This window comes from Sparus aurata, chromosome 12 (assembly GCF_900880675.1).
Source record: "Sparus aurata chromosome 12, fSpaAur1.1, whole genome shotgun sequence".
In the NCBI taxonomy this organism is placed as follows: Eukaryota; Metazoa; Chordata; class Actinopteri; order Spariformes; family Sparidae; genus Sparus; species Sparus aurata.
The window spans coordinates 14085218-14228959 of NC_044198.1; the positions used below are offsets into that span (position 1 = coordinate 14085218).

Consider the following 143742-nt stretch of genomic DNA (forward strand, 5'->3'; position numbering starts at 1 on the left):
TCACTTTAGTGCTGCGGCTGTTATTTCTTCATGGACATCCACATTAATGTATTATAATTGAATAGTTGAGTAAATTTAGCTTGTTGTCAAATAAAGGCTGTTGTATGAAAGGTACAATATTTCCCTTTGAGTGATGTCATTCACCTGACACACCAAGGCCATGATGAAGAATCAGGCCTAATGATTTAATCTTAAAGGTGTGTGAAGGTTGACCACAGGAGATCAAACTGTGAACTGGGATCAGACTGTTTTATTTATTTTTTCATCACTGAGATAAAACATGTTGTGTTGTATCTGCTGCAGTATTTTCTCTGAGGCCCACCAAAGCATCATCTAATCGTTATCTTAGTGATAAATTGATAACTAACATCATTACAGTAGCAACTGCCATTTTCTGTCTTTCATTATTACCTGTCACACAATAGAAAAAGCCATCGCTTCACCAGTTCAAAGTCAAGATTCCAACCACTTGTTTACAACAGATTAGGAGTGGAGCGGTGAAGGCGGCAGGCTGATTAATCTGCCTTGATCTGTCACCAAACACACAGCAGTCAGTTGTGGGAAACACAACACACACCCTGTTCTGCTCTCATTGTGTTGCGGTCATGCTGGCCCTTCCTGTCCGGCCTGTCAGGGCTTGTTTTATCAGACTTGAACCAGGTAACACTAAAACAATCTTTTCCTTTCTAACATAATGAAACCAAGGTCACCACAATGGAGAGAGGGCTCCTCCGACACCGACTCAGAAAGCTTGTTGGACAGACCTCTGGAGGGCAGAATACTGTAATGCTGACTTTGAAGACATCTCATTTTACTTCCTCTTGGTTTTCCAGTGAATGTAGGAGACTTTTGGCGCCCCCCTGTGTTTTGTTAACCGCCTTGCTCACTTGTTCAGATTTAAATCATGCACCGCAGCATTAGGCAGCGCGAAAGTCATAAAAGCTCTGAGCAAATGTGAATAATGTTCGTAACATATCTAATAAGATGATGCTGGCATCTACATGCAGTTATGTAGTTAATCACTGTCAAGAGTTAAATCTTTGTAGTAGCCTATGTTTTAAAGATGGCTGTAATGTATGGATTGCCATAATACAATATAATACAATACATACATAATACAACATCTGTAAGAAATATTTTAAATCCTGCATCGGTTGCATCCATGTGCACTGCAGTAGCTTGCTTCTTCTTCTCCGCTGTTGCTGGCAGATTGCAGTGTTTCTTGGCACGCGTCATCTGCTTGCACCTGCATGTAGCACCTTGGAATTATGTAGTTGCAGCCCAAAACCTCCAGAAAACCACAATACAACATCTGAACATTCCCCTCTGTCAGGATTGATGCTAATAAAGTGTAGCAGAGCAAAGGTATACAGATTTTAGTAGAGATATATTTACATTTGTGCCATTGTAGATTTCTCAACTTAGAGCCCGTGAAACATATTTTTTCTTACATTTCACTATAGCTATATTATGACATATAGTTTAGAATTCTTTTTCATTTAGGTAAAAATGGTTATGATGTGCTTTAACAGGAGCCCCTTCCTGTTAAGAGGGTATGCTGCATGACCACGGTGCTAGCATGCCCTTTTATGGTGTGTTGTGTAATATGAAGCCCCCACAGGGTTCAGCTCGAGGCCCATGAATTGGTTGTGTTATCCAACTTCTCCTGTCATAAACAACATTTGCAAATGATGACAAGAATTGCAGAGAAGGATTATTTGTTGTCTGTTTATTGTAGCATGCAATTTCATGTGCTGAAATCTTCCTTTTTGTCAATTCATCTCTCAGTGCAACACAGAAGCAGAAAATGCTGCTCGGCTAAGCTGTCTGTAAGTCAGTGTAATACAGATGAACAAGTCAGAGAATGCACAGAAAGATTCAGTCAGTCAAACAATACTCAAACAGTTTCATCAATCGAAGGTTAGACTTAACTCCAGTCCTGCATCACCTTACAGTAAGTAAAAGGGAAACCTTTCACAATGTGATATTTCCAAGGAAATAAATGGAATACGTAACAGTATTATTCATTACGGGGACGTTTTGGATATGCTGTCTCTTAAGGATTTTTATTTGTCCTCATTCTGAAACATTACACAACTGCCCCAATGATTTAAACATTTAAATATATCTGATTATCACAGGTCGTATAAATGAGCGTCTATACTATAAGTCCATCTAATGATGGTGCCAGACTGTATACAATGACGGATGTGTACCATCTCTTAATAGTTCATTTACATTTCAATCGAACAATAGATTTGCAAATAAAATGTCTAATACAGACATGAATAGTCAAAAAACATCAGTTCATCATATGTTTCACAATCAACAAACAGGCTTTTTCCCCAGATAATATAGAATAATGAGACACTCTCTTGTCTAATAAAAAATTTCAGCAAATTGTCAAATTTAAAACAAAGAAGCAGAATTCAGAATATATACCAAGAAGGAAAAAAAAAACAAAAACACAACAACAACCAAATGTGGTCATAACAAGAATCATCAGTCATAATAATAATAATAATAATATAATCTCTATTAAACAAATTTCATGAGCAAACAAGTAAAATGCTGCAAGCAAACTTCAGCACTTGACGTGGCCACACAGTGGGCATGTGCAGAACTCTTACAGCGCTGGGTGTGTTGTATCACAACTACAGAATCATCAATACTCCTCTGCCATCACAAGAGGGACTATATCGCATGCATGACGCAGGTTGCAGGGAGCATGGGGGGTGTTGGGGTGGAGGGAAGTGGGGGGGGGGGGGGGGGGGCAGAGTGCAGAGTGCACCCATTGGCAGTGATGGGGTGCGAATTGGTGCAGTGCAATTGGCCACTACAGCAAGTGCTCTATGGACACTTCAGAAGGAAACAGGGGAGTATCACTTCGACATTAGTTCAATACTCACAATACTGTTTTTTACATACAGTAGTGCCCAGCCCTTTCCCATGAACAGGAACAGGAATAGCAAAGCCAATATTGATACTGAGAGGCAAAAGAAAACACTGGCAAAGTAAACACGGAAACAATTTAATCAGTCTAACACTTGAACTTATATATGCTTCAGGTGGCAGGGCCACGTGAAAAATCAGGCAAACACTTCCACAGTTAATATTTAAGTGATGAGTCTAGAAAAAAAGCCAAAGTAGCTGAGCAACTTAACTCTTCCCTGAGCGATTCAAGACGGACAAGGATCTAGCCTCCTCTGATGGAGCAAAGCGGGACTGCGAGGGGAGCGTCTCACTCCTCCTCGCACGCGACTGAGCCTTTTCCCTCTTCACATAGTTTACAGTAGAGGAATATGAAAAAAAGCTATAGGAAAACCGCAGGGATTGATTGTACTGTACTGTACACAACATGGCACTTACATGACTTCAAAAGGTGAAGTTGTAAACAGATGCAGAGTGACGGCAGGCAGCTGAGCTAATTGCATGACTTGGAGCAGCTAAATCCCCACGCCTTTTCATCTCAGAAAATGAACTCTACAAAGCGCTGGAGAGTATTCAAAGGAGTGTTATCACACCGAGTCACACTGAACCGTCTAATTTCGTCACTTCGCTTCTCAAAGTTGGGTTACCAGTCCACGATTACATCGTTCATTCAAGGTTTATAAAGTTCGAACTTGAAACTAAATGAGAAATCCTCACATGTACAGCCATTCTGCCATCCTAAATCCTAAAATTGGATTAAATGTATAATCTTAGAGGAAAGGACACTGCTGCTGAAAAAGTGGAGAGCAAATGAAAGAGGAAGCCTGAATTCTTATTCTACACAAATCTCATAAGATTTAGTACGGGTGTAAACAAACTCGGAGTCCTCACGACTTTAAAATCTGTATACCTAGAATGGGGTCATGTTAAAGTCATTTACGACTAAGCCACACATTACAAGATGAGTGAGGCGAGGCCGGGCGTACAGCAGCACGCTGATGGCCAGCAAACACAGAGGAACGTTAGACGCGACTGTCAGTTTTGTCTCTATGATGTAAAATACAGCAAACGAAACAAGAGTAACAAAGATCCTGATACAAAATACCCCGACAAACAACTTCACAGAAGTTAGCGAATGCAAAAGGACAAAACAGAACTTTTAAAAAAGTTAAACAAAGGTAAAGCATGAAGAAACACAAAAAATGGTGTCCCTCACTTTTGTAGGCTTCAGCGCACGACCTCTGAATATTGATTAAATTGTTCATAAAGGAGAGTGGACTGGAAAGCACAGAAAAATGCCAGGGGCTTACAAAAATGTCAGAGATCACACCTCGGAAACAGAACGTTAGTCTGTCAGTGGGCATGGACAATAAGTCATTGTGGAGCCCAATGTTTAAGTTTATATAACACCAAGGAGAGAAAAAGGCCACCGTATTGCATGTTTGTGTCTACTGTGTGTGTGTGAGTAACAGCTTGTGCACACTTTTACTGTGTGAGTGTGTGAGTGTGTGTGTATGTAAGTGAGCAGTGAGACTAGTCAGCAGAATTAAATGCCAGAAATGCCACTACAGGCACACAAAGATGTAAAAAATAGTTTTTTAAAGGTCCCATATGCTAGAAAGTCAGATTTGTAATGTCTTGTTTAATTATAACCCAGGTCTGGGTGCTATGTTAATACTGTAATGGTAGGAAAAACACTCATTCCACAGCACATATTCAGAAACTGTGCCTTCAAACGAGCCGTCAAGAATTCTGTATGGCTGTGAAGTGAAAACTGAACCGTCACCAACCTCAGCCGAGCCCCCAGCATGGCTGTGGTTGCGAAAACCACAAGCAGACCTGAGGCTAAAACAATATGGGTGGTGCCTGCTCAGGCTTGTTGGAGCTGACCAATCAGAGCTGACTTTTTTGGGGTGGGGGGCCTTAAAGAGACAGGCACTAAAACGGAGCAGGTGCTGCATCAAAGGACACCTTAAGAACAACAATGCATTTTTTGAACATTAAAGCATATCAATAAAATCTAGTAGTATCCCAAAATAAAAGTATGAGCCTGAAAATGAGCATAATATGGGACCTTTAAGATTGTGTGTCCACGTGGCATGTGTAGAAATGGACAAAATCTGCAGCTGTAAGTTTCTGTGTCAAAATGAACTGCTTTGCGTTCTGAAGTTATGCAGTATGAGTCACCTAGATACAATGCTGAAGTTAGCACGGTATGGATAGAGAAGAAGAGTACACACATCTTCATTTTGTTGTCATCCTTCCTGACCTAAAGTGACCTATGATCATTTACAAGTTTTTTGTGATCATGAATGTCTCACTGTGTTTTGGGATCTCGTGACAGTCGAGGGATTTCAGAGGTCAATGTTTAAAATGTCATATGACTATTAAAAGACAGAGGCTTGTTTGAGTATCCGCATAGAGGACCCATTGTTTTCTGCAGTGTTTTATTTCCTCAGAGGCTTGGAGCGGCCAGCCCGTTTTTATTCTGAGCAATAAACCTACAAACCAAACCAGCAGCATCGAGCCAGATGCAGGTATTTCCGTGTAAGGATGTTGACGGAAACAAATGCATCAACATTTAAGGCGATAGCAAGACATGAAAAATAATTGTCAGATATTCATAAGGTGGCAAAAAGTGTTAAACTGTTTTTGTTTAATGCACCTTTTGGAAAGCTACGTGGCCTTAAACAAGCACCTGCCTTTGAGGAAACAGGCACAAATAGAGAGCAATTACATACAGTGATTTAGGTTCTTAATATTATTAAAAATATATGATTTACTGTTGCAAATAGCTCATATTTATTTTCTCAGCCCTGACAATATCTGATGTGAAATGTTGGGATCTTAGTTCAAGCTGTCAATCCAAGCTACATATTAAAAGAACAAGAATAAGTAAATGAAAAGATTGACATTAACATAAAAAAGCATTAACAAAAGAAAAAATGGGGAAAAAAGTAGCATGACTGATCATGTATTGTACTATGTTGCTTTTTACTGTATAGGCTATTGTTTTCTGACAGAGGACCTTCAAACATGAGTATATCTTTAAAATCACAAGAAAAAACTCCAAGGCACTATCTTTTGGACAACTGAAATGCATTTATTGTCTCAGCACTGGTCATGTTAGACCTTAAAAACAAACCTAAGCATCAAGCCATCGTCAGGATTCCCAACTCAAGGCGTGATGCTGAAAAAAGGCATTTTGTTATTCCAAAAGAGAGTGCCTTGGAGTTTTCTCGTGATTTTAGTCCAGAAAGCGCTCCTAAACCTTTCATTTTTTGGAAACTGTGTCCTTGTCAGCCATGTCAAATGACAACAAACTAGATGACGTATAATCCTCAGGTCTACAGTGTCATGTAAAAGTATATGTTGAAGATGCTGTTAGATCAGTTGTGGCTCCTAATTGTGGTTCAAGCATAATCTGAACCTAAACCTCACTAGGCATCAACAGTTATATTACTAAATTCTCTGCGGAGCTGTACATTGGTGATTTCTCTTGCCCCTTGTGATGTGGCGCAGCACAGACCATGAACCCATATCTGTCACATTTTATTTAGGCATATGACGGACATATATGAAGGCTGGAATTGAGTAGTATTCCCTTGAACCAGGATCTGGTTGTGGGCAAGCGACTCAGCTCTAGCTTGGTGCAGGTCAGTGCCTTGACTTTGTGTCCCCTTAGCTTCCATTGAGCAGCATCTCAGTCACTGTTGATTCAGGACAAGCCCGGTTGGAGGCGTCCCCCAGCCGAGGAGGTCCAGTCCGCAGCACCAGCTTGCCCATGCCCAGTCCTCCTGAGACCAACCCTCCAGGAGACAGAGACTTCCTGAGAAACAGCAAGATTGGAAGGAAGGGAGAAAGGAATGAAAGAGTGACTACGGCCACCTCATCAGGTCGAAGGTGACTCAGATTGAGGGTGATCCTGCGAAACACTGGTTACCATTTTATTCACCTGAAGGCCATCTTTTTAAGCAGGTGAGCATCTATCTTTTCTGACGAAGGACCCTCTGTTTGGGGGTGGTCCTCCACAGGAGAGGAGAGAAGGGGAGAGGAGCAGGGAGGTGGGAGGAGGTGGGAGGCATCCTGAGACTGTGGTGTGGCCAGGTCTAAAGACTCCTGGGAGGCGAGGATGATTAAAAAAAAGAATGATTTTTTTTAACATTTACACTGCAGTGACAGAGAAGAATTTCACTCTGATTTATATCTGATTTTATAATACCAACCTGAGACTTAATCCCCTGGTGGTCTGAGTCCTCCATGTCAAGAGCGCACAGTTCGAGCTCAATGTCTCGATCCGGGTCCGGTTCACTCTCAGTTCGGCTCCGGTCCCGGCTATAGGCGGTCTGATGGGTTTGCAGATCAGACACAATTTTCTCTCCACTGCTTATTGAAGTTCGACGGTGAAGCTCCGATGCACAAAGTTGCTCACTAAAACCGTGTAAAAAAAAAACAGATACAGACAGACTGTTTATATTTCTTATTTTAAGTATCTTTGGTGATGATAATACAGGTAAGATAAAGCAAGTATAAAATTGTTACAACATTATCAAACATTACATCATGATCTAGCAGCCTGGCGATGGTTAATAATATCGCGTGGTAGTATATCTGAATATGTTCCGTGCATTTGAGACATCAGTGCAGAGGGCTTTCCTGACTCTTTTTCTTGACTGCCCACTGGGTTTTTATGAACCAGCCAGCAGCTCTATTTTTAGTCCGACCACAGAGAGAAAAAAAGACTGCAGCACAATGAGATAGGAGCGAAGGTTGAGAGTAGAGGAGTGAGAGCGAACATGTTAAGAACACCCAGGAAATACCTTCCACGGAGTTTAAGCTGACAGAAATGTAACCTTTACAGATTTAATACTGGGTTTGTGGACTTAAGGGTTTTGATATTGTTGTTAGTATTGAGAAACAGCAAGAAACAGGTGGCTAAATGCTTAAAATCTCACATCTTTCCATGTGCAGTGTATCTTTCCCCATCATTCAACAGCATGTAAGACTGGGGGCTGTACCTCTCTAGGAAACTGGAGTGGCTGGAAGAGTCGGATCCTCTGGAACTCCATCTGTAGTCGCTGTGATCCAAGTGGGGGTTGTAATCTTTGAGAGCAAAAACAAAAAAATGTAAACAATGGAGACAAAAAAAGAAGCTATTTTTACCTCATAATAATCAGGAAAAAGACTCCTGCACACTGTCCACACTGTCCACTTCACTAGCGATTAAGTTTATTGACAACAATGTTCGGCCTTCGGTCATCTCCTACACACCTGTCGCCCTAATGTGTGCAAGAGCTGTACTCTAAATACCTTATAATTAAACATAGAAGATTTATATCAAATTTGTATGCATCTGTAAATTTCACATAGTTTACAAAGTACATTACAGTAAAACAGTTTCAATAACTCTGATTAATTTTAAAGTATCAATGTAATATTTAGTTTGAAGACTTAAAGTTGCAATATGTAAACATTTAAGAAATAATATTCAAAAGTTACCTAAAATTATCAATAGAATATGTTTGTTTTGCAGAGATTTACTTAGGTTAGCATGCTAACTAACTAGCCCTCATCCTGTTGTGGTCCAAAGCACCTGTGCTAGTGGTTTAAACACTACGGTTTTCTGAACTCCCAGTCTGGACCAGTAGCTGCATGGCTCGAACTAAATAACAGTAGCTATTGTTAGCAGTTACTCTGGTGATATACTGCCCCTTGTTTGTTTAAAGTATGATGATGATGGATGGTCAGTTCTTACATATTGCACCCTTAAAAGTAAAGAAGACTAAATAAAACAAATAAATCCAAGTGAAATACTAAGAATATCCCCATGGGGACATATGAATGATATAGGACAATGTGACACAGACTTAACACTGAAAGCTACACTATGTTTTTCTTGTGACCTGATCTTCTCAGACAGCTTACCCAAAGTCTTATCAAAGGACAATAAAAGCCTTATTTTACATCACTTCCTGTTCTGCTTCTCTCTGTGCCAGCCTTGTTCAATCCTGCACTGCACATGTCTACTTCCTTCAGTCTCTTCCCACACCTCTTGTAATGCTCTTCTATTCCCCCTGACCTTTAAAGTTGATGGGCGTGGTGTTGGCGCTGCCCTGGCAGGCTGTGGCTTGGACAGGGTCGGTGGTGTGGTAGCCTGTGCGAGACGCCCTGGATATGGCACCCCACTTGGAGATAATGGGCCCCTCACTGAAGGGAATGATCGGGTCCTCATCTTTCAAGCGCCGGTAGTGATCCAACGAATGCAGCCATCGCTTCCCGACACCACTGCCGCTAACACCCCCACCTCCACCTCCATTACTGTCCAACTCCTACATGAGAGGAACGTGGAAAGTGTTAGAAGGACACACTGACTTTGTATATAGATGTGTGTTTGAGTGTCTGCACCTTTTGTGGGAATAGTCTCACCGAGTGCTCCGAGCAGGAGTGAGCCGAGGTGTGTGTGAGCGTTTCGGGCTCAAAGGGGCTGAGGCAGGGGCCGATGGTGCCACAGGACCACGGAGAGTAGTGCGCTAAACTTTCCTCGCCTCTGAACCTGCACCCCACGCATTGGCCTCCACTGTTCTCCACATGCTGAAGCAGAGAGAGAGACGTTTATAAAAAAATGTTGAGGCACACTCCTCAGCAAAATCTCACAAAACCTTGATGTATTTGCCAAGCTTTTGTTTCAAAGTTTGTTGTTTTGTTTTGCAGAAGCAGCTGTTTGCTCAATACATTGGGAATTATTGAAATAGAAACTCTAAAGTACCCAAAGTTGTGAAAGTCTAGCTGTGTCAGTCCTGTGATTGGCTGGAGATCTGTAACCATTACCTCAATTTAAACAAGGAGCATCACTGAGAGATGTAACACCAGTTCAGATAAAACAAACTACATTCACACTGCTCCATATCTATTAAACAAGTTTTCTGTACAGTACGGACATCAAAATGTTAATTTTGAACTACCCAAACAAAACATTTAATATGGAGTGTTGAGATAAAAGTGTTGTCACCTGATCATTTACTAGTTTCTAATACTTTAGCCAGACATGATGGTTTGGAAATTTGTCAATAATTATTCAGTTGGTTAGACTGACCCCCCTTTATGCAAAGGTAGCCATCTTCTTCTCTGTTACCACAGTTCAATTAAAAAATGGAGCTACTAATGATCTAACTGATCAGCCCCGGTTGACTTTTTGCAATCAGTACAAATAAGAGCACTAAACACATCAAGATTTGCGCTTCAAAGTGCTTCAGTGAAAAGGCGATTGCGCTTTACGATGTCTAGATTGCACCCTACACTGTACAAAATGCATGAAAGGTTGGACAATGTCACATGAAAAATGAATGTTATATAAGTTTTAGAGAGGCTCACACACCTAATTTTAATTTATGCTCCCGCTGCCAGTGCTGACATGCTGCCATCCCTGTGGCAGGCACTCGATATCATCATCATTATTGTTTACTCATGCTGGTTACGCAGAGGCATCGAAACTAAATTGAGATCTGTGAATAAACACTTGAAAATTCCTCGTGTTTTCTTCAATAGGAGCTCAATTTTATAGCGGACGTCTTCGCAAAAACACATCTGACATGCTGTTAAACAAAGCTTTACTGAAAGCTGAAAGCCTGAGTCACTGCTTGTTTAAGTCTCTCCTCTCGCTCTCTCCCTCTCTCTCTCTCTTTCTCTCTCTCTCTCTCACACACACCCACACACGCCACAATAGTGCATTGCTATGATATCTTCCTCCACAGTTGCTAAGCAACTATCTCCAACTTAAATAGCATTGGACACAGCCAAAGCTTTTGAGAAAGGAATTAAATCCTACATATTTTTTTTTTTAAATGGCAAAATACACAAGCACGTTATTAGTCTGAGTTTCAGGTGGCTGCAGTGATGCTATTAATAAACTGGTCACGGTGACAGTTTAATTTTAACTGCTATGCCTTAAAACGCCCATAACGATGCTCTGTGTGTTTGTGCCTGCACACATGTTGTTTGTCTAATTCGCTCCTACCTCAGTTCCAAAATCGATGGTGAAGATGGGGGAGGACTGGGAGGGCCTGTTGGCGTTGTGATGGTGATGATGATGAGCCCACTGTTCCTGCTTCCTCCTGAACAGATCCTCGTAGCCTAGAGGAACGCGGCCATAATCCTGAAAAGGGAGCGGAGCGTTGCCGAAAAGAAAACAGATACTTAAATTAGCTGATTTAGATTATTAATTGACAGTGCGCTTTGTAGTTTTGGAGAAGAAATCTTACTCAGAAGAGGAAGATCATCATTGATTGATTTTCACACCTAAATAAACTGTCTTTGATTTGATGACCGAATAAACTGAATAAACAGGACCTTATCTACCTGTTACAGCGGCTGGTTTATTCAGTGTATTATTATTGTGTCATTGCCTCATTAATATAGTAAATATTACATTTCTGAGTCTGAATTATTTCTCCTAAACTACAAAGTGCCCCAAGGTGCCGTGAGGCAGCCAACTTATCTAAGTGAATCCATAAAAGACAAGTACCATTCAAAAGCAAATCAGACTGCTTGCAAATACATGACTATACAGTACTTTGAATTGTATCAGATAAATAATCAGTCCTCCTCCATCTTTCACCAAGTTTAGGAGCTCTGATTGCGTGTTTGGTCTCGACGTAGACATCAGGGAAGGCAGAGGAGCTTTATGAAGACATGTGGGTGGACAAAAATAAAAATAGCTGTATGATTTGATCAGGGCCTCTGATAGGGAAGGAACACTTGGTCTGTTTTCCAGGGCTCTGGCTCATGGAAGGGCCCAAATAATGTCCTCTAACCCTTAAAATAATCTGCTGAGGGGACCTTTGGAGATCATCTTGCCCTGGGCACGAGCAAGATTATCAGTGGCCTTATTCAAAAGGGGTATAGTAATGTGCTTGCCTTATAATATCACTTCTTTTATACCATATATTGTAACTACAATTATTGGACACAAAAGAATACCTAATATTGTCATTGCAGGACTATCACACTGTAAAGTGTGATACATGGGTGTAACTAAAATGTTTGTTTTCTCCTGCATAAGTGAGACATAATTGTATTCGATCTGGCTCACAGTAGTGCATGACAGAAAGGTTTAAACTCTTGCTGCAAAATTATTCTGTGTTTAGACATCCTACAGTTCCCTTAAGAAAAAGATATCAGATTTGGATCCTTTAACATTGCTGGTTTAACTGTTTTAAAAGGCATACAAAGGCACACTGAGGTAATCCATTATTTTTGGTTGTCTGTTAGCCCTGAGTTATATTCTAATTATCACAAATCAAGAAAATGCACAGACTGTGTCTTATATTTACAAAACTCTGTCACCGCTTAAGTTGCCTCACACAGCACTACTGGTAAAACACACTGTAGTAGTGCAGTAGTCACACCGGTAATGCTATATAATGATGTGAGAGAGAGAAAAGTGAGTGGGGGAGGCAGAGACATATTTGGGTGAGAAGTGGGAGGACTACAGAGGAGGCTGAAGCTACATACTGCAGCTCTGTGGCTGGCAGGGAAGGTGGAGGTGAGATGATATGTGGGTGTAAAAAGAGAAAGCGAAGGAACGGAAATGTTGCTGAAAGGGATGCGGCAATAAATCTCTTCACTGTTAGACAGACTAACATGAGCTAATACAGGTGTGTTCAAGAGATGTTTCATGCGATAAAGAGATCCCAATACGACTGCTGGCAGAGAGCATTATCTTTAATGACAGCACGGCTCAGAGTGGGTTATCTCTCTCATTAAAATACAGTTTTTTAAATAGATACCATCGCTGCTAATGTCAACGGTGGAATAAACGTCACTCAAACAACCAGGAGAAGCTGTAGCCAAGTAACAGCTAGCGACCAGATACAGTGTGTGTCTTACGTGTGTGTGTGTGTGTGTGTGTGTGTGTGTGTGTATGAAAATAAATCCCTCTGGGCAAACGGAGGCAAGTACATGCATTGTTCCACCTACCCTGTGTAGCCCTGCGCGGTGCTCAGCTCCAGAGCAGTAGTTGCTGTCTAGAGAGTTGAATCTCTCCCTGAGTGGAGGCTGGTAGACGGAGGAATGCAGCACCTCTGGAGGCAGTGAGTTACTCCTGGCATCCTCTCTGTGATACAGCTGTGAAGACAATGATATGATAAAAGTTACAGACTGACCAAAATTAAAAGGGTGACATCATAATTTAAATTTATAGTAGGCTCACCTGAGGCCTCCATACTCTCCTGCTGTCATAGAGTGGAGCATAAACACCATGTGCGGGAGCCAGGGGCCCATACTGAGGCTGCCCCGGGTGGGGATGGAAGGTAGGAGGTCCCATCCGATCTCTAGGTGGGTATGCCGATGAAGACGAGGAAGGTGGGTGTGGCGTTTGAGGGTCACTGGGGAAGGAAGATGGCGGAGGGCCAATTGACGGTGGCAGGGAGGATTCTGGGACGTTGGAGGATCGGAGGAAACGAGCCATGCAGGGCTTGTGAGGAGGATGGAGAGAAGATGGGTAGTAGGAACCTGCTGGAGAGGAAGAGAGGATTTGCACCTTCCCAAGATGACAAAGTTTTCTTTAAATCAAGACTGTATCAATGGATGGACTCACAGGTTGGTTGATAATGGCCTGTGTCGTATGCAGAGTGAGGCTCCTGATAGTACAGCTCGGATGCCTGAGAAGGGTGTGGCGCACGCAGCACGAACGGACCGTGTTTGGGCATGGGAGGGCCACCATCACCCCGCCCGACTGTTGTCAAGGGAGACGATGCTGAGGAGTGGCTGACAGGAGTCCTGGGAGGTGAGTTGGGCTTTCTGATGGACAGAGTGAGAGAGGAAGGATAAACACATGATTTTGAGACACCTAAAGTCAGACCTTCTCACCAGCACATAAATGTTCGTGAAGGAGTATGTCACACGCAAATATCCGATCCACACAACAGGTGACGTGTAAATGTGGATTTGACTAGATGAATTCAAAAGTAAACGAATGAAAACCAAATCTTGAATTGTAACTTGTGTTATATCTAAATCCAAGCATGCATCTATATATTGTTTATTTTCATATTGCTTCGGTACTTCACAGAAGTAATAAAGAGAAGTAAGAAATAGGGGCTGAACACGCATCGGTGAATAAGTGGATGAATAATCTTACTGCTCAGTTGACCCCGATGAGTTCCTGTTGGTGCCAGATAGCCCGTTGGACCCGTTAGCCCCACTGGATCCGTTTGGCACCACTCTCTTCATCTCCTCCATCATGTCAGCCCCTCTGGAGATCAGCTGGGGGTGAGTCAGGCCGGGCACTCCCTCTGTCAGCGTGGCTGTATTCTCCCCCGTGCCTTTGAGCCCCTGCCCCACGCCTGCAGGCACATCTGTGTGGACGCTGCCCTCCATGGTGAAGGTTTTACCCATAACCCCCGGCGCTAGAGGGAATGCACGACCCACGCTGCTGCTCTTTTTGTTCCTCAGTCTAAATCTGTAAAGAGTAGCAGGGGAAATTCTACATCCTCTTGCAAACAAATGTACGCTTAAATAAATTAAATCTAATTAAAAAGCGTGGGTTGGAAAAGGCAGCGTAGACACAGATGGGAGTAAGTGCATCTGAGGCTTCCAAACACTTAATGTAATGTTGATATTCGTCTCATTTCATCAAACTTATGATTCATAAAACACAGAGGCACTCCTACAGTCCAACAAGCGGACTTCTGTCTAACAAAGGTGGTTTTTATTCTAATGATAAATGCAAACTCGGATAATCAGAGTTATTTTCTATCTGTATAGGGGTGTGTGCAGGCTCACTCACTTCTCCAGCTCGTCCTGCGTATGTGCAAAGGTACAGTTGGTTCCTCGTGGACAGCCGCCCTGCTGACGAAGGTCTCGGCACATGCTGGTCTTGTACTTGCTGTTGGCCTGAGGCTGCAAAATGCACGGACACAATGCGCATTAACAGTAAAATTAAAATAATGCCAGTTAATCTTTCACAGTAAATGTCTCACTGCATCTGTTTCTCCTGAGCACATAATCATTTTATTGCGTTATCCAGCACATCAGATGTTTAGTCATACTGTTAATACTGTTTTATTGTTGGAGCACTAGAATAAATTTACATGAGAGCGTTTGTTTTGATAGCTATCGTAAAACATGGACGCTTAACAATGAGTATTAGAGTGTAAAGTTCAGGCCAAGATGACAGTTAATGTTCACTCCCAACAGAGACTAATTACCTTTATCAATGGTAATCAAATTTGCAAACTCTTATAATTCATTCAGAAGATGTTGAAATGGAAACATCTCTAAATTTAATATCAAACAAATGTCAAACTGGTGCAGACATAACACAAAGAAAAGCTGCTAAACACCATACAACAAAGAAACCTGCTAATAATCACCTTTTACGTTCTCAATGGATAAATTACGAAAGTGTTTTATGGCAGGGTTGGCCATGTCAAAACTGTTTGCCTCCAAAGCAAACACACAAAATGATTTCCTGGTTTGCAGCAATAAGACATATTTTAAATCTTATTTTCTAACATGGAGAGAAGTAAAAGATCCCTATCACCTGCTGTGGCAAGAAGGCGTTCCTTCTTGCCAAGAATGATGACAGATATTGATTGCTATCTGAATCTGTGTCCCAACTTGAACTTGTTTTGACTGTTTCATTTCAACTTCACTTCCTGCGTACTGTTCGACAAGAGCTGACACACAGGACAGCTTCAGCCTCTGTTGACCCCACTATACTGTCTGCAATGCTACAGACCAGTTTTCACAGCTGCATTATTATTGACTCATTGTTAACAGTTATTTCATTGCTGTTGTACAGATGAGAACATTACCAACTGCTTTTAGTGGACAGAGATCATGTCATGCCCTTTTAACTATCTTACTGTTAATGCCACAGCCAGGAGGAAGAAAACACGCTGCTGACACTCCCCAAGACCTGTAAACAGACTTTAATATTTAAAATAGATGGAAATACCCTTCAATTACAGTGAAACTGCTCCCCCAGGACAGTCCCTTTCTGCACTTTTCCACTGGGCAAATATTATGTCTATGATTTCTCACATTTCCTGCAGCCCGTCTAATTTCGTGCATCATTCTGCTGTCTGTTCTTAATGATATAACTGTTCCACTCTCCTCCTTATACCACTGGTGTACCTGTGGAGTGTCATGGCTCTTCTTGCTGAAGTTCTGTATGAATTCCACCAGTCCGTGAACCACCAACTTCACAGCTAGCATCACACTTTCCAGCTCCTCCCATGATGGCGCCGGGGCATCTGAACACAGGTCATCGGTCTGTTTAGTAGGAATTCTTATCACCATGCATGATCTCATATATGCTCATGTAGCAGCAAGTCTGGAAAAAATGTAACGTGCATCAGAGATGGTTGAAGATAAACATCCTGGTGCCATTAAGTCAGGGCAAAACTCTCTCACTGACTTACTTTTTGGAAGAGGACACATTCGCTTCAGTCATGTCATTTACACAGTATGCTAAAACAATACACAGACAAACATATATCTTGAATTCTGCAGGTGCGGCGACTCTGAAAGGATAAATATAACAAAACTAAGAGTCTGCAGCCTCGCTAGCTGCTCTGAGAGGCTCTAGGCACAGCAATGCTCTTAGCTTAATGCTAAAATCAACACGCTGACATCCACAAAAAGACAGCTTTACATACAGTATATATTACTGTTTATCATTGTTATTGCAATTTTTAAAAATTAAATTAAAAATTTTGTATAAAATTGTATTACTGCTTTATTTATCTTTGATTAGTCATCTTCCGCGTTAGTCTCTAAATCTCTTTGGGTTTCTCAGTATCCTGTGTTTTTTCAATCATATGTAAAGCACTATGAATTGCATCGATTTGTTTGAAAGGTGCTATCCAAATAAAGTTTGATTGATCGACTGATTGATGTTCAACAGGTATAATGTTCACCATCTTGCGAAGGTTAGGGTATTAGCATATTAACATTTGCTAATAAGCACTAAACACAAAGTACAGCTGAGATTAAAGGAAATATTAGGTTTTTAGTGAGTATTGGCTGAATTCAAAGAATTTGCAGAAAACTTGTAATTATTACATTATATTTCTTAAAAAAAGGGCATCTATTCCTTCTTCCTCACTAAAAATGTTCTGAATATGCAAATATTTTTCAGTTCACAAGTTTAGCTGCTGGACTCAAGATGTCTCCTACGTCACTGTAAAGTCCATTCTCAGTGTTTGTGCACCAGAGTCTTCAGGTCTTGACATCAAATTATCCAGAATACTGGACCAGGATTGACTTCCAAACTATTTGTGATGTCACAAATGATGCTTGTAGGTCTGCCTCTCAAAATCTGATTGTCACTGAGCACAGACAAAACTTACACTTTCAGTAATGACTGTGAAAACAGCCTTACTGTGTCTAACGCTGCACATACATTGTTCTACACAGTGAAGCTCAAACATTCTTGCCTCTCACATTTTTGCCTACAGGGAGAATTAAAGGGGACTCAGTTTTATTGTAATCCATCCAATAGTTGTTTTAATGACAATATAATAACGGTGGACTGTGTTTAACAGAGAAGCACAATACAGGATGAATGTCTTGAGTGCCAAACACATCAAACTCCCTGAATGTCACTGTGTTTTGATTAATACATGTCTCCCACACAAGATGAATCAGCAGTTTAAATCTTCTCTTTTGTCCTCGTTAATTGGATTTTTGGATGTGGGTGCCACAGCCTGTCTATTTTCTTCAATTTTCAATCTCATTAGTGTTTAAGGAAATGGAAGAGCCCTTTATTCTAAGAGTTAATCATTCACACTCATTATTAGTCGCTCGTACGAACAAAAGAACAAGCAGTTGAAGCACCTGGGTTGTGGTCTATGTTTGCTAGCAGCTCTAGGTGTGGTCTAAGGCTCGTAAGGTTGGCAGGGTCTCCTGTCCTCTGCAGAACGATTGTCAGCTCCTGGACGCTCTTTGCAAACGACTCTGGAGACTGTAACTGGGGCAGAACATAGAAGAGCAGAGTGAGTCTTTCAAAGAAAATAAAAATTTCAAAAGTGAGTATATCAATAATGAACGCTGCAACCTGAGCAAACGAATCACGCTGGTACCTTGTCAATAATGGACTGCATGTGTGACTTGTGGACCAGGTCTCCGTACAGCAGAGAGGACCACTGCTCGGGTGAAATTCGCAGGCCGGCCTCCATGGCGATGTGGACGATCTGAGCGTCATGTTCTCTCCTCAGAGCCTCGTAAGTCCGGAACTCTTCCTTCAGCTGCATCAGCGAGGAGTCCTCGTCACGCTTGGTCACCTGACCGGAGTACAGGCAACAGACGGAGATGGAGAGAATAAGAAAGAGGGCGATAGAGAGTTGGGAGAGAGAAAAAAGACTAGGAGGAGGAGGAGGGTTGGGTATTGGTTATTATCTTTCCTAAGACCTACCAAAGACTTCTACTCTGCAACTATTGAAAAAATATCATACAGTGAATGTAAGATGGTATATTTTAATTTAAGAAATTATTGGAAATTATTGGAAGGTTTAATAATAACTTGTACTAGTTGAGGTTGGATATTGTGTGCTCCACAGCTACCTCAGCTCAGCAGGGAGTCTATTAAGAGTAAGTGAGCACACTGGCCCAGGGATCCACAGCGCTTACAACTCTCAACACTGCTTTTTAGTTTGGGGGAATAGTACAGTATTTAAGGGGACTGTAGGCTTTATGGTGGGAGATGTTCAACAGATTGTAGGAAGCCAAACTATTTTAGTCCCAGTCCAGCCCTGTTGTTTGTATGCTGTATGTATAAATAACTAATGAGATAATGGAATATTCCTTTTGGGATGACTTATTCCTCCATGAAAAAATCACATTTTGGTATTTTGTTGGAGCCTTACGTGCGACTTTCCTATTAAATGCGACAAAATTTACCATCTTGCCAGTCTGCCGTTTGTGGTGTCTTCAGACTAATAAACTCAAATTCAGATCAGACAAGGGGATTCTCCCCTTTTCAGAATCTGCCCTATGAGTAATCATCACAAGACACCAACTCAAACCACCAGCTATCGCTGACAAATCTGTTAAGCTCAACGGTCAAAATTTACAACCCGACAGAATCAGATTTCATCATTAGCTGAGCTCGTGCTGCTGTCCATTCTCGGTCAGGTTTTATCTCTGTTCCCTCATCTATCCGTCAGTGCATCTCTGTGCTGTCTGCCTCTGTCCTGCAAGGCGGGGCAACAGGGGCAAATATAGACTGCTGTTACATCACGAGCAGATAGCTGGCATTTCTGCCCTACCAGCGATGTCTGTCATCAAATAACAGGCACAAAAATACACACACACAGAAAATACATCCACAGGATCTGATACCCTCATTACGTATATGAGCTATACGTAATATAAGATGCTAGTAGTATGAGGAACCAATTTAGAGCGTGACAAGACTTTAATGTCAGACTGGGTCATGGTAAGTTGGAGAACTACCGACAGCTGGAAAGTGGTTTTCTGAAGCTCCCTTGAATAATTTTCAGAAAATCTCTGTTTTCGTTTATCTTAACTTGATAGAGATCAGCAAGTGGAAAATATTAAAGTTTTGGAAATCACCTCTATAACTGATGACATAAAATGAAGCACTATCTGTGCTGTAAAGGAAAACATGGTGGATGAATGAGGATCTATTTAAATACCCTTCATCTAATCAGGTCATTCATTATGGCTTGGGTTCTTGGGACAGCAGCAAACTGAGGTTCCTTTGTTCAATGTCACGTATAGGCTACATTAAAAGAGCTGTTGGTAGCTTAATATTTATGGATTTAATGTGTATCCATCGTCCATGCTGCCTGTACCTTAAAGCAGGAGGCCCTGTAGAGTAGCTGCACCACATGGCCTATGCTGGTTTTGGAGGCCTGGGGGAACCGAGCCTCGAGTTTTTGGACTACGAACAGAACCAGCACCTTCCTGGACAAGGCAGAGCCATCCTCCAGAGCCAGCAAAACCAGTTTCAGAGCATCTTCTTGCATAGCTGGCAAGGAAAAGTTAGAGGGGGTGGTGCAGGGATAGAGAAAAGGACAGCGAGAGGTGTGAAGGGAAAAAAAATATTCATATTAAATTTTTGATTCTGGACAAACAAAAGCTAAATAACAAACAAATCTATTTCTAATACCTAGAGGTTCCTTCAACCAGGTGTCCTCAGACATTTTAATGAACTCATTCTGTGATCATGATGAGAAATTTCTCAGTCAGAATCTGCCCTATGAGCAATCATCACAGGACACCGGGTTCCAGCACCAGCAGCCAATTTTATTGAGGCAATCGTAACAGGCAAGCTGAAAGAGTCAAATGAGTCAGCTGAAAGACTACCAATTCTTTTGAATTCACGTGCCAAACTGCTACACTAACAGTCAAGTAATTTCAGGAGCACAGCAATAGCATTGTACAGTATATTGACTTAACAGTATCCAAATGAAGGAAAACAAACACAATATATGCTATGTTAAAAACTAGCGTCAATTAATTTGTTTATACTTGAATTAAACTTCATCCTCAAACCTCTGTCACATGGCTCTCAGCTTCTTTTAATTGATACCTCAAAAAGTAACAACATGCATCGCCTTTTCAAAATTGAACGCTTGTTTTAAATCTCTAATTGGTGATGAATGTATACAAGGATGTCAAATGTATTAATCATTAATTATCAATTTTTGCTGTGTGTCATGCATGCACACCCACCAGGTCCCAGGAACTGGCAGCCCCGCGCCCTCACCGCTGCCCAGAGGTTGGCAGAGAGCTGCTGGGGGTTCTGGTGCTGCAGGATGAGCTCGGTTACGGTTCTTTCCCCCAGGGACCGGCCTGCCCGCACCGCCCGCACGCGGCCCTCCTCCTCCACCAGCTGGCAGTTCACCAAGGTCACCAGCTTCCTCTGCATTGGCCGACTGAGCACGCTAGGACTCAGAGTCGCCACACCTGCAGGAAGGTGATGAGAACATTTACTTTGGTTATCAGTCATCTATTATGTCTCAATGTTACCGCATTCAATACATTAACAAAGAAGAAAGACTTCATCCCCAGACCCAAAGAGCAGAGAAATGGCAGGCCTAAGTTTGTTAGAACCAGCTATGTAGGTGGAGGTCTCATAACAGAAGTGCTGAGCCTTGACCATGTAAGCAATGGCTCATTCTTCTTAAGGAACCAGAAATGATTCAGAGTGAATTGTACAAGAATGACGAAGGCTTACACAAAATCGTCAAACAGAATTGGCTGAACAAACAACCACCAAACAACCAAACAAAGTTGTGGTCAAGTTCAGGAAAAAATAATACTTCCTGTCTCAAATTTCCTTCAGCACCATAAAAGTACAGCAGCTTTCAGGCGTCATTAGAAGTGTGAGAAGCATGAATGCCAAGTTACAAACAGCCTCGCCCACACATTTACAAAGAAGAGCTTCATTTTTCTTTTTGAAAAACGTCCACGGATGAAACTGAAACTCTTATATTTGCCATTTACTTTACCATTTACCAGATTTACCAAAAAAACACACTCATTTGCACACTCACACACAAACCTTTTGCTCCGCTGATAGGTTTCAGGTAGAGAGCCAGCTCTTCCACACACACCCTGCAGACCTCGTAGTTCTCAGCCTCTGCTGCACTGCTTAGGCTCACCGGCTGCACATCAGGGACCTAAAAGACACTCATCATGAGCACACATAAAAGAAGAAAGGAGGAGAAAGAGAAGCAACATAAACAAGCCCCTCTTTCCCCCTGACTCACCTGAGCTCCCACCAGCTGCAGCAGGGCACAGTTGACCGGCAGCAGGTCAATATCGGTGCTGATGGGCGTCTGATCGAAGGGGCAGGCCTTGCGGTGCAGTTTGTGCAGGCAGGTCTTACACACCGTGTGGGAGCAGCCCAGGCTAATGGGCTGGTGGCCGCTGCTGTCGAACTCATTGTAGCAGATGGGACAGGACAGGAACTCCGTCCACTGGGCTGCCTGCACCGGCATCCTGCCACCACACCACTGAGGGAGGCGTTGACGAGCTCAGGGGGAATGCATGTCAACGAGACGCGACAACAGCTCCTGCTCGCCAGTGCCAACGATGACTGTGGGGAACAAGATGTAAAGTTATGTAGCAATTTTTGGGGTCAGATCATAGAAAAATGATTTTTTGTGATGCAATGGCTACAGATACTGCCAAAGACACATGTAGACAAAAGTACTGGTGCTGGAGCTTCAACAAGAGATGAATATTCTCCCTCTGTCTGAAACACTCTGTTTTAGCTCCCGTCTCTTTAAGGACCCCCCTCCTGAATACCCAGTCTCCTCTGATTGGTCGGCTCACACACACCTGAGCCAGCACCGCTAACAACAACAGAGCAGCTGTGCTAAATTAATTCTTACGTGCCAAACTAGCCGTTCACATAAATCATGCAAACGTGGGACTCTGTAATGTGGTGTGATGTCACAACTGAATTGAAGGCGGGACTACTGATGAGGCGTTTAAGGAGCAGTGTCTTCTGTGGGAGAGAGGAGCTTCTGCAAACTTCTGCCTTTTCACCATCAAGATATCTTACATGCACCAGAACCTATACAATATTCTGAAGGAAGGTTAATAGGTCTCTATTTACATTTACCTGTTTATCATTGTTATTTATTTTATTGTATTTTATTAACATTCTTTAATCCCTTGTAAAGCACCCTGAGTTGTGTTTCATTTGTTTGAAATGTGCTTTATCAATGAAAGTTTGACTGATTAATTGACCGATTGACAGCTAAGTACAATGTGACCCACAGTACATCAGAAAATCTGCATCATTTTACAAATATTTCCAGACAGTATAAGAATGTTGTATTAGCTAACAGACAGTGACACAGTATGTCCTATTTTTTTTTACTGCAAATGGTGTTGCATTAAAATAACTTTGAGCTTTATAAAGTGAAATAACCATTTAGCTGAGTACACCGGCAATATTTATCTTCTCTCTCGTCATAAAAGTCATACATCTATTTCATCTAATGTGAGCAGTTAAAATGCTCTCTCTCTATGGTTGCCAAATTGTCAACGCATATTTCATTAAAAGGCAGCCGGTAAAGGCCCTGTTGTGACCGCAGTTTTTACGGTATTAAATACAAGCCCATATTTCACTCATCTCATTACAAACATGGATGGAAAATTATTTCAACATCATAAAGATCACTAATATGTTTTATAAAATACACTTTGGAATCATCTTGTAAGGTGAGCATTGTTAGGCTGCAACCTAATAGCTGCAAGAGCACACAAATGTAAAAGATTGTTTACGAACAGAGGTGAAGACAATTACCTCTTGGAGAAAAATTTTAAAATAAAGGTCCAAGATTGAGTATTATTTGGGAGTGAGATCAGTCATGCATGAATCATCTGGGCCTCCACTTTGCTCTTGAAGACAAACCCTCTCTTAACTAATAGAGGCTGAACTCATGCTGAATCATAATAAAACTGAAACCCAAAACTGTAACCAGACAACTGATAAACACAGACAATATCCGAAGGGTTTGGACAGATAAAGCTGAATAACACCAGCATCCTGTTCTAGACCATGTCTGTCAGCCAAAGAGTTTGCTGATATCAGATGTTCCCGAACACATTTTACACCTACAATGTGAGACAGTAAAGTTGAAAAAATCTTTCTATATTCTGAATAAAGGTGTACCAGCTTCACTGACGGGGGCTGTTTTTAATTCCAAAATATTGAGATCCTTATTAAATTCCCTTTTTTTAGAGGGTAACTCCACAAATGGCACATCTTAAAGTATGTAGGCAGGTCTTGGGGAGTTCTATTGCATATATTGAAAAAAGGAGTAAAAAGCCTTTTGTGGCTAAGGAGGAAGCTGCATGTAATCTGATGAATTGCCTCCAGTGATGTCACTCAGTCGCTGGGGTGTATTGTGGGTAATGTAGGCTGCAGGTTTTGAAAGAAAGAAGCATGCTCAGAATAAAAAAGGTGATATCTCTGGTTCAGCCATATTAATTTTCATGATTAGTGTTTAAACTGTCCTTAATGAGTCTGACAGCATTGTGGGAATGCAGGAGACCATATTCACAAGGCAGCCATTTTCCTCTGACATCACACTCAGGATAACCTGTTTGCTTCCATTAGATGACAGCTAAAGCTAGCATTCTACCATCTCCTAGCTAACACTGAGTTTTAAACAATACACTACAAGAGGTGCAAATGAAATATCAACACACATCTTGAACACACATCTTTTTTTGGCCTTTATTGATAGGACAGCTTCAGAGATGACAGGAAACAGGATGGCAAAAACCTTCACAGCACTGCACATAAGCTTCATGCTGTTTTAGTATTGTGTCTTAAAGCCTGAGAAATTCGCTGCTGTACACTTCAGATTAACGTCGCCTACAGCAAATTTCTTATGATTGACGGACTGCAGACAGAGGCTGTTGAGTAACTGAAAGGAGGCCGTGTTTAGAAAACAGATACAATAAAGATGGAGCCAGTCACTGACTGACAGGTACGTGGGATAAGTTTAACTTCAGATCTAAAACCACTCCCCACTTTTAACCGGCAGCTATAGCCTATATAAAAATAATGATAATCTGTGTTGTTGTTGATTCGTTCCTGACACTAATTGTGAGCTTTTTCTGAATTATGAAAAATTGCTTTTACTCAGAATTCCAAACACCTCATTCCAGGAAATGTTTCTCCTCTTACATAACAGTACAGTGCAACAGGATATGTATCACTCCCTCTACGACCTGCTGTGTGCTGTTTGATGCATCATCCCATTAACCAAAAGCATAACCTTACATAAAAATACATCCAAACGTGAAAAAAAAAAATCCTTCTGACTCCATTATGCAAAGTGTTTTGGACACGGCATGCAAAGACAGCCAGCACCTGTTGCTCTCCGAGTCTGTTGCATCTGTTCAAACTGCTCACCAAAATAGCAGCTGCCACCCTCACAGAACAGGTGCCAGAGAGACTGAAACATCTATTCAAATGGGTTTAGAGATACAGTGAGGCAATAAACACAGGCACACACAAAGGGTATGTAAAAAAAAAAAAAAAAAAAAGATTGAGATTAAAGATGATTAGAGGATAAGGAATCTGTTAAGTGACAATACCGGTTTTGAAAATATGCTGCGACCAGGGTTTGTGAGAGCTTATGGGTCAACTGCATGTGCACAAAATCTGCAAAATTCTCAATTAATTTTGGTCTAGACGCCTTTTTGGCATGGACAGCCCCTACTACTGCACAAGTCGACCAAAAACACAACTTTAGGAATCTTCTGAGCTTGAAAGGCCTGCTGTATGAAAGAAATAAAACGTTTTTTTAACTTAAGGACCATGCTAGCAGAGAAAGCATGTTCATGTTGCAACGTGCGAGCAGATCAAGTCCACTGGGAATAGAAAGTGGAACTGTGTGCGTGACGCACGCGTTGTACATCATACGAGCGTCAAAAAACCCTCACAAAATCAACTTTCAAGCGTTTTATATGTCGTCGAGACAAAATGGCGTCGTGCCAGTTATAATGCCCGTTAAATACGCACCTTGACCGGCCGCAGCGCGCGGTGCCTCGTGGACAGCTCCGCACTGTCCTCGCGCGTCATATTTCCTTCCGCGAGGAACCCAAATATAACACCCGTTACTGGACTGCTGTGGCCCACAGGCTGCTGCTGCTGCTGCACCGTCTGAGGAAGAGCGAGGCGGCGCTCATGTGATAGGGCGGCTTTAGGGGGAAGTTTGGTGCTGAGTCTTGGCGCCTGAGCCTGGTTCAAACTGTCTTTCTTTGCGTATCTGCGGATTAGGGATCCGCGAGAAGTCTTGGGGCAACCGTTAACCGTGATTCACTGGCTGCAGTCACGTTGACAGCCACCTGTTCCTGCTCTGAGCAACTGCTACATCCTGTTTTTTACACAGACAGTCTCTGGCAGAGCACATGAAGCCTGGCCTGAGCTCGGCTCCATCCTGCCTGTGTCTCTGTGCACAAATGATTCCTGCAGACAATCCTCCAAGTCTGTGCACTGTTATGTTAATAATAATATGCACAGAAGCAGGGTGCCTCAGCAATATCATGATGCACACTTGACTTACAGTGGGCTGCTTTCCTGCAGTGGTGGAATGTAACTAAGTACTTTTACCCAAGCACTGCAGTGTAAGTACAAATCTGAGGTATTTGTACTTAACTCGCATCTTTACATGCAACTTTCTACTTTAATTTCTGCCGAATTTAAAAGAAGGCCCAAAATGATAAATAATTTGTCATAGACAGATTTTCACAAGGTTCATAAAGTTTTTCTAACTCAAGAAGTCACATAATTGAGCGGTTTTATCGTGGAGTCTGGGGACTTACTCTCCCTCTTCATCTCCTTGCTGTTGTGGACGGTAATTAATGGCTGCTTTGACCATAACATGTTGGTGTTCAAGTTGTTATCTTATAGCTGAAGAATATAAGTTATGTTAGCATTTCAAATTAATACAAAAAAACATGCATGTCCAAAATGAAAATAACAATAATTGGTTCACAGTAAACACCTGCTTTTACTCTATTACATTAGTAATAATAACCTAAAGGTATATATAACAATCATAGGGGACATTTTTCTGCATCGACCGCTCTTATTTTTAATACTTTAAGTACATTTTCCTGATTGTATTTACATACTTTACTTTCAATGCAGGACATTTACAGTATTTTTACAGTGTGGTATTAGTGCTTTTGCTTGCCTGAGTGGATCACTACTCATGTTTGTGTGCAAGCGTGCCGCATGCACACACACACACACACACACACACACACACACAAAGCCCCCCCAGTCTTGAATAAGTGTAGTCTTGTGACAGGGAGAAGTGGGCGTGCGCTATTATTACAGGAGACCTCAACTTCCTCATCACGCTCCTCTCCCGCCCTCATCATTGTAAAATGAGGAAATCGACCTATGAGCGATGTTCCTTTCAGACTCGTCGGTGCCTGCCTATCACCTAGAGTGGTCTTCGTGGTGCAGGTTGTGCCATCTTTTAAACACACCCGAGCCCCAAGAAAGATGCAGCACATTGAGTTTTACACTTCTAAGAGCAGAATATCTTTCAGATTGTGCTGAAAGAAGGCTTTGTAGGCCCGTAAGTAGTGATTTGCTGTGGTGGCCTGTTGAGCCACCCACTCTACCGAGCGGAGGATGAGAAGTACATTGCGTCTTTACAGCCAACAGTTGGCGAGCTATCATCTGGCTCAGGACAGTGAGTGCTCACTTGCCCCCCCCCCCCCCCCCCCCCCCTCGGTGTGGGGGAGGGCATCTGGAGTTTCCTTTGGCATGTCTTAGAGTGAGAGCGCGTTAAAGAGAAAGAAAGATTGTTTTGAGAGTGTTTTTTAGAACATTGAGGTAAGAACATTTTTACAAGAGGACATTTGGATCTTTGTTAGACGTTGGTTTAAGCTCACTCTCACAACATTCACTAGTACATTTAGGTTAGGGTAACTGAAGGGTAAAGGGTGATGGTCTCATATTGCCAGAACTCACCATGTTTCAGCTGTGAAAGGTCAGGTAGAATTTAAAGGGGCACTATGTAGTTTTGGAGAACAAACACAAACACGGAATTTTTGTATTTACAATATAATTAAGTAATAATACAAACTCAGTCGTAATTATTATTTCCATAAGTAAATAAACAAGCTGTTCTTAGAGGAAAATAAGAGCCCCCAGAACACAGTTTGAAGCTGGAAAGGTGGCAGGGTCCGCCAAATATAAACAAAGTAAAACAGTATGAATGTGTGTTGTCCTTTAAGCTCAATTTGTTGAAAACAACAGTGAAAACAGTCAATGCAGATCCTTCTCCTCTGATGAAAATGTATTCCCCCAAACTACATAGTGAACCTTTAACCTCTGCTTTGAACTCCAGAACATCCTCAAAATATCAAGCGATACACAGTCCGAATTTTTGCCCACGGTTTTAGATCATTCGCACGTAGCTTGTTAGCTTGTCTCCCAAAGAAACAGGGACAACAGACAATGGGAGGCTGATCAATGTTGAAAAAAGTCATGGTTGGCATGTAGTAATGATGGATGGATGCGGTGGTTAAGTGGCCCTTACACTTATAAGGTGTGTAAGTTGTGTTGTCTGCGTATCCTTGCGGGCATTAGATTGTGTGTGTTGTGCTGACATTCAACTATCGCTTTGCAACTCCACCTGCAGGTATATCTGGAGGCCCAGTGGAGTGAGTTGGCACAGTTACCTCTATTGCACCTCGGTGTTGTTGAGACACACTTCAGGGACAGCAGTGCCCCATTAATCTGTGTATAAAGAAGTCAAGTAAAGTCAATCTTATTTATACACTGTAGCTCGAAATCATCAGTCACAATACTTCAGAGGGACCCTCAGACCCATTAGTAGGCAATGTGCTGTTTCCCTTTGTTTATATGTGGCGGACCCTGCCACCTTTTTAGCTTCAAACAGTGTTCTAGGGATCTTATCATCCTCTGAGAACAGCTTGTTTATTCAGTTATAGTTAGTTATAGTTTATTCAGTTATTTTCTCATTAATACTGTAAATAATACGCTTGGATGTCTTCCCCGAGAGTACATAATGCCCCTTACGCCAATTAACAGCCGTGAAGTGCTCAGTTCATACAATATTATAAACTTAGAAGGCTGTTATGATGCATTACCAAGCTGACATATATTAGCTCTGACAGCTAAAAGTTTAAGGCCTGCGTCAACCCGGAGACAATTCTAACACGAGGGTCTGTGTTGCATGTTTCCTGTCTCTCTCTCTCTCTCTCTCTCTCTCTCTCCATGTTTCCTGTCAATCTCAACTGTCACCTCTCAAATACAGCCAAGAAAATCTAGAAATAACATTCAAGATGGTTGAGCAAGCCTTGTGTCATCAGATGGACGATCAATCAATCATGTTCATATCACCCGCAAATCCTCTATGCTACACGTGTGCACTGAAAAATAAACAGTGAATAAATGCATGGACACACACACACACACACACACACACACACACTCACACAGACACCTCCATGGAGCTAGGTTGAACATGAAGCAGAGGAATCTGGAGTAATATGAGGCCTCCCAGCTCCTTCTCACTGTCACGGTGACCCCAGACCATTCCATATAGAGTGTGTGTGCGTGTGTCTGTGTGTTTTTTTTAATCAAGATGATTCACAAAAACTTCTCAACAAATGAATTATACAGTCTAGTTCTGAAATTACGCCACAGCTACTGTTAGCACTTCTGCAATTTACTCATTGTGAGAAACATGTGCTAGGTGTGTTCACACATGCCGTTTCAATGAGTCTGCCTTGGTATTTCTAAAACTATTGAAATATTTCTCATGACTCACTTTCACAATTTTGTGCTACTGACCTTTTATATTCCTGCATCAAATAGGACTTAGAGTCCCCTCCACAACATGAACCACAGGTTTAACAGAGCCTGTGAACAACATGGTGGGTATAGCACAACAAGACTGAAACTTCATACCCACCATACTGCTGAAGATGAAATGAAAGATACTGCATCATCAGTTTATAGTCATGCAGGCTAAGGAGAATAGAAATTAAGCTTGAGCGACACACATCTTTGCCCTTAAAGGTGCACTATGTCGTTCTTGGGGAAAAAACATTTTTCATTCAATGATTTTCATGCTTAACCAAACTACTGTTTGACTGTTTTTGTTTTCGAGACTGAATAAATTGAACCAGCGAAATGATCTTCAGGACACAATTTCATACTGTTTTACTTTGTTTATATGTGGCGGACCCTGCCACCTTTCTAGTTTCAAACAGTGTTCTGGGGACCTTATTTTCCCCTGAGAACAGTGTGTTCATTCCGTTGTGGAAATAATATTTTATATAGAGATTAATATTGTAAATATTAGCTTTCTGAGTTGCTGAATTTCTTTCCCAAAACTGCAAAGTGCCCCTTTAAATACATAGGAGGGGAAAACAATACTAATCAGATTGTGTTTATATGAACAATAACACTTGACTGTTCTGTTTTACTGGTTTAGGAAGCAGCACCTGTTGGCTGTACAATGAAAAGCAATGCTTGTAACTGCAGCCTGCAGGTATTTGGTGGAGAGGAAAGTTGAACTTTAACACTGAGAGTGGGAAATGCTTGTTAATCAACAGGCTGACAAACTCAAGGTTTATCAGTCAGTCGACAATAAAAGATCACATCAAATCACATCACATCAGATACTGCCAGTATCACACACTTGGTTTAATCATTTTGTTTTTGTGAGGCAACACCACACTGTAATTGAGTCGGATCGTCCAGTGTGCCATCTGAAGATGTTTCCATTCCATAATTTACTACAGTTGTTTCAGCATGTCTGCTCACTTGTTTTTGAGTGTGCAGTGGGGGTATGTGGATCTGTGCGATTATTTATTCATTACGCCTGTCATCAGTGTGTGTGTGGCTTCTAGATGGGAGGCTGGGCAACCACACAGCTTGTGTGCTGCTGTATTATACAGCACATACACTGTAGTACACAAGCCTGCTTTATTGTCCCCTGTGAGATTGTGTCTGCAGCATCAGAGTTATGCAATCTTGGGTGAGCCATCTGGTTAATGCAGCCATGGATAATACTGTCAGAGTATCAGGTTGCAAATCAGCAGGTTATAGAGTAACCTCCAACAACTTTATGACGCGGTGCTGCATTTCACACAGTTAATAATAAGCAACACCTCCGGTTGGAAACTGCTCTGCTGTGGAGTCACTCTGAGAGCAAAAGTGTTGTTCCACTACAAATGTCATCATCATGCTTTGGGTGGCAACATCAACCATCACCAGTGCAGCAGCACGTTACAGTTCCATGTTGCTTTTACAGCATGCAGTGACTGCCTCAACTCTTTCTAGAAAAACCCTGGTTTGCATTCGTAGCTGCCTCTGAGCTGTGGGGCCCATCTTTTCAATGCAGGCAGCCTTCTTAGAATAACCCACCAGCACCAGTTGCAGAAATTGATGATGAGCTAGTAACAGAACAGTTCCAGGTCTGATGAAAATGAATGTCTGAAATCTGTGGCTGCTAAACGAGCCTTCATTTACAGCGGAGGGAAGCAACAAAACAAAACAAAAAAACAAAATAGAAGAAGACAACAATCCTCATATGAGATCCAAATGTCAAAAAGGCTTCGCACACACATATAACAACATCTCCATTCGAGGGGCAGGAGAAAGTAGCGCGCACCTCTGGATAAGTCACTTACCTCACGCGCCACACCAGAGCACCAGAATAAACATATTCATCCACATCAAAATAATCAGGGAAAAATCTTCATCAGTTGCGAAACATGCGCAGCAGCCAGCCCCGGGAGGTCAACCGCGATGCGAGAGCGATGTGGCGCCGCATTTCAGAGCATTGCAGACGGGTCCCTTTAGGGTCCGGTTCTGATCCTCTGCCCCCCCTTATTTCCGACAGCATATGACGGACACGTTCGCTCAGGTACAACGAGCCGCACGCTGTCCGCTCGACAAGCCGGAGCTGAGAGGGGGAGATGGCGGTATCGCTCCGCCGGTGATGGTGCCTGGACCTGAACTGCGCCTCACACTCACAGCCGGGCTGCACAGAGCTGCTGCACCGCTCCGCATCACGCGTCCTCCGGCACAGACTCGGTGGTTCTGTCCGCCCTCCGACGGTTCGACGGAAAAGCCTGCGCGTTGGTTGTTGGAGGAGCGGGCGGGGAGGGAGGGGGGGGGGCACTATTTTAATGTTGTGAGCAAGGATAAAAAGATGTAAAGGGGCAAGCCGGAACAAGCCGCTTTTCGAGGCGTGGGCTGCCTGATTTTAAAGGAACAGACCGAGAGAGGCAGAGCAGCGGAGGATGCGCCTCAGCAAGTGCGTCTGTCAGGAGGAAGTCCGCACGCACACAAACACGCATAGTTCCCGCTCGTATTGTTGCAGCCTTTAGAGAAGTGGAGTGGCTGAAGAAAAAAAACATGCATGAACTCACTTTCCGTCACCCATTTTTCACGGCGTTTACTTCCCCTAAATGTGTCAGATTTGAGTTCAAAACAACCAAATGTTTACCAAAGAATATCCTCAAAATGCAAAGAAAACAGTTTTGCCATGATGGCTGCTCCAAAGCTCATTTGCTATCCCTGCCACTAGATGCAAAGCTAACAGTTAGCTCAGTTAGCAGTTGCCCTGGTGATATATGCCACCCCCTATTCGTACATATTGCACCTTTATATAACAGTTATTATCATTATTAGTCTGTTACAGCATTTAGTAGCAGTTTAACTAATGTCCAGTCCTGTGCTGGGCTGTAGCCATGCAGTCAACCCCCGTCTGTGTCATGGACTAACTTCAGAGAGCAAGCTGCTACGATCAAATCAAACTGTTAGCTCATCGGAACTTGTCAAGAGGAAGAGAGAAAACATTTTTCGCCTCATCCAAAAGCCTGCTCTTCTTTTTGGATTCAATACAGGCTGCTCTCCGTTTCTGATTGAACTGATGCTTTGGCAGCTATGCTAATCTCTAGAAGGCGAGCCGATGTAGACCATATTCACAAGGCGGCCACTTTCTTCATGCGTGCAGGGCGGGATGCTTGAATACTGGGATGCCGTTGCAAGTAGTGTACACACAGGGAATCTGATATTTGTAATAATTTCACCAGCTTCGAAGTCAATCAGCAACCTGAAAAGACAATGGCCAGAGTAAATCTGCAGGGAAATCAGACCACATATTTCAAGGTAAAAGAACATATCAGTTAAATACTGTTGATGAGTGTTACCGACTGAGAATAATCCTATTAGATTGCTTCATCCTGCACATTATAACACACTAAGTCTGGCATTAACAGGCGTATCATCCATGTAGGCTTTACCACGGGTGTTTATAATTGCGTCACACTAGTAAACTCAGACTCTCTCCTCATTGACCTGCTGTTCACCACTTATGAGGACATGATGTTGTTCCAATTTACTATACGCATGTTCGAGCTGTAGGTCTGTCAAATACTCCCTTTATGCAGAATTATGAGTTATTTCTGTGGCAAAACAAAGGGAGACTTAGACCGTAGAACCATTTTACTGCTCAGTGACACACAAGATCTGACGTCCTCTGCACATCCTTGTTGAAGCAAGCCATCCGTAAATGCAGCACGCTCTTGGTTGGATAAAGTTACTCTAGTTAGACACAGGGACCTGTCTCTGTGGTAACAAGTGCTGCCTTTGTAAGAAACTCTCGCCCAGTTACATAATGAGTCTTGATAACAATTACTGTAAGTTAAACAGGAATTGAAACTTTCCTATCAGAATGTTTTACTTGGGTACCTCATTTAAATGTGACTCACCGTCTGAGGCTGTTTGCATTATCAAATAGATTACCCTAATGAAGCTGCCAGTCAGTGTTGCCAACATGGGACCAGGAGATCAGCATGCTCTTCTATTGTTCTGCAACGAGAACAAATTAATGTTTAACATCTCGCTGACTCTGTACAACAGTGCCACACTGTTCAAGAAAATTTGGCCCGTGTTATGCGTGTTATGCTTTATGCTATGAGGATGCATTGCTGTAAGATACATCCAGAGCTCTCTGTGTGTGGTTGTGGCTGCAGGTTATGCTGCAACAACATGAAGTGGAAATAATCATCAGAGCAACTTGACAGCTGTAAAGCTGTATCTTCAAAGTGTTTGTACAAACTCATGTGAAGCTTTGAAAAATAGTGTTTTTCTGTGTTGCATATTGCAATGAATCCTAAAACCACATAAATTGAGTGAACGCTGTACTTAAGTTTGTACAGCAAAGTACACCAAACATTGCAATGCCGATGTCAGTCATTGCAATCTGGCACACAGTCTGCATACTTTATGTGTTTAATATAAACACTACTTTGGATGTTACAAATCTAGGAACAAATAAAGCTTTGTTCTTTGCTTGTGGGCTACTTAGCCGTGCTAACAGCACAGGTTGGCAGCATGGCTCTAGGGATGTCTGTCAGTTGGCTGACCTCTTTGGTCCAGACTGAATTATCTTAACAGCTATTGGATATATTGCAATGAACTTTTCAACAGACATTCATGGCCTCTTCTGGATGAATCCTAATCCAACTTTTGTGATCCCCAGTCTCGCATTAGCACCACTAGCAGGTTGAAATTGGTGTGCTGCAAAATGTTTAATCAAAGGTGCCCAGAGGATGAATTGTAAACTAGTTAGAATTCATCAGGTGAAATTTTTCAGTTTAGGGCAAAATACTTTTAAACCTCATGAGCAAATAGCAGTTGTGAGCATGCTAACAAGTAAGATGCTAGTAAGTATTGCTCAAATTTAACTGTATCAGAATGCAGAATCTCCGGTATCTCTAACACATGCCTCATTCTCCATTGGCTAATTGAGCCTATTCTAAGCCCATATGTACAGTTATGAGTTTGCAATTATAATTTAGATAATGATAGTAATGTTTCCTACCTCATTTCCTGCCGGGGGCGGTTCCAGGGGGGGCCAACAGGGGCCAGTGCCCCAGTAACTCTGAGTCCAGACCCAGGCTTGCATAGTTGCACACATTCATACCTGTACAAGCACAGCCTGATCTGCTGGCCACTGAGCAGCTCGCCTCAGGTCTACTGGAGGCGTGAGGGATTGAGGGCACTGCTTGCTTAAGGGCATTTCAGCGCACAGGTGCTGCTCTTTCATCTTCATTCTCCCTCCTTGCAGCTCATCTTGGGATCATAGGTGTATGAAAAAACATCTCTCCGTACAACATCCGAGCGAATGTACTCCTGGGTATGCAATGTTGGTCATGACTGCATATTCTTGAATGTTGTAATTAATGGTAAAAATACCAAAAATGTTTTTTCTCCGTAACCACATCACTCATATCACTTATCTTCATCTCTGTATGTACCACTTCTCCCTCATCTTCCCCATTGCTTTTATCCTCCTGATAATTCTCTTACCTCTCAGACTCTCATTCATAATGGAGGTGCCCCAAATGCTACCATGACTGTTTGCATGCATGCATGCGTGTGTGTGTGTGTGTCCTTGTTTTTCTATATTTCCAGGGTAGCATGCTCACATTGTGCGGTCCCACAGCATTGCGGGGACCAAAATGCTGGACCTCATAGTGTAATCATCACATTTAGGGTAAGGTTAAGGTAAGGGGAAGGGTTAGGCAAGTAGTGGTTAGTGTTACAGCAAGGGTGAAGCTCCAGGAAACAAATGTGAGCCTATGCAGAGTCCCCACATGTGATAAGAATAAAGATGCGTGTGTTTATGTGTCTCTTTTCTACACACCCTATCATGCGTTCATTATTTCCACACAGGCTCAGAGATTTCAAATCAGTGGCGCCTCAAATGCCCCGAGGAGGGCAGCAGCTACTGTTCCATACACTGAGATGAGTGATGATTACATTTCTGGACTGAGAGGAGAAAAGGGTTAGAGGGAGAGATGTGAGGGGGAAGAATGGAGTGCGAGAGCATGGAAACCCTCTCAGCCATGCGGGAGAACCCACTCACTTATAACGTAATGCTCAGCGAGCTGCACACAATTCAGTCGGGTCAAATAGAGAAGCAACGGTTGTCTGTGAACCCCAGCCTCAGTTTAACGAAGGCAGTGTCTGTCTCACAGTATTCAGCCAAGCCAAGAAGTAATCTCTTAAAACTGTGATGCATTTTATTTATTTGATCGTATAAACACATTTTCCTCCAAGATTAGTCGCAGTAATTACAGCAAAACACAAGATTAGTTGTTGTAGTCATCACAGCAACGCTCACATATTCACTCCTTTATGAATTATCAGTCTTACATGACAGCATTCTGTCTCTTACAGTTTACACAGTTACATATAGTGTATCCTCTTAATAAAGCAGAATAGATTGGGGTTGGAGGGCCAACAGGGGCACAAATCTAGTCAGCTGTAAACACTATAAAATGCAGGAGCGCTCTCAAAGGTGTTGGAAGCTATGCCGAAATCAACCCTACATGAAATTGCATTAACTATTAAACCTTAGAGATGATATACCATAATGTAATTCGTACACTGCATTCTTAGCTCAGGGTATTGTACAAACAGAGTTGGAGAAAATGCAGCAGAACGCACAGAGGGACCCTTACTACTTTTCATTGGCCAGATCACTGGCCCTAACTTTATTACCCTGCATGCCAGGGTCATATATCTCATGTACTGTGCTGTCTGACACCTTGTTCGACATGCACACAAAATAGTTTAAGCAACCACCATCATCATTCTTAACCTACTTCTCTATCATCGGTGCACAGCCTCCTCAAGCACGTTTTGCAGGCTGCTCTTACCATGAATGTCCTTCAGGTGGCGCCTGAGACTTGGTTTCTGTGTAAAGTGCACGGCACAGTAGTTGCACTTATGAGGCTTGTCCCCTGTGTGCAAGTTGAGGTGGTCTTGCAGCGTGGCCTTCTGGGAAAATGTCTTGTGGCACAGCGGGCATCGAAAAGGCTTGACACCGGTGTGGACGCGTATGTGGTGGGTGAGGTTGCTCCTCTGGGAAAAGCCTTTGCCACAGACCAAACACAGGTACTGTCTGTGCGCCTTCAGATGGCCAAGATAGCTTTCCAGGTGTTGGAAGACTCTGTCACACCTCCTGCACAGGTACGGCCTATGGACCAGTATGCTGTCTGAATCTTCAGTCAGCTCGTCTCCGGAGCAGTCGCTCTTTGGTGCTCCAGAGAGACAAAACGGCTGGGAGTTCATCAGCTCTCGGCAGTCTTGCAGTTGAGCTGCCAGTAAAAACATTTCCTTCTCTTCTCCTTGTCCATCCCACGCTTCTTCACCTTGGTTTTGGGAACCGTCCACCAATTCTTCACGTTTACTTGAACTTCCTCTAGTTGGGGAGGACATATGATCTTGGACAGCTTTGGGAGGCTCAGGGTTAATTTGGTTATCTTTATCTGATGCCTTGTTTGTGTGATCACGTGGGATATCGTGACCCTCCTCTGACTTGAGACAACATGCAGAGTCTGCAGATAGCTCTGTTTTAGCTACAAAAACCCTCTTATCTCTGTCCTCCTTCAGTCCTTTACTATCCTCCTTGGCTTCTTGGCTGATTTTGAAATTTGTCTCAACCGCTCCACCTTCCTCTGTACTTGCTTCCAGGATGCTGAAACTGGGCTGGGGTGCATCCCTTTGCTCCTGATTGTGGAGGCTGTATAGCTTCTGGACTGTCTTCTCCTCTGAGTGTCTCTCCAGTTTCAAGAAAGCGAGCGTGGGACTGAGATACTGGGAGACAGCCTGGACACACTTCTCCACCACCTGACTCATCTGGAGCGCACTGGCTGCAGTCAGGTAGCTCACCAGCTCTGTCAGAGGGACCTATATAATGGAAACCAAGGAAACAAGTGCATTGATAATAAGTTAAAACAACCACGTGTACAAGATGCTAAAATTTCAATTTCAATTCAAACCCACACGCAAGAACAAAACTAGAACAAATCATCTCAGTCATCTTTAACTTTCATTTCACGTAACACAAACACACACAACATTAGGTGTGTTTCTTATTTCTAATTTAGTACTGGAACTATTGATGTTGTCCCACATGGAAAAATTGATCTGGCTCATTGAAGGGCTGCACAGCTGACCAGTGGCGGACTCAGTATGTTTGCATGAATGACTGCACATCAGGGGAGCCTTTTGTGAAGCTCCAGATGACACCGCAGTCCCAATGATTATGGTGACTGGGGTGGTGATAAAGACAGGATGTGGAACAGCTGGCCCTCAAATGTGGTCAGAACATTCTGGAGCTGAACCCTCTCAAGACTGTAGAGATGACAGTGGCCTTCAGGTGAAGCTCTCCTACATTCCCCCTCCCCTCACAATCCTCAACCACACAGTGTCTACTGTGGACACCTTCAGGTTTCTGGGAACCTACAATCCCCAGATACCTGTAGCCGTCCTCCCACATAGACACTGTTCAGGAAAAGGCTGAGCAGAGGTTGTAATCAACTTTCCAAAGGAGCTGCGGATCCAGTTCTACATCAGGATCAAACAGTCTGTTTTCTGCACTTCCACCGCTGTCTGGTTCAGATCTGCAACCAAGCTGGAGAGGAACGGACTGCAACAGACAATCAGGCCTGCAGGAAAAATGATTGGACATGCCCTCCACACAGGACTTATACTGGTCCAGGGTCAGGAAACAGGCAGGTAACATTTCTGCAGACCCCTCACGGCCCGGACACAAGCCGTTCAAGCCTCTCCCCGTCTGGTTGCCATTAAAGAGCACTGTATGCCAAATTGACCAGACACAGGGACAGTTTCTTCCCCCAGGGTGTCACTCTGATGAACCCTTCACAGTCGGAGTGTCAGAAAAACCACTGAGCAATGACCCCTGATCTCCACGCATCTTTGCACACTGCATTTTTTATGTAAATACTTTTTCGAAATTAGATTAATGTTTAAAGAACTATTCCCTGTACATTGAGAACAAACTTAACCGTTGTCAAATTCCTTGTTTGTGTACACATACTTGCCCATTTAAGCTAATTCTGATTCTGATGTTTGCTCAAACTGCTGAAACAAGCTGAAAGTCTTGATACATTTATGATGAAATAGTTACAGACCCTGGTTAAGATAAAAACATTCTATTATTGCTAGTATATCATATTTGGCCCACCGGAAAGGCACCCTATAGGGCACTGCATCATGTTTAGCCCACTGAAAGGACACCCTAGTGGGCACTTTATCATGCTTTAGCTACAATATAGCTCTGTTCTGGCTTACAGATCTGTGGACTGTATCTCATGGCTGTATTCAGGCCGAGAGTAAGCAGGATGTGTGATCTGTCGCTGGATCAAACCAATTTTGCGAATTCTTGTGGGAATGTGGGAATTCTTGTAACCTGTCATTCTAAAACTGTGTTTTGCCATTACTTCATCATAATAGTCCAGTACATAACATTCTGAATAATCTGCCATGTTTTGCCAAGTACAGAGAGGCGGTAGATTATTCTGCACCTCTAAGAGCCCGGTGTAGCAAGACAGGAGAAGTCTCCTCCCAACCTCCACACTGGAAACGACCCCCACATTCAGCTCAGCCAGGCCTTCGTGAAGCAGGAATTGGTCCCGTAGGAAGTCCGAGGACGCTGCAAGCACCACCCTGTGACCGTGGAAATGGAGAGGCTGGATGGTGGCGCCTCGCAGACCCCCAAGGAGGAGTGTGATATCACAAAAGCGGCGCTCCTTTCTCAGAGCATCCATTTTGCAGAGGATGGAGTCACCATAGGTCGGGAAATGAAAGTGTAGAATGTCCGATGAGCTCGACATGGTGGTCTGCGTGGAATTAACAGGATATTTGGTTTAAGGTTTGTTAGGGTGTGAATACAGAAAAAAACAAACATCTGTGAGCTGCATAGACTATCTGTCTTTTTACGTTGTGGGCTTTTTCTTCTACTTATGAAGTATGCATGTGGCCTGTATCTACTGATTTACAGCCAAATCACGATTCCCACAACCGTTCCTCATTACAATGTGATGTTTTTGGCCTGCATTTAAACAAACCCTAAAGCACGACAATCAGTCCAATAGCAGAAACGGAGAAAGTGCACATGGAAGTGATGACCTAGCCCCACCTTTTCCTGCAGGCTCATCCCGAGGTGATGGATCCAGTGGGTGAAAAAAGCTGCTTCTCTTGGTTGAAAACCACAATTAACCTAGAGCACAGAGTGTCTCTGTTCGCCTGATGCCTGAGAGTTTAACCACAATTACTTACAGAAACAAGAAAACACATGTAGAAGGTTGAGATGCATTTTCCCACAGTGTGAAGCGGCGGTCATCCCGACTCTCCCTTCCTTTTCTGCTGAGGATCTTGAATTTAGACAGCAGTGTGTGTGTGTGTGTGTGTGTGTGTTGTGCAATAGCTCATGCACTACTTAACCCCTTCAGCGCCTTAATTTCACCCAGGTTTTTACAAAGGCACTGAGGGGTCCTGGCGTAATATTGTATGGACGAGTTTTGAAGGAATATACTGATAAAATAAAAAATTGAAATAAAATGCTTATACTTATATTGAGGCTGCTGGTGTACAAATCTCCAAAAGCATTGTTATTCTGTTCTTTTTTTTTTTTAAACATAAAATAAATAAATAAATAAATCACTTCCTGCTGTTAATGTGGCTTCGTTCAGTTAACTTCCTGTAAACGGATATTGTTCCTCTGTTGGCCTGTGTGGAGGCCTGTTTTGTTCACCAGCAATGGAAAGTAACTAGATACATTTACTCAAGTACTGTACAATTCTGAGTCACTCTTACTTAACTCGAGTATGCCAGTTGTATGCTACTTTATTCTTCGCTCCGCTACATTTTGGAGACTGCATGCTGCATCGGAGCTGAAGCAGCGCCTTTGCAAATGCATTTATGTTATCCGCCATCAGATAAAAAAAACAAAACATTGATTCTGAAAATCTGATCTGAAGTCAATACAAGTTGATACAGAGATGTATGTACTTGTTCTTTTGATACTTAAATAGATACTTTGCCATAAAAATACTTTTAATAATTAAGTACATGTCATATCATATACTTTATATATATATATATATATATATATATATATATATATATATATATATATATATATATATATATATACATATATATATATATACGCTGCTTCCTCACTGTGTTTCATGTGAGAACTAATGTGATACATCTGCATCTCTGTGTCTTGAGAGCTTGCACAGCCTGTGGTGGATTGTGTAATGTGCTTCATTGCCTTCATATCCATGCACAGTAAATTCTGCACTTGAAGCTGATTTTAAATCATCATTTCAGGCTTAACAGGATTTGGAAATTGTTTATCTGGAATGTTTTCACAGGTGAGGAGCAAAGGGATTAGGACAGCAAGACAATCCATCTAAAAGTTTCTAAAAATTACAGATGTTACAGTTGTCCTGCCAAAAGGAAATGATTACTGTTAGCCTTATCACCCATGAGCGATATCATCTGTTAGATCACATTACAAGATGTTTCATTAGTTTTAAATGATGTGGTTATCGATGGAATGACCTAGACAAGAAGAGTTTCCAACAGAAACACGAGGAACGGTTTACTTTAATCAAACACACATCCTATTTTCAGGTATAGTCCAGCCAAACTTACACACTTAGAAATAACTCACAGATGCAGTGAATAATAGTTCCAAGAATTGTTGGAAGTGGCCGTGTGTCCACAGATAATGATTAAACAACCTGCAAGGTTAGCATACACAATTTAGACAGAAAAGGTTTCTACAAGAAACAGTTTGGTCATGAATCTACGCATCCTTTACTCTGACTTTGGTGAAGATGAATTACTAATACTCCCGAAAAATGACTGCATCGCCGTTGCTGAAGAGGATGGAAGTAGAATGAAGTAGTTAGGACAGCTTACGTACATCTGCAGCACAAGTACAAACCATACCCTGGAAGCAGCTACAACCAGCGTTGTATATAACTATGGAAGATGAATGTCACCCTTACCAGCAGTGCCTGAGCAAAAGCTTTAAAGTACAAGTAAAAGTAAAGCAAATCAAATACACGTATTGGAGTAAAAATTGCAGTATTTGAATTAAAAAATATAGTGGAGTATAGTACATTGAAAATTGACTTAGCTATATTCCATCAGTGGCTATAACTATCGATCAAATGTAGTTGAGTACAAAGGTGCAACAACGGGTAGTGGAGTACAGTGAGTGGCAAAGGTACAATATTTACCTATGAGTGGAGTGTAACTATACAGTACTACCAAGTAACTTAACATTGTGTGATGTAACTATCAATTAATTATAGTGGAGTAAAGGCTAAACTGTGTTCCTATCAGTGAAACAGAATGATAAAGTAGCGAAAAGTAACTTAAAATTGCACTCAAGAATAGTACTTGAGAAAATGTACTTAATGTTACATTTCCTCAGTGGCTGTGAGTATCACATAAGTGTGGTAGAGTAAACGGTACAGTATTTCCCTATGAGTGGGGCAGAAATGTAAAGCAGCACCAAGTCCTCAAGTACAGTACTTTAGTAAATGTACTTGTTGGCTCATACCTTACTGTAACTGAGTACTTTTACTCCGGATCGTGCTTCTCTTCACTAGCCCTGGGAACTAAAACAGAGTCAGTATAAAGACAGAGTGTTTCTTGTCAAACACGGAAGAAGAAGGCAGCCCTCAAGTCAGTGATTCAGTGGGTCAGAAACCGACGGAGGCATCCTGCTCCGCCCTCACCACCACCACCACCTTCATCAACATCACCGCTCAGCTCACTGTCATCTGCTTTTAGGAGGAGACAGTCAAGAAGGAGGAGGGGGAGAGACGGGCTGGTAGTTTGTGCTCTCTAACTAAAACCGAGCGTCATGTCAGGCAGAGAATAGTGAGTTCGGTGAGAGTTACCGAGTGGAGAGATGAAAAGCAGTCGAGGAAATGATGTGAGGACGACGGAATGGCAGCTGACGGGGGAAAATAACGACGCAGAGCTACTTTAGTTTGACAGCTAACGTAACGTCAGCCGTTTGGTCAGCTAGCTAGCATCGTGAGCCCGTTAAAGTTAACTGTGTGGACTACAGACAGACCTGTGTTGATTCAGGAGAGGTCAAGCAGACAGAGGGCAACAAACAGCGACAGCCAGAGCCAGTAAGTGCGATTAAGTGTGTGTGTGTGTGTGTGTGTGCGCGCGCGCGCGTGTGTATGTGGATGCGTTCACGTACCCCAACTCACGACACCAGTTACAGTTAGCTTAGCTTAGCAAGAACAACTATTAATCCGCTGCTAAGTGATCTGTGACAGATTTCGCATCAGAAGTCAACGGATGGGAGCTTGTTTTGTTTTTATGAGTAACTGTTAAAAAAAATGTTTTGAACAAAAGTCACAAAACCAGAGATTTTGATAAGTTGGAACTGATCCCAACAGATGTGAAATGCTCATCTGCTCCATCGACAGGTGTGATATTGCACTGCAAGTTTATTTATGCTCTGTTTTTAGTTCATTGTCAGCAGAGGTACATATATCTGAAGCTAATGTAATCGTGAAAAAATAACAATGGGGTAAATGTTGCAATGATCAGTTTTTTGTTTAAGGTGTTATGACAAGAGCTGGATTTTTTAGGCTGATACTTAGATTTACATTTGAGAGTTTAAAACCAGTGTGTCGACCAATATTTATTCAACACTCCTGTTTTGATAAGAACACCTTTAATTTGATATGTAAATAAAAGTGACCAAGCTTAAAGGGGCACTATGTATCTTTTTTGGAGAAGGAATTCAAACTCAGGATTTCAATATTTACAAAATTCCCCGTCAACACTGTTTGGCGCTAGAAAGGTGGCAGGGGAAAGGAAAGGGAAGGAAAAGCAGTATGAAATTCTGTCATCTATTACGGTCAGTTTCTATATTCAGTTTATTCAGTCATAGCAAAGAAGATAGTTTGTTTATTAAGTTTCTTTTGGGCTCAAAAGAGTCAGTCAGTCTTTTTTTATGATCAAAACAACATAGTGCACCTTTAAGGGGTTTTGAGTACACCCATATTGATATTGGAATTTTCTGGGCCGTTAGTGAAATCGATTTGTAAAACTGTGAAAGCAAACACTTTGTTCACCAATACTTATTGTGATTACGAGGAACTTTCAGTTTTTGTAGATTTGAGCGGCCCCTTTTGACAAGGTCTCTCTGCAGGATAAACCACACAGAGACACTGTGTCTACCTCAAGCATACCTCAAACATATCTATAGCATATGTGTACTGCAATTTCTTGTTACATATTATATTTTGAATTATTATTTATATATTTCTGTGATAAGCCGATGGTGGCCAAACTGTTAGATGTGTTGATTCAGTATGGATGGTGCTGTTGAATTATATTGCCATTGTTACAGCAGGTTAAAAAGGTACAGACATGATTTCATAGTCCATTAATCATATATTTTTTAAAGCAGTTTAAACAAAAAAATGAACAGTATACAGCCTTCATGTGTTGAACCTGTTTATACCTGGCATTAACATGCATCTTGGGTAACATTGACAGTAGAATCTCCCTTCTCTCCCTTCTCTCCCTTCTCTAATATATAGATAGCTACATCACTGGCTGACAGTGTTTTTGTAATCAAAGAAAGGATTTGTCATAGACAGTGTCACAAATTTTATAAAATTTCTCATAACTGAGCGAGTCTGCTTGGAGGGAGTCTGGGGACTTTCTCTGCAAGTGACAAAAAAGTAGCCTATGACTGTTCACTGTATAAATAATAACATGTTGTCTTCTTTTGTAAATTTAGTGTAAATGGTGAAATCGGTGGAAGCAGTGTGTTCAAACAGCTTTACATTTTTGACAAGGAAGCACCAAACAAGACAGACTGGCTAGTACAGTGATTCCCTGGAAAACAGAAATTTTGTACAAGGAATGAGACCACTTAATGGTTTGCATTTAATGCTGCATTGACAAGAAGGCTTTCATGGTTTTGAATGAGCTATTTCACAATGTTTTCCAACATTCCTCCTTATTCAGATACCAAGGAAATGGGGGATGTTGACGTTATCAGTTAAATGGTGCATTGACTTGAAACAGACCGTGTGTTCACAAACATCTGCTGCAAACACCAGCAGACAAGCACGCTAAAACACTTAATTTGCATCATAAATGTAGCCAAATGTAAACCAGAGTGTAAAATCCACTTTTGCATGTGGTAGTGGTTATTATACTGAGTAGGGCAGTTGAGTATGTGGCCCCAGGCTCATGTTGGCGTCCTGTAATGGTAACAGCCATTATGACCTTCACCGATGATGTCAAGGATCCATCAGGATGCTTTTACTTTATTACTACAGAATATATTGGGTCAAATGCATCCTAAACCACTTTGACAAGTGGTTTTAGTGACTGGATCACAGTATGTCTTGGTGGTCAATTAGACTAGTATCAGATCACCCAAGTCACATGTTAATGCCAGGTATATTCAGGCTTATTATTCACAAGCAACTCTAGTCAGTTCTCTTCAAAGCAGTCAAGTTATTTTTCAGTTCAGGCTTCATAATGTTGAATCTGTTTTCTAGTTAAGAGAGGGGAGGGAAGGCTGTTTGCCATGTTTTAGTCAGCCCCAACTAACAATACTAATATGGATTCTTGAATTGATTGTACACCTTGTGAAGGGGATGACTGCACTGAGGAAGTAGATACTGTATTAACTCAACTTTTATCACAACAAGACAATACTTAGCATTATATCCTTCAGGGTAAGAAATGCTGTAAATGGTATAGTGTTGTGTAAGTGTTGTTTTAATGTTTGAAAAACAAAGTACATATGACCCAGATTGTATGTAGGCAGTGTTGATTCATTAGGCTACTCGTCAAAGCCCTTACAGCCTATTTAGCATTTTTTTGTTGAAGGTCTTTACTGGAAGAGCATAATCAGTGACATACATGGGGGAAGTACATTATTCTTGCATCAGGGATCATGTGTAACATTCTACAGGTTTTATCCAGGTCACATGTAGAGTGCACAGTCAGCAGCTGCAATGGAAAAAAATTAGTTTGCTAGTTCAGAATGGAACAATCAGCAACATCAGAGCAGCAGTTACTTGTTTTTCTGTGTCACTTTTTTCTTTGCCAAAACAATGTTCAGCACAATCTTAAGAGTACTGGATCATAGAGAGACTTGGATCCGACACTGTGTTGTGGTTTAGGGTAAAATGAAATGTGAAATTGCCCTGTGATTCCCCAAGTCTTGATTCACTCGTTCGCATTTAGTCACTTACTTAAGACTATTATTTTCATGATTTATCGACCAATCATGTAGTCTAAAAAATTTGATAAATGCTTGTCATAGATAACACTCGTTATTTACTTTGATAAATGATAAAGAAAAGACGCATTTAAGAGGCTAAAACCATCAAGTGTTTGACATTTCTGCTTGAATAAAGCCTGAAATAATAAGCCAAATAGTTGGCAACTCATTTTCATTCAATTGAGCAATTGATGATTTAACTAATCATTGCAACTGTGATCTAAGCTTTTACACTGTTGATGATCTGCATTACTTTCACAGCATTTGTGGTTGTTGAACCAGTTGGAGGTATCGCAAAAATAGTTCTCTTTGTCAATATAATTGCTTTTACATCTCCACTGAGAGACAAAATGAAAAAGAGCCAGCACTCAGACAATACATTCATTCAAGCAGCAGGGAAGGGAAACACCTGTGTGTTCCCCATTTCACTTTCATTACATGAGTCTGTTCTGTACATTTTGTTGATGACATAATCTGAAAAAGGACTTTCTCTTTTTTAATGTAAAAGGATGGCAGAGGAGTGACAGAGTTCCCTACAATGCTTTTTTTTTTCATTCCTCCAGTAGCGAGCCCTCAGCATATCAGCTTTGCTATCAGGATACACATATTAATTGTTAAGTGTTGATAAAGGTGCATCTGATTAAGCTGTCCTTTTACTAACCCCTTTTGTTTCTACATTGACAAATAAAATGTGCAGAGCAGAGACAGAATACATCCACAGACAGAATCATGCAGAGTTTTTAAGTTGGCTAATAGGTGGCTACTGGCCACGCTTCTGCAATAGGAAGTAACACCCCAAAAAAGTGCTATTACGGTAGTATTTTGTTGTTTTCACTGCCTGGCTACATTTGTAGTCAGTTTTGGGGAAGTGTGAACCCACTGAGACTACTTCAGTGTTGTGTCAGTGTATGGGGCGTCGCTGAGCAGCAATGCCAAGGAAAATATGAACTTTAGACACAAGTCTCTCTTATTGTAATGTTTGCTCAGTGACTAAAAATTACATCCCACAGTGTAACCTGTTTTGGCAAACTTTTCGAGGCTTCCGGCCTTTTGTCATTGATTTCCTTCTTTGCCATTGGAGAAATAATACAAAGAGAGGCAGAGATATAATTTCTTTAAAGGATAAAAGGCGATTTTCCTGTCTAACCCTCTGAGAGATTTACACCAGGCGGTAGTTTACATTAATAGCTTGGAGCGTGGTTACTAGTCAGAATATGACAACAACAGCAGGCATAAAACTATTGTTGAGTTTCTAGTATTAGATGAGCGAGATTAGTAATAGGAAAACCTCTCCAGACTACAACTGGTGGTGTTATACAGTGCAAACTAGAGCCCGACATGTTACATGTTTGCTGATATAAAACCTTTTAAAATCAGCACACCAGATATTTATATATATATATATATATATATATATATATACACGGTTCTCCCCAGACGGTGGAACAGCGGCGCTGCGCCGCTATACTGCTAGCTCAGCGGCACTAAACTCATTTTCAATGTTAGCTGCTTTATAGCGGTTGCTTGTGGGCTGCCGCGGTCTTCTCGTTAAAGAAGCGCCCCTCGGCTGACGGTGACGAGCGTCCGTCCGTCTGTCCCCCGGCTGACAGTGGTGACCAGCGTCCGTTCGTCGTCGTCAACCCCCCCGGATGACAACGACCGCCCCCCCTCCCCCCCCAAATTCTGATTCTGAATGTGTCAGAAAATAGTCCAATACTAGCGCGTATAACAATAATAACATGTATCTCTGCTTTCAAACGTTCGGGCCGCCATGGGCAGGTAGCTAGGCTACTTACATGTGTAAGGTGGTACATCATGTTCGTCGTGGAGGAGTGATAGGCGAAGTTTTTCTTGCAAAGTTTGCATGTCACCTTCTTGGGGTCATCCATATTTTAGACGTCTTTCCCAACATGGTTGGCTATTAATTGTTAACTGTCTAACCGCGATGTCGAAGGGACCTGCCGTGTTAAAAAATAAACACTGACAGTGAGTAAGTGTCACGACTTACTGTATCTGGCCCTTCAAATTAAAACCCCTCCAGCCTTTTATACGCAGGCCAGCCACCACATAGATTTTGACTTAATTTTGACAAGACACAGCTCCAAATGTTTTTAGTTTTTTTTCCTGCGACCAATCGACCAATTAAATTTTGGTCGGCTAATGAGTTTTTGGTCGACCAGTGCTTGGTCGACTATTTGGGGGCAGCCCTATTTGCAACACAAACACATAACATGGGGTGTTTTTGTATTTTAGATATAAGGAAGGGGGGAAAGTACACTACATTAATAAATGAGTGAACCTTAAAAAAATAATGACTAATAATAATACATGAGTTCAAAGAAAATGTAAACAAACAAGAGACATTTTCAGGAAATTATACTTTTTCCACTCCTCAAATTTTGTTTTCTGAAAAAACGTGTGTTAATTTAGATACTAAGATAATGGGCCAATATATTCTTATCAGAATATATTTACTCCCTAATAACGCTATCAGCTTTGGCCCCAGAAATTCAGTATTGGTTGGGCTCAGTCTAGAATCCACAGGTATTAGATTATGTTTAGTGGGTATGTTGTTGTAGTTTTGATATAGTTTGACCATGCTTCCCAGGTTTTTCAGGAGAGTGCATTATCTCAAGCTCTTTCCTGAAGTTTCAGTGGAAATTGGCAACAAAACATGTTTTTTATTGTTTGAAATGCCTCCATTGGTGTTTTGATACCTAATGTCTCAAGTAATCTAAAGCTAAATCATAAAATTGATAGATAGTGCTCTATCTGTTGTCGGAAATCCCTGGACTTACAACAGCCGGTCCTCAGGAAAAATCAGTAGATAATGAGTACAGTGTGTAGGCTAATTTGTTGCCTCCCTGTAGTGTGGGGGGAGTCTTCTTTGTTTTTTTTTACTGTGTTACAGCCCTTTCGCCTGAACTACAAGCTTTTTAGTAGCTGATTATTTTCTAAATAATATTCTATTCTATATTATATTCTAAATTCTGGTTTTGACAGGCCTTTATTCACAGCAGATATGTGTACTTATACTCATATTATAAAAAGCATAGATGTTCCTAAATTCCTGCTCTATGAAGCCATCATTTATTTCATTTCTTCTCATAATGGGAGATGCCCAAATTTCTGCTGTGGAAAATACTTTTAAAGAATATCACTGTTGAAATGCAGCATTTTATTGATTTAATTGAACATTTAGAGGAATAAAGGAATGAAAGACCCATCTGCAAGATATAGTCTGTCGATGAGCTCTAATTTCTAGTTGGGAAAGTTGTTGCCTTGGTTTCGACCAGCTGGTAGATGCTTATTTTATAGCAGCCAATAATTTAGTCCTAAACTGCTTTCACAGGCCAACAATACAGCCAATTATTACAAAATCCTGTTTTTCTAAGGAGCTTTACGGACTGCCTTTAACAATCAGTGGTTAAGTGCAAAATGTCAAGGGCCAGAATAAAGAGATGACGTCAGGAGCCAGCATTGGAGCTGAACACCCATTAAGGGCAAAATGTGTCCTAGCTGATAGCACTGTCCTCAACTAGCACCAGGGTCCAGATAAGACACAGCGAGGAACTGCTCTTACTCTTTGCCTGTCTGCTACTAGATAAACGTTTTGGGTGTGTAAACACACTGACAAAAAAGTTTGAGGGGAGTGTTTTCCTGTATGTTTAAACGTGGTGACTCCTTATTTATACAGTACATAAAAGTACTGCAACTGTGGAGAATCTATTGTGTTCTGCCTACGAAGGCCTTGTAAACCACACTACTTTGCATTATTATTTGGTTATTTTTACATTTTTACTTTGCACCAGCTTCTGTGCTGTGTCCTACATGGAATTAGGCACCCTGAGCTTCTACAGTTAAAATTTAAATACAATTTGCCTGCCAAAGTTGGTATTGCAGTAATCTTTTGTATTTCCTCATGAAATGTGACAGCTGTCTCATTGCAACTCAGGAATGCAAATTTTTTCAGGCTAGAATATTTTATGCATTTATGTTTATTAACAAGTACAATTACGTTTCCTAGCCATCTTAACGTTGGAGCAGTACTGTATGTAGTGGAGGTGGGGGAATACAGACAGACAGAAACCTACTTTTGTTTGAGTTGCTCAGGTCAGTCAGTGTAGAACATGGGCAACACCTGGTGATGCATAACAACATTATTGGGACACTGTGTAATATACATTTTACATAAAAACAGAGTGCAGTCATTTGTTGATGATCTGCGTTAGCTGAGAAATGTTTTACGAACTGTTCCCAAGCACATGTTATAATTATTCAACCATGTTTCACAAAGTGGTGAACCTAACCCCATACTTGCTTATAAACAACTGGAACTTTCGAGGATGCCTCTTTCATACTCAATCATGATACTGTCACTTCTTACCGATTAAACTTTTTGCCTGTTTGAAAAAGTTGTCTTTGGAGCATTACTCAACTTTCCCAAGAGTTGCTGACATCAAATTCAGAAAAAGCATATGTTTTCTTCACTAAATAGGCCTTTTTTTTTTTAACAGTCATCCACTGTAAAGTTCTGGTAGTCTTTAGCCCACCTCATTTCTCCTCCTGAGAAGTTTACAAACCACAATGTATTCTCTAAGACCCAGTACTTGATGAAGCTGTCTTTCCGTCTCTTAGTGAACTAGAATTGATGTATTGATCTTCTGATGGTGGGTCTTTGCGTGCAAGTGATCGAGTTTCTGAAAAGCTTTTTAGATTTAAATGCACTGCCCCCTCAGAAACCTTGAGTTGAGCCATGATTTGACACAGAGTAAGCCCCACTTTTACTGAGAATAACAACTTGACTTTTGACTTTTTCATTTTACTTTCTGAATGCCAAAACTTTCAGATTTTTTCCAGGTTTATGTGACAATATAAAAGGTTTTCATTGGGGGCTCAGACTTTTGGATCCCACGGAATATTTTTTTTTTAACGAAGGATTAGCAAATGAACACATTCTGTTTTGTGTTTTAGCTGTCTTTTTGGAATTGGGGTTGTAACCAAAGTATCCCGGTTTTATTATCAGATAAAATGGGGAGAGGTTCAACACTTTATGAAACATGATTGTATAGGAGACATTATAACATGTGCTTGGGAACAGTTCGTAAAACCTTTGCAGGCTAAAACATCTCATTAACAAATGACTGCATTCTTATTTTATTTACAATTATGTAGACCTTGGGATTTCCAGAATAATTCAGCTGGAACTGGGAATAGATTCGTTCTTTCCTTTCAGGTTTTATATGAAGTGAATGTTGATTGCACAATGTAATGGCTATAAAATAATGAGACCATCTGTGTTTGACTGGCAATCCAGTCCAGTATCCAAATAAACTCATATTTTTGTTCTGCATTTTTTGTAGTTGCTACTCTGAAGAAAAGGGAAAGGTCTGGTTACCATCAATAATACCAATTTGAAATGTCAGGGCAATGTCTTTTTTCTGCTTTATATAACTATGTATCACTACAGCTAATTTCACAATCATTGAACATTTATCTGTGTTTGTGAGGATAAAGTGTAGCCGGATTAGAAGGAAGAATTGAGACCATTGCAGAACATTATTACTTCTGCATTTAGCAGGTTTGTCAACTTTGAACTTCTGTGACATAAACCAACACTCACAATCCCAAGCCCAATGTGGAAAACTTCAAGCTCACAGTATTTGATTTGTTGATTCCAGTGCATGCTTTGTTTGTCCTGGCTTTTGTTACTCTATTGAGCTACATGATGCTATTGGATACTGGCTCTAAACATTGGACTCCAGCAACTGTGGAAAGAAAAGAACTTTGGATACTTTATGTACTGTTGGTCAATAGTTGAAATGACTACTCAAACAAACTCAGTACAAACAGATGCAAATCTCTACCCATGAAAACTGCATTTACAGCATGATTCGCTATCGCTATCTGTTTATTTCTGAGCCTTTTATGGCACAGTTTGAATGATCCTTCACCCCAGTAACATTACACAACATATCCATTCAACTACATGTTACTAAAGCCTAAAGTACTTAAATATGTACTTCAATGCTTTTTGTTATTTGGTTTAGTATTGTGTTCAGGGTACTGTTGTTTGCTTTTTGTTCTTTATCTCCCAGGGATGTACGTGCAGTTTGTTTACATCATCTTTGTTGTTGCACTATATCACTTCCTCTATATGGTTTTTGACTCTTACCAGTTGACAATACCACCCTTGTTTGGGTGTTCTTAACCAAAAGAGAGCTCAAGTGTGAAATGCTTTGAACTTTACACTGTTTGGGCCTGATACTGTAGGTTATTGGTGCACCTTTACCATATACTTTGTGAGCTGTCACCAGTTTGCAGGATAATGATGTCAAGGGAAGAATGCAAGGAAGTTAGGACTTTATTGATTATGTAGAATCAGTCAATGTCCACCTAAATTGACATAACGCATCAAAAATATTTTCAATATCTAGCCTAACCATTTCAATCCTTAAAATCACAGCTTGTTTTGAAGGTAGGAAAATGACATGTCTGACTGCTTCTACCAAGGTAATGCCTCTTAAGAGAACCAAAAATCAATAACAGTGTAGCACCATAAACCAGAAGAACGTCTGTTTCACTATGTTACTTGAAAACAGAAATAATCTAGACATATTCTGTTTTCATTTTCTAACCTCACTACGAAGTGCATCTTGATAAAATTAGATCTACAATAATGTAAATAACAATGGCATTACCCTATTTGGATAAACAATGGAACATCTGGTTCCTTTTTCGGAAAATGGACTGTTGCTGCAGAAAAGAAGATCTAGTGGTAGAAAAAAAGAGAAAAAGCCTAAATAGATATCCTCTTCCCCCTACTGAAGCTTTGAATATTTGCTTTTGATTACTACTGAAGCTCAAAAAAGGGTTCACAGCCCTAGTATCTCCCAGAACTACTGTACATAATGAACTTTTTTACTCATTCATATTCTTACCTGTTTCTTATTCCTTGTCTCCTGACAGGTGGATGTTTGTGTTAAAAAGCACATGGCCTGTATTATGCTGACAGACATGGAGCCACCCACCTCCAGTCCGACAGCACATCACAATGGCCTCCTACCCGACCTCGACCAACCCACCGAACTCGAACTCGACCCAAAGCAGGATGTAAAAGCCACCTGCCTCACTGTCCACCTTTACTACAGGGGGAAGAATGGAGGAGGGGATGGGCCCAACGGTCCAGAAAGTACTCTCACGTTTCCACCTGGGGAGTACATAGCAGAGGAACTGTGCATCAGTGCAGCGAAAGCGTGTGGTGAGTCACAGGACGATTTCAGTTCTATTGTCTGCCCACACACATTTCATCACATTTCTGGTTGATTCTGCAACATTGTGAAGTTCTGCTTTTGTTTGTGCTGTACACCTCGCTGAGACACCACTGCATCTCTAAATGCATCTGGGTTAATCATTATCGTTTCAGCGAAAAGTCTCAAATATAACACCTCTTCACAGTTATTTTTCATTATACACAGACATTGAAAATAAAAGGCACATTCCCAGGTAGGGGTCGACCGACATGGCTTCGTCAGGGCCGATGACGATACTAATGATAAGAAATCAAAGAAACCAATAACTGATATTTGGAACTGATATTTGCAGTAAAAATTAAAATCTTATTGCGAAAATTTAGAACAACCAGTGATTAGATAAAACTTTTAGATAAAAAAGTACAGTTAACCCAATTACTGTTCTTAGGTACAAATTTGAGGTACTTTACTTAAATAGTTCATTTTCATTGTTATATTACTGATGTGGGTAAAACTTAGCAGAGCAATCATGCCAGAGACTGAAATATACTGTAGTTTGTAGTCTGTTCGTTTGAGAATGCATGAAAAGGTAGAACAAACAACTGCCTCATTTCCAAACACAGTGTAGCAGTGACTCTATTGGTAAACCAGGTACATCGGTCATATTTTCCAGAATATATGAAAATGCAATTATTTTTCACGAAATGTCTCCTACTTGATCAGGCATTTGTGTGTGTGTGTGTGTGTGTGTGTGTGTGTGTGTGTGTTTTTAATAACTCAAAATAATGACTGTATTTCCAGCTACAAAAGGCGCATCTCTCTCCTCCCTCCATGTTGTTTGTGCCGCTGCGTGGTTTTGCACGTGAGTGAATGTCCTCGTGCTGAAAACGTGACTTCTCGCGCACGGGACGTTACTCCCCGAGACGCAAGAAGAAAGCAAAAACTTATATTTTTACAAGGAAAATGACAAAAATGTTGATGATTTTTTTTTGGCCAGATCTAAGGTCTAACTGTTTAAGGGCAATTAAATGCATTTTGCTGAAGGTGCAAATCCTGAAAGTGATTTTACATTTGTGCATCCTGTCATGCCCATGTAATGTTAGCAAATGTTATTGCATGACATGATTTGGCCTCATTCCCTGAGTGGAGTCCGTCTGACAGCACAATGATAGTCCAGTGCCTCTAACTGACACGCCCCCAGCGTTTCACAGCAGAGAGAAGTACTTGTTTTTCCATTATTTAAGACCTAATTTTATATACTTGGCAATTTTTTTAATCTTTCAAATTTGACTCAGTGGTCAATGACACATGTTTCTGTGGTGTGACAAACTCATAACACAAATTTATTTCTGCTTTACACGGACTTTAAGTCCATTCTCAGTGTATGTACTCTTGAAGTTTCATGTTTTCACGTCACACTCGTCTATGCTGAATACTGGTACAGGATTGGCTTGCAAACTAGATTTACCTCTTAGAAGGGGATTCTCAGTGAGCACATAGAAAATGTACATGTTCAGTGATAAATGTGAAAACAGACTTCCATTTTTGTAACTCTGCCTGTAGCATTATTCTGCACAGTGCAACCCAATGATTTGATTGTGGGAGCAAAAATATTTTTTTCAGATTCAGACCTGCAGGTCTGCCAGAACAGGATAGAAATTCCAAAACAGGAAATGCCTGCTTCAATTTGTCCTTCATACAGGCAGAAGCAGAAATCAGTAGGAAATGGCAAATACTCCCAGGACGTAAGTGTAACATGACTGAATCTTTAGCCAAAACCTGGTTAGCAGCAGCAGTTGGACGGTCTCCAACCAAGCACACACATACCAAAAGCGTGCTTCCCATCTCAAAGCATACATGGGAAAAGCCAAAATCTCCCACACCAAATGAGGGAATATCTTTTGGAAGAATGCTGTTCATCATTTCAGTAGAGTTCAGAAACTTTAAGAATGCATGCCAGCGAGCATTAACATTTTTTGCCCCAATGCATTTTTTTTAGACGATTAACTGTTGTTGCTGTTTTGTTTCCAACATGCAGAGATGCTCACAATTCATTTTTGCAAGTCCAAGTCAAGTCTCTTATGGTTGTAATGAGCGTTCTATCACCTGCTGCATGCCATCCGGTCTGCTTAGAACACTGCATAGTTATATCCAAGGAATTCAAACCATGTACTGTATTAACATCACTCCTTTATCTTTCAGCAAAGAGTATTTTTCAGCACTGATTAGTTGTTTGGTATTTGATCACGCTAAACTGGCAATTGCAATGCAATCTGAAAAAAAAATAGCTGTTCTTTAAAATTAATAATTGTATTTTGCTTTGCAACATAAATATACAGCTATAGTAGATATGCAAAACACTATTGCCACCAAATTATCTGAAATATACTTCAAGTCTGGTGATATCAAAACAAGAACAGTTTTGTTCAACCATTCTTTTGAAAATTGGCACCTTTATTTGAGTGACGAAAATGATTCCTTGCATGAATATAAAGCTCATGATTAAATATCATTGGAATTATTGGCTATCTTGAGTCTTGACTTTTATTCCTGAAAGAAATGTTTGTGTTTTGGAATGAAACCCATAAAAAACATGCTTTTTTTTTTGCTTGCCATCAGTTCTAGGTTTACATGTAAGTAGCACACTGTACTAAGCCTGTGTCGCTGGCACTGAGGTATCTTTCACATTACCAAGTGACTGACCTATCCGGGTGTGTCTTGTTGTAGTTCTTATAGGCAAATCTTATGACCGATGGGAGTGCAGCAGTAGTTATTGTATTTGCCGCTATAGTGTTGCTGTCATTTTTGGTCGCATGCAGCATGCGCCAGATGCATAAGGTTACGCATGAGGAAATGACATTCAGCTCATCAGACATTTTCCTAATATTGATGTCGAGTCGAGTCTTAAGTCTTTTTAGGACTTTTTGGTCTCAAGTGACAGAATATGTGACTTAAGTGCAACTCGAGTCCAAGTCGCAAACTCAAGTCGCCATCTTGGCCCATATGTATATCTAGAGAAAAGCTGGATCCTTTTTTGGACACTTCAGTACAGTGGAAATATCGTGAACCAACATCCCGTAGCCATTTCGTGACAGTGCAGTTAAAGGACCTCAGCCATGATCCGCTTTGGTTTAGATTATTCTCAGTCACTCAGGACGGTTCACTGTTGGACAATGAACTTGAAGTGCCACTGTTCCACTCTGATGTTATGTAAATATGTGTAAAGAAATGAATTATACTATATCATGTGTTGTTTTTTTTTGCACGTGTCATACACGGAAAAATCGTATTTGCATAGTTGTGTGTGCAGATACTCTATTCTGCATGTTTTTGTTTTTTCTAAGAGAAAAATTCATCCAGTTTTATTTCCTTACAAGATTTCCTGGAAGTGTTTCCACAAATGCAGCTGATCCATTGTTTATTTCATGAAAAAGAGCACCATGTTCGCCTTCTCTTTCGAGCAACCTAAAATCAGGAAGTTGTGGACTGTTGTGGCTGTTTTCCTCTCCACGTCAGCTCTATCTGTCTCCACCACACTCTCTTGCTCCATCCCCTCTTAGGTTGATAAGAGACAAACTCTCTCTCTCCTTTTTATCTTCCAGTTTTTATGCATCCCCTTGCTTTTGCTTTTTTAAAGTTCAACCTCCTTTGTTCGCTTGTTCGTCTTTTTTCCAGACTACATGTCCACCTCTAAGGGTTTAATGGTACTGACGTTAAATACCATTAATGTGAGGGACTATTATGTGCTCTTTCCATCTGGTGATACTCAGACATGTGTACTCTGTTTCATATTAGGTTACTGCATTAGTGAGCAGTACAAGGATAGAGGAACCATCAACAGGAGATTATCTCATGCAAGGGGATATGTTGCGATATGACATCACCCTCAGGATGAAGTCAAACATGTTCACCTTCCCAGCAGTTAGTTTCCTGCTCTCCAACTATAGGTTTTCAGCACGCTGAGGAAAAGTCAACTATTCAGAAAGAACAAATGGCAGACATTGTCATCCAACCTGAATAGAATAGTATAATGCAATGGATCATAGCTCCTAATGTGTACAAGTGCACTAATTTACTCTGCAGTACATTGCTTATTGAGTTATTTGATATAGTAATAATAGTAATAAACAAGGTAGGACTTTATTAAAGATCAACATTCTTAGCACACTGACTTCACTTCCCCTGTTGTGGTTGAGCGTACTTCCTCTTCAGCATCCATATACTATTGCTTCACGCTTGTGAGTGCTTCCTGCTGTAGAGTGACATTTCTGTCTGCTAGTGACCCACTTGGCAAAGTTAATAAAAACAACCTACTATTGTTGGTGCTTACCTCAAGCAATCCTGAATTCAATGATCCCAGAGTAGATAATAATTCTCAAGGGGAAGTAGTAAAAGATTGTTGGCATCATTCTTTCATTATCAGAATGTCTTGGACATTTTCAACAGAACTCCTGGTAAACATGCAAACTCATAAAAGCCCTTAATGGATAGGTTTGCCCAATAATGGAAATACAGTCAGGGTCTACACACCCTTTTGTAGTCCACAAAACATTTCTAGAGCTTCAGAGCAAAACATCAAATTGCAGCGTTATCCTAAACAACTGAAGTATATGGGGACTTGTTTTAAAATGTAAAACAACAACAACTAAAAACCACAGTTCCATGCATCTCATCTTAATCCAAGTCTCTGCACACTTAAGATTCCAAAGTGATTTTAAAGGACATTTTTTACACCCTCAATGTGTGATCGAACTCTGCACCCACTTCAGATGGGGTATGCGCTAATGCTTTTAGCTTAGCTGCTACAGTGAAAAGTTCAGTCTTAAAATGGTTGAATTAAATGTTTTCAAATCAATTGGGGCCGAGTGAGCTGTTTGTTTGTTTTAAAACAAGTCCCCATCTACTTCAGTTGTTTAGTTGAGTTCTGCAATTCTGTTTTGCTGTAAGGCTCCACAAATGTTTTGTGGACTACAAGACTTCACCCATCCTTCCATCAGCATGGGGGTGATTAAATATGACTGAATTTTCATTTTTGGGTGAACCACTCCTTTAATGTGAATGTTGTGTGACCACTGTAAGCAGCCAGGATTTGCTTTTTACTTAATTGTGTCTAAACAACTGACTCCTCTGAAACACACTACTGAGAGAAGTGAGTTGGTTGCTACAATATGTGTTCTTTTCAAAGCACAGTAGCTCGCAGTCTATAATTTTGCCACAACACAAGTTCTGTGTGAGTAAACACACAGTAGATGCATGACTTTGTGTATATCTAAATATTGTCCATTGTGTTGTTGTTCTTTAGGGTCAGGAAATGTGTGCTGTTAAAGCTCGAATAAATTGTTCTCAAAATGATGCCAGTTGGCGCAAATAGAATTATAGGAATATGGTCAAGTAATTTCAGTCCGTTCATCCATAACGCACATCTGGTTTAAGCCACTTTTATTGAAGCTTACGTTTCCTTTCTCTTTCCAGGGATCGCTCCAGTGTACTGCAGCTTGTTTGGTCTGATGAGGGAAAATGACCGGATATGGTTCCCTCCTAATCACATCTTTAAACTGCACCAGCCAGCAAGTGAGAGCCTGCAGTTCAGAATCAGGTAGATATTACATTTCTTTTTCTTAATCTGTTGTTTAATGCTTGAATTCCTTCTCTTACTGGATTGTGTCTGGCCTCCTTTTCTGTCCAGATACTATTTTCCTGGCTGGCATAACAGTGGCAGTTCATTGTACGCCCATCGCTATGGCGCGTCCAAGGGGATGGAGAGCCCTGTGATGGATGATTGTGTCATGGCGTACCAATTTTTTCAGGTTAGTATTTTTTGGGGTGTATGAAGATATTGGGGTTCTCCCCGCCACTCTGTCTGACTCGACAGCCGTCCCCTTGTGTAAGTTGAGAAACCAGGACGTGGGGTAGTATGAGTGATCTAAAAGTGTGAAAAATGGGGAACAAGGGTACCTCTAGGTTCTTTTCACTGTGTCTTTGTCTGTGTCTGCACAATTGTGCATGTGCTGTAAATAGTCTCTCTTTTTTTTGCTTTCCCACCAGCTTTTGGGAATCATATGCTTTTGTGAATACTTGCAGCTTTGTTGTTATCTCCAACAACACATTGACAGAATGGTTATTACATACAGATGCCTGCGGTTGTGGAGCTAGACTTCATCCCGACAACTTAACCAGTAATGAGTTTGTTGAAGTAATGCTGAGTAAAATGAGTTTCTGCTTTAAAACACACACAGATACAATCAGTCTGATTAGTGTAAATCTGGTGGATAAATCTTAAATCAGAGGTGTTACTAAATTTGAGGGCTTGGTCTGACAACCAAAAATTGGTTGCAAATAAATCCCCAAAACTCATCCAGGCTTGTTTCTGTTTATTGACAAGAAGTATTTATTCTCATACTGTGCAATTAAGATTGTGTTCAGACCTGTGAATTTCGGCGCTTCTGCTCTTGGCATGTGCTTAGCCTCCTCTCCCTTCCAAACCTTTTTGTCAGTCTTTCTGCTTCTTCAATTTGACTTTCTTTTTTTTTCTTGTGTCTTTTCTCCTCCTTCAGTGGCGTAGTGACTTTCTTAATGGCTCGGTACAAATTCCAGTGAATCACGAAGCCCAGGAGGAGTGCCTGGGCATGGCGGTGCTCGACATGATGAGGCTCGCCAAAGAGAGCGGTCAGTCACCTGTGAGCATCTGCAACGACACCAGGTAGAGTGCACTCCCTCACACAAGGTAACAAGATGAGATTTAAAAAAATATATAATATTACATTAGGTGCCACAAGGCTCCAGACCAATATTTTATAGTGGTTTGACTGGTGTGCCTAAGTTTTTCATTTTGATGCACCCTCACTTGATTAAGGTGCACCCAATAACACAATTTCTTTCAAATCTGATCTGCTGATAGCACCCTGGAGCCCTGTACAATGAGTTTTTTTATCTTTTATTTATCTCCAGTAACTCTACGGAAAAGATTGTTTATGAGTCTGTCTCCATTTTGTTTATCTCTGTGGGTCATGAGTCCTGCAAGTTGACGTAAACAATGCGTGTTTCAAACCTTCCAAAATCAGCTTTAAAAATGTTTAAGCTCACAGAGTCTTCAAGTTTATTAGACCTTGCGGACACACACAATACATTTTGGTAAGTTTGTTTGTAAACGCCACAAGGCATCTTTATCTCATACAACAATCTTCTGATAAACAAAATTCTAGCCAAATTTAGTCTCATACATATGCTGCACACTCATTTGAATATTGTGAAATAGGTGGTTGTTGCGTGGCTGTGAATGCGCTACAGGTCATGAATAATCAGCAGTGTGGCAGGCTCCTCATGACACAGGGAGCATCAAGATAGTTTCATTATGTGTTACACCACATTTTGTGATGATTGTTGACTGACTCTCCTGGGGTGGACACATCATGCACAGCTCTGTCCTTCATGTGAATTATCATTAATTTCCTCTTCTTTTTGTTACTGTCAACTCCATCTTAATCTAACCAAACTTTCCCTGCTTTCAGCTACAAGGCCTTTCTGCCAAGGTGCGTGCGAAGATACTGTCAACTCCATCTTAATCTAACCAAACCTTCCCTGCTTTCAGCTACAAGGCCTTCCTGCCAAGGTGCGTGCGAAGCCGCATCCAGGAATACAACGTCTTGACTCGGAAGAGGATCCGCTATCGCTTCAAGAAATTCATCCAGCAGTTCAGCGAGTGCAAGGCCACTGTGTGTAACCTCAAGCTCAAATACCTTATGAGCCTGGAAACGCTGCTACCATCCCTCTACTCTGAGCGCTTCCAAGTCACAGACCTCTCTGCTCGAGAGGTTACCATCGTTGTCATGGGCAACAAGGGCATCCAGTGGTCAAAAGGGAAAGACGAGGAGGGAGCAGAGGAGGTGAGGAGCAGGAGATGGGTTCATGCTGCTGTGGTAATGCATTTGTACACCACTTTACCAATAGATGGAGCTGCAGGAGTTGGATAAAATTCCCAGTAATGACAGGAATGCATGTGTGTGCATGCTTCTTCATCTAATACAAATGTAAAAGATGGTTTTGTCCTCTTTTTTGGTCTCCAGGAGCTCCAGACATACTGTGACTTCCCAGAGGTGATCGACATCAGCATCAAACAGGCCAATAAGGAAGGCTCTATGGAGAGTCGCGTAGTTACACTCACAAGACAGGACAACAAGATCCTGGTATAGTACACACTTTATTTACTCTACGTTATTCTAATCTAGTGCGCTACTGTCTGTACACCAACTTAAGGATTCACAACCACTGCTCTGCTTTAATCAGCTTGGCTGGTGTCAGGAATGTGTTTAAATGACTGCATCTCTGTTGTAAGAGCCAAGTGTTCCAATAGCGTTTTACAGCAGCTGGATTTAAGAAACAGAAACATCTGTCCTTCATGTGTTTGAAAGGCAGCTTTGATCGTCAATTTAGTTGCAGTTAGTTAACGATTTGCTTAGGTTTGTGAATATTTGCTTTTTGAAGTCTGAAGTGTACTCAGTTGAAAAATCAAAAATGACTAATATACTATATATGGCTTAAATGCTTGTTTTATAAATTTATTTCAGGCACTGCATGTCTACATCTCCTCTTTTTGTCGTTTTTTGCTCTAATGCTGTTGTAATACAAATTTTCCCACAAATACTAAGAGGTACTCTGTCTATACATATTCTGGTGTTCAATGTAGCTGATGGTATCATATTACACTTATATATACTATACATTGCTGACTTTGCTATTAAATCTCCACACTCTGTTTCTTTCTGTCTGACCACAAAGGAGCTGGAGTTTCACTTGCTTTCAGAGGCTCTATCATTCGTCTCGTTAGTTGATGGCTATTACAGGCTGGTTGCAGACGCCCATCATTACCTGTGTAAAGAGGTGGCTCCACCAAGACTTTTGGAGTGCCTTCAGAGCTATTGCCACGGCCCTGTATCGTGAGTTTCACACCTATGTACAGATATAACACGTGACACGTGTTCTCCCACAACCACAGAACCATTCACAAACACACACAGACACAGAAGAATTATGTCTCTTTGATCACAGGATGGAGTTTACGATTGGTAAGCTGCGTCGCTATGGTAACCACCAAGGCCTGTACATTCTCCGCTGCAGCCCCAGGGACTACGACAAATACTTCATGTCCTTTGTGGTGGGGGTAAGCATTATCAGTGTGAAGTACTCTCACACATATTAATACTTTGTAGTCTTACCGTAATATAAGTACATTCAACTTCACTTTAATCTTTTGTCTTTTGGTTTCAGTATGAAACTATGGTGGACTATAAACACTGTCAGATTGTGAAGACAGAGGCAGGACAGTACATCCTGAGTGGTGCTAAGAGGAGCTTTGGCTCGCTCAGGGAACTTCTGCACTGCTACCAGAAGGAGGCGCTCCGCACTGATGGATACACATTCCAGCTGACTAGGTGCTGCCCACCCACCCTGAAAGGTAAGCAAGACATTCAAACGTAGACCAAGAAGAATATGTACAGCCACATGCATATTAAGACAGGTAAAATAACACATGTACAGTAAAATTGGCAAATTGTAAATGCACCAATAAAAGAATTACAGAATTGATTATTGAAGTTCAATTGAAACAATACCCTGTGCAAATTCTAAAATATGCAGAGATAATGCAAGCTGCAGATGCAAAAAAATTGCCTTAATTTTTTGGTTGCTCAGAAATGATTTGTTGACCACAAAATACAAACGCTGGCCTTTTGAAAGCAATTAATAAGCAATATAAGAGTTTAAAGGTGAACGAATGCTCCAAGTTCAACATCCCATATCAAGGCAACCAATTACCCCTGGTTTAGAGCCCCTCACAAGGGTCTTGGAAATGTATCTTATCTTCCAATGAAAACTCCAGTACAGACTCTTGGGTCAAGTGGCTATTGACCGTCTGACCATTTACTTACAGGCTGGTTTTAGTCACAGCAAGACCATGCAGTTATTATTGGTCAGCACATGGGAGCTTTTAATCATTGACACACTACAGTTTTAGAGCTGCATCTTGCTTTCCCATGTTCCACTCCATAACACATGTTCATCCATAAACATAAACAATGAGGCACCATGTCAGCTGAAGTAAAGCCAGCTTTAACAGGGTGTCTACAGTTATCAGACACTTACGTTTTAAGATTTGTTTTTAACCAGATTTAAGACTTTCGGACACATTGTCTTTTTCTGATTTTAGCCTTGCATGTCAGTTTAAAGGTTATTTGTATATTTGGTCCCTTAAAGAGGGTTTTATGTAGGATTATGGTTACAAGAAAGAGTTAGGTGAGTCTACATGTTGCCAAGTACGAAGTAAAAAAGACAGTACATAGTTTAGTGGTAGATTTAAAGGAACATCAGAAATGTGACCTCACAGATTTAAATTTAAGAATATTAATTGACTTTTAAGGCCTTATATTTATAAATTGGAAGTTATATCATGATGCTTTTTAAGGCTCTGTCGACATTGTGTTTGAAGTTGTTGGGGATGAGTGGGTAGCGAGTAGTGTCGCTGATAGAAATGTATTGTTTATTAACTAAAGTGTTTCACTACGATGTATTCTATGTGTTTAATGTACCCTAGTGGACTCAGTACTAAAACACACAAAGGTTTTTATTCATGCTGCTATTCATGGTGAAGGAATTGAATTTTTACAATTGCCTTTTAACAGAGTCGCAAATTAAGTTTAATGGGTCCTAATCCGTCTCCACCTTCCCCTTTCTTCAGATAAATCCAACCTGCTGGTGTGTAGAAATAATCAAGGGACAGAAGTTTCACTGTCTCCCTCTCTCCACAAGCATGACATCAGCCAAATGGTCTTCCACAAGATCCGAAAAGAGGACCTCATCATAGTAAGATAATCCTCTTTTGACTTCCTGCTTCTCCTCTCACCTGACAAAAGGCATACAAGCATCCATGACTAGGCCATTTATTCAGTCTTGGTAGGTGGAATTAGCCTTTAGGATTAGATGCATTGACGCTTGTTATTGTGTTGGTTTGTAGAAAATATAACACGCTATAACAAGTATGAAAAAGGTCTTTGTATGTGATTTCTTGCCCTGAAGGGAAAGGTTCGAACTGTATATACACGGGCCACTATCTTTGTAATTGTGAAACAACCATTAAGCAACAAATATAATGATGACTCCTGTGGGGTCAGTGAGGTCAACACAGTTAACAAAAGGACTTCCTCAATTGATCCACCTGCTGTCAATAGTAGTCCCTGTGGACATGTCTGTTGTTGTGTGCAACAGTGTTCTCACCTCAGCGACTGGTCCGTTTCCGTCTTACCATGTTTTTTGTTGTTAAGGCACCAAAGTTTTGCATAGCAGGTCTATCACAGGAAAACCACAGAAGCCATTCCTCTAATTGGAGAGCTGTGGGGTTTTTTTCTCTGCTGCGATATTGTCTTCTCGCTTATGGCTCAGCAGCTTAAACAAGTGTTTTTTAGTCTTCCTGTTTTTAACTTGTGTTCAGCCTATTGAAGAGCTTTGGAGATCCTGACCTTAAATGTATTTTCTTGGATCTTAAATGTGGGGTAAACGATTCTGAAGAAAGATAATAACAACAATAACAACCCGAAACATTTAACGACCTGCGAATGAGACGCTGCAATCATGTCCTTAAATGCCTTGTTTTGTCTACACGAAGACATCAAGTTTACTGTCATAGAGGAGTCAAGAAACCACAAAATTTCACATTTAAAAAGCTCGGGAAAAAAAACAAAACTGAAAATTTGCGATTACCAAAATATTTGGCGATTAATTTAATAGTGGACAAATAATTTGATGTATAGATATAGCTCTATGGGCAATGCTGCTGTTACAGCAGCTTGTAAATAAGACATAAAGGAGACATATTATGCTTATTTTCAGGTTCGTTGTTTCATTTTGGGTTACTTCTAGAGTAGGTTTACATGCTTTAACGTTCAAAAAACACATTGTCATACTGTCCAATTGCTGCATTACTGTATTCCCCTTCAGTCTGAAAGGCATGCTGTATTTTTGGCCTTATCATGGCTTTATTGACAGGACAGCTTCAGAGATGACAGGAAATGGGATGAAAGAGAGGGGAGGATGACATGCAGTAAATGGCAAGACCGCGGCAGTGAGGACAGAGCCTCATGGGTTGCTGAGCTACTGGGGCGCCCGTATTACACATATTCAAACAGAAGCTAATGCCCGGTTTTATTTTTGTGACTTTGAGCAAAAACGTACCTGGCGAACAGTGAATGCACTCCTTTACGAAGTAGTGTTTTTATTGTCACAGTACATTTCTTGTGTTTTAGAACGATAGTCTGGGCCAAGGAACGTTCACCAAGATCTTCTGCGGTGTCAGGAAAGAGCTGGGTGACTACGGAGAGGTACACCAGATGGACGTGGTTATTAAGATCCTAGACAAGGCTCACCGCAACTACTCAGAGGTCAGCTTGTTGACTGAATGATGAAAAAAACATATTGGTTCTGGTTTCATATTCAGTCAGGAGGAGACGAGTAAACGCGCTGTCTTCTGTCGTTTTCTCTCTCAGTCATTCTTCGAAGCAGCCAGTATGATGAGCCAGCTCTCCCACAAGCACCTACTCCTCAACTATGGCGTGTGTGTTTGTGGCAATGAGAGTAAGTCAACAACACGCAGACACACACACACACACACACACACACACACACACAAACACTACGGGTAAAGAAATAGTCAAACAGTAATGAATCATCATGGTTATGTTCACTACATAAGGAGGACGGTTTAAGATCTTGATTATATATCAATATGAAAGGCATATTGATATCAAAACTAAACAGAATGTGTTTTACATATGATTCAAAGAAAGGCAAGGAGACTCTTGTTCTGAGTCAGCTGACTGAGTCAGTCAAACAGGAAATAAGGTTTCTGACCTGCTGACCTGCTCTGTGCTGTGTCCTGACCCTTCACTCTTGACTGGACAAGTCCTTAAAGATCATCATGTCACAAATGGTTCACTCTACCTGAAACTGCCCACACACTTCATAGCAGGAAAGCTTAGCAATTCACAGTTCTTAGAGCAGGAGAAGAGCAAACCGCAAAGAAAAAGAAACATTATGGTGAATGAAAGACTTGGAAAAAAGACACAAGTATTGCCAGGATGTTCTATTCTTTATAGAAATCAAACTCAAAGTGTTTTATTTTGTGAAATGCACAGTGTAACACAGGGTAATTCAAAGCAATACTTATTCAGAACAACTACATGGAAGGCATGAAGAAGAATATCAGATTACCAAAAAGATTGTAATAAGGGTCAACAGAGCTCGATCACAAAGAAAGGATGACAAATACAGCAAGAACAGTGAAAACACGTACGGGGATAGAATGTTACCAAGTACAATTACTCAAGTACTATTCATGTAGATGACTTTTGCCAAAGTAGGTTGTAGGTTGCAGAACATGGATGAAGAAATTAATGGGAAGAGAAAATTTATTGTGTTTGCACCATATCTCTGTCTATGACTCCTTTCAAAGTATCAGTTGACTTATTTCAAAAATCCAGAACTTTGCTGGTATATTCCTGGAAAAGTCCGTAAATGCTGATGGGCTGTCTGAACCCACAACTCATCCAGTCCAAAAGAGACCTCAAGTGAACTTTCCGCAGAATCCGCTTTGGGTGCAGATTCGGCAAACTTCACTGATTTAACTACCAGAATTAATTGCAGAACATATTATTCAGCTACACCATGAGTAGCACAGGCTACAGAGGACATCAGATCCATGCTATCATTGGAGTCTTTCGGCCTGTCAAACACGTCGACCTACTGAACAAATCACAGGAAATCAGCCGCAGTAAAACACAAACTGCTTGAACGAAGGTTTGTTTGATAGAAAGTAGTAACTAATAAATTGATCTCCCTGTCAGACATGATGGTGCAGGAATACGGTAAATTCGGCTCCCTCGACACCTACCTGAAAAAGAATAAAAGCTGTGTGAACATCACCTGGAAGCTAGAAGTGGCCAAGCAGCTATCTTGGGCTATGCACTACCTGGTAAGACATGATGCAATCTACCTCCTAGAGAAAAAGTGAATAAAACTTTCTCCCTGGAACACATTTGTGTGATTTGCTCACACAGAAGTAATTTATTTACCTGTCACATCTGCACACAGGAGGATAAGAACCTCATTCATGGAAACGTTTGTGCCAAGAATGTTCTTCTTATCAGAGAGGAGGATCGGACGACGGGCAGCTTGCCCTTCATCAAACTCAGCGACCCGGGTATCAGCATCACTGTGCTGCCCAAGGAAGGTGAGCAGATGGTTGCATGTCTTGCCTCACACCTGTGTAATGCAATAGTTTGATTTGGTGTGATCTCCTTGCTGTCAATCTCTACTGTCTCATCCACTCATGTGTCTCCCTTCCTCTGTGCTTTACCAGTTCTGGTAGAGCGTATCCCATGGGTGCCCCCTGAGTGCATTGAAAACCCCCAAAACCTGAGTTTAGCCACAGACAAGTGGGGCTTTGGGACCACTCTTTGGGAGATCTGCAGTGGTGGAGACAAACCGCTCAGCACCCTGGACTGCTCCAAGGTCAGAAAATCAAATGGATGCTTTGGGAGTATTGACTTACTGAGAGGGATCTGTATCACAGGAGTAGTTTGACATTTTGGGAAATGTTGATGAAAGGTTGAAAACCCTGGTTGCCCGGCCTCACAGACTCGCAAGGCAGAGCCAGGCTAGCTGTTTCCCCATTTCCAATCATTAGCTCCTGGCTGTAGCTTCATAATAAATGTACAAAGCTGAGTTTGACTTTGAACACATGCAGTTTGACTTGCACTTTTTTCTTCTGCAGAAGAACTTGTTCTACGAAGACAGGCACCAGCTGCCGGCTCCTAAATGGACAGAGCTGGCCAACCTGATCAACAGCTGTATGGACTACGAGCCGTCACACCGACCCTCATTCAGAGCAATTATCAGAGATCTCAACAGCCTCTTCACACCAGGTAGTTTGGAAAATGAACAAGCACAAAACGTGCACATGCTCATAAAGTAGTGTTTTATCAAGATTTTGTATGTTGTTGCGTGTTGCAGACTATGAGCTGCTGGTGGAGAGTGACATGGTGCCCAACAGGACGAGAGGCAACGGCTTCCCGTGGGCCGCCGAGAGCCAGGAGCCCGCTCAGTTTGAGGAGAGGCACCTCATCTTTCTCAAGCAGCTTGGCAAAGTGAGACACGCACACGCTGCATTTTTATTAATTACAATTCTCTTTTATCTCCTTTGAAGTATTTAGATAATATCTTCATGTGTACATAATATACAGTTGTAATAACTTTCTTCTCAGCTGTTTTTAACACTAGAGCTAAAACATTTAGTTGATCAATCAATTAGTTGATCAAATAAAAGTTAATCACCAACTGTTTTAGTAATCAACGATTCTTTTCAGTCATTTGTCATTCAAAAATGTCAAACATTTACTGCCTCCAGCTTCTTAAATGTAAGGATTTGCTGCTTTTCTTTGTCATTCATGAGAGTAAAGAGTGTGGGTGTTGGACTGTTTTTTTGGACAAAAGCAGCAGTTTGAAGACATAACTTTGGGCTCTGGGAAATTATAATGAGCATTCTTCACAATTGTTTTTTTTTTATTTTATAGGCAAAATGATATGATATGGCATTGCCACGCTTTGATGGCAATGGCAAGAATTGCATGTATAGCAGTGTCTTTATTAGTGACGAATCCTCGTGCACGAAGTATGCATCACTAACAACCTAGTTTATGCATCTGTGTAATGCGCATCAGGTCATGTCTTATTAAGAGGAGCCAGGCAGTCTCTGGCTCCTCTTTAGTTCTCACCCTACTTGTGATACTTTCCTGGCAATCACTGTTTGATATGAAGTTTCCAAAGAAATCTTGCCTTCCTCTGTATTTAATGTTATTAGTTTTCCGCCATAAATAATGGTTCTCCTTTGTACTTAGACTTTTCGCTAACTGTATTAGTTAATAGGAACTTTGAGACAGTAAAAAAAATAAAATGGTTTTAACCTGTCGCCAATTCCTCCTCTGATGCGGCGCACAGGGAAACTTTGGCAGCGTGGAGATGTGCCGGTACGACCCGCTGCAGGACAGCACAGGGGAGGTGGTGGCTGTGAAGAAGCTGCAGCACAGCACGGCCGAGCACCTCAGAGACTTTGAGCGGGAAATCGAGATCCTGAAATCCCTTCAGCATGAAAACATCGTCAAATACAAAGGAGTATGCTATAGTGCAGGTAAGAGCACATAGTTTAATATCTGTATGTGTAATAAATGACTTACTGCCATTTAATGTTAATGTGTGAAGCAGTAATGAAACACCTCAGGCTCCAATCTAACAGTAGATCAAATATAGCACAAAACATGTTTTCCTTTATCTGCTTCCTTGCCGGAGCAAATTTAGATTGGAAAAGATTTTCCAGATTAATTTCAATTCACAAGTGAGATCTTGGAGGGCTTCAGAGCTCGTTCAGCCTACAACTGTTCCCTGTATTGATGTTACCACCCAGGCAGATTTTGTTATACATGATAACGTCTTTACAGCTCCCACATTTGCTGCCTTGGGCGTCAATGGCCATGACCATGAAAGGAATTAATCTAGATTTTCTAAGAGGCCTCCGCTCCCCATATTTTCTCCCTTAAGTATCGCACTTAACTGCTTTGTTTCTGCAGGACGAAGGAACCTCCGGCTGATAATGGAGTACCTCCCCTATGGAAGCTTGAGAGATTATCTCATCAAACACAAGGACCACTTTGATTCCATGAAACTGCTGCACTATGCATCACAGATTTGTAAGGTAATGTAGAGCAGAAGATGCAGCAGGTTTGGATTCAGACTTTGATCATTCTTGCTGGAGCTGCAGTCAAGTGTAACTAGCATTTAAAAAAAAAAAATAGGAGTTCAAGGTTCATATCTGGCCTGGGAACTTTATTTTTCCCATCCTCTTGTCCCCTAACACCACTGAAATAATTTTGAGAGTGGGCAGCTGGTTCAGATTTGACTTATACTAGTGGTATGATGATGATGATGAAATCACAAAACCACTAAATGAAAGAAATAATGGGAAAAATATGTTAATGATAAAAATAAGCATGTGTTAGAGCGAAAACAGCTGTTGTTGATGTTCGGTATAATATCATGTATGTGTATTGAATAAACAATGTAATAATAAGGTCACGATCAGGAGCCAATTGTGGCTGAAAACAATTTAATTTGTGTAGTTTTCTTTCTCCATTGTCAATAGTTACACATCAAATTAAACATATGCATTATTTATTGATTCATTATGATTGAGGAATAGTTAAGTTTTCTTCTAGCATTTTTCCATATTAGTTGTGTATATGAGCACATACTGTATATAAACTATAATCTCTCTCTCTCTCTTTAATCATATTCATATATTAGGGTATGGACTACCTTGCCATCAAGCGTTACATCCACAGAGACCTGGCTACTCGAAACATTCTGGTGGAGAGTGAGATGAGGGTGAAAATCGGTGACTTTGGCCTGACGAAGGTGCTGCCGCAGGACAAAGAGTACTACACTGTGAGAGAGCCCGGGGAAAGCCCCATCTTTTGGTGAGGAGCGCACACACACACACACACACACACTGCATGTGTTTATTAGAAGTTCAAGCAGTTATTTTCATATTTTTGCAGGTTAACTGTTGAATGTTTTTGACTGCCATTTCTACAGTTGTGGCAAGTATTGTAACCCTTTATGACTAATCTGTAAACACAGACGTTAAATGTAAAGCCGTGTTATTCATACAGGAAGAAAAATATGATTTTGTTGTGCTACTTAATCCTTCATATTGGTCTGCTTGTAATGTAGGACATTAGATATGTAAAAAATATAGATCTATATATATATCTATATATAGATATAGATATATATAAAAAGTTTGGGTATTTTTCAGGTATGCTCCAGAGTCGCTGACAGAGAGCAAGTTCTCTGTGGCATCAGATGTTTGGAGTTTCGGTGTTGTCCTCTATGAGCTCTTCACTTACAGTGACAAGAACTGCAGCCCACCAGCGGTAACACACTTCTTCTTTCTTCTAATTTACTGTTGACAATTTGACTTTTCTGTCACTTCACAATTTTCCTGTTCAACCCTTACTCGCTTTCATTTGATTTTAAAATTGCTCCTAATTGCCAACTGCCTGACTAACCTAATTAGGGATCATTGTATGTGTTGTTAGTGTGTTGTGTTTTTAAAGAAATCAGTTGATTGAGCACTCAGAAACAGGAAACACTTCTCATTAGTTTTAAGACGTTTCACCACACAGTTTCCATTAAGGCCAAACGAAAACTTCTTATTTTCTGTTCTAGGTGTTCATGGACAAGATGGGAAATGAAAAGCAGGGCCAGATGATTGTGTACCATCTCATAGACCTGCTGAAACAGGGATACAGGCTGCCTGCTCCTGAAAATTGTCCAAAGGAGGTCAGTAACTCAGAACAAACTGCAGCTACATTGTTAGACAAACAGAGGTTTTTATCTCAAAAGATTACATGTACCAGCTCCAGTTTACCCACCTAGATGATAAACTGACTGCTTTAGTAGCTGGAATGGAACGGGAAGATAAAGACTTATCAAGAGCAAACTGTGGAAATAAAGAAAATATTATTCTTAGCCCTAAACATAAACGGCCAGCATGTCATATCACTGAATGGCTTATCTAAGTAAATAGAATAGAGAACTTTGTCGGTTAAAGTAGGATGCAATAATTGTCCCCTTCTGTGTCCCTCAGATTCACAGGATCATGACAGAGTGCTGGAGCAGTGAACCTCGACTCCGCCCCACTTTCAAGACATTAATCCACAGCGTGGAGACTGTACGTGACACCATGGACAGATGAGCAGCATCAATCCCTGAACCTTTGACTCGTAGGTGCTGACTCCCGGCAGTCAGCCCTCACAGATCTGAACACAACAGCGAATGTCTTTGTGACGTCTGTGTTTGTTGCAGTGACGCAAGTCTGGAGCACGCTCGTTTCTTTTTTCCCTCTACTGGTGCTCAGTATGTTTAAGAAAGGCTTGACCGCTCTTCTATGGCCAAAGGAAGTGTACAAATGATCTAATCAGGTAGCACACTACATGTGGCTCAGACACCAAAAAACCAAAAGATTATTTCTGAAGCCTTTAAGGTCATTTCATAATGGGATGAATTATTTTCTTTCTGTTATTTTGTGTTTTTACAAATTTGGGGACAGAGATGAGATTTCCTCTACTTTAAGTAACATGTGTTGAATGTTTAAGCCTTCAAGTCAATTTAATTCTGCGTTTCCAGACAGCTCAGAAAGTGCTTGTTGTACTTGTTTATATGTGCAATGAGGCTGAACTGCTTGTGGTTTCTCCTGTGCATACTCACCAAAGAGACATCAAAGTATTTCATTTACTTTAACCGTCATGCTTGGAGGCTGGTATGTGAAAATTTCAACTAGTGAATGAAACTATGACTGGAATGCAGCACGAGTTCCAAAAGTCCTCCGGCAGTCAAAACTGTGTTTTCTTGTTCTTGTGCCTACAGCTGAATGTTGGAGCTTCACTGTTCGACACCAGACGGCTGTTTTTACATACATTTTCCATGTGCTCATCGAAAATCTGATTTTGAAGCATACAAGCATCATTTGTGACAACGCAAATAGTTTGGTCTATCCTGGTACAATATCAGGATACATTTGTGTGATGTGGAAACTTGAAGCCTCCATTGCACGAACGCTGAGAATGGATTAGACAGTGAAGTAGGACACATCTTGTGTCCGGCTGTTACACTTGAACTGAATGATTGTTTTGGATTTTTTTTAAGGGGTTAGTTTCCATGTTAAAGATTGTTGTTTGTCTCCTGAAATAAAGTCGGACACACATGTTTTTCATGCCTTACTACATGTATGAAGGGCATCCTAAATGCTCAGTCAATTGATTTTGTACTTTTTATCGCAGTAAATTGAGCAGCAGCTTGTTTAACCAAAGACGCCATGGGATTCTTACAGTTAACTATCTAACTGCACACATGAGCCTCAACGCAGCGGCCACATGTGGCTGAACTTTTTTCATTTGCCTGATACTCTTGAGACTGATAAAGGGCACACTGTAGACTTGAAGCACCAGCTGTGCTTCTGTCACAAAGGGACCCACCCTGAAAACCCTCTAAAGGTGGTTTTGAGTCAGATATCTGCAGTTACAGCCGACTTGATGGAGCAGCAGGGGGAAGCACCCAGTTATGAGCGGTGGTCGTTTGCTTTGACTTCACAGTCTTTCCACACAGCACAGGGTCAGCATTCAGACAGATCCCCTCTTATCTGTTTACATCCTTAAATTGAATGTGGAAAAAATAATAATAAAATACATTAAAGAGACGGCAATAACTGCTCATTAATGGGCATCTACTTGTGTCATATCATGGGCTCATTCAGTATCATTCTTGTTATGGTAGGAAACAAGCTCTGGAAGTTATGACCCTGCCTTTGTAATTACTAAACTATATATATTTTGTAAATATAGTATGATTTCTTTCTATTTTGTAAAGCCGTCTGCCTGTTGTAGCTATTGTGAAAAGTTGGAGGGAAAAAAGTAAAGAAAGGGAAATGGCTGTTGATTTTATTTAAAACTCATTTGACCTTTGTAAACGTCTTTATTTTAAGACGTACGTGTGTATGTGTTAGTGTGTGCATTGTCGGCCACAAATGTATCAGCGGTCAAAAGGAATCGGGGGTTGTAATTTGAATGTTTCAAACTTTATGTGCCAGATGTTACAGACTGAAGGAAGCAGGGTCGGTCATTGTCTGCGATTTAAGTGAGACTGATGAGATAAATCTTTCCATAAAGAGAGAAGAATTTTTCTTTCAAACTATTTAGTTGTCAAAGGATTGATGTCCTCTCAGAGCAAAGTTGTGCTCACTTACACACATAGTGTGTCTGTGTTTGTATGCTGCCACGCCTTATTGCCTGGGCCGTAGTTATACTGATGATCTGGCCCGTCTATATATTTTGTGTATATTTAGTCTAACGGCAAGTGTTCTGTGAGTCAGTGTGTCAGTTTCTTCAGCGTTGCTATCGTGCATATGATGGAAAATGTTGCCCCCTGATGGGTTGTTCTGACTCATGCAACCATTATCGGCATTCATGTGCAGTGGTGTGAGAGGGCAAATATGATTATTTTATAAAATATGTATCACTTCTGATCCAAAGATTCTGAGAGAAAAAAAGAGGATACTAAACCAGATTAAACTGGTGTTTTTTTATTTTCTGTTCATTTTGTTTTTCTTTTGGTTTGGCACAAATGACATTAAGTCTGGTCTTGTCCTCAGATGTTACCATGCAGCTACCTTTTATACATTCATGTGTAAACAGATGTAAATATTTAAGACAGAGATGTGATCTGTTCTGTGTGTGTATATACTTTTATTAAAACAAAGTGTTTTAATTTGGAGGTTCAAATTGTAGTTTTTTTAAAAAACTGATTGTGGTTGAACAGTTTTGGATGTAACACTAATACTGCAACAAACAATCCCTTTTTTATTGACTTTCCCAGAGTCCAAAGTCATGCCTTTAAATTGCTTCTTTTGTCTGACCAGCAGTCTAAATACTGAAGACTGTTATAAACTCATAAATGACAAAGAGAAGCAGCAAATCTGCACGTTTAAGCAGCTAATGTTCGACACTTTTGCTTAACAAATGACTAAAGCAAAGAATTGATTCAGCTATCAAAATATTCTTCTACTTACTGATTCATCGGCTCCTGGCTGCAGGTCTACGAAAAAATGTTACGGTAGGGTTTTTCTGTGCGGGAGGTTAAATGTATGTTTAAGTCGGAATGGGTTAAAAAAGATGTTGCACAGTGTTGTCCCCAGGGTGTTGTAATGTTGTAAACAGAGGCGGGCAATAACTTCACAGCAGCCTAAATGACGTTAATGTGTGATATTGGCTGGTGCTGGTATGAATGAACCTGGTTTAGGCGGACGGTCTGCAGGCGAGAGCGCGGCTGCCGCTTGTTGCTCCACAGATGTGAACAGGTGTCGTGTGAATGGATTTATGACACCGCTCGACGTTTCATATTAACACAGTATTTCAAATTTATTCTCAGTGATGCTGAAAGGGGCGACATACAGTACATGAGCTTATTTCAAACAAAAATATCAAACAAGAGAGCAGGGTAAAGAAAATATAATGATGTTTTCATATATTCTCTGGTAATGAGGCAACGACTGGGAAAAGCTAACTGAAGCCTATTAAACAGCAGATGCGAACTCGTACATCTTTCCATAAACTGTCCATTAATCACACCATCTTCACATCACGACCCGTCCGCCCTCACCCATCCCTCCTCCCCCTCCTCCCCTGCCTCAGCACAACTGTCCGATATCATTTTTGGTACAGCCCTGGTTGCAGCACTTCCCCGCAACACCGAGCGAAAAGTTCCTCTTCTCTTTCCTCGGTACTGGCCAGTCATCTCGCTCCCCCAAAACCGAGGACGACTGAGACGCCTCCCGCAGGGCCGGGTCGCCCAGCAACTGCTCCCGCCTGATAACAGCGAGGAGGTCTGCCAGGGAGTAAGAGGAGGCGAGACGGAGAGGAGAAGGGTCTGGGAGCTCTGCCTCGGGTTGCCAGGAGTGGTGGTTGTCCTCTGCTGTAACATCACTGAGGGAACTCCACTGGAAGGCATCTGAGAACAGGAGGAGATGAATATAACAATGCACCCCAACTCCTACAGAAAGTGTTAACAAAGGTGATTTTTGGAAGATTAACAACACAGTAATTGGGGTAATTACTCTCTAAAAGCTTTTTATAGTATGTCCAACTAGCACTGAACATGAGCTGACCATGGTGCTGAAATGTGACGGGAATTGTCTCCTGATTGAAAAACCTTCACATGTGTAACAAATCATCATTTAGCATGAAAAATACTTGAAGAAAGCAATCAGTTACAGCTCCTGCCTCCTTCTCTTCAATCATCTTTAGTCTCACTAAGAAATCAATTTTTCAGACAACACCTTGGTTACATCAAAACACTTCAAGATGCGTTTCAACACGCACGAAGGATTTCACAAGAAGCAGTTAAATAGATTTTTGCACAACAGATCGAGCAATGAGTCAAAGTGCAACAACTCACCCAGGTCCCCCTCGGTGGATCGCCTCCACCGCGAGCCGCCGCAGGTGAAAATGACCGCCCTGATGAACTCTCTACCGCACAGTTTCACACCGTAGTCCCTCGGTAGGATCAGTTTGCTCATCAGGTCAGCCTGCACGCGGCTGCACATGCCCCCAACACACACCACAGCCACGGCGAGGGTCACTCTCCAGAGCATTTTTCTTCCACTTGTCCTGAACCTGACAGCTGTTATTTTGGGGGTTTTTTTGCACTGCACTGAGGGGTCAACTAAGCTCCACCTCAGGTCTGATCACCGCTTCAAATCCCGGTTTCCTGGACGTCTGCTGGGAGAGTTCTGGTGCTGCTCAAGTTGTAAAATCTGCTTCTATTTGTCTGTCTAGTGATGCAGAGCAGACGCTGGTTTCCTCTTCTCCTCCTCCGCTGTAGTCCTTGTCCTAACTTATGTGTTCAACCCCGACCCTCCCACTCCCTCCTTCTCCCTCTCACACGCACGTCACTTAGATTGATGACAATGACGTACTTGGAGTTATTTCTTTATTGTAATAATGTTAGGGGAACGTTCTTATGTCGAGTGTGAGTGTACATGTTACTCATTCAACAGTTGGATGTGATGATTTCGAGAGAAATTACACGCGGGCATGTATGACGTCTTTTACACTTCTCTAGGAAGAAATTTAAATGTGTAAGTGTTTAGGGAAGAAGCGGGTGGTTTGGTGTTTGTTTGTTATTGGCTTTGGTACTTTGTCACAAAAGACTGGAGAAGAGGAGGTCTTTGCCATGTTTCTTTTTTTATTGCATGTATAAATATAGTTTTTCTTAATGTCAAACATGAGTTAAAATGATGGTAAATACATTTTGCATGAATATCAGCACCTTGTAATACTTGACATCCTCTGAAAATAAAAATAAAAGTCATGGGTACATCAGTGCTAACTGTAACTTTGGTATTAAGATCCTTAATTCTGAAAATTAGACCATGGAAAAATGAACTGTTCTCTTTCAGTTCTGTTTATCAAAAACATTTTTGACACAGACTGAGGGAGAAACAACCTTTTGCCATCAGAGCAAATGCCTGCCATGTTGAAAATCTTTAAAATTCAGACTCTATTTAGTAACACATTCATCACTCCTAACGGCTTTGATTAGCCGGTCTGGATGACCAAACTAGCTTTGGCAGCAGTTGTGCCAGATACCTGCTTGGCAGGAAATGTGAAATATACAATGTGCCTATTGCCAAACCAAACTAGAGCTGAGAAACGGGTGAATATTGTGTTTGTTCATGTCAGATGGAGGGTAAATATACACATGTCGATTGTTCATGTTGTTTTGTGTCTGCCTGATTTGCAAGTAGGCAAGTGTTTGGTAACTTGTTAGCCTTATGGCCTTGATAAGCTCAGACTTTTCAAGTCTTATGTTACTGTGAGTGTGTTTAGGAGTTTTTTTGCCTCCTAGAGGTCAGAAATCACTTCATGCAGCTTTAACTGAAGTATAACACAACTTGTTGAGACAAACACCTTGTCCTAAATCAAAACCACAAATAGAGTCTAAGCTACTTGTTCATTTTACTGGATTTTATTTTCTCATTTATTGTTTTGATTATAAATTTTTATCAATCTTTTTTTTTTCTCTCTGTGAAGTTCTTTGTTCTTTGATTTGATAAACACAATATCATGGTTACTATTTTAGTGTATTGTTTGTTCAGACTGTAAAACATTTTAAAAAATACTCCAACCAGACAGCATGAAAACAACAATTTTGAGTGTTGTAAATTCAACCTATATAGGAAATTAAGCTGTGCACAGCTGGTGGTGAAACTGCTCCAACAAACCTTTGAACAAAAGAAAACAACATTTTAAAATATATTTGATTATCTTTTGTGAAGTTCAATTTGCAGTAGCTTTCCAAAGATGCAGTTTGACTGACATCTAACATATATCGTAATATTTCTTGTAGTGTATGTGGCATTTTTTACCAAAAACTACATATTAACAATTTAAGCGTGCTGTAAAACAGTACTCTATGAAAATATGTACCATATAGTATGCAGTATACAAAGATACCGCTATAGTCTGATTAAATTATGTTGCAATGGCTGCATATAACTGATACATTTTTAAGTTACATTATGATATTGAAAGCAGCTTACTGACTTAAACCTGCAGTGCAGAGCTTCTGTCTCCCCCTTCTGGCACTGAGAGTAATTACACAAATACTGTCAACGTGCTTATGACGACATAGGTTCCGCTTTTCTGCTGTTTGCTGTAACTTATGCTGTCGCTGCAGGTACTGGTGTGCCGCGCAGATATAAAAACTTATGTTTACTGAAAAATATTAATACATTTGTATGGTGGTAGTAGGCTTAATCAGTATTGTGTGAACTATTGTGTTTGGCAAAGGTAAGTTGGGTTTAGGTATTTTGATTTGTATTCTGCATCAGTCAGTGGTTCAGTGCTGAAGCGTTTGGCCACTGATGGACTTTTTAATAGCAATTACAGCAAAAACAACATAATTCATATATTCATCAAAATTTAGACTGTTTGACTCGATGTCCACGATATATGATAATTAGTGCAAACGATAGACTCGATAACGTCAAAAAGGCAGTTTAAAGCAAAAGCATGGCGGGTGAATGCATCGACTGGACGATTATCATTTTGTCACAACTCAACCAACTCATCATTTCTCCAAGAAGGAGCTGAGGCTGCTTCTAGCGCGCCGAGCCTTCTCTATGCTTTCGAACGATGGAGTCCCCTGAGGCAGGTCCAGACGGTCATGTTCAGACTCCATGATACTCTCAGCCTCTCCTAAAAGTACAAAGTGAAACAAAACAATGCCTAATATGTTTGTCTTATGGCCGCTTTTACTTTGTCACAGGGATTTTTCTTTCTTCAACTTCGGATAATTCCTTCATAAATGTTGACGAAAATTTGGCTAAAATGGAATGAAGGATTCAAAAGTGTGGTTTCACTTCAAAAACAAAATGTACACTGTAGGCAAAACTTTAAAGTGAAGGAAACAAAATGAAGCTACTGTTTTCACACTTACCTCTTATACGGTAAATTAGTGTCCCGTAGGCGCTGTCCATCTGGAAGGCCAATATGAAGCCGAGTGGCACGATGGGGGCCAATAGGGATGGTTTCTTTCTTTTCATGGCACTGCAGAAATGTATAGAGAAAGGAGAAGGAAAGTTCAGTATTTCCCACTGTCAATGTATGATAAAAGATCACTTGAAGCACTCGGAGAGCTCATATTCCCATTTAGGTCACACATTTATATTAAATTACAGAAATGTCAATGTGTGTCTTTCATTAAATTACACACGACTTGTGTCCCTCGGTTCTGGGAATACAGATTCATAGATTCAAGTGAGTCAGACTCATGACCACTGAGTTACAGCCATTTTAAACGTGTCACGTTGCTGTAGCGCCACCTGTGAACACTTACAAAGCATCATACATGGAGCTACACCAGTAAAGGCCACTGGACTAATCCGACAGCTGTGAAGATTCAGTTCAGTGAGGATCACACTTTGCAGGCTGATACAGTCTGTTCCTTCACTGCACATTATTGCTGTGTTCGTGTGTGTGTGTGTGTGTGTGTGTGTGTGTGTGTGTGTGTGTGTGTGTGTTGATCATCTCTGGATGAAGATTACAGTATGTTGAACAAAAGACCTCTGAGCCGACCTCTTTGAGTACAAAACTCACCCGACTGTGAGTCCCACAGAGGCCAGTGTAAAGAAGCTGCCAAAGTATTTGACAAACTCTCTGGACCAGGCGATCTGCATGGCCATCTGTCTCTCTCTCATCTGGTTCTGCATCAGGATCTGGCGCTCCATCTTCATCACACAAACACACAACAAAAAACATAAAATACATGAGCATGACTTATATATCAGTATACATTTTCAGTGCCACAAATGGCGACTATATGTTCGAGGTAGTGTTGTCAAAGGGGGTTAGTGTGACTACACCAGAGTAACCGATTAACTGCTGCGAGTTGTAGCTACTGTTAGCGAGTCAGCTAGCAGTCCAGACTGGCAGCTCGGAGCATCAAGGGGAGTGTTGGCCTTTACATTTCTAGAACAGGAGCTTTTGACCATGGCTAGCTAGTTAGCATGCTAACTAAAAATAGTAGAAACAGTCGCAAGAAAAAGTATGTAAACCTTCTGGAATTTCATTGTTATCTGAATAAATGTGTCATAAAAATCTTCATCAAAGTCAAGTGTATTGACAAACATAATGGCCCTCATTTATCAATCTTGCGTGAAAACGGGCGCAGATCTGAGCGCAGAATTGGTCGTACGACAGGACACACGTGTGATTTATAAAACATTCGTATCTGACCAATCTCAGGTTACGAATGAGCGGGTCTTGATAAATGCGGCGGCTGAATTCGATCGTCATTAACATGTTACGCCCTTAAATATTCCTGGTTCGGAGGCCTCGCCCACTGAGGTCAAACATGGAGAGAAGAAACACTGGCAAGAAAATAAACTTTTTCGAGATGGAGCTCGGCATCCTGACATCCGAGGTGGAGCAAAACAAAGATTTGCGTTTTGGCAGTCTGAAAAATGGAATTAAAGGAGGTCATAAAAACGCTGTATGGAAGAGAATAACGGAGGCAGTCAACAGCGTTGCCAGAGGAACGGACTCCGGCTGAGGTGACGCAGACGCAGTCGCGTCAGAGCCAGAGCAGAATGGTAACTAACAACCCCCTTTTGCTTGCATTGTAAAATCTATCAAACTCTGACTGTTCACATTTCCTACACATAATTAGGCTTACACATGTTACATGGGTATACATTTTTATTGTATTTTTAAATGCTTCACAGCCAGGCACCAGCATCATGTCGGCCAGGTCTCCTCCCCAGAGCGCGTGCCCTCTGGCCCCGGTGCTGCTCCCAGACCAAACATCATCACGGCAGAGGTCCTGGACAGACAAATAGAAATATGCAGTTTATTGGCCTCAGTTGTCGGCGCACATGAGGCAACAAATAACACATTAAAAGAAATTAATGAAACTCTAAAAAAGCCTTAATAAAGTCTAAAAATTACTAAATGTTGTCCATTTTCTGTGTTTATTATGCCTTTAGCCAATTCCACCAATAATTCACATTACTGATTAAATACTGCAGAGCATTTGCAAGAGTTTAAGGTATACTTTACGTTTTAAAGGTGATGAATGAGGTCCTGTCTCCTCCGTATAGCCCCAAGTGGAGGCTGTGCTGGCCACGGTTCCATGGGCATTGGCTCATCTGGCTGCGCCGGCACATCGAAGGCACTCACTCCATTCACTAATACAATGTTATGCAAAACTTGACAGTCCAAAATGATATCGCACTTTCTCCGGGGTATACAGCAGCGTTCCCCCTGCTGGTCCGAGACAGAGCCACCTGCCCTTCAGCAACCCGAAGCAGCTCCACTGTGACCCGTGTGCGTGTGTGCGCACTGTGTCTGCGTTCCTGCTCTGTAGCAGGGTTATTAGGTATTCCATTAATTAGTTGTCACGTAGCCTATCATATTTTATATTACAAAATGGTGGTAGCCTTTCAGTAAGAATGTGGGCTTTTAAAAAAAATGTTTTTGTTTTATTCGTTTTAAGAACCCGTTTTGATCTGATCTAAATATGTGACTGCTTATGCTTAATGACAGCTGAGGTTTGTTATTTTCAGACTCAGCCAGATTTTGCTGTGCTGCACCGCAAATCCACAGACTCAAATTTGCGTACACGATCTCAGACCTGACGTGAGATTTGATCGTAGCTCCCGCTCACGTTCAGATAGATAAATGCCGAAGTTTGCGTGGAAATGGTCGTACGCACGTTTTTCTGTCGTACGTTCGTTTGATAAATGAGGGCCAATGTGTCTAAAATAATAACACAAAAAATTCTGATCTTTCATGTCTTTATTGAACACACTCATTCAACATTCAAAATGGCAGTGGAAAAAGGAAGTGAACCCTTAGAATTAATAACTGGTTGACCCCCCGTTGGCAGCAATAACCTCAACCAGGCGCTTCCTGTAGCTGTGGATCAGACCTGCACATGGTTGAGGAGGAATTTTAGCCCATTCTTCCTGGCAGAACTGCTTTAGCTCTGTCATATTCTTTGGATGTCTTGTGTATGGCCCTCTTCAAGTCAATCCATAGCATCTCTATTGGGTTGAGGTCTGGGCTCTGACTTGGCCACTCCAAAAGGCAGATTTTGTTTTTCTGAAGCCATTCTGTTGTGGACTTGCTCCGGTGTTTTGGGTCGGTGTCCTGTTGCATCACCCACCTCTACAGTTTCAGCTGACGTACAAACATTCTCACGTTATCCTGAAGAATTGTCTGATATACTTGGGAATTCATCTTCCCCTCAATGATTCCAAGCTGGCCAGGCCCTGATGCAGCAAAGCAGGCCCAAATCATGATGTTTCCTCCACCATACTATATGGTTGGGATGATGGTTTCATGATGATATGCTGTGCCCTTTCTACGCCAGATGTAGTGCTGTGTGTTTTTTCCAAAATAGCTCAATCTTAGTTTCATCAGTCCACAAAACATTTTGCCAATCCCGCTGTGGAGTGTCAATGTACTCTTTTGCAAACTTCAGGCGTGCAGCAATGTTCTTTTTTAGTAAGCAGTGGCTTCCTTCGTGGTGTCCTGCTGTAGATACCCTGCTTGTTCAATGTTTTACATATTGTAGAATCATGAACAGAGAGAGATGTTAGCCAGTTCCAATGATGCCTTCAAATCTTTGGCTGTCATTCGGGGTTTTTTCTTTACCTCATTGATGAGTCTTCATTGTGCTGTTGGTGTCATTTTGACTGGGCACCCACTTCTTGGTAGAGTAGCAACAGTCCCAAAGTGTCAGAAAACCATGAAATTCCAAAAGCTTCACATACTTTATCTTGTCACTGTATCTCTGCAACACACAACATAGACATCACAAAGTCAAAACTGTTATTTCTAAACATTCTGTTGAAACCTTTAGTTATTTTTTTGGAATGTTTTCAATAAGAAGTCTTACATTTTGCTCCTTTAGTCTAAATAGAAAAACAAGAATGGTTCGAAAATTGTGATGTTGAATGTTTCCTGCAGTCATTCATCTGTTCTCTGCTGCTAAGCTAAGAATATACAATAAATATCGTGTTGTCACGTTCTAGCCTTGTTATATTTATCTTTAGAAAAAAACCCCAAAAAACCCCAATTGTTTTATGCCATCAATGTTGTGTGAATTTTCCCCCCAGGCTATTAAAAATGGTATTGAATTTTAATATTTTTCAAGGTACTGTATTGAAGTTGAACACACTAGTTTGAGGTCATTTAGAAATGACAACTTTTGACCACCAGAGAGCACTTACAAGTTTAATTTTAAACAGTAAAACATCCCAGTTAGTACATATCATGGTCACAGTTTGGTAAGAGCCACATAAATGGGCATGTTTGTTTTTATTATGTATTTGAAGCATTCTGTCCCACAAACATTTTGAAGGACATGCCGAACGTGTGTATTGCAGAAGAAATTAAAGCAATACTAAACACGGGAAAAATCCGAGGGTAAAATCTGCTTAGTGTTATGCAATCAAACTGACAACAAGAGAAATAAAATGTATTATCTCATATGGATGTGAAAGCAGCGAGACAGCCTGATAGTCAGAGGGAGAAAGACAGGGTCAAAGGAACAGGAGACAGTCAGTCCATGCTGGTGAACCTCAGTCAGATCAATCTTTTGTCTGCCGTTTCCTGTTTGACACTCACTCACATTTTTATACACAGAAATACGTGCTTTCTGCATAACAATCACCACCGACATGGCTGAGTGACATTCACATTCAAAGAGCCTTTATTCTCTAAAAGGGAACATGTCAAAGATGAGCTTCACAGGAAAGTGACACCAACTCGCTTATGATGCAAAGATTGGAAAAAAAAAAAATGACCACAGTGCCATTCAAGTGAGCTGATGACGTGGAGTGGGTGACATAAATTACAACATGTCAACGTTCCACAGTTCTGTATTATGTGCGTTACCGGTTGAACATTATGTGGCACTGAAGCTAGAGTGAATGATATTAAAGAGGTGGAGCCTTTTAAACAGACACCAATAGAGACTCTACAATATCTATTTTTTGAGGTCCATTTTTTCTTTTTTTGGGGCTACTGTTGAAATTTGAGCCAATCAGTATCATTGCAAAAAACTAGAGAAAACATACATGAGGACAGAACAGAGGAGGATGTGACTATTTCAGTGAAGAAGTCATAACTCATTTAACATGTTTTATTAGGGAGTCGGCTTCATATTAACCAATTCCCAGAACTGGATGTGTTTAACTGGTCAAACAGGATAAATAAGGGCCTGACAGTAGGCATGAGAAATCGTCTCCAGTAAACCGCTGTTTTTTTGACAGGAGTGAAAATGAACATGTCTTAAAACGACATGTTAAATATTTTGATGAGTTGTGACCTTAAATTTATCCTACATTTTTCCAACAATGTTTCAAATCCAGGGCCATTGATTATTTCTTTCAAGGTAATTTCATTTGGTTGCCTGTTGCTATTACGTCGGTAAAACACCAGACAATACGTCAGAGAGAAGCAGGAAGAAAGTTGGCGAAGGTGACTAAACATAACGTGGAGCAAATTTTAAAATATAATTTCTTACCTGAGAAACATCACATAGATTTTTATCAGCAATGCCTGTTAACCATGATGACAACTCCAATGAAAAGTAAACAAAAGTATTTCTACTGTCTCACTCTTTCATTGTGCAATAAACCATTTTGCATTGGAAATTTCTAAGTATCTGTCAGTCGCATTAATCAAATACTCAATCAAATAATGAATGCGTCATTTGGACTCCTGTTGTGACCATGTGAAGAATATTAAGTGGGGGTGATTTGCTGACTAAAATACTTGGCTTCAAATAGACATCAGTAAAAGGTGAGAAGGAAAGGTGTAAAAATTAATGAGCTCAGGAGGGGTTAAGTGGTAATCACTGGGCTCAGACGTCACTGGCTAGTAGAAGTGCAGTATAGGCACTTACATTAATGAAGTGTAATCAACCTTTAAATCTAACATGGTATGGTCTTAAGCATGCTGTTGATTATCCACAGACTCAAAAACATTTGTGAACATTATAGACTTATACTAGTCACACACCACCACTGCATAGGTGTTTTAATGAACCTGGATTTCGCGTAGAAACCGAACTGAAGATTGCGTCACCAATCCCTGTGGGAGCAAATCAGGGTGTAGGTTGAAGCACCCACATGCAGAGTTAAGTGGTAATTTAATTCAAGCTCCAAATACTAAAAACAAAAAAATATATGTATTCTTTAAGAGTACACGGTTGTTACTAAGATCAGATAAAAGTCATCTTATTGATATTCATTATCTTTTGTCTTTATTTGAATATTCACTGGACAAAAGAAACAATTTTAAACATGTCATCACGTGCTCTGGGGATTTTTTTCATTTTAGCTCCTCATCAAGCTCTTCTGAAGCCTGATAATGACCCATTCATTTAATTCTGGTAGGGGAGGGATCAGGACCAAGGACCAAGGACCAAGATTGAAGAACAATCATTAATGACAAAAAATATAATCATTAATCAACAAAATTGTCCTATTAATAAATAACAACAATATGGTCTAGTTTAAGCCCTTCAATGTTTTTGTATTGAATAGAAAAAAAATGTTGCCTTACAACTTTGAAAAATCCCTTTAAACACATTTAAGGAGATAACATGAAAAAAAATCCATCGTTGGTCAATACCAAATCATTACCCTGGAACACAGGTATGAAATTCTGTGTACATTTGAGGAGTTTCTGCGTGGATTTTTACTTCTTTTTATCTGTCATGAAACTGAACTACCTTTTGGAAACCCTTCCTGAAACCAAGCTGACTATAACTGCGACTCTCTCCAGGAAGGAGGAAGCTGCAAACTTTTTAAAGCGTCAGGGGCGAGATCATTTCATTCTCGATATAAACTCTGGGTGGAGCAATGTGTCAAAGAAATGGAAATCATAGGAACGGCGTCTGTAATCAACAGTGTTTGTTCTCCTAATTGTGGGGTCCGCTGAGCTAAATTAGTTGACAAAAGGGAACTTAAGGATGCCTCATTAAAATCAGACAAAGGTGAAACTTAACCCAAATGCAGCAGGTGTTGTTAATGAGTCATGAATTTAATTATGTTTCAACTAGAAGCCTTTCGAAGGACAGCAAAGGGAAATTACCCTGTCATTCACAGAACCGTTTGGGTCGTCAGTCAAAAAAGGGTTCTTGTGACATGATTAAAGAGCCGTCACCTCTCATGAAGTCATACCTTCTCTCATCTGGGACACAAAACAGGAAGTAGACTAGAGATACTGCATGTTTTGACTTTAATACTGTAAACTGAAAATCTAAAAACTTCCGACTTCTTCTCATTGCAAACTATTTTATCCCTTGAGTCACCTGCTTGTAAATGTCTTTTCAAGAGAAAGTAGAGTATTCCAATGGAGATATACATTAGTTTAAAAGAGACAGAACTTGTCTAATTGGAGCCAAAATCTAAGTATAAACAGTATAATGTGGTAAATCAAAAGCCGAAACCTGATTATTCATAGCTTGCTACTTGGTTTAGTAGTATTGTAACTGGCTTGAGAAAAGTCTGCTTTAATTATGCGTTCTAAAAAAAACTCTGCAGAATTTTCAACTGACTTTCCGAATCTAGAATAAGGCTGTCAGAATATCAGATTCCCACCACATGACTATCGTGGACATAAACAATATTAGATAGCAAGCGAATTACTGCATGTTTTTCTTATCATTTCAGTTTATTTTTTTGTTTTATGATGGGTGGCAAGCAGGATTAAGGTACACTACTGCGACCTACTTCGGGTATAACGCAACAAGTCTAAAGTCTTGCCAATGCAATGCTTCTATTAGGGCAAGAACAAACAACTCTTTATTATCAGTTAATCCTTTAAAGGTCCTATATTATACTGTTTTCATCAATTTCACAAAGCTGTCAGAGGTCCAACAACACTGTATTCGAAATGTATTGCCCCAAATCCATCCGTGGTCCTGAATTTCAGCTGTCTAAAAGTCGCTCAAGTGAGCTCTACTGAGAGCAGGCTGTTTCTGTGCCTGCACCTTTAAATGCTAATGAGCTCCGTCTATCAAGGCCTGCCTTGCCTGCTACAGTCCCTCGCAGGAAGACAATGCCGCTTACGCTAGTGGTAGCATGCACTAATGTTTATGGTGGATGTATCGCTAAGGCTTGCTGAGATGCTGTCGTTCAACCATACCAGTTTGACCCAGAATCGGACCCAGAAGGAGAGGCTCCTGAAGAAATTCAGACTCTGTGGCTGCAGCAGGATGTTTCAGAATGGTTAGTGTGTCTGAATGTGTTACTTAGTTCGTTCATATGTGTTGTTACACTTACTATCATGTAGCTAATGCTAGCTCCTGCTAACGGTAAAGGTAACTTATGGTTCTTCGGCAACTGTAAATACTATCAAAACATTGCAACACTTATCGGTGGCTCGGGTGCAGTTGCTGGGTCCAGTATGGTTGGGACTGATCCTTTTATGAGGGTCAGTGTCGAGGCAAAGCCAGCTTTGTACTGACCCTCGTTACTGAAGCAGTCCGGTGTGAAGTGGTTGGCACACACAAACCAAGTTACACAAAGCCGGCACGTTGTCTATAAAAATGAAACGCGACCACTGTCTCTTCTGTTGTTCTGTAGCTGGGACAAAATATAGGCACTTGTGTTAATTTTTACAACCAACAACAGAGAAATTTGTGGGTCTAGCTCTGAGCGATGACATTGCGAAACACTGCTAGCTTACCGCTGGACACACCGAACTTCACCTCGGGGATGAATGCCCCCCTCTTGGATATCTCCTATATGCATAATAATCTCTCCTGTCGTTACATAGCGACGGGACAATCAATTTTTATCTCTACCTTTGGCATTAATGTGTTAAGACATTCATACCAATAAAGCTTCTTTGAATTAGAATGTAATGCAATTATTCTAATCTGTGCATAAACAGTAAACAGGATTGTATTTTTTACAGCCATAAAACATTATTTTTGATCATTTTTGGATCAATAAAAAATCTATTAACAGATAAAGGAGATTTAGGTCAGTTGATAACGTAACATTATTCATAACACTATGTTGAGAAAAATTGCAGTATTTGACCTCTACCCTGCACAACCTCAGCATCATCAACACTGACGCAGCTGACATGGAAATGAGTTTCAAATATGTGGGAATCCTCATGGACATTTAATTAAGCTTTGACGAACACTTCAATCATAAACACCAATCATAAACTCTGCCAGCAGAAGCTCTCAACCATCCGGAAACTCAACGCCCTTTCTGTTGCACCCCACCTAACGCTCCCCTTGTATCAAAGCATCACACAGCCAGTCCTTGGCTTTTGCTCCATCTGCTACTTCAGCACAGTCACAGTCGCAAACAGGAACAAACTCATCAAAACCAAAAATACGCACACAGCCACTAAATCAAAAGGTCACAGATGTGAACACAAACGCTGTTAACATAATAATCAATCAATGTCTGCTCACAATCAGAGATCTTGGATGTGTAAAGAATGGTTTGCATTGCCAGACAATTTGGCCACAGCAAATTGGGTATCATTTGATAAATTCCAGTACTAGAACAGATTATCTCTGAGTTTTGGTTCAGTTACCATAAATGTATGTTTCCATGCTCGATTTGTATGTGATGATTGTGAGCTTTGAAACCCATTCATGTTGCTTCCCATAATGACAAACCAACATAGTTTTACTATTACCTACATGTTCTTTAAAAGTAGATGACATCAAGTTATTCTCATGGAAACATAAACAGTGATGACAAAAAGATTCAGAGGGCCAGCTTGTACAAGCAGCGGAAGATGACACAATGACAGTGACTGGAAATGGAAGTGAAGAAAAAGTTAAAGAAAGAAATGAGCCATGATGAGTCCACTGTGAAGGTGACAAAGTGAGAGCAGGGCTGAAACTAATCAGATGGAAATTCACTGACATTTTCTAAAGGCTGCTAGAATACGCAGGGCGGGACAATACTTGGAAAAATGATACACAATCATTGCGCTCTATGTACTGACGGGAAAGAAATAGACATAACAGAAAAAAAGAGTGAAATGCACAACCCTTTCATACACAACTAAAAGTTTGACAATACAGCTTATATCTAACACGTATTGTCATTCAGGATTTAACATCAATGTCTTTTTAGTGGTCAAAAATCAAGTCAAAGTCAAATTTTTACTTTCACCTTTACGAATTGTTTAATTTAGCAGTTGTCAAACAACAACAAATCGCAAAAGTTAAAAAGTAAAGTAAGAAGTAAATGTGGGATATGATGACGAAGCTTGTAAAGGCAAGTATTCATACAAGCAGAACAGTCTGGTCAGAAAACAGTTATCCAAAATCTAAGACGATATATAATCTCAAATCATGATAATGATATATTTCAGGATACTAGCAATGTCTTTAACTGCTGCAATTTTATTGTAATTGCCCAAATAGCACTGTATATGCAACTCTAACAGAGATGAGAAGGAAGCTCATTCCTTAGCTTCTACTATCATGAACAAAAACAATGTTTAATTCTGTCTTGTTTTCTGATTTAATAGCCAGACGTGGGATCTCATATATCCTGATTCATCTGGCAATCCATACTTTAAGTCCTTTCATTCCTGGCTACTAAAAAGTTTACTGGGTCTGTCTACTGTGGCTGCAGCTTTGCTTTAATCATGAGCAGGGTTTAACTGAGGTCAGATCATGGCACATTGAAGCCACTATACACCGGCTCCCTGCATCTATCAGAACTAATTTTACTATGAATTCCATACAAGGCAGTTCATGGCAGTAACCTCAATGTTTACTTTCCTAAGTGTCCCAGGGTTTTAAACATCTATCATTCAACCCGGAGCTTTAAGCTTTCCTACCAACTTAAAACCACAGATTTCTTTGCAGCGATGACTACAACTAAGAACTCTGTGTGTGTGAATGTCAGACTCTGTAACTTCAATAGGTGTGTACAAAGGAGAACATTTGGTGTTTTTATCATTTATACTTTTTATTTTATTGTGTCCATTTTTTAAAAAGTTGTCTTGCCATTTTGAAAAAGGGCTAAACAAGTGTGAAATATATCAAATCAGAAACTTTGTGGGAACGTCTGCGCTCATGTAGTTACACACAAACCATCTTACGTTCAGTGGCTGTGATTGGAAAGCACACTCTGACTATTAAAAGCCAAGACCTATTTTTATATATAATAGAGCAAAAGTCATTTGTTTCATTTCAAAGCTGCCATTTACACTCAGGACATGTGTCATACAAACACACCCTCATCAAATACATTTTAAAATAATGTTTAAGTTGGACCCAGTAGTTCACACACAATGCCCAGTGACTTTGAGACCTTTGAAAGGATCAATTAACTGTGAGTGATGTGACTAGAAAAACATTGGCAAGCAATCATCTTTGACACCCTAATGCAGGGGGAAGAACATCTGCTGCGTCACAGATATGCAGAAATTGCTAGGGTCAATCTCACTCATTAAGTTTGCAGATGTAAAAATACAATTTCATTGTTGAAGACATAAAAGCCGATAATTATTTTCTGTTTCAGGCATCAACATAACGTTTGACCATTAGCAACGCTGAAGAGGTTTTTGTTCAGCAAAATCTGAAAGGTTAAATGAATCAAAATTCTGAATATAAGATAAAATACAACCCATTGTCACTTAGGCTTCTAAATTAATTCAGGCAGCCAGACAGATAATAATAATATTAGCAAAATGAGAAATGTCATATTGATTTGTATTCAAAAGTGAGTTTGAGTGTGAATTATAAATAAGAAAACTACCAGTCAATGAAACAATTTAGAACCACTACAGCTAAAATTTAGCTGTGAGTCACTGTCACGACCCAAATGAGGGCGCTCTGAAACTCAATTGCCAAACCTTTGCTTTCGCAGAATAATGTTAGTCATCATCTCCCACATTTATAGCTGGGAGAGCAGGATAAAATTACAGAGCAGAAAACACAACAAACCTTTTGGGCAGAAGTTGGATAATGTTATTGGTAATATGACAGTCACACATCCCACCTGCTACTCAGCAGCTTACAGGCATGAGTAAATCACAACAAATTGGACCGAATATGCAAAGAAAAAAAAAACAGAACAAGACACAATCCTTTGTTTAGAATGTGTGTCCAATAAAAACCTGTGGTTTCTAAATGGAAATGGATCAAACCGAAGCTCATATCCCTGGTTTTTACCCTGTGCGATTAAAGAAAGACAAAAGGGACGCCAGGCTGACAAGACCTATAGATCTTTAATCCATGTGGGCTGAGTTTACAAGTCCGATTGATAGATGGGTAGATTGTCCTGTAATATTACACAGCCCCGTGTTGGCTGTGTCATAAATGTTTAAATTAAGACGGTATCATTTTAGGAATATGCACCAACTTAGTACAGTATCAACTGAAATATTAGTATAATATAAGTAACAAGGTGTAGTATACGGCCGGAATTGTGTTATTTTATCAACAGAATGTGAAGAAATAACAGTTTTGATGTCATGTCAAAGGTGTCTTTACACCTAGTCTGTACAGTAAGGTGCTTACTAGCTAACAACCTGGAGGCTGAGTTCAGTTTTTATCTGGCTTTGTTCAGTGCCTGCTGTGTAAACATCAACACTGCCCCCTTACACAATGCACCTTTAACATATATATAATTCAATCTTAAATCTTAAAACTACTTTTTGACACTGAGACAATCTTTAGGGTTGCTAAATCGGGTAACAAAGCTGATGATCTTCATTGTGTCAGTTGATGCTGTGCTTAGTAGTGTAGAGTAAATTGACACGTTCCTAAACAAAATCACAATTAATCAGATTGCCAGGCAGACAGCCTGGGACTTTTGGGGCGTTGGGGGCTTTTGCCTGCTTTTCCCATTACGTAATCTAGCTTTGACTCTTACAATACGCTTTCCTTGCCAGTGGCACATTTACATTTAGTCAGCTGGCATACACTTTTATTCAAAACAACACACATTGGGTATGATCCAAGTCACAGTAGATCAAGAAATGCCTTTAAGCATATGTGTTGCAACATTCATTTCCATAGCCCACCTGACATACGCAGCTACCACAAGGTTGCAGGTGCATGAGGTGAGACATGCATGTCTCACCTCATGCAGACACTAGCTTCTTCTCTCCATGTTGAAAATAATTACGAGTGAATAGGTGCAGCTTTACCAACCTGCAGCCGTCCATTGTGGAGCATGAATTCTTGCTGCTTTTTGAAGTTTGCATCCATGGATTTAGACAGTAGAAACCCCATGGTGGCGTTGTTACTGTTGAAATAAAGTTACAGTAATTCAAACTCACGCTGCAGTCAGACGTCAACATGCTCATGTGCTCATATTCACAGTATATGGAGCTGCATTAACACCATGTAAAGGCACTTCAACATGTGTTGGCACTGTCATTGTTTTACTTGCTATATACTATATGCTTCTGTTAGCCTCAAAACTTCATGCTAACACCGTCTCACACTCACACCGTGCTACTGCTAGCCGATAGCAGTATTAGCTGTGTGCTTTTGGCTTTCCTGATAGTTAATTAGGCTAACGATATGTGCTAATGTCCCTTCATGAAACAGCTCCAAGTGCTTCACCTGATAAGCGTCGGTTTTAACCTTCAGTGAGTGGTTAGCTTGGCTAGCTAGGAATGAAAGCTTTACATACCTAATGTGCTTTGCGGACGGTAAGTTAAATATTGTAATGATAGAGGCCACAAGAGGAGGACTAACGAGGGTTCAAGGGCATGTCTTTGTCAAAACAGACGTGTGTGCACCGCCTCAAACACAGCTAACTTCTTTCTAAAGCCTCTGTTGTCCTGTTGACTTGTCACCACCGGCAATACGTAAATACTGTACTTCCGGTCAAAACTTTCAAAATATTATCGAACGAGAATCCTAGACACATTACAAACAAAAATAATGGCTACAAAACAAACGAACAAACAAAAAAACATTCATGATTCAAACGAAATCACTAATTTATTCTGCTCGGGGTAAGTGGAAACATGGGGTCGAGAAATATACAGTTAACAAAACAACACTTGAGTTGAAAGGATTGTGGTTTGTCCCTGGCTGGTTATAGTAAATTGAGAAACGGCTCTCTCTGTTGGTGGTTTTGGGCAACGTCCAGGTCCAAGTCATAATGAGTCGTGTAATACTGTAACACAGTCAATTCTTGTTTACCTTTAGAGTCGAATGTATAGGTCTGAAAATTAGATAGAGTTTTTAGGTATTGAATTTGAATTATTAGATGAGATGAGAGCTGAGATATCAAAGTCTGGATTAAAACCAATCCCCTGGTTGTGTGAAGTCTGGACCACGAACAAAAGAAAACAGCACACAGATTTAAGTGTTGATTTCATGCCATACTCTTCAGTAGGACATATTTCCTGTAAAATGGTGTTTCATGGCTGCTTCTATAATATGAAGTTATGAAAAGTTTTCTAAAATTGGACTGAAAGATAACTGAACCACAGCTTATGTATGCATGATTCAAAAATTCTCTGAAATGTTAGGATCTTTCAAATGACTTGTAATGCTGCAGGCCCAACTGCTGTGTCAGGTGACTCCATCTAAGTTATTTTAAGTTATGATTAATTCAAGTTATAATTACAAAGCCTGCTCAACTATACGTAAATGTGACCTGGAACTGGCTCCGGCACTCTGCACAGGACATGTTGGTATACGGTAGAATACAACTTTGTGGGAGAGTTATCAGATAGCTTCCCAAGCTTCTTTTTGTTAAGTTCTTACTGATTCAAAATGAAAATCTTCATGCATGCTGCAGTGAACCATATCAATCCAAGCTATCTCTTTTCATTAATGCATTAACGCATCAATGCAACAATGGGCGGAGGGGATTCTTGGCCAAATTTCATCTTCATGGACTGACAAAAATGTGAATTTTCTTTATCTAATTTAAATGTAAATGTTAATTTAGGAAAGGAATGCATATTTTCATTTTTTTTACATAATTAAAGTGTGAGCCATAATCACAGCATGTACATTCTAACACACTAAAAGTAAAAAAAACAACAACAAAAAACCCACCTGAAGCTTGCCACACTGTATCTCTGCTCTCTCTCAGTATTTGTTACATCCTGGTTACACCCCTGTGGTCACACACCACAACCTGAATGTTATGTCAAAAACCAGTGCAGGTGTTGACAGAAAAAATATGTTTACACAAGATACGTGTCACAGCAGTTTTATCTGCTAATCTTTGGAGTAAAATGGGTCAAAAAGTCCATTATAACTTGAGGTTTTTCAAGGGGTTTCCAAAAGATAGTGTAGAAGGTAAACATTGGTCACACCACTGGAAAAAAAAATGCACAACCCTGGTGACAACACCAGTGAAATGATCAGACATGGAACTTACTCTTATTTAACAAGTCGTGTCCTAACATGTACAACATGTAAGCGAACTGATGGAAAGTTCACACAAAGAGTCTCTCTGTAGCGTATTGGATGCATATCCGCCTGCTGTATGTGGGAATTCCACCTGGCAGCTTGGTGACGGAAACTCTTTTGCATCAGAATATCTCCCAATCAAACTTCCAGGTTTCCCAAATGACATGTGCTGACATGACTTTCTGTTGTTGTCGTTTGGGTTGGTACTTTCTTGGAAACACTTAAACAAGTAAACGCTGACTGAAAATTCCAGTGTACTTACTGTTCTATTGTAGAAGTAGTGTTTGTAGTGGCACGTGGAACAAAACCATTGTGCCATATATGATGCCCCTATGGTAGAAAAAGTGCCCCTCTATTGGAGTATGCTTGGGGGAAATGCCTTCTGAGGACTGCCCTTTGTATTTTTTCCACCCCTGTCCCTAAGCCTTTCAGTGGCAGAGAGAAACTAGGTAAATTTACGCAAGTTTTGTGTTCAGTTTTGAGGTAATTGTACTTCACTTGGCTGTCTCCTATTTTATACGACTTTATACTTTTGTAAGAATACACACCAAATGTGTGCGTGTTCTTACAAAAGACACGCTTGTTATTAAGAGTAGAGAGTCATGCTATTGACATTTCTTCTCTCTAGTCTAGTCATTATTTGTTTATGTTTGGTATTGAGATAGTCCAAAAGTAATCAAATTACATTACTTCAACAATGTGATTCCTGACTGCATATCTTAACAGGTAATTGGTACCTGTATTGGAATACATCCAAAGGTGCACTTTGTAGTTTTGGGGGCAAAATTTTAATCAGAACCGAAACATCTTAACAGATTCTCATACATGAACAAAACCAAAAAAAAAACCCACACTCTTTGTTTTAATGACCAAAGAAACTGTATAAACGAACTGAACTTAAAGGACGACTCAACTTCATACTGTTTACTGTTTGGAGGACCCTGCCACCCTTCGAATTTCAAACAGTGTTCTTGGGGACATAATTCTCCTCTGAGAACAGCTTGTTTACTCAGTCATGGAAAAAAATAATATTTTCTGACTTTTTATTGGTGTCTCATTGATTTTGTTTTCCAAAAATACATATTGCCCCTTTAAAGTAACCCTCCCAGCCCTGGCTGTGCATATACAGTGCTTTTTTCCCCCTCTTTTTTCACAAATTAAACAGTAACTAAAATTGGCTCAACCTCAACCAGGTACAACCTTTAAATAAGTTACAGGTTTATCACCATTAACTGCAGGTCATTTTCCCACATGACAGGAACATTTAAGTGTATTTTTATAACACATTTGTAAGTCTGACTGCAGACCTTAGTCTACATGTTATTGTGTATGCTTTATCACCTAAACACTTCTCCTGCCAGTCATAATCTTTATTATTATTGATGCTGTAATACAGACTGAATACTAAACGTGCATCACACAACTCCAGATCGGAACCCATATCCCAGACATTACTATCAGCTCTTTTATGGCTTTTGAACCGATAATCCTGCACAGGTCTTTCCTTACAGTAATGGGAGCTACAGTACTTCCGTGTCCGCCACAACGGTCGTTAATGTGACTGTTTTTCAATATTTTAAGCTAGCTCACTTGTACAATAACGTTAGCTAAATCCTCGTCGAGTTATGTAAAAAAAAATGTAGGACGTAACGACGTTAAACTTAAAATGTGTCTATCTGTATTCACAAAACGGGGACGAACATCTTTTTTTTTTGGGACTCTTTCACCAGTAGATTTAAAATTGTTAACAAAAAGCTCAACCCCGCGACGTAAAACAACTTCAATCTTACGAGTTAATGTGAAAGTTAGCTTAGCTTGATTAGGACCAGCGGTAGCTAGAAACGAGTCTTGTTATTAAAGTAGGTCGCTCAGCTTTCGGAGAAACATGTGGAGCGACGCTTACCGTCATACAACACAACCGTGTGTGTGTGTGTGCGTGTGTGTGTGTTACCGTCACCCAACACGACTGTGTGTGGGTGTGTTTGATCATGATGGGCTTTCCTTGTCGAGGCTGATAAACAGCAGCGCGGCAGAGAGCCCTGATCATTTTTCCAGCGCACAGGAAGGAGGAAACTCCTCATGAGAAATTTATACAACCAGCCTTGACTTGATCTAACCTACAGGTAAGAACACATTACTGACTGTTATGCAAAAATGCAAAACTTTAATGCTGTGTGTATGATTATTATTATTATTATTATTATTATTATTATTATTATTATTATTATTATTATTATTATTATTCACTACTGTACATGTAGTGCTTGTGATTGAAGTTTATTTTTTAGTTTATATATCTTTTAAATGGCATCCATCTACTTGTGATTTGAGTTTTTTTTCATGATTTATTACTATTTTATTATTAGTGTCACTTATATTTTTCAGTTTTTTTCCATATCATTATTGCTGTTGTTGTTTCTATCTTTTTTGCGAAGTGTTTGAATCTACCTCTGTAGCCTGAAAAACAACACAGTTATCCTATTTACTGTCATCTAAGTCTAAGTGTAAATATTCACAAAATATGTTTTCTTTTTTTTTTATTTTGGAAAACAATGACCGAATGCCTTTACCGAGCAACTGTCTGATTGAAATGTATTTCAAGCGTGGCTTCTTTGGAGCCAAACAGTCAGAGCCTAATCATCACTGTTATGTTCTGCAGAACCAGGGTGTTTATTTTCTAGTTTCACAGGAAATGCATAGATAGTGACTAATGTGCTTATCAGCCAACAATCCACTCAGTTTTTAAACTTCACTGCTGTGAGATTTGTATGATAAAGTGCATTGAGCAGACATGCTGAACTCAAGGGCAGAGATTTGTTTGAACAGGATTGCTACAAATGTACAATCATGTTCATGTACGGCACCTTAGATTAAAGTATATTTAGAAATGCATGTGACAAAACCTTTTCCACAGAAGCCAGATTTGCAGAACAGTAAAAAACAAACAGCTGTTGACACACTGTGTGTGTGTGGGTGTGTGTTGACACAGCTACAGAGTCATACAACAGCATGATTGTGCTATTTTTTGCTATTCTTTGTTATCATGAATAAAGCAACAGGGAAGTACTTTAGGTAAAATATTTTTTTCCCTTCTGTTGTGCAGTTATTATCTCACGGTCATTCCAGTTTTAGAATGAGTTAAGAAGTAAACTACATCACACATTTTTGTGGCTTTGGGATTCACATTTGGCCTTTTTTCAGTAAAATGACTCACGTTGCCAGTAACATGGCCAGAAGCTTTCAACATCGATAAAACTCCCTTTGCTTTCTTCCTTAGGCCTCAATGGACTGGGCTTTTGTTTTGGTTTTGCAAATCATGATTCAGCCGTCTCTCTCAGGTGAGCAGTGTTATGTGTGTCGTGGAATAAGTTTTAGTTATAGTGAAGTATAAAAAAAGAGAGAAGTCCTTAATTCTTTATGTAATGAAGACGGAGCCCCACAGTCTGCAGAGAATGGAACCTGGACACATAACAAAATGCAGTTTCATATATACAATATTCATTTCTTTTGCTTATCCTTCCTTAATATGTGTTTTACCCACTTTTAGACAACTGTCAGTTTAACTCATTTCACAGCCGACCAATAACATGAGTTTCCCTATCTCTGACGTAAGGGTCCAGAAGAGCAAGGGGGCCTTCATTTTTAACTAACTCCCCCATTAGGAGTTTTCAAAAAAATATTTTTTGCTATTTTTGCCAATGACCCATTCTTACTTTTGCATAAACAAGGTACTTTCTGAGTCCAATCACTCTCGACTCGTTTTCCAAGTAGAGGTTTGTCCCAATTACTTGAGGACGGACTGACTGTCAGTCACCAGACCATGCTCAACATCTGAGGCCATTCAAGGCCATTTTATAATGGTGCAATACAATATGTCTGTATGGGGTTTATCAGTAACAAACATACTAGCTAATGCATGTAGCATAACATGACCTGTGATTTATTGGGGTATAATATAAATTCTGTAAAGCAGTGGACAAACAAATAGAAGAACAAACGGGACAAACATCACTACATCTAACTGGAACTTTTCTGTTTCAATTTGAGAAATCATCTAGTGAAAATAATTAGTTTTTCCTTCCTTCATTATTTTAGTTATATAATACAGGCACTGTAGTCCGTTGACATTAATCTTAAACAATTTTGTGTCATTTCCCTGCAGTCTTGTTCACTGTTGAGGCTGAGCAACCCCAGTACATAGCAGAGTTTGGAGGAGAGGTTGTGATGGGCTGCAGGTTTCAGCCTAAACTGTTGAGCCCTAATGACAACCTGATGGTAACCTGGCAGCGGGTCACCTCCAGCCCAGCTTGGGAAGTGTACCGGATCGATAACGGGGTGGAGCAGTCCGCATCCCAGCATCCGGACTATCAGGGCCGAGTTAAGCTTTTCACCAAGGAGCTGGCCAACGGCTGGGCCAAGTTGCAGGTAAATCCCGACAGTGAAATGTTCAGATTTACGTAGAATTTCCTGTAAAACTTTTCCCTAACTGATGTGGTTAACTTGTACCCTTACTCACGTGAGAGTTAAATTTCCCAGCTGGGCATAGGATGGTATGTTGTCATACATGCTTGCCCATTTCCCATTACTGTCTGTATTCACAGTGCTCTGTATCAGATACTAAGGTACAACGGCCGAGACGGGACAAAAAAACAGCAGTGTTTGCTTAAAATAGAACAAATGTGTGGATCAATTGATGTGCTAGGATCTCACCTCTGTGAGGGGTTTAGGTACACTTCAAATCACTTCACTCCAAAGGGGGTTTATTGGCAGTTGAAAGAGACGATAATGTTGCCAACGCATGTGTTAATAGAAACATCGGCACATTAAAAGTTAACAGGTTAAAGTGTGTTTGTTATTTAACAACACCCGGGGTGTAAAATGAAACTGAAGGAAAAAACTAAGAGAAGAAACAAAAGCAGAACAAACTGTTTTTTTAACAGTTAAGTGCAGAAGATGAATTCAGAGTCTCACAAAGCGAAGAAAGAAGCTGCTTTGTAGTCTGGAGGTACAGCAGGGGATACTTCTGTATCTTTTGCCAGACAACAGCAGGGTTGAACAGACTGTGGCTTGGGTGGGTGCTGTCTTTTAGTGTCCTTTTGGTCAAACTTACTTTACCAGCAAACAAAGAGTACTCTAAGAGAGACTGATGAGAGTTCAAATACTATGCATCAGAGTTAATGATTTTGGTTTGAGTGGACGAGGGCAGAACATGTAATATGGTCATGAAGACCTATAAGGACTGTACTTTTGTCACTTGACAGATCACCAGACTCAGGATGAATGACTCTGGGACCTACCAGTGTTTGGTGAAGACAAGAGAAGGAGCTGATTACAAAAAGATAACTTTGTCTGTGACAGGTAAGAACCTAGTCTGTGTCAATGTAACAGTATAGTTTTTTAAGGTATTTATTTGATGACCTCTGGGGCTTTGTTCTGGTAATAGTCTTGCTAAATATCCTCAGGATGTGGTCATTTCTGGGCAGTTGAGAGTATTACTCATTGTAAAAGTGAAACTAAGATCACTGTTACTCAGTTTTGTAAAGAGAGCTTGTTGGTCTCCTCACATTCTTCCTCTTATTGAGATGTTCGATAAAAAATCCAATCATTGATCATTATTATTTAATTTTTTCTATCCAATTCTCCTCTAGCACCTTATAGAACAGTGACTAAACACATCCAGAAGGCTGCAGAGGGGAATGAAGTGCTGCTAACTTGCCAATCTGAGGGATACCCAGAGTCTTCTGTTATATGGCAGGATGCACACCTGCAAACAATTGAGGCCCGCACCATTGCTGCACCCACACCAGACCAGCTTTTTAAAGTCACCAGTGAGATACGCGTCCCATCTTCAGAAAGAAACAACTACACGTGTACCTTTAAAGATGGCCACTCTGCAACGTTTCATATTCCAGGTATATATTTACTTACTTTCCTCCAAGACTGAACTCTGAGCTGAAATATTTAGCTGTAGAGAGGATGAAGGCAGGCAGGGGTTGACTGTGTCCAGGCAACATCCTAGGTCAAGTGCTGCCATCGGAAGTTTATTGCATGTCATCCGGCGTCCCTCCCAACTCCTTTCTGCTCAGCTCACTCCTGCCAACTAAAAACGCACCTACTTTAATCGTCCCACGGTTTGTGTAAATGAAAGAAAACATGAGCAGAACAATCTCAGAGAAAAACAACAGGAAACACAGTCATCTTCATTTTTTCCTTTTGATGGTGTGTAATGTCAAAGCACATTAAATGTGGTTAACTAGACGGGGGTGATATAGCAAGAATAAATGTTTCAACTCTTGCTCACAGTTTTTCCAGAGTGAATTACAAGATGTTGCCCCTGCTACACTGAAGCTGTGGGAGGTGTTTGTGTTTCAGCTCTGAAATATAGAGCAGTGTGTAGGAGTTCTACAAGAGATTTTGTCATATGTGAAAATGTGTGTGTGGCTTGTTTGTGTGTCTGAATGTCGCCTGCTCATGTTTCTGCTCATATATGCTAGCAATGGGGATTAAACACCTGAAATCTGAGAAATCCATTTAAAAGTTAAACAGTGCGTAAATACAACAATAAAAAGAAGAAAAGTCAAAGACCGCTGTTTGCACAGTCAGCTATAAAAGATTATGAAAGAAGCATTTTCATATGTGCATTTTTTTTTAGCTCTTGACCAGTAAGAGGAAGTTCGAAACAGTTTGTCTTTGGTATATTTGGTTATTTCCATAGTGGTCAAACATTGGTTAAGCATGGTTATAATGGGTTTAAAACTTTTCCTGGCCATGTCGTGTCTATCACTGCGTTTTGTGGCACAACACTACTCATCAAATACTGACCAACCCAAAATGTCAGTATTTGACAAGCTGGGAATGAGACTTAACAATTAACTATCTTACAAATTAGACCTTTAAAAGTCTCATAAGTTGGATTTTACAGGCAGAAATGGTGAATAATGTGTTTTCATTACTGTCATTCACCATATACAAATAACTGTGTTTACCTTAGAATGAGCTTTTCATATCTATAGAGGGAGCAGTCCTCTTCCACAGACTCTGCCGTGTTGCACTGCCATGTTTCTACAGTAGCCTAGAACGGACAAACCAAAGCTCTTTCGAGTTTTTGGTTGCAGTCTGGAACCTCACTGCGAGATGCCACTAAATCCTACGCTCTGGACCTTTAACAGTAATCCTTCTTCACTCTGTTCACAGATGAAATGCCTGTTCCTGATGTAAAACACGACGGTCTCATCGTTCTGTTCAGCATAGGAGTGATACTGCTTGTCATCATCGTTGCAGTGCTCATGTTTAGACGACGAAAAGGTAACCACTCAATTCTTTATCTATTTGTTGCATTAAAGCTTGTCAACTTCAAGATATGTACTGTAGCTGACAGAAATCATAGCAAAATAGAGGCAAAATATCTAAGTCAGAGAACTCCAACACAATCTGCTTCAAATGGTATAAACTATGTATAAAAATGCACAGTAAATCTACATACATCTATGGTGAAATATTCAAGTGACAAATGGCAGCAAAAATAGGGAGATTTTTAGTCTTGGTCTTTTGCCTACACTCACCTCTGATGCTGCGTTGAGTTGCCAGCTATGTGACAGAAAGCTGAGAAACAGCCATTTGATTTGTATGAAATCTGGAGATAAACAATTGAAATTGCCAGGTTGGAGAAAGGGTTAAAAATAGTGAGACTGTTGGCAGTTTGGGCTGGATTTCCGTTTCAGGATGCAGACTGAAGGAATATCTGCAGGATGTGAAATGTGGATAATCCACTTGTTTTCAAGTTCATTTCATTATTTTCTCATTGTAAGCATTCTTAGTCTGTCACAAGGATGATGATCACACAGTAACTCTGAAAATAATGAGGTTGTTTTTGTCAAATAGGCAGAAAAAGTTGCCCCCTGTCAGTAAACAACTGTGTGTCATTTAAACCGTAAAGGCCGTTGACATGTTGAAGTGTGAGAAAAAGAGGAAGTAAGCGAAGCGGTGCTACATTTAGATATTTGATTTGGCACCGTAATGTTTGCCATTTGCCTTTAAGGGAATTTTAGCAGCGCGTGACTCAATCAACATGTTTTCATGTGAGCATGACTTAGCATTTTGGACATTACATGTGTCTGAACCACCAGATTTGGAAACACCCAGCTCGCTCTTGGTATGTGTATGGGGAATTTGAGGTTTTGGTTGTGAATGCATGGGTGGTTTTTCAGTATAGCACATTTTATTGTTTGTATAATGCCTTGAACAAACCTCCTCCATCATTTCAGAAGCAGGCTTATACTGTCACATGTTTCAGTATAAGCCCGCTTTGGTTATATATGACTGTGTGAACATGATAAGAAGTCCTACTTCAATTATGGGTCCAGAAACCTACGTATGGTAATTATCTAAGCTAGTGTCAGGTTGCAGTTTTTAAAAAAGTTGTCACACACCAGAAAGTGTTAGTGACAGCTGAGCGGGATCAAAAGCTTTACACACCGTCCATCACTTGAAGTTATACAAGTAACTTTTGTTACCTTTATTTATACAGCACAAAAACAAAAGATAAAGCAATGAATGTTCTTACTAGAACACATAGAAAAAGATGGTAAGTAAAAGTAAAATACATAAAGGTAAAAAATAAAACTAATTTAGAGCTAAAACATTATATAACGCCACCCCATAAACAGTGTAACACAGGTGCCAAATACACAAAAAAGCCATGTTGATGCTTTTAAACAGCGTTCCATTTATAATCCTTATTAAATTCACACACACACACACACACACACACACACACACTGCACTTAATTAATAGCAATGTCTTTTTCCATAGGCTCCAGCGCTCCTAGTACCAGGAACCTTTTGGCCGACAGTCGTGATGGTTCTGTTTCTGCTGCTGTCTGTGAGTCTAAACACAACAGTACAATTCACTAAACACGCTCAAAAACACCTGCTTGTTGTTAACCTCACACCCATTAGAAAATATGTGTTATGGAACGGCAGTCATAGCAACCATCAAAAAGTCATGGACCAAAAATCAAACTAATTTGAAGCCAAAGCATTATGTAACAGCAGCAGCAAAAGTATTTCACAAGAAGGAGTGACCTCTCAGGGGGCAAAGTGTTACATTAGACTGAATATCTAAAGGAAATAGGAAGCTATGGGGACAATTGATGCACTGCAGATTGCTGATTATGCATTTGTTCCATATTCGCAGTCTCAATGAAAGACACCCACAGTTTCTGTCACTCTCCAGGAAGAAGGTTGAGATTATACATTTATGTGGTTACCTGAAACTCTGGTCAGAATTGCCTCCACCACTGCAATGAATCCTTGTACTTTTGGTATCGTCCATTCCACGGTTGCCTGGCTGTTGCCGCCTTTTTTCTCGCAAAGTTGATTAGTTGTTGTACTGTGAATATTGTGCTCATTTGCATCTACTCTTTCACCACCTAGCAATGGTTAGTAATTGACTCTGACGGAAAATTGTGTGATGAATCATAGGAAGTGTGCCTCGACTGAAAAAAAAGTCTAAAAGGCCTGCTAATGCCCCAAAGAGGCTGTGCTGCATGTAACCAATGTGGCGCTAAACCTTACATGGCCTCTTACAGGTTACAAATGAATAACACCTACAGTCATACACTAAGACCTACAGTTAAAGTTGTATCTGTAAAATGCTCAATGAAGCTCACTTGACTGACATGTAGCTCTTCAATAAATCGTTATAACTATTGACTGTGCAACTCATCACCTATTCTCCTGAATACAGAAGTGAAAAGATTTACTGTTGTACATTACAAAGCACAATTGTACACGTACATTCGATTAACTTGATTTCAACTTGCATCGAGATGTATGAGAGTGCATTTACGCCACTGCAATACTTGTAGCAAAGACTGATAATTGCTTATTAATAACTAGAGCACAAACTATGATCAGTACTTCTGTAAATGTTATTATTCTCTGGTAGTTTTCTTACATCGCTATTCCTCTCCTTTAGGTCTACAAGTACCAAAAGAAAATGAGGAAGAGATAACTATTTTTAAAGAAGGTAAGTCACTCTAAAGCCTCTAAAAGCTATTGTTTACAGGATTTCATGTATAAAATGATGAAGGCTGCAACTAATAATTATTTTCATTAGCGATCAATCTGCCCTTTATTTTCTCAATGAATTGTTTTGTCTACAAATGTCAGTAAATAGTGAAAATCAGATTTTCACAATCACAATTTCCTACAACCTTCAGCCCTTTAAATAACCAACCCGATATTCAGTTAACCAACAGATAAGATATTGATAAATGCCAGTGAAACCAGTATTTTTTTTTAAAATTCCTTCAGTTATTGATCATTTACTGGAATAGTGGCCTGTACAGCCGAAACGATTACTCGAGTAACCTGAATGCAAATAATGCAAAATTATTTTTTATTAGATTACTCGATTAATCGCAGGAATAATCGGTAGAATACTCGATTGTAAAAATATTCGATAGCTGCAGCCCCAGTTGCCAGTTATGCTTCTGTAAGTCGACAAAGCGATCAATAATCTTTTAAGCCTTATAAATGGTCATACACAATTCCTTTCCAGTGACACTGAATATAAATCGGCGTCACTGTTAGTTTCTGTGTTTTTTTTCTTTGTGCTCTATTAAGAAATGCCTGGTGAAAGACGTTTTAGTGCAAAACTTCCCTACTTTAAGACACCCACAAGTTCAAGGAATTTTAACGAGCCTCTCAGAAAAGACAAATTCAGTAAGACTTCAGTAACTTCTTCCAGAAATCTGTAAGACTGCTGAACCACAGCCTGCAAAATCCTCTGCTACCTTCCCAGCAACAAAACATCAAAGGGTTTTTTTTTTTCACACGATCTGATTTTTCTTCATTAAATGATTGTTATAAGGTCATAATCTGGTCTGATTTGTTGTCTGCAGTCTGCGCAGAGGAAGATCTGGGGGCGTTTGTGAAAGCTCATTACTCCAACTCCTCCTTCAGCTCGGATGCGAGACGTCGCATGGAAGCTTTCGGTGCAGAGGAGCTGCCACAAAGGCTGCAAAACAGGTGAGTCATGACACAAATTTCTGAATAGATCATACGATGCCATACTCTCTGCTTTTATGATCTCATTTCTTGAAAGAGCAACAATTTCACCTGTTCTTTATATTCCATTTGAAACTACAGCTCTGAAGTCAGCACTGTCAAGACAGTTTGATATTGGCCAACATTGCGAATTTGTTTTTAGAAATAAATTGGTCATACTTACTCCACCACTGTGAGCAATCCCACAGATATCAGCGATTCCAGTGAAATGAATTGAGTTTGTGAAACTTCCTTGTTGTAAATGCTGATGTGAAAGGGGCATTTCCAGCAGACAGCTGAAGTCTGTGCTTTTAGATTTTTATGAGCCTGTGGATTTAACACTCACAGTTCTTGTTTTGTTTTTGTCAGTGAGGGCAAGCCTGTGAATCTCCAAGGTTTACTCCCAGAAGCTGGAGAGACGCTTTTTCTCGAGGGACCCCCTGGAAGCGGAAAGACATATGTAGCCCACATCCTGGTCTCCTCTTGGACTGAAGGGCCCAAACATGCCCTTTCTCACGTCCTCGATCTCAACACCGTCCGAGTTCTCCTCTATGTCGACTGCAGCATAGTGAAGCGTGACTTGTTTCAGGAAACAGCAGATCAACTCTCTCTCACGAAAAAGATATCAACAGAGGATGAACTGAGGACTGTGTTAACCAGATCCGGAGAGGTCCTGCTTCTGCTGGACGGGTACAGAGAAGGGAACCAACATTTTGATGAGTCCCTAAAAAGGTTTCTAAGTCAAAAAGGAAGATGCAGGGTCCTGGTCACCGCCCGCCCAGGAGACTGCCCCACCTTCAGGGACACAGTTGGGACAGAAAAGTTGCTGGAGCTCAAAACACAAACTGTGAAATACTGAGAGAGCAAAAGTTCATGATCAAAAAGGATTATTTTTTTTTTTTTTATCAAAAGGACATTTTTAATGAACATTTGTATGATGTTGGTCATTTTTTACCCTGACTGTCTGGTCAGATTTTGTAGAAGCCCTATAATGCTGCCAAAATGGTTGAATTCAATGTTATGTACTTAATAAAAAACTAATTTTGTATTCTTGGAAGCCCTGTTTGATTAAAAATTGTAAATATAATAATCCTCTTTGATAGATTTTTTGTTTATAGTTAGGGTTGGTAAGATTAAAGACACAAACAGGAGCAAGCTGGATTTGGAAAGTATCCAACAACAACAAAAAAACCCCCACCCCCTCTTATCCTGCCTCCCTCCAAAGTGCACGACCCGACTGCACCGTCACCAACTGCCTTGTGACTCTCGCTGATAAGCTCGGAGGTGTGTTAGTGGCCAGTATGCTATGTTCCACAAGCTCTCTTGGCTTTTTTAGTGCAACAATTACTGAAATAAACATCTCTGTTAATGCCACAATCATGTTAACGCAAGCAAAACAGCCATCACAAACATACCTCAGTCTGAAAAGACCGTGTAGCCTTGCATTTACTGTGCATGACTGTGTGTGTGTGTGCTTTGTGCTATGATTTGATTCAGGTTATGCTCTGTCTGTGCATAGACTTTAAATAGAAGGAGGTAGTGAACCCAAAGTCAAAATGAAATTTATTTCTTGGTGAATATGCCAAACAGTTTTTCTATCTACTGGGTTTACCTCCTGATTATGCGGCCCAGTGAATAATATGTGTGGTAGAGTTTCTCCTGCTGGCCCCACCTGTGAGTTCCCACTCAGCCCATAAATTTAACCTTGAGATGATGTCAGTGGTATTCAAATTGCTTTTCACGGCTCAAGGAAAATATAACACTTTGATGGATCAATAATACACACAATACAAAGTTTGAGGCATCTTCTCGACAAGTGCAGACGTCCCTTGCATGATGGCAGTATATGGGGAAAGAAATGTTTTTAGGTGCATAGTGGAATTTTTTACTGCAATACTGCAACTGGCCACTGGGCAACTGGAAGCGAGGACGAAAAACTGCAACATCTCGTTCTTTGGGTCAGTGGCTGTGTGCCGTTGTCTTTGTGGACAACATCTAAAACCTCATGTCTTAGACAGCCGTTGATTCTTGTGGGGACGTTAAGTGATTCTCTATAAATGCTTCTAAAATATCTGTCATTAATGGCAGTGTATCTTTTACCCCATTCTCTCGAGGCCAGGGTGAGAAATTCCACCGTGCAATCGGTAATCCACCGGAACTTTTTTCACACAACTCATGAAACTCCTAGGAGTGGTTTCAGCTCCACAACCAAACTCTCTGCTTTCAACTGAGCTGCTATTCAAACACTTGATTAATGATTCCAGTTGTTTCCGTTTCTTTTCTGTGTCAGGCTGCGAGGGAAAAAAGGAAGATCATTATTAGGGTCGCTTGCTGGACTGCAAGCAAAGCAGCAGCAGTTTTTTTTTTTTTGGTCAAATCATTTGATTTATTGTTTCTTGTGATACATTTTAAGTGATTTTTAACAAACACGTCCAAAAAATCTCCTAAAATATCTTACCAACCCCCTTTTTAGTGACAGTACATCATTCACCCCATTCTCTGCAGCACTGGATGAGAAACTACAGTCGGTAATCCACCGCTGTATTATTCACACTATTAATGAAACTTCGAAAAGTGGTTTCAGCGCCGCACCAAAGTATCTGCTTTCAATAGAGCTGATACTTCAAACACTTGATTAATGATTCCAGTTGTTTCTGTTTCTGTTCTGTGTCAGGCTCCGAGAAAAAAGAAAGGTTGTTACAAGGGTCGCTTGCTAGACTGCAAGCAAAGCAGCAACAGTTTTGTAAGTGCTGCCAGCGAAACGAGAAGTGACTCTGTCAGTGTTCCTGTCAGCGGCCCGAGTAGATTCCAGTAACATTTGATTAAAACAGTTTTTTTTTTAATGTTTTATTTCTGTATGTTCTTCATTCTCTATCATCGCTCGCACCTCACCAGCAGATGTATGAGTAATTCATATTTTCATTCAGTCAGCATGACGTCCTGTTTGTATCACGCATGTTTGACTCATTATTCAGCCACCCTTCTTCTTTTGCACTGGTCATCTTCAACTGCAGCAACCTTCAGATGTGTGCAGAGTTGAAGCTTCATGAAATGCTCGACTGAGTTTTTGGCACTGCAGCCGCTGATTGTGAGTCAAAAGTCGAAAGCTCTGCAGTCAACATGTTGCTGTTTCCTTTTCTGTCACACCCTCAAAGCCTCTCTGTATGAGGATTGAGTTATCTTATGAATTAAGAGGTGTTAAGACAGTGAGGCAGAATGACGGCCTCCAGATATGTAATGTGGTCAACGTGCTGCATGTTGCAGCTGATATGATGCCCGGTGGACTGGAAAGGGCCATGAGAGGGCCGAACGCAACCAGGAAACAGTCAGTTAACAGAAAAAACCCTGCCGCTGCAGACGACGGTTCTTATCTTCACACTATCTTATTTTTATGTTACTACAGAAACAGGTGCAGGCAACAGAAATCGCATTGCACACACACTATATTCTTCACTCAAGAGGTCACACTTTTACGGGGCAATGTGAGAGGTTGTACTTTTAGTGGTGAGTCCAAAGAGAATGATCGGCTATTTCTACCATTCCTCTCAGCTTTACTGAGCATCTGAGTGTCTTTCAGCCCTTTTGTTTCTTTACTTGTTTTGATTCAGTCTCACAGCTCTCACCTCTCAACCTCGTGTTTTCAACGTAGCAAGCGGCTGTTTTAAATTTCTTTTTTAAAAGCACAGAACAAACAGCAGACAGAAAAAGCTAGAGACTGAGAGACTCGGGAGGAAATCAACAATCTTGCAGAGAGTTTGACCGTGAACAACCTGCTGCTCAACATCAACAAAAACAAGGGTTGTTCCTTTTTTTGAAAGAGACACAACCCTGTCTACATCAGTGGAGTTGAGGTTTCATGTTCCTGGTTATCAGCATCACAGTAACCAAGATACAACCCTAAAGATGCCCAGAAACAGCTTTATTTCTCAAGGAAACTTCAAAAGGCTTAATTCCAATGCTGAGTTAGCGTACAGAGGATCGATTATGATGATTATAAAATTGATCTTGATCTTGAAGTGCATGTATCACAATGAGCGTACATGTAGTCCTTCATAGCAGTTTTCATCCTGTATCTTAATGCTGTAACCCAGAGGGCATCTTGCTACACACACATCCACACCCACACAAACTGAAAACATTACTGGGTGAAACTGTCGCAGCTGGAAAACACTATAGTTAGTCTTAAAAGAACAACAACAATAACTTCCTCCTTAAGCACACAAACACTGCAGACACCTCTTTTGAGGTTTTTTGTTTTTTTTTTCTGCTTTGCTCAGCATGTTAGTGAGTAAAGGCTTTTATTTGTAACAGCAGCTGTGCATCCGCCGGTTTGTTCATGTGAACCCGTGGAAATTCAGGGGCTAACAGGGAAGACTCTATGAGTCAGCATTACAAGAAGAGGAACGGGAAAATGTCACAGACAGGAGTCATCGTTTAAATAGCAATATCTCAAAAGATACTCAAGTGTTTGGAGAAGTTGTCGCATGCTGTCTCAGAAGTCATGAGTGATCTCGCTTGGTGCATTCCCCCCCACTCCGGTTTGTGGTAGGCAGGTCGGTCTCTGACTGATGGACATTTTACACAAACAAAAGCTGAGATTCCTTCTAGATTTCAGATTGACTCTTTTATTACTCTCGACCATACGTCGTGGTATGGAGTAGAGACATAAAGCAAAACTAACGATCAATTCATAAAGTACAAAATGCTGTGTTCCTCTCTGGATCTTTATTACTTCCTGTTATGTTTGGGATTCTGCTCTTAGAAACTAGGAGATTACAAAATTGGGTTTCTCCTTAAACTTCCCCTTAAATTCACAACATAGAACCTTGATGACACGCTGTTGAGGTCATAGTGCCACTTCTGCAAAAACGGATCTCTTAACCTCCGCTCGACCGTAAGTTTCTGCCATTTAATATCATCACATCTCTGATCCAACCAAATGTATGAAAAACCTTTCACTGATGGCACAGGCCATCATGCAAGGTGCCAACTGCAAACCAGGGGCAATTCAGGATTCAGTATCTTGCTCAAGAACACTTTGACACGCAGCTCAGCCCGGAGCCGGGATTTGAACCAGCAACCGTTCGGTCACTAGCCAACCTTTTTCTACCTGCTGAGCTACAGCCGATCCCCAGTAACTCATTAATACTAAACTTCACCATGAGTGTTTGTTTAGTTTCATTTATGAGCTGTGAACAAGTGGCTACTTTTTGTACTTTGATCAACTTTTTCTCAGTAGTTATTGTAAACCAAACTAGATTTCTCCTGAGAGAAGCTTTGCTGTGGTTCACCTTTTTCCCATGTGAAGTAATTGGTAGATTCCCCAAAACTGCTTCAGGGACAACTGTTACTGTACACACTGTATATCTGAGGATTACTGTAAGTAATCCGAATCATGGGAAATACCAAATGTGTCACAATATTGAGGAAAAAATTACTTTTTGAAATATGTGAATGGACAGAAGAGAAGTGGTTTATGATGCAAAGGAGGGGGAAGGGACTAACGACTACGGACGAGACGTTATTATACTTTTTTCCCATCATGAAAAGAGATTGAATCTACGTCAGCTTTGTAAATGAGAAAACTGACAGCCACCATGACGGGAAGTTTCTGATATTATAGAACTGGCTCGGGGTGAAGTGTTGTCTTAGACATGTTATATCAGTTATACATTCAATAGAAGAAGGACAGCCATGTTACACACTGTCTGAAACGGGGTACTGTAGGAGTTTATTTCTACCCTAATGTACCCAGTACGGCTAAATGTTGGACCTCAAGGTAAACTACATGCACCTTTTGAGGGCCAAAAAGGTACATATCTGTTCTCAAGCTGTGAAAAGCGCATTTATATTCCTTTTTTCTGGTAAATGTGATAGTACAATATTAGGTAACAGTGTTGTTACATGTTGAATTTCACAATACCGACTGTCTGGCAGCCCTAAGGCCAAATTCCAAGGTGGGTGTACCTTTGAGAGTACTGCCCCAATGATGAGCTGTTGTTGTTTCCCTAAGGATACAAATTAAGAACATTATTTCTGACAGTGTACATATAATAAAACTACATTCTTGCATTCAACAGGTGAGAAAAACATTTTTTTTTTATTTCAAACAAGCACCTTAACAAACAGGAAAATTGTTGTTTCCCTCTCTACCTGCATCATAGTGTCACTAGATGGTGCTATCCTCCTTTCCATGCAGGCTCTGTGTGAGAGCTCTACAAGGTTTCTGGTGTCTTCTCTTTATGGTGCCATGAAATCATGTTTACCTCTGGGCATAATCTGAGAAATAAAGAGTAAAAACACAAAAAATAAATAGGGAAGTTCAGCTCTTTTGTTCCTTTTTTATGTTCCTTGTCTGTCCTCTGTTATCTTACTGTAGCAGTCTATGTTGTCTATTTTATTCCCTTTTATAATATTTTACCTCCAAAATGGTCAGCTCTATGGTTTTGGTAATTGATGAAGCTGCCGGCACTGAATATCACAGATTTCAGACAACTTTCTTTAACCTGAAAAGGGCCTCACAGAGGGAAAAATCTTACACCACAGCACCACACAGGAACATTTCTGTCATGCATTTTTTTTGTTCTGCTCAAAGATGGGTCCATTGGAGGAGAGAAAACAACAACAACTTCTCTCTCGGTCCAGCAGTCCAAGATATTCTCATCATCCATTCAATCCGAGAGAAATGCCTCCCCCTGAAACTCTATTCCTCTACACAGCCGATGCTATCCCCCATCCCAGTCACCCCCCCCCCCCTTCACAGCACCACAAACACACACGCACACACTCAAAATGAGAGTTAACCCCATCAAAAGGGATGGTCTCCTACATGCGTGGCCCCCATTTCCTCCCTCAGCCTCAACCTCCTCAGACCAAAGAGGCGGTTTCATCATTTGGTAATTAATATTCCGGGGAGGAGGAGAGCATCAGGAAACAATTACGCAATAATGTATGGATGTAAATGCACACTGTGTCCACACAAAAACACACAAATGCACAAGCGCACATATATCACGGTGATCGACTCTTCCTCTCTTCAGGGTTCAGGTTTCTCTCAGACGTGGAACACAACTGCAGTGAATGTAATCAATGTGCTGGATGGACCGAGAGCTCCTGCGTTTGTAATATTCTAGTATTGTGTTACATATTCTTAATAAATGTGTACCACTGAGTCGGTTTCTAAACAACTTAACTATTTTCAGATTCCAGTGATGGAATTTAACCAAGGACATTTTTGAAGTACTGTACGTAAGAACAGTTTTGAGGTTCTTGAGTCATTTTTGGCTAATTTACACTTTCACTTATATTTGTTTGATGACTTTAGTTATGAGTTACTTTGTTGCAGCTTGCATTCTGCACAAGAGCTAAAATAGCACAATTTAAATAATTAATTAGATACTCCTGATTCACCTAGTATACATGTAAATATAATATATTTTAAGTAGTACTTTTTATACTTAAGTAAATTTAGGAATTTAGATTGACTTTTACTTTTGCCAGTGTATTATTTTTTCGTACTATTTTAACTCGAGTATGTCTTTTTTTTTTTTTTTACAACAGTGTAAGATTAGTCCAAAATCTGCTTTACCGCAGCCATAAAATCAAACCAACAGGTTTGATGAGTTAGAGTTAGCTGATAGTTAGCTTAAGTACAGTGCATCAGTCTGTCATTGTTTCTGTATCTGCCTTTATCCTGCAAGGTAAATAAACGAGCTGTTACAACTATAAAGATATGTTCCACGATTTTTAACTGTACTTTTGAAAAATGTCATTAAACAGTGTAGACGATAGGGCTGCTGTTTCATCATCAAGTAATCTGCCCATTATTTTCCCAATGAATGGATCAATGCTTTAGTCTAAAGATGTCAACAAATTGTGAAAATGCCACCGAAGTGATCTCTGCAAATAGTTTTTTTTTTGTCCATCAAACTCAACAACTTAACAACTCTTGATTTATTGATTTGAATAAAATAGAATATAAAAAAGGAGAAACTCCTGACATTTAAGAATCTGGAACCAAAAAATACTTGACATTTTTGCCAGAAAAATGACTCGAACGATTTAGTGATTATTAAGATAGCTTTTTTCAATCGGTAAATCAGTGAATCACTGCAGCTTTAAATGTTTCTAAAAGAGTGTGAGCTTAACAACCTTTTAATGAACACATCTTTATCTTATACCAAATAAATATGAGTCGAGCTAAGCTAATATCATCCTTCATCATATCTTCATACAGAGACATGAAAAGGGTGTGAATTAGTTCATATGTGTGGACCCCACTTGGTTTAATCCATTCACCTGTCTGCTCGGTGCAAAAATGTGCAGTGAATGTGCAACATTTTGCTTGAAAAGTAGCTGAAACTAATCAAAACAGATGGCAACTCATTTTCTTTGCGATCATGTGATCGACTTATCGTTGCAGCTCGAGCAGACAGTCAATAGAGGGAGAGGAAGTTAAAAGCAGGGGACGATTACAGATGTTACAAACTGACAAGAAAGTGCAAAATATAAGATGATGTGGTGTGTTTTGTATCACATGAACTGACAACCTTTCCATCCGAACAGCTGATAAATGTTATGACATGTACAGGTATTGGCGGATGTGACACGTTATAATGTGACACGTCGAGACTTTACATAATAACATGACATCACTTTAAAGGGCCAGCTGAAAATTACGTGACGTGACAGGATGCAGAGGGAGGGCCATAAGACACAGCCTGTTTGGGGGGAATAGTACCTGCATGTGTTTGTTCTTTAATGTGCAAAAAGCTGTGAAATGGGTCAATGTCACATTTCCGTGGTCCGACTTGGCAGTTAGATCGGTATCGAGGTGGGTTTTGTGGTTAGATTCCTGTTGCAGATAAGTCGCCAGTTTATGTGCCGCTCTAATGTCCTCGAGCCATTCTCTACAAACCCACAAATACTCACACTAAACCACTTAAGAGCATTAGCAAAGAATAAGTAAGTGCCATAACAATGCTGCTTGTAGACATGTGTATTGAATTATAGATGATTTATTCCAAAGAGAAAGTGAGTGTGTGTAATGCTCAGTGGCAGGGAGGGGCGATGGTGGCACGGCGGGGTGGTGACGTGTTGATTTAAGCCAAAAGGATGCCACACTTGGGCCGTCTCCTGAGTCTAACACACGACTGCAGTCTGTATCCATATAGTCTCCCTCGGCTTTGACCCAGTCTGTCTGGTAATTGGGATCAGATGAGTGGCAGCAAAAGCGAGGCGACCCGGGTTCTCCGGGACCCGCTCTAACCTGGAAGCATTTATTTTATGGAAAAGATGTTTAGTTAAAGTGCAGCGCTGCAGCCCAGCCCCTCTAATGACTCTCCAGCTCTCCTGCCCAGGCCTGGAGACAGAGCCCTGTGATGGATATGACTGGTGAAACAGGGACACACACTCACACACACACACACACGCACACACACACACACACACACACACACAGACATATGCACACACATGCTTCCATCACCGTGCGCCGTGATGGATATGACTGGTGAAAGCTCTGAACACTGTTTCCTGAGTCCTTCACTTCCTTCCTCCCGGGCCTCGGTCAGCCAAGCTGAGCCGGGTTTCACTCGACTCTGGGCCGGATTGGATTGCAGATTAACTGGCTTCCTGTCCAATCCGTTGGCTGCGTTCATCTACTTTCCTAACGGTCACTTTTATTTACGAGCAGGCGGTGACGTTATTGAGGATGAATGAGTCTTCAGGATGGATGAGATCCTGGAGGCTTTGGGTGGGGGTGGGCGGGTGGGGATTTACTGAGGGACAATTGTTTTTAGGAGCTTATTGGGGAAAGAATTTAGGAAAAATATTTACAATTTTTCTAAACAATGACGCAATAAACCAATTTAAAAGAAGAGTATGCCTACGTATAGCACATGAATGTTTTTCTTTACATTCAGCAGCTTCCACTCCTCATTATCTGTACAGTCAGTGTATGTCTTTCTCTTCTGTCGAACCTTTTAAAGCAGTTTTTGCACTACAAAACTCTTTATAATCTTTTTTAAAGTGAAAAAATCGGCCAGTCTGAAGAGATATTCCAGTGTAAACTAATCAGATGTAAGATTTTTATGGCATCACGTGTCAATTTTCTTTTCTTTCTAGTCGAATTCTAGTGCAGCTATCTGCCAAAAGATCTGTCTTGTTTCAATAAACTCACTTAGATTTGTGTCAGAAACAGGTTCACGTTGTTCTTCTGGAATAGCAGATTTTTAAAAATTAGATTTAGTGTAAGAAGACATTTTGGCCTCAACAAAGCAGGAAAGTAAATTGATGAAGCTGAACGAATTCTACTTATGTGATCTGCTGCATTAAAGGTGCTCTGTGTAGTTCAAAAAAATACTTTTTAAAAAATTGAGATATCTAACAGAGAAAGGTCATATTTACAATACTAAGAAGGTAATGATACAAAATGTTTTTGATGAAGATCTTTCCACAACTGAATAAAAAAAAATGTCCCCAGACTGTAATACGGTCCCCAGAACGCTGTGTGAAACTACACTCAAAAAATAATTTCCCTAAAACACTTTATGTGGCTCAATTACTTAAATTGCATCGAGGATTTCCATGTAATCCAATAACACATGTGACATACATCACATAAAAGCAATCCATATGTAATGCTTGACTTTGAGGTATAATTCTTCCAAAATTGTATAAGCCTGATTTCAGTAGACTTAGTTATTTAATTCATTCACATCAGCTCTATATGATAGACACACTATGCATTGAATAATATACTACTTATTTTTTCTTTACAGAGGGGCACTGTGTAGTTATGGAAAAGAAAATTCAAACTCAGAAATGTAATATTTGACAATATTAATAAGGCAGTAATAAAAACCCAGAGATATTCATTTGTTTCCATGACTGAATAAACAAGCTGTCCTTACAGTGTAATAAGATACCAGAACACTGTTTGAAGCCAGAAAGGTGGTGCCTTAGAAGAGTCCTGCAAAAATAAACAAAGTAAAACAGCCAGTCTTGAAAATCAGAGTATTTTTCCTTTTCTGATTAAAATTTCTTCAACAAACCTTCATAGTGCAACTTCAACCAAATCCTATAGTATTAGCTGAGAGACGTGTTTGACGAATTTCTACAACAAAAGAAGAGTTCTTCTTTTTTTATGAAAATAATGTCCAGATATATTAACATACTTTGTAAAAAAAAATATACATATATTTCAATAAATAGCAGATCCTGCCAGTTGACAGCTTCTTTTCTATTTTCTTTTCCTCAGATGTCTTTAAGGATTTAGACGTAGAGATGAATCTGTAAATTGGTTCCATTGTCATTCCCTCCACCATCCCATCACTACAGGTCGCCACCACCACCACCACCACCACCCACCCCACACCTCTCATCCTCCCTCCCTCTCCCTCTCTCCTGCTGGCAGCCCTTGATTACACTCGTCTCCCGGGGGAAGGTTTCAACTCCTCGGAGATAGTAATATCGAGGGCACTACTGGCTAGTCACTTCAGATCAGGGCGGGGGGAGGAAATGGCGACGGACATAAAGCTAAATATATAATTCCTCCCATGCCGGTAATCACGATGTCCAGACGATTTGAAATGACAGTTTAACCACTTTAGACTGAGGAACGCTTTGTTCAGATTGTGTGTGTGTGTGTGTGTGTTGGTGCGTCTGGTCGGTCCCTACGATAGTTGGGGAGCCTCCTCGTGGGTGTAGTAGAGGCTATCCTAAAGGGGCCCCCGTGTGGTCCTTTTCTAAATACACGGGGGGGGGGGCGCATGTTCCAATGAGTTAAAATGGCTCGCAGACCAGACAGGAGCAATTCTGTGAATGACTGACGGGCCAAGAGCTCCGGAAGGAAACACTCTCACCGCCCGGTATTAGCTTACCTGATTATTAGGATATCCAGCTTCCTCCTAAAATGGCCGCCCATTTCCCTGTTAGAGGCAGTAAGAGGACCCACCTGGATTAGGCGTAAAAGCGGTCCCGCATTATACCAGGCACGGCCACATGCCACACAGCTCAACCAATTACATCTATAAATATTAATGGGCTAATCTGCACATATTCTTCTTCGGCGAGGGTCAGAGATACTCTTAAGAACATCAAATCCATTTAAGTCTTTTGTTCAATTTGCATATGCAGAGATTCTCCCCCCCCCCCCCCCCAACCTCCCCCCAACCTCCAGACAGGCTCTCTCAACGCCTTTACCTCCATCATCACATCACAAGAGGAGTGCGCATTTGGAATTCACGCGCTGATTGGATCCTTGATGAGATCTTCAGGGTGGCTTCTCACAGTCTGATGCACTTAACACTCCAGAGGTGATGAGAAGAGAGAAAGAGAGAGAGAGAGAGAGAGAGAGACAGAGAGAGACAGAGAGAGACAGAGATGAGAGGTGTCTGTGTTAGTGAGTGTGTGCGTGTGTTTGTTGTGGGATCGATCCAATTCCGTCTCCTCTGAAGTGGTCGGCTCTGTCGTCGCCCCGGCTCTGCGGCCTCCTCAGCGGTTCAGCTGCTGCAGGAGCACCGCAGCTCGATGCTCGGAGTGTAATCACAGGAGGGCAGGAAGCCGAGGGGAATCACATATACATCCTTTGTCCTCTTCCACGCACGGACAGCGGCTATACAATATAATGCTGGTCTTTTGTGGCAAACTACTGTGGTATTAGACCATGGTGCCGGGCTTCTCTCAATAGACATGAATAATGCAGGGAGAGAAAATCTGCATGAAAAGTGGCGATATTGAGAGGCAGGAGAGTGCTGAGAGAGAGAGATGCGGGGAAGAATGAAGTACGAAGGAGGATGGAGAGACTGAGATAGAGAGCGACACTCCCATTTTAAATTGTACTCTTGCGCAGCTGTATATGATATTTGTGACTTCTGAATACAGTAGACAGATGAAATTGGATTCAGTAAGTGCTCTGCAACAGTTTTAAAAAAAAATCCCATTTTGATTCTTCAAAAAGAGAACCATGCAACTTTTCAGAGAAGAAATAACAAATGAAAAACTCAAATTCGTAAGAACTCAATTGCACTCTTGCTTGATTTAATACAGTTTCGCTGTTTTCAGCCTCACTCGGTCCGATATAACCAGTAGCTAATGTTGCCAAACGTTAGCTAGATGCTGCAGTATAAGTGACATGTATGAGTCAGTTTGCAGATTAGTCGCAAAAGTCCTGCTTCTCATGCGAGAATCAGATATCACCACTTGTCTTTACAATAAAAGAGCTTGCTATGAGTTAATGCTGTACGTTTAAAATGTGTAACTGGTTATCTTTTCCTTAAATGCACCGGCAGTGGACAAAAGGCGAGACTGTCAAATTAAAACGTTTACCGAACAAATTTGGTATTGTATATTTTTGTGAGGAATCGCCAAAGGACACAGCACAACTTCCACAAAGATAAACCTCCATTACTCCCTCTCTTGCACACGCACATGCAGTCACACACACACACACACACACACACACACACACACACACACACACACGTATGCATGCATGCACGCACACGAACATACGTCAAAAGGCAGTGCTAGTAGTAGTAAACATTTGAAAGGAACAGGGGTAATTCACTTGATAAATGTCAACCAAAATGAAGCTATCAGCTGAAAGCAATTTCCTTGTGCTCGCCTGTGTTCTGCGCCAGGGACTTGGGAGATTTTCACCCCTCCATCGATCATGAAGCCTCTGTTTTAGGCCAAGGTACACAATGCCCTCAAATTGCTGACATATGGACCCAGAATCACCACAAAAACCTGCCATTTCCACCCCACCCCTCCTCTGTCTCGAGCCAGCCACTCCTCTGCTAAACTCTTGTTTATCCAATGACTCTGGTCTGTTTAGGCCATTACAGTGAAGCCATTCAGGGAGACAGAGGCGAATGTAATAAAGCCACGAACTGCAGCGTGCAACTTAACCCTGCTACCAGCTAAAACCAAAGATGGCAAAAAAAAAAAAAAAAACCACAGTGGAAGCTGCATCGTCACTATTCCTCAATTCTTAATTTCTTTTATAATATCTAATTAGAAGTTTGCGATGTCGCAGCGCCGTAATCATCCAATGACTGTGTGACTGTAAGACCGGAGTGTGTGGGCAAACTTTTAAAATTAAACCTGTCTGCCATGTGGGCAGCCTGCGACCAGTAGCAGAGGAAGCAAAACAAATCATGGTGAGGATGAAGACACCGACCACATTATAGAACGGAAAGCCTCCAGCTGGTGTAAACAGCGGATAGATGAAAGCAGAGCCATGTGTGCGACACTGGGTACGTTTCCCATTCGAATGTTTCTTGTCAGCATTTCCACTTCTAACACATTGATTTTGAAGGGACAGTTTGTTTATCTAGATTATTTTTTGGTGTGAGTTTCAGAGTTTTGGAGATACCCTAGAGATGCCTGCCTTTTCTCGAATGTAATGGAACTAGCTGACACTCCGCTTGTGGTGCTCAAAGCGAGAAGGAAGCAGCTCAGCTGAGAAGGACGCCATAAAAGTACAGATTACCTGGTCTGGTTATGACCACAAGCTGGCTAATATAAGCAAACTTTCGCTAGATATTGCTGTACATTTGGTCACTCAGATTTCTCTACCAGTGCTACTGTTGCATTACATTTTAGCATTCATCCACTATCCCAAAGCTAGATAATTGAGCTAACCAAGCTAGGTAAAGTTACAGCTCAGCAGAGGACGATACCATTAATGTTTACATCTCACCCATGAGAGGATGCACACTTTCTTCTGTGCAGTGATATGGTTGGAGGGTGTATTTCCTGTAGAAAGAAATTAGTTCCGACCTGAACCTGCTCACAACATTTGTTCATTGCTGTTGTTGTTTTGTTTTGTTTTTTTTAAAAGTTGAGTTCTATCTAGTTCCATTATATCTGAGAGCAGGCAGACATCTCAAAAAACTTACAACCAACTCACATCAAAACAATCTAGATGGATAAACAGCACAAAAGGAAGATAGGAAAAATAAGTACTTTTGATTTTGAGGTGAACTGTCTCTTTAAGGGTGTCGCTATCTTAAGGCAAAGAGGCCCAAGCACACAACATTAAAAAAGCCTCTTTTCCTAATGGACAATTGTGTTGCCAGCAGCCAGGGTCTGGAGATCTGTACACAGGAAAAGTCCATTATCACTCTGACTAATGGAGGAGGGGGCGACTTCAAAACCCAACGTCGAGAAAAAGAAAAGAAAACAAGAGCGAGAAACATGACGCACATTGTACAAAGCAGTGTTTTCTTTAATGGAGTCCATCAATAATGTTGCTTTCCCGACTTTATTGTTGAGAGAGGGGCCGTATTATCAATCCTAGACATGGGCAGAAATTAAAAGTTTTTTCTTCTCAAGTGCATTTTTTAACAGACTTCGAAATCAATGCGAAACAAATGTTTGGCAACACTCTAATGATATCCTGCGTCTCTGGAACAAACTCTCTCTCCCTTTTCTCGCTTGCTCTCGCCACCAAGACAAACCCACAGCCAGTTTACATTCAGACGGGTGCGCTTGTTTTATATAAACAGACAGCCCTTGTGGCAAGGGGTTTGATTAGGAGGAGGCTCGCAAATCCCATTAAAAGTCTATTCGTCCCTCGCTCGGTGTTTGTTTGAAGACAGGAAGAGTAATAAAGGAGGAGGGAGGTGACTGGCAGTCTGTCGCTGTTGCTGTTGCTTCCTTGCCAGTTTATGCTTATGCGCTGACGGTTAAAGAAAGATATCACCCAGCAGCGAGGAGAAGACCTTTGCCAGGGATTTGGGCAGGAATAAAAAAAACAGCTCCCTTTCGAACCACCTCCTCATCATGATTGAGTCACTGTTTGTTACTAACACGATAACAATGACAGGTCGCTTCTGTTTTGGTGTGTCCATCTGCAGGTTCAGCTCCACCCGAATGATACAGCAGAAAAAATCGTCACAGTCACCCCAAAAGCTCCTTGGACTTGGCTGCAAGCTGTTTGTCGATGTCCGCTGAGATTTTGTCTGACAATTGCTGAATCTGTGAAGGCGGAGGGAAAAGATGGAAAAGTGTTAAACTATTTTGAATTCACCTTCCAGTAAAGGATGACATTATATGGCTGCAATGTGACAGAACCCAACTAATGATTAATTTCTCACTTTGGTGCCCAGTTGGCACTTACAAAAAGCAGTAGAAAGCACTGGCAATTAATTATTAGGAAATGAGTCATGCTTTAGCTATAATTTCCCTTTAGCTTCATGAAGCTCAATGAAACTCACTGTGTTTTAGCACTGCTGTTTCTTTCCCTCTCCCTGTCTCCTACCTGTTTTTCTACAAGTCGTATGGTGTCCTCCGAGTGTCCTTCCTTCGCCTTTTTGATCTGCGTGACAGCGTTGGATCGCACTCTCCTCAGCGAGTCTTTTGCCTTGTTGCTTAACTGTTTGGCCACCTTGGTGAGGTTCTCTCGGTATTCCCGTGTCACTCTGCAGGAAAGCAGAGAAGAAGGTAGGTAAAACTTCCTGGGAGAGCTCATCCCATTATGAAGATATCAGTGTTTCCCACACATTCATTTAACTTGGGCGGCAAGCCACCCAGATCTATTAATTGCCACCAAAATATATTTGGTGATTCATTCAAGCATTTTATATGTTTTTTTACTTTTATTGTTTAATCTGTCCGTGAGAACAATGCCATCCACAATCTATTACGAGGTACACAGCTGTAAACACCGGATATGATTAGGGACGATATTAGCTTAACTTAGCTTGACTGATGTCTGTGGGGTACATGTGCATGTACAATAAGAAACTTTTTAAAAGGTTGTTAAGCTCTCACTCTTGACCACATATTCTTTACTTAAGTAAAAGTAAGTAAGTATAGGCTCTGACATTGAAATCTTGTTTTATAAACGTAAAAATGATCCCTCTGAACGACATTTCTGTGTAAAGCTTACTGAACCTCGTGTATATTTATACAATTCAAAGACTATTGAACTTAAAATTCAGAAAAGAGAATAACAAGCAAGTGGGCTGCAGGGTCTCTGCAGATACGAGACACTGAAACGCCTTTTCTCCACAATCTAGTCTCCCTCTCTGTTTCCATCTTTTACATGGTTTTGTCTTGCTACGACAATACCATAATTTAAACTGGGCTAAACATTCACCATAACTTCAGACTGCACACAGACACCTAACCAGAGAGGGTTAGTCTGACTCTTTGATGGTACTGTATGGAAAACAGAACAGAAAATTAACCATGCAGAGGCAAAACAATGTCCTCACTTGTGCAAATGAGAGTCTTAAGTGCTTGTCAGCATCAAGTCTAATCATTTTAGTTCTGACTTCTAACGGCAATCACTTCCCGAGGTCTCAGACCAGAGCTGAAACATCCGTCATCCCGACAACTTTGCATTCACTTTGCATTTGTTAATCACTCAGAAAATCCTACTTCCCATTTCACTCTCCCTCTTTGTCCCTAATTGGCTTTTTTTTTTAGTTGTTTTTTGCCTCTGGGACTATTTGCAAACAATCCAAGTGCAGCGTCTATTTACCGCAAACAATACGGCCTAATTACTGATTCCAGGGCCAATCAAGGAGCGCCTTTTCTTTGGAAATGCAAATTGAGGCTCGGAGCGTGCCGAGACTGATTGCAGGGGGAAAGCAGTCTGACTCTTGTCTCCCTCCTCTGCCAGACTAACACCTGCTGCTCCACATACACACACACACGGACACGGACACACACGGGTACGGACACACACACACACACACACACACGGACGCACAGAAACACAAGCCGGCATTCATGCGTGTGTACTTACATGCACATGTGTGTATATGTAAAAAAACATACTGTATATACTTGCAGAGTGCTTTGGTGAGTGAGTGACGGATGGTTTTGTATGAGACTGTTTGACTTGGCAGAGAGACAGAGGGAGAGAGAGGGAGCGAGAGAGGCCCACTTAGAACAGAGAGAGAGAGTGACCTGGCCCTCACATCAACACACCGGGGGTCTCTATACATCTACATACAAAAGTCAATAAATCTGTCAGTTACAACTCAGGCGAGGGGATTTATTGTCAGGGGGAAACTCAAAACCATGAATGAAACTTACTGTAAGTTTTAACTATGATCATTTTCACAATGTATTAATTATTTCATTGATTTATTGTTATTAAGTCTGTAAAATCTAAGAAATAATGTCACCTGTCTGTCACAGGTTAAGAGACCATAAATAAGATGTTTCAAATGAGTTATTTTGTCTTAACAGACCAAATGCTCTAAAATCTATCGATAAAGATTTTGTCAATTGAGTAATTGATTGATCAGATCACTCAATCACTTCAGTGCTTACAAGAGTTAAGAAAACATGGAAAATGTAGTAAAACAGAGAACAACTTAAAGAAGGAGTGTGAAGAAAAAAAAAATGCATGAAAGTGTTTCTGCCCTTGAGAGGTGTGTGTGTGTGTGTGTGTGTGTGTGTGTGTGTGTGTGAGAAAGAGACTCACTTGGGAACGGGCACCTTGATGATCGTCCCATCCGCCTCTGGGTTAAGGTTCATGCTACTCTCGCTCAGGGCACGGGCAGCAGCCGCTGTAGCCTGGGGGCACAGACACACACACACACACACACACACACACACACACACACACACACACACACACACACAAATATATGAAAGTGTGCTTTCACCAGTGTGTAAATGGCAAAGCAGTGCTTCAACTGCAGGTAGTGTCCCAGCTCCAGCTGGCAATCATTAAGGTGCTGTGGTGTGTATGTACTGTGTGTATGTGTGTCTTTGGCTGTGGTGTGCGTGTGTGTGTGTGTCTGGGGAAGCCCATGCAGTGTGGAAGTGCCTTGGGCCACTGTCAGCGCTCGGCCCTATGGGACAGGACTGAGAGGTTGCAGGGCAGGGCGTTGACCTGTGGTGACCTCACTGGAGAGTCTGCTTGTGCTTGTGGATGATACAAAATCGACAAATGTTCAAGTTCCTTGTAGCTGCTTTAATATATTCTCAAAGATAAAAGCAGCATTTTTGTTTGTTTCTGAAGATGGGAAATTTAAGCTGATGGATTCAATGACAGAATAAATGTACGTGCATGATTTAGTTCACTTTAACAGAGAGTTGTTCATGTTTCTTGTAATGTGGTTCAGATTTGTCATTTAACCAGCTCATTACCTATGTGGGAAGAAAGGGAGGTCTAAACTCTGCAGGGTTTAAACCACGTTGGTCGAGGGCAGAAGTCAACACATTTGGAGGTTAGAAGCATTTAGGTCACACATGTTGAAAGACATTAATATGTCATGGTCTTTTGGCAGGCGCCATTTTTATGACATTTTGGCATGGTTAAGGGGCAATTTTTCAGAACAACTGAGCCCATTTGGGTCCGTTCTTTTTATTTATGTCCAGGGATAAGCACTGAAACAACTGCATGTTGCTGTGTGAGCGCGTCCTCATATTCCTCATATACTTTTTAGGGAATTAAACATACACTTGCTTCAGTTCTCTTTGGATAAATATATGCATTAAATTTAATTTAATTTATGGAACCATGTGCCATTTACCAGAAGTCCTATTACAGCTGGAAAAAACACAGGTAAATAAGAAAATGAATGCTGGCTGAATTCTATTTATCTGCTTCAGTTTCAGGGCCCTGGTAATGTGTGTGCTTGGCTGACTGTCAGGACTTATTGGACAAATGAACAGAACAGAGTCACTGTTAATGTTAAAGTAACACCTGTGCTTTTCCTTCCATGACACATCAAAATGTCGCTTGCCATTTTCCTTTCTGCAGATACAGCGATTTTCTCGATTCCAGTTAAAATCAGGGATCATCGTGCATAACACTGTACATGGTGCAACCGATACAAGATCTGATATATTAGACACATTTTTTGTGATGATCAAATGCAAAAACGTATGTTTCTGATCATGCAATGAGGAACTAAATCAACAGAAACAGATAGTGAGAACAGTCCAGGCTTTGGAACAAGAACATTTTCCTGCAAATTTGTCAAAATTGACTCGAAATGAAAACATCTGCAGAAAATTCCCTTCTCCTTTGCTGTTGTCTAAAATGGCTTATTGAGAAAGCTGAAAAACGCGACTGATATTTCCCAAACACCATCTGTCATCTTTTTCAAAGGACGAAGATAATCAGAGGGAAATGAAAAGAAGAGAATTACGTCTTTTGTGAGGAAACAAGTGATCCAGTGTCAATGTGGACACTGGCTGGAGGGGCAGCTGTGCTTGTAAGTGACAAAGACGCTGTTGAGATGTTCTGAGGAGTGTTGGTCTACATTTGCACAATATCTGATAATGTCAGTTAATTAATATAGTGGCTTCTTTGGAGTTGTATTTGTTTGGCAGGCAGGCGAAAGAAGAAGCTTGCATGTTGACGTGAGTCATCCATCAACCCATCAGTGCAGCACATACTACATTAGAACCAGAGAGCTTCAGTTAAATAGTGCATACAGATAAAGCGGGAGGAAGCCAAATCCTTTGAGTTACTGAAAACAAAGTCACACTCCTTGAACCAATTCTGCAACCACATGACAATTCCCTTAGCTGAGCTTTACAAAGTGTGCAAATGTGCAATGCAGGGGAAAAAAAGCGCATAACATTTCCCTTTTTTTTTTTTTTACTCCTTTCTACCCTACTCCCCTTTCTCAACAGCTCCTTCTGGCCTTTTCCGCTGGGGGAAAGAAATGGCAGAGAGATTAAAGGGATTTATTTGTGCGCATTAAATGAATTCATGAAGTTTTTTTCCTTTGTTGAAGTCATCCGGCGCACAGGGCCTCTGGTTGCTCTCTTTGAGCGTAGGGTGATAGATTCAGCCCATACCTATGTTTGATTGTTCTCAGCATCAAATTCATCAGCGTTTCCTCTCTCTGACGACCACTCTGGTGGTTACGAGGGGAAAAAAAACAACAAAAAAAAGAACAGAATTTCTCTGCAAAGGCCAGGAAGGTTCTGGTTAATATGTTGGGAGAGGAAGAGAAATTACACCGGAGTTTCACATCAAATGCTTGACGGCACCGCTTCAAAGCAAAAGAGGCGAGCGGAATGTCGGCGAGCGTCCTGAAGAAAACACTTATGAACGAAGTGGTGGGATGCTTTAACATGCACATACGCACACTCATCCTTAAACACACAAATTACCCTGTGATCTAAGCATGGTGGTAGTTGTTGTTAGTTCCACTGTGCCCGTCCCAGGCTACTCTTAATGAATGAATGGAAAACAATGGTAAGGCCTCTGGAGTGCCTGGTAATGGATAGGCATCATTATAAGCCTATTAGCTCTGGGTACTGAGGACCCACCTCTGTGTGGGACATGGGTAACGTAGGGCACAACGAGGTATGTGTGTACGCGCATGAGTGTGTCTGTCAGTGTGTGTGGTCTGTGGTCGGAGTTTCTGGGAAGGAAATAGACTCACTGGAAGACCATTCAGCATGATTCAGGTTGAGGACTGGATTTCCAGATTTGAGATGCTGATAGATAGTTAGATTTGCATGTTGTTTTGTGTTTTTGGTTCAAAGGAGGACAAAGAGGTGAAACCACACCGCTCAGGCTCACAAAAGGGGAAAATAAAAGGTGGTGGAAGATAGCTGCGACAACAGGTGGTTCTCTGAAGAAACATTCTTCTTTTGAATGTCATCCATGCTCAGAAAGAACGGTTAATATGATCTTGGAAAAATACATTGTGGACATGCAGGTCTGTAAAATCTGGAGCGGGTTGCCATATCAAGTTAAACTGGCAAATTTAAATTTCTAAAGAATATCAGTTGTATTTTGTATCTTTTAAATTAACCTTTCAACTTTCCTAACCGTGTCTTACACTTAATGTATTTATCTATATTTTTTTGCCATGCTCGCAATTTGGCTCTTAAGTATCTCTACACTACTGGATATACTACATCCAATAACAAAGTTAAATTTTCACATTTCATCTACCACCATCCTCAAATATACTCTGTCTAATACCTTGGTTAATGATCAAATACATGCAAAGCTAATGAAATCCCATCACCCTCAGCTGCACATTGTTTATTGCTAGTGAGCAAATGTCCAAATGCTAAGCAACCATGATGGACAACATTATGCTTCCTTAGCATCAGCAGATTAACGTTATCCCTGGAAGCCTGTTGTTGACATTAGCTTTTTTAGCTTTAAAGGTACCCTGTGGAGATTTTGACCACTAGCAGCGTTATGGAGCAATATTTTTGTAAGTGGGTTTTGGGTTTGTGCTGCTCTTGTACACAGTATGTGCACTGCTCTACAGGTGGCAGTCACATGCCATGATATTCTGCTATTAGGGGTGCAAAGACTTGTAAACTAGTCGATAATGACGTCATCCCGTGTAATCCACGGCATGCAATGCCACGCTAAACAATGTTTCACTGTAGCCAATTGAACTAGCTCACAGTGAGACAACTCACTTTTCCCAACTCGTTGATGCATTGACAGTGCACGCGCACTTGTGAGCGGGAACAGGAGCAACATGGAAGCGGCTAAAGTGGCGCCAACGCAAAATGAAAGGTCCAAAGTTTGGGAACATTTCATCCCGAACACAACAAAGAAAACGGTCACTTCACAAAATTTGTTAGATGAAACCTGCGCATCATGGGGCCACCTCAGCAATGCATGAGCATTTGAAGAGGAAACACATTTTAGTTGTTGTTGTTTTGGCATTAAGCAAGGCAACAATAGTCTATATCATTTCGGTGAAGGATCATGACAGTTTAAAGAGTTTGTCTGACAATTTCCATAGATGGCTTTATGCAGAAAAGCAGACGTGTACTCCTCAACAAGCAACTGCTCTCACCGAGTCGATCCTTAACATGTTGGTCAAAGACATGAGGACACTTTTCATGGTTAACAGGGAAGGATTTCAACAAATGATTAACCAGTTTAACCCTGAATACACACTGCCATCCAGAAGACCCTCTCAGATGGTGGAAGGAAAATGAGGGTCGTTTTCCCGCTCTGTCTAAGCTAGCAAGGTCTCTTCTGTGCATTACTGCAAAATCCAACCCAGCAGAGCGAATCTTCTCTGCAGCTGGAAATATCTGCTCTCAGAAGAAAGCAAGCCTCACTCGAGACCACTTGGAAATGCTGAATTTCCTCAGTATGAATAAACTGTGATTGGCCTGTCGCTTCATTGAGTTGCATCTTGCAACTCTTGAATCTTTAGACCAGAGAATGTGTGTTTAACAAACTGTTTGTTATGCATGCTGATTGTTATGCACAAAATGCACTTTTGTTAAAGGAAAGAAAGTTTAAGTTTTACTGCTGCCACTTAAATAAATATGATAAATAAGAGCCATTGTTTTTTGTGCATTGTTTTTCATAATCTGACTAGTCGACTATCAAAATATTAGCTGCAGCCCTAGCTGCTATACACCAGAAAATTTGCCAAGTAAACATAGATATAATTGTATGTTAGCATCACCTATAAGGTGGCATCATTCATGATTTATATCAATATAAACTGCCTTCAGTTTTCAGGTGGTGCATATGTTTTCTTATCTTTATGTCCATCATTCCTCATTTTACATTTTCAAACTGAAGTTATGTGTGTGTCTTTGTCACACTTGCACCACAGTATACACACAAACTATTAAATATATGTATATTGGTTGTATCGTGAGAAGAGGAGCTGGTATGAAAAGCAATAACAGAGTGAAAACAATGTGCTACCTTGAATCTTATGTCTTCAATATGGCTAATGAGTTCTAAGACAACTAAACCATCAGTCATAACGATTATTGATACATGATTATACCAGACCACCAGAACTTCTGGACATAGAAAGCGAGAACCGCTCTCATGGTCAAAATTTCTTTCCGGAGCTTTAATAAGTACAGTGTTGTATCATCTAAAAAGGAAAGGAGGGAGTGAAAAAGGAGGGAAAAAAAGAAAAATAATCCATTCCTTCTCAACCTGGGGGTATAATGAGGTCATTTCCTATTCTGTGTCAACTCACGCGCAGACATCACCACATCTCAGTGCACGCACACACAGAGTTGAGGCTCTTGTTGCTATCTTTCACCCCAGAACAAAGGGCTCCCTGAGTGATCAATCAATTAGCATCTGAGCTGGAGAGAGAGAGGCAGGTCAGGTTTCATTCAAACAGAGATGTGGGCTCAGAGCTCTGTCTTGGCTCACTTTTCCCTCTGTGAGGACCGCCTGTCCGTCTGTGCTGTGGATTATTTTATAAGGCTTTTGGTTACTTGTCTGCGTGAGACAAACAGATAGCAATTGGGAGAATCTGTATGTGTGTGCGTGTGTTTGGCCATGTGTGTGTGTGTGTGTGAGTGTGTGTGATCGTCTTACCTCTGGGAAGCTGCTCATGTTGACCATAATGACCTGAGGTGATTTCATGGAGACCTGACCCAGCTGGTTGAGGGGAAACTTCCCATCTCGAGTCGTCACCACAATGTGATCCAGAGCTCCTACACAAATACATATAAATCAGATTGTTTATATACTTACTTCTTTTTACCTACAAGGGACTTTTTTTTTTGGCATCACATAACTGCTGCCAAGTGTACTGCGCTCACTCAATAGATATATAGTCTCATATTATTATTGTGATATGAGACTATGTATCATCTAAGATTCTGGATTTCGTTACATCGTTGTATAGCAGAGGTGTTGTCTTTTCCTGGTTTTAAAGGCTGTATTTTTGGTAAAGTGATGTGATTTTCTGATTGTTCTACTCTTTCCAGACTGTTCTACTTGTTTGAATTGTTATTATATCGGCATTACTGGTGATTATTTATTAAAAATCTCAATGGGTTAACATTTTGTGAAAATCTCAACTGATCCCTGAAATATTGTCGTGGTATCAATATAAAGGTGGCTGGTCAAAGACATTTCTGATTTTGTTGCTCAGTCCTAACAGTCCTATGAAATGCTTTTGAAGAGATGTCAAAATATCAGGATACATATTGAGTATCATGATACGGCCTAAAAACATTGCAATATCAAAATAATAATAATTATTATTATTATTATTTCAAATTATCTACATTTCAAGGACATCTACAGTTTAAGTAGTTATTGTGATGATAACTCCTACTTTCACTTGAGTTAGTGTTTTTTGAGTATGTCTTAAGTAAAAAAGGGAATATCAATATATCAATATACTGCTTTCAGATGCATCTTATTCTCATGGATCAATATCGGCATCAGCCCCAAAAATACAGCACTGGCCAGGTTGTGGTAAATATTGTAGAGTTGGTGTGATGACTCTGTTTCCATGTAGACCGACTATAAAGGGAAAACATGGAGTCACTCATTCAGTCAGACACACACACAGATTCACACATAAATAGAAAGACAGAATGATCAGCAGAACAAAGCACAGACGGCGTGAGTGAGTGAAAATAAATTAATGCATTTGTGACCACTGAGGCTGCTCCATGATGTCGCTCCTCACTGTCAACTCTGAGAAAAAGAAACTAAGTTTTTGCCCACATACTGCTGAATTCTGTCCTCTCCTTCCTTCTCCTCCTCTCTCCCTTTACTCCCTCACTCTGTCCATCCACCCCTCTCCCTCTCCTCCATCTGGCTAACCTCAGACGCGGTTGTTTCCTTCTTCTCCACCTCTGCCTTACATCACCCGCTCCCTGTTCTCACCCACTGGGGACTGTGCTGGAGGTGTGTGTGTGTGTGTGTGTGTGGAAAAGGGGGGGGGGGGGGGATTGGGGGGGGGGGTGATGGGGAGGTGAGCCAGTGGTGTAATTTTTCTCTATATGACCTATAAATCATATGATTTCAAAAAGGCACAAAAACAGGGGATTAGATGCAAAATAACAAGTTCAAATAAAAGTTTCATATGATGTGATGACACTGATGCCTTTTAACAAAAGACTGCAGCCTGACTCAATTAATGTCTACCTGTCTTCCAATTATTCTGTCTCTGCTTGACTTCAAACATCCATTAGTCTGCAAGCTGCCCGTCCCGCTGTCCATTTCAAGAGTGCCTCTCTGTGTATATGCTCACCGTTCATATCCATATCTGTGACCTCCTGCCTACCTGTCTTTGTTACCTGTGCACTGGCATGACCACCTACACATCTGCTTGCGCTTGAGTAAGCCAGAAAGACAGAAAGTCATTTCTTTAACTACAAAGACGGAGGGTGCAGCAGGGTAGCAGGGTTGAGAAAGCAGAGATAGAGCAGAGACAGGCTCAGAAAGCATTGACTGCTCTATGTCAACATATTACATACACTGATAATATGATAGATACGTTATACATTTACTCTATACTTTCAAATGTGCACTACTCATTTTTTGCTTTTCATCTGACTTTATACTCTCGTGGTCACAAAGAGCTCACAGGGAAATAATTGGTTGGACTTTTTCTGTCGTCAAAATCAGACAGTGAGTAAAGTCAGTCAGCAGTCAGCCTGTTCAGCCGACATGTGAATAAACACGTTTATTTTAGCTTTAAGATACACATAGTAAATGTGTCATCATAACATGGTTAGTCCACGTTGTATTTTTTACACATACTAGCGAAATTTAGCTAGAAATTTGACCAAGACCTAGGTGGTCTTTGTGCAGTTGTTTTGGTCTCCACCATCTCCTATATAGGATATATCTGGCTCTTTAGTTCCTAAATACTCCACTACGGGCACTAACTTTGTTTGTCTGTTGTTTGGTGCTAGAGAGGTAGCACATGGACGTTTTTTTTAGAGCTTTAAGATGCTTGAACACAGTGTGCATAAGAGTAATTAAAAACAGAGAAGCTGAAGGTTGTAAAACCAAAACAATTAGCTGAAAGATGCTAAAACGTAGAAAAAACTGCAGAGTCAGGTGATAATTATCTGTGTGTTCCTCACTACAAGTGACCCTTTCATATACAAGATGTAATTTGCTCCTTTCTTATTATAAAAAATATCAATTATGGCAGCTTTGACGTGCTATACTGTCTCCAGTAAATGTAAAATTCATTTGCAGTTTTACTGGGTTTTTTGTTAGTTTTTTTTTTTTATGCTAGGCTAAGCTAATCAGGTGCAACCCTTACATTGAACATAAGCACATGAGAGTGTTATCAATTGTATCTAAAGCAAATGTGTTTTTGTTTTCCCAAAATGTCTAACTTTACCTTTTAACTCCCAAACTTTTACCTACAAGTAGGAAGATGTGGTACCTGAATGTATTTTGAGGTATTTGAAGGTATGTTTTCCCTGGTACTAATGTTAGCAGTACTACTACACTCCGTCTTGACAAAGTTTCCATGGAAACAGAGCCAGTTTTCGTGCCAGATAACCCATCTGGGAATACCCAGAATGTGGTGGTCTTAACATTGATCCCTTCTATGTGCATCTATATTATAGTCTGCTGTACATTTTGCCACACAGAAACAAACACATGCACACAAACTGTAGGGCAAGTACATACAGTCATATCAACACACACACCCACACACCCACACACACACACACACACACACAAACACACACACACACGCACACACACACACACACACACACACACACGCACTTAAGCTTAATGAGAGCCAGATGAGAGGTTCATGGAACAAACACACACACATTCAGACAACTGACGTCATTTCATTCCACCATCTCATCTCTCCTGTCAGCTCTAAGTCCTGCTGCCTCCCTGGATTACTGTGCAGCTGGACAGAAGAAAAGAAGAGATGAGGATGGAAGGACCGGAGGAGAGCAGTGAGGGAGAGAGAGACGGAAGGAAAGAAGATGGCACTGACAAGAGAAGCAGGAGGAGGACTGAAGAGTAAGAGGAAGGGATGAGGGGACCTCTTGAAACTTCTTGACCTGTGAACACATTTTTCCCTGTGGGTCAATAAGACATTTTTTATTCACAAGTGAGACAGAAACTGAGCATATGGTGTGAGCGGAGGCCAACATATAAAGCTGGGAACTGTTGGAAAAACAAAAGAAAAGAGTAAGTGATGGAGAGATAAAGGGTCCAGAAGATCCAAAATGACTCAGACCATGAAATTGCTAAATGATGAGCGGAGGAAGGAAACAGCTAAAGTGAACAAGATGAGGTGTTCAGAATAAAAATCAAGGTTGTTAACGCAGATCAAATGTCAGAGAAAGAACACTTTCATCTGAAGAGGAAAAAAAAATAGTAAAAGACACTAAAAGTTTGAAGTCTGATTCTGGCAGCTGCCTCCTCCCTCAGGAGCCTCTGTTATACACCCCACCCCTCCCTAGAGCCCTCTCCCATTTGTTAGAACCCAGAGGCAAAGGGTCAGGACCTGGATATAGTTCAGGAAACTGAGGTCAAACCTGGGTCAAGGTGAGGTCACACTGCAGGCTCACTCTCAGCCCTTAGGCACTTTGTCAGGTAGATGCAAACAAAGAGGAACACTTACTGACCTTTATCCTAAAGTTAAAATGTGCCTGTGGTTCCCGTGAAGAAGAAGAGACCTCAAGTGTATAGTGTATGATCTGGTTGAAAACAGCACTGTCAACGGTCAATGCGTGATTCATGTATGTATCTCTTGTGTTTTTTTGGTAATTAATCTTTTTTTTAATTCAAAGTAGAAATCAACAAATAAGGAAGCCAACATGTGACATCAGCACTTGGTGATTCATGCACATAGTAATGTTTTGAGGTATCTCATGGTTGCAGCCAGATGCTGAAAGATGATGAATATATTTACTCTGGACAGAGGAAGTGGTGAGCCAAGTTTGTAGGGATTTTACCGAGGAATATTCTTTGGAAAAATTGGATTCACATTAGTTTCGGTCTGGTTGGACTGCCGAAACCCATGACATCACAGCTGTACCTTTGAAGAGCAAACCTGCAGAGGTGTGTAGTAATGACTTATATTTACTGTTACATGTCCATGAGTAGATCGATTTGTAGTAAAGATTATACTGCCCTTTTCACTGTATACACTCAGTGTTGCATCTGTGTTGAAATTCAAATTCAGGTCCTTTTTATTTATAAAACTCTGAATGATACCAGAATTGATCTTGGAGAACTTTTATAGACTATTACCTAATAATCTATTGGAGTTGTTTGTATCAAGATTAAATGACGAGGACTATATAGGGACATTTGATGTCTAAAGTGCATACACACACTACAGATGTGCATCATGTATGTGATAAGCAGTTGTGTTTTAGTATGTTCTTTTGCTCTCTGTAAGGTGACATTTTTAACTTGTTTTCATGTATTTTTTTGCCTTGATAGTAACTGTTCAGTTTCATACAGAAGGGCGTACAAAGACACAAAGACAGACACATGCGAGGGAGATAAACTGAATACCTGGCGAGGTTCGGATGCTGAGGTTGCGTGTAAAGTCGTCTTTGAGTGCATCGAGAACAGCTCTCATGTCCGCCTCCACTTCATCCAGACTGATGATGTCTTCCACCAGCGCTGAATTAATATTCACCTTAGCCGACTGGCCCTTTGCCTTGGCTTGGAAGACGAAAAGAGGGGAAAGAAGAAAAGCAGTGAGGGAAGAGTGGAGACTCTAAAACAAATATTAATCTGATCAAGTAACCCACACTGATGCGAGCAGAATTGCAGACGCTGAACTCATGTGAACCCGAGTCTCCTCACTGACCTTTTGCTTTCTTGGTGGCATAGAGCCTGGTGCATGCAGCGGGGAGGGAGCAGGTGTCTGGGTACAGAAGCGGTGGACGGACTCTGGAGGTGGCCACAAGGGGACGCCTGACCTGTCGCACCAGAGACTGACACAACAGCGGTCGCAGCAGGTTCAGACGATTCAAAGCCATAACTGTCAAAAGAGAAGAGGGTAAATTGAGAGAGAGTGAATGGAATTGTTGTTGGAGGAAGTGTTTGTTGAGTTTTGAAGGACAACATTGGATTTAACTTGACTTTACTCACAGATAGGTTTGAAGGCTTCTCTGATCATATCTATTATAATGTGGTAATAGCCCATGTCAGCCAGTAGGAGGTGGGCCTACATCTTGTTCTAATGTATGACAGTGCCAGACCATGTGTCTTTCTCTCTTGACAACTAGATTATAGTCATTTTCTCCAAACAAGGAAAGAAATCGAGCCAAACCAGTCAACGCTATATTTCTCTGCAGCCAACACTCATTTTCCAGTTTATTAGGTTCACCTGACTAAACTAATTCAGTCTCATGTAACAGTCCTACAGTAAATCCAACCGTTATGAAGGCCTTTGAGGCTGTTTGAGAGAGAGGGGCTGGTTCATCTTTATCATCATTTTGGAGGGTTTGGTGATGTTGAATTGTATTGAATTATACTCTATGCCCCTTAGTTCAGTTGGTAGAGCGGGTGTCCAATGTACAAAGGCACTGTCATCGCTGCAGCAGCCCCAGGTTGGAGTCCTGGCCAGGGGCCCTTTGCTGCGTGTCACCTCCCTCTCTATCACCACTTGGCAAGTCATGATAACTACTTTTTGTTGGTCAATATATTAATGTCCCAAAATTAATTATGATGAATGATTATATTGTCAATATAAATATACATTCAGATATCCTAAATAAGTAAAAACCCTATGCGTAGGAGGTGCGCCCAGGTCATATAATGTTATGGAAAACCCTGCTAGTTACTCTGTCCTCATGTTAAGACAAAAGGCATCAAGAAAACTTCACAGCAAGAAAAGCACAAGGGTGATTAATAACATTAAAAACAAGTGCATTCCAACTTGTTGAGCTCATTCCTGGTATTGTGCTTTTTGGCTCTCGGACATGAATTATTGGGACACTTGGTTTTCCTGCTATGACAAGTCAAAACGTCCACTGTAAAAGGTCTGTTAATTTCTTGACTCATAAATGAATCATTTGGTCTGTAAAATGGTAGGAAATGGCACAAAACCGCCTGCCATACTTTCTGAAAGGCAAGGGAAATGTTTTGATGCGTTCGACTGACTCTTTAGCACTTAAAAATGTTCTGGTTTTCATCACAGGAGACAGTGTAAAAGACACAACCTCACAATGGTGAAGGTGAAACTGGGAAACCCATGGCACACTAGCTAAAACAAATAAATAAAATACATTAAATCATGTTTCATATTAAATTGATCAACGGCCACTGGTCAGCGGTTTTAAGTGCTCGGATCTTAGACTGTGCCTCTCATGAGAGGTACAAAGAAGGAAAAGAGGCTCTAAATCATTATAACACATCGCTGCTGCTTCTGTAGAACTTCCTGCACTAAACTCTACAGGCTACAGTATGTGCAATAACACAGTTAACACTCTGTCCATGCACAGTTGTTTGGGCATTCCTGAAGGGGAGCCATTCAAATCATACAACAATATGAGACCAACCACTCCTTTTCAACGGTCCAACCACCTCCCACCACGCAACCTGGCTCTCAAGTGTGAACTGTGTCAGTGAACCTCGGTGAACACACAAGCACAGACAAACTCTGTGATATCGAAGCCCACAGACACAAACACGCGCTAAAGTTGGTCTTTCACAGTCAGTGGCTGTGAACAGCTCGCTGTGTACTGCAGCCTGACTGACATCCTCTATTGTGTTTGGTGTGTATTTGTAACTGGAAGCAGTGAGGAGAAAAAAATCAGACCGCTGCATTAAAAACAGTGTATTTATAAATGAGAGGAACTTTGGAAATGTTTTTTTTTTCTGTAATATAATACAGAATTTAGATTTTTTTTTTTTTCAGTTCCAAGCAAAATGTAATGAAATTCTATTGACTAATGAAAAGCTTAAGATTTTCTGTTTTTTACAGATAGATTCTACCAGTTTTATCTATGCATATTATGCTCTATATGCCTTAAAATACTATCTCAAGACAGCCAGAAGTATACTAAATTGCTTTATTTTACTCAAATATATGTACTTATTTTGCCAGAAACAAACAAAAAAAAAAAACGGTGTCCATAGTGTTTATCCAACGCTGACTCCAGATACTAACCTAAATCCAAAAATATCCTTTACGACAATATTTTGGCTAGACCGTGTGGACCACCACCTACAACACAAGCCCATGACAGGCATCCGTGGCTGGCAGATTTCCTGACAAGCTGATATGATACAGTTCACTGTGGCAGAGCAGATAGGCTCAGATGTGGGATGGTGACGGATCTCTTTAGAGTGGAAGTCAAGCAGAAAAAGCGAGGCACAGGTGTTCAATGGGATACTGTAGCCTCATATCCTGTAGATTTCACACACAGCAGCAGCTGCAGACACACCTCTCCTTCTTCCAGTGGCAGAAGCCAGCTGGAGATCCCGCATGATCTCTCACTCATCGGCACACTTTATAGTTTGAGCAGAAAATAAAACACCGGAGTATTTGATGATGCTCTGCCACAATTAACAACAACTGCTCAGGCTGCTCATACTGAGCATTTTCAATATCAGTTAACCTCTCAACTGTTTATTGTTTAATTAATAAACAGTTTGTTCGATAAACTGCCAGAAAATTTTGGAAATTATGGTCTTGCCCTCCTACAGCCTGAAGTGGCATGGACATATTTCATTTTTTATCCAAAGCCCAAAGATATCAAAATTACAATGTGATGAATGCTCACATTTAACAGATTGACAGAAGTTGATTATTATTTAACTGATTATCATATTGGTTGGCAACTCATTTAATCCGTCATTGAATTTTTGTTCTGCTCTATCTCACTCACTATGATAACACAATTTAATTAATAAGTGTCTTCATATGGGAACCCATTGCATCCTTAATAAGTCTGATTTCTATCAAGATCAACCCTGAAAAATGAAATTAACACTTTAGCTTGACTTGTTATCATCATGCAGGGGCTGCAAGGAACAATCAGTAGGGGAAACTTGATATTTAAAATTCTATATTAAACAATTATTCCTTGTATATTTCTGCCAACATGATGTTTTTAGGTTATAATCACTGTTCTGTACCATTCAGCCCTGCAAGTGGCACCAGGTTGATTCGGGTTGGCGTTTTTAACTGAAACTCGGGTAGCATCTGAAACACAAGGCTGTCGAGGCATTTACTAACATTATATATTACCAACAGGACATGTTAGTTGTAACTGACTGGTGTTAACACTTAATGTCAGTTAAGCTATGTGAAGGTCGCTGTGATGGGGCGTGCATACAGCGCTTCTTCGCCCCCTTATGTATGCACTTCGGTCAAAGCTAATATAAACTGCCACCACGTAGTTTATAAACATGCAACAGCTGCAGACTTAAGACACGCCACTGCGAAACACGCCTTCAACTCTACACAACACAAATAAAACACCTACTTTCAAGTTTACAGTCTCCACAGAAGCATGTTAGCTAGGTAGAAGTCACATTTGACATATATTTCGTCATCAACACGCGCGGACATAAGCGACGTCCGGTTTTGTGTTCGATACTGTACATGGCGTACTCCGAATGAGCGGGGTTCCTGCCTGAAGCGTCAAAAGAAGCTGTCTCGCAGTAGGAAGGAGAGAAATGCGGGAGAGACCAAACATCAAAACGAGTGCCTCCTCTCGATTCCACTGCCAGTTAAACAATCTACACCATCACCCTGCGCCTTTGTTGTCAGGCGGTAGCAAGGCGACTGTTTATCCTTCGAGCTAGCTAGTCTGGTCAGTTTTATAGAAGGAAAATATAATAATTGCTAAAGATGATCAGTATTACGTTTTGACGTAACAGAATCGTCCCGAAAGTGGGATTCGTAGCAAATAAAGTCGAAGACTTAAGTCGCTATTGAAGAGGAGGTTCTACAGACCGAGGAGGTAAAGTGATAATGCTACTATCTCAGCTAGCTAACTGCTAGCAAACCACCGCTCGTCCGAAACGGACTATTAACCGTTTAGTGGAAAGATTTGGCTAATCTCAGCTGAACATCTCACCAACTGGATGGCCGAGGTTAATTTAACCGTACGCGATCGATCTTAACCAGCAAACAGTAACGTCACGAAGATAGTCAGTCGATCAACCTGCGGTTAGCTAAGCTAATGTTAATTGGTAGCAACTCAACCTTATCTAAGAGGAACCTTAGGGTTTTTATTTTTTATTTTTTTGCCTTAACAAGACTCATGTGTTTAACCAACACCGTGGAAAAAATTGATTTGCCCTCAACATATTTCTGTTTCTGTTTAAAATAAGTCTACATTTTATATATCGTATATTGACAGTGTGCTGACACTGTGACTGCTTATCAAAGTGTTTTGACCACCGTCTCACTCACTCTTTATAAATGCATGTACAGATAAATGATATCTATAATGACATTTGTAACATGGCACAACATTTAGGTCAGTCTGTATGTTGTCAAAACAGAAAAGCGAGAAAGCAATCTGTCAAAGTGAACTGAGAAATGATTATGAGACTTTTATTAGTTCATTTAATTTAGCATATTAGAAATTGTTGAACCATACATTCTTATGTAGGGTTTGATGTATGATCTATCCAGGGCACTTACCCATTAGAAAGCATAGATTAAGAGTCTCCACACGGCCTGAGAATTGAATGTCTTGATACAGTAGGTGAAATGGGTTATCAGATCTGTTCCAGATGTGTTTTGATCAATCATGTTAGGCACAGTGTTCAGAGAGGTACAGCCATTGAGCTCAAAACAATCCCAGTGGGTTACACGCTGACACAATTGTTAACTCATCTCTGCTTTTTCTTTCTCTGTCTTTTGTTCCTGCCTCCCACAGAGTACACATGTCGTCTGCAGCAGGGACAGTGGAAAATGCCTCCATCATTTCAGAGAGTGTGGCCCATGACGGAAACCGCTTGTGGATAGGCAACATTGATCCCAAAATAACAGAGTGAGTCCATTACCGGGTTTCAGCCTTGCCCGCATGTCTTCCCCCCCCCCCCATATATTTGAAAGACGTTCCCCTCAGCATTTTATTTCTATTATTTTACAGACTTTGACTGTATAATGAGTGTGTGCCTGTTGGTAATATATATGTTTCAGATGAGATTGGAGCTGAAACTACCTGTGAGACGTTATAGTAACTGCGACCTGCAGTTTAGTTGTCACATTTTAAGAGATTAGTTCTTATTTGAATGAAAAACAAATACAGATTTCGCTACACAGATACAAATCTCCAGCCAGCGGAGTGAAAAACAAGATCAGTATTTGATTTTAGCAGCAGCAAGTGTTGAATTTGAGACATTGCTTCTAAACTTGCCTGGCTCTGCCTCATAGAGAGGCTATGCATTGTGTGTGCATAAATGATTGATTATCGGTGAGCGTAGTGTGCGTTTGTCGCAGGCTGAGACTGAGCAGACAGGGCTGGGTGTGTGAAAGAGAGGCAGCGAGGCGTGGAGACCTGCTCTGCTAAGGAGCAGCCATCATTCCTCACTCACCTGCCCTGTTTACTCTCTGTGTCAACCTGTGTGTGTGTGTGCGTGTGTGTACAGATGTTTAAGTACACAGTTGATGTGTTGGTGGCAGCTGGTAGTGGTGCGGGCTTCAACACACTGAGGTGTCTCTGTGCATAATTGCTCACTTTACACATCATCATATGTACATGCTAGCATCGTCCCCTTGTTGCATTTGTGTTGAGGGATGCATGTGCAGTTGAGTGTGTTGAGTCTTTCAATCCCTAGAACTCTGAATGTGACCCCTGCATATATTGTGATGGAGAGAAGGTAGTTTTTTTGGGGGTGAGGGGTGTGCTGGTGTGCCATGTGTGGGGGCTGCTGGAGAGTGTATGGGCTGCAGCTCTGGTGGGTGTCTAGACAGGCATTTCCTTCCCCTTCCCCTGCTCTGCTCTACTTCTCCTTAAATAGCCCACTGCTTCACAGCATGGAGGAAAAACAAGAGAAATGCCCGTGGCCCCTGGTGCTGATTGGGAAGATTAATTAGCTCCTGCGTAGCGCACAAACGCAGTATTCCCTCTGTTTGTCCCGGTAAGCCGAATCAAAACCCAGTGTAGAGGAGGAATGCAGACCGCAAATGCAAGGTGCTAAATATGAGTACGTGACACTAAATTCATACTTACTAAGTAAGTACTTACTTTTTTAATGTGCTTTTTTAAACCTTATTAAGACATCAAATTGCGTACATAGGTTGGTTGCTTAGTCAATCATTCAATACTAGAATTTAGAGGTTGATGGGTGTTTTACAAAGTATCGTTATGGTAATATAAACAGTGTTTATACCATGTTAACTTCAGATGAGAGTGTTATTTGTAGATTATGAGCATGATAAGGCTGTTGGTCATAGTATGGCATGAAGATAACTGCTCCTCTCCCGAAAGCATGCCATCTGTATTTTGCCTGTAAGCACGATCGTTCTAATTTGGCAAGCTGCAACAGCAATAGCCGTAACTGATCATCTGAGAGTCCTGCGCATGTGATTATCCCCTGACAATATCAACAGATTGGTCATTATTATATCAGCCCTTAAGATTCCACTGTGAGTCGACCTCTACCGGGATGTGATCGATGGTTTCTTTTGTATATTGCAGTATTAAATGGCGGAATGGCAACGTTTTAGAGTTCTGATATTGTCATGTTTTGGCAGTGTTTGTTGTTTTAGTATTTTGGAGTCGTCCGGTTCTGCTCTTGCTGGTGAAATATTAGATCAGTTAGGAAGTGGTGAGGTAAGAAGACTCGCTGTTTCACTTTATGTAATGTGTCAGAAAGAAGTATTTTGGCATCAGTGTGTGTGAATGGTAATGGTTATGACTGATCTCAAGTCTTCAGAAGCTTCTGTTGCAAAATAATTTCCTCCCATTTGAGAAACGTTCTCTTATGAGAAAACGGCAATCCTCTAGCTAGAGCCCCTTTAAATGCTCAGTGAAGACGTGAAGCCTGCCCGTCAAAGGACCAGGAATTAGTCGGACTCTGAAATGATCTCAGAGCTTAGATGAGCATCCTAAATCATATCCAGTCAGATTTTTCTTCTTTCCATTACCTTGCTCACACAGCAGGTGTAACTGGAGCTTTCAACACACATTCGTGTTTTTTGTGCTTTTGGCTGCTCGGGAAGGGAATTTCTCATTAGTGGTAATCCATCACCGTCTTCCTCTTTCAAGCCTCTCTGGCCCTCTTGCCACATTTTAAGTGGCGTACCTGGAAGTTGTCATGTTTTTTTTGTATTAAAGAAAATCGCCGTTTTAATGCAGATTAATATGAAAAGAAAATATGATGATATTGCAGATAGCTGCCACGCCAGAGAGTCAAAATCTTCCCCCTCCACCTCCTCTAAAGTTTTTCCCCTCTTGTCTGCACTTTTCTGGCCCGAACCTTTTTGTCTCATCTTTTTCTGGAGTGGACTCACACCTCCCCCTCTTCCTTCCCTCCGTCCTTCCTCTTCTTTCCTTCCTGTAACTCTTGTATCTTTCCTACCTGGCTTCTCACCTCCTCTCTTCTTTTGGCTTCTCCTCCTCTTTCCTCTACCTTTCACCTTGCTATCAACATCCCCTCTCTGAACTTTGCTCTCCGTCTGCCCCCCCCCACCTTTCCCTCCCTTTCCTCCCTCCCTCCCCTCTCCTCCTCTTCCTCCGGCGGTTTTTACAGCCCCCAGGAGTAGTGGTCCATTGTGGCTCAGCTCGCTAGCATCCAGAAATGTTCTTAGAGTCTCATTCATTTAATGTCTCTCACATAAACACACATGCACAAACATAGTATGCAGTTATGGGAACACACAGCAGTGTGATATTTAGTGTATTCCAACTTTTGATAGTACCTGCATTTGACTTGAATAACTGCTTTTCTCATATTCCGGTCAGTTTCAGGGGTGCATGAAATGAGAAGGCAACCTATTTGAGTATGAGAGTGCAGAAAAGCACATACAGGTAATTATTTTTGAATGGAGGGCTTTCTTTGTAAAGGAACCACGTGCTAGAGGAGCCACCTTCACATGGGAGCCTTGCAGGGTGTTGTCTGGGAAAAACAGAAATTCTCCCTCGCCTGAAGCCCTCGAGGGAGTCATAGAGGGGGGGAAGACATTAGTACAACCTGTAGCTTAAACCCACACTTCACCCTCCGCGTCCCATGTCGAGGTCTATTCATCACACATAAATGCGCGCTTGCACATTAACGTCATACAGTTCCATCTTCGTGGTGACACGCGCAAACACATAACTGACCTCAGGATATAAAGAAAAAAAAAAACTATCGAAACAATAAAAGGATGAAGCATCGATTCCTCTCGAACAATTGTACAGAACACCTGAGGTCACCGCGAGGCCTGGACCGTCACACATGCAGGTACAGTCACCGAAACAAAAACACAGGAAGCTGCCAGTTGGTTCCTTTTGTTTTTGGATTTTGTTGTTGATGTCTACGGTTTAATACACTTTAATAGAGGGCGTGCTGACGTGTCACACTAGGAGGAGCACAG

General features: G+C 40.8%; 8 protein-coding genes and 1 long non-coding RNA gene across 18 annotated transcripts in view; 3 read left to right on the forward strand and 6 right to left on the reverse strand.

The window, feature by feature from the left end:
- Positions 1-5567: 5567 nt before the first annotated feature.
- On the reverse strand, positions 5568-31608 carry rc3h2 (ring finger and CCCH-type domains 2). Of its 7 annotated transcripts, none has more exons than XM_030435459.1 (20): positions 31123-31608; positions 21675-22003; positions 21467-21584; positions 20635-20868; positions 19752-19927; positions 18018-18218; positions 17773-17905; positions 16069-16187; positions 14717-14829; positions 14069-14389; positions 13526-13728; positions 13139-13440; positions 12907-13053; positions 10946-11083; positions 9337-9522; positions 9011-9260; positions 7887-8034; positions 7158-7362; positions 6887-7050; positions 5568-6760 (listed from the first exon to the last, which is right to left on the reverse strand). In XM_030435459.1, the coding sequence occupies exons 2-20, from the start codon at positions 21903-21905 to the stop codon at positions 6613-6615; spliced, it is 3537 nt and encodes a 1178-aa protein (XP_030291319.1). In that variant the 5' UTR covers positions 21906-22003; positions 31123-31608; the 3' UTR covers positions 5568-6612. The 7 variants fall into 7 exon arrangements, with proteins under 7 accessions (XP_030291319.1, XP_030291317.1, XP_030291322.1 ...); XM_030435457.1 differs by having other exon boundaries at positions 13139-13443; XM_030435462.1 differs by having other exon boundaries at positions 7950-8034; positions 9358-9522; positions 13139-13443; positions 31123-31607.
- A 3903-nt stretch (positions 31609-35511) lies between these two features.
- Positions 35512-42602, reverse strand: LOC115592326 (zinc finger and BTB domain-containing protein 26-like). Its single transcript, XM_030434932.1, has 4 exons — positions 42558-42602; positions 39456-39569; positions 38842-39156; positions 35512-37201 (listed from the first exon to the last, which is right to left on the reverse strand). Exons 2-4 carry the CDS (start codon positions 39471-39473, stop codon positions 36122-36124), a joined length of 1413 nt encoding a protein of 470 aa, XP_030290792.1. The 5' UTR covers positions 39474-39569; positions 42558-42602; the 3' UTR covers positions 35512-36121.
- On the forward strand, positions 42012-74293 carry LOC115592324 (tyrosine-protein kinase JAK2-like). Its single transcript, XM_030434929.1, has 24 exons — positions 42012-42483; positions 52590-52881; positions 58346-58469; positions 58560-58680; positions 59428-59573; positions 60462-60756; positions 60937-61056; positions 61649-61806; positions 61919-62030; positions 62138-62324; positions 63603-63727; positions 65164-65298; positions 65404-65491; positions 66760-66887; positions 67007-67145; positions 67275-67426; positions 67689-67839; positions 67928-68061; positions 68912-69101; positions 69538-69662; positions 70271-70443; positions 70785-70902; positions 71198-71311; positions 71619-74293. Exons 2-24 carry the CDS (start codon positions 52614-52616, stop codon positions 71724-71726), a joined length of 3411 nt encoding a protein of 1136 aa, XP_030290789.1. The 5' UTR covers positions 42012-42483; positions 52590-52613; the 3' UTR covers positions 71727-74293.
- LOC115592329 (uncharacterized) lies at positions 59230-61881 on the reverse strand. The gene is made up of 2 exons (XR_003986117.1): positions 61739-61881; positions 59230-61006 (listed from the first exon to the last, which is right to left on the reverse strand). It is a non-coding gene; the product is annotated as an uncharacterized LOC115592329 (long non-coding RNA).
- Positions 74294-74917: 624 nt separating the features above from the next.
- rln1 (relaxin 1) lies at positions 74918-76432 on the reverse strand. Its single transcript, XM_030434933.1, has 2 exons — positions 75980-76432; positions 74918-75532 (listed from the first exon to the last, which is right to left on the reverse strand). The coding sequence occupies exons 1-2, from the start codon at positions 76173-76175 to the stop codon at positions 75213-75215; spliced, it is 516 nt and encodes a 171-aa protein (XP_030290793.1). The 5' UTR covers positions 76176-76432; the 3' UTR covers positions 74918-75212.
- A 316-nt stretch (positions 76433-76748) lies between these two features.
- plgrkt (plasminogen receptor, C-terminal lysine transmembrane protein) lies at positions 76749-92938 on the reverse strand. 3 transcript variants are annotated; one of them, XM_030434937.1, is made up of 6 exons: positions 92742-92932; positions 92255-92348; positions 82744-82882; positions 79684-79814; positions 79025-79134; positions 76749-78783 (listed from the first exon to the last, which is right to left on the reverse strand). In XM_030434937.1, the coding sequence occupies exons 4-6, from the start codon at positions 79812-79814 to the stop codon at positions 78656-78658; spliced, it is 369 nt and encodes a 122-aa protein (XP_030290797.1). In that variant the 5' UTR covers positions 82744-82882; positions 92255-92348; positions 92742-92932; the 3' UTR covers positions 76749-78655. The 3 variants fall into 3 exon arrangements, with proteins under 3 accessions (XP_030290797.1, XP_030290794.1, XP_030290795.1); XM_030434934.1 differs by lacking the exon at positions 82744-82882 and having other exon boundaries at positions 92742-92938; XM_030434935.1 differs by lacking the exons at positions 82744-82882; positions 92742-92932 and adding an exon at positions 92672-92690.
- A 3151-nt stretch (positions 92939-96089) lies between these two features.
- Positions 96090-106628, forward strand: LOC115592325 (CD276 antigen-like). The gene is made up of 10 exons (XM_030434930.1): positions 96090-96609; positions 97764-97824; positions 98649-98911; positions 99748-99844; positions 100135-100398; positions 101681-101791; positions 103299-103367; positions 104466-104516; positions 105394-105520; positions 105908-106628. Exons 2-10 carry the CDS (start codon positions 97770-97772, stop codon positions 106395-106397), a joined length of 1527 nt encoding a protein of 508 aa, XP_030290790.1. The 5' UTR covers positions 96090-96609; positions 97764-97769; the 3' UTR covers positions 106398-106628.
- A 14120-nt stretch (positions 106629-120748) lies between these two features.
- mrrf (mitochondrial ribosome recycling factor) lies at positions 120749-138818 on the reverse strand. The gene is made up of 7 exons (XM_030435690.1): positions 138689-138818; positions 135061-135234; positions 134760-134912; positions 129819-129937; positions 123990-124081; positions 121809-121968; positions 120749-121525 (listed from the first exon to the last, which is right to left on the reverse strand). The coding sequence occupies exons 2-7, from the start codon at positions 135230-135232 to the stop codon at positions 121448-121450; spliced, it is 774 nt and encodes a 257-aa protein (XP_030291550.1). The 5' UTR covers positions 135233-135234; positions 138689-138818; the 3' UTR covers positions 120749-121447.
- Positions 138806-143742, forward strand: part of rbm18 (RNA binding motif protein 18) — a 15187-nt gene continuing 10250 nt past the window's right edge. Inside the window, exons 1-2 of one of the 2 annotated variants that reach the window (XM_030435691.1) lie at positions 138806-139168; positions 140096-140209. In XM_030435691.1, the coding sequence (XP_030291551.1) occupies positions 140103-140209 (107 nt within the window). In that variant the 5' untranslated portion in view covers positions 138806-139168; positions 140096-140102. The remainder of the gene's footprint in view (positions 139169-140095; positions 140210-143742) is intronic. The other variant, XM_030435692.1, reaches the window with a different exon arrangement.

Excerpts from the sequence above, each read along its gene's own strand:
- LOC115592325 (XM_030434930.1), top strand. The coding sequence starts at position 97,770 with ATGGACTGGGCTTTTGTTTTGGTTTTGCAAATCATGATTCAGCCGTCT. Across the intron at positions 97,825-98,648 it reads GATTCAGCCGTCTCTCTCAG|TCTTGTTCACTGTTGAGGCT; the intron begins GTGAGCAGTGTT and ends ATTTCCCTGCAG. Across the intron at positions 105,521-105,907 it reads CCACAAAGGCTGCAAAACAG|TGAGGGCAAGCCTGTGAATC; the intron begins GTGAGTCATGAC and ends TGTTTTTGTCAG.
- rc3h2 (XM_030435457.1), bottom strand. The coding sequence starts at position 21,905 with ATGCCGGTGCAGGCAGCCCAGTGGACGGAGTTCCTGTCCTGTCCCATC. Across the intron at positions 11,084-12,906 it reads ACCGCGCAGGGCTACACAGG|GATTATGGCCGCGTTCCTCT; the intron begins GTAGGTGGAACA and ends CTCCCTTTTCAG. Across the intron at positions 9,523-10,945 it reads CCATCGATTTTGGAACTGAG|CATGTGGAGAACAGTGGAGG; the intron begins GTAGGAGCGAAT and ends TCTCTGCTTCAG.
- LOC115592324 (XM_030434929.1), top strand. The coding sequence starts at position 52,614 with ATGGCCTGTATTATGCTGACAGACATGGAGCCACCCACCTCCAGTCCG. Across the intron at positions 60,757-60,936 it reads ACGAGGAGGGAGCAGAGGAG|GAGCTCCAGACATACTGTGA; the intron begins GTGAGGAGCAGG and ends TTTGGTCTCCAG. Across the intron at positions 63,728-65,163 it reads GAAAAGAGGACCTCATCATA|AACGATAGTCTGGGCCAAGG; the intron begins GTAAGATAATCC and ends CTTGTGTTTTAG.
- plgrkt (XM_030434934.1), bottom strand. The coding sequence starts at position 92,335 with ATGGGGTTTCTACTGTCTAAATCCATGGATGCAAACTTCAAAAAGCAG. Across the intron at positions 79,135-79,683 it reads TCTGTGGGACTCACAGTCGG|TGCCATGAAAAGAAAGAAAC; the intron begins GTGAGTTTTGTA and ends ACATTTCTGCAG. Across the intron at positions 78,784-79,024 it reads ACTAATTTACCGTATAAGAG|GAGAGGCTGAGAGTATCATG; the intron begins GTAAGTGTGAAA and ends TTGTACTTTTAG.
- mrrf (XM_030435690.1), bottom strand. The coding sequence starts at position 135,232 with ATGGCTTTGAATCGTCTGAACCTGCTGCGACCGCTGTTGTGTCAGTCT. Across the intron at positions 124,082-129,818 it reads ACATGAGCAGCTTCCCAGAG|GCTACAGCGGCTGCTGCCCG; the intron begins GTAAGACGATCA and ends CTGTGCCCCCAG. Across the intron at positions 121,969-123,989 it reads ATCAAGGTGCCCGTTCCCAA|AGTGACACGGGAATACCGAG; the intron begins GTGAGTCTCTTT and ends GCTTTCCTGCAG.
- rln1 (XM_030434933.1), bottom strand. The coding sequence starts at position 76,175 with ATGCTCTGGAGAGTGACCCTCGCCGTGGCTGTGGTGTGTGTTGGGGGC. Across the intron at positions 75,533-75,979 it reads ATCCACCGAGGGGGACCTGG|ATGCCTTCCAGTGGAGTTCC; the intron begins GTGAGTTGTTGC and ends TCCTGTTCTCAG.
- LOC115592326 (XM_030434932.1), bottom strand. Across the intron at positions 37,202-38,841 it reads GCTACACCGGGCTCTTAGAG|GTCCCTCTGACAGAGCTGGT; the intron begins GTGCAGAATAAT and ends TCCATTATATAG.